Source organism: Osmia bicornis, chromosome 3 (genome assembly GCF_907164935.1).
Source record: "Osmia bicornis bicornis chromosome 3, iOsmBic2.1, whole genome shotgun sequence".
Classification (NCBI taxonomy): domain Eukaryota; kingdom Metazoa; phylum Arthropoda; class Insecta; order Hymenoptera; family Megachilidae; genus Osmia; species Osmia bicornis.
The window spans coordinates 1,218,875-1,340,770 of NC_060218.1; the positions used below are offsets into that span (position 1 = coordinate 1,218,875).

At 39.3% G+C, this 121,896-nt stretch overlaps 12 protein-coding genes across 33 annotated transcripts; 6 read left to right on the forward strand and 6 right to left on the reverse strand.

Moving 5' to 3' along the window:
• Nucleotides 1-35,344: 35,344 nt before the first annotated feature.
• LOC114872655 lies at nucleotides 35,345-43,005 on the reverse strand. Its single transcript, XM_029180077.2, has 13 exons — nucleotides 41,236-43,005; nucleotides 40,990-41,178; nucleotides 40,677-40,912; nucleotides 40,301-40,512; nucleotides 39,962-40,038; nucleotides 39,699-39,895; nucleotides 39,476-39,636; nucleotides 39,095-39,263; nucleotides 38,529-38,722; nucleotides 38,215-38,344; nucleotides 37,876-38,065; nucleotides 37,619-37,761; nucleotides 35,345-37,557 (listed from the first exon to the last, which is right to left on the reverse strand). The coding sequence occupies exons 1-13, from the start codon at nucleotides 42,566-42,568 to the stop codon at nucleotides 35,524-35,526; spliced, it is 5,265 nt and encodes a 1,754-aa protein (XP_029035910.2). The 5' UTR covers nucleotides 42,569-43,005; the 3' UTR covers nucleotides 35,345-35,523.
• An 844-nt stretch (nucleotides 43,006-43,849) lies between these two features.
• On the forward strand, nucleotides 43,850-45,043 carry LOC114872630 (peptidyl-prolyl cis-trans isomerase-like 1). 2 transcript variants are annotated; one of them, XM_029180019.2, is made up of 5 exons: nucleotides 43,850-44,058; nucleotides 44,115-44,248; nucleotides 44,377-44,466; nucleotides 44,585-44,692; nucleotides 44,808-45,043. In XM_029180019.2, exons 1-5 carry the CDS (start codon nucleotides 43,988-43,990, stop codon nucleotides 44,861-44,863), a joined length of 459 nt encoding a protein of 152 aa, XP_029035852.1. In that variant the 5' UTR covers nucleotides 43,850-43,987; the 3' UTR covers nucleotides 44,864-45,043. The 2 variants fall into 2 exon arrangements, with proteins under 2 accessions (XP_029035852.1, XP_029035851.1); XM_029180018.2 differs by having other exon boundaries at nucleotides 43,851-44,058; nucleotides 44,901-45,043.
• On the reverse strand, nucleotides 45,040-48,982 carry LOC114872626 (UNC93-like protein MFSD11). Its single transcript, XM_029180012.2, has 2 exons — nucleotides 48,400-48,982; nucleotides 45,040-46,868 (listed from the first exon to the last, which is right to left on the reverse strand). Exons 1-2 carry the CDS (start codon nucleotides 48,490-48,492, stop codon nucleotides 45,597-45,599), a joined length of 1,365 nt encoding a protein of 454 aa, XP_029035845.1. The 5' UTR covers nucleotides 48,493-48,982; the 3' UTR covers nucleotides 45,040-45,596.
• A 55-nt stretch (nucleotides 48,983-49,037) lies between these two features.
• LOC114872625 (rho GTPase-activating protein 44-like) lies at nucleotides 49,038-55,083 on the forward strand. Of its 5 annotated transcripts, XM_029180009.2 has the most exons (10): nucleotides 49,038-49,993; nucleotides 50,206-50,359; nucleotides 50,439-50,724; nucleotides 50,802-51,026; nucleotides 51,134-51,431; nucleotides 51,509-51,748; nucleotides 51,817-52,538; nucleotides 52,604-52,770; nucleotides 53,034-53,081; nucleotides 53,166-55,083. In XM_029180009.2, exons 1-10 carry the CDS (start codon nucleotides 49,941-49,943, stop codon nucleotides 53,457-53,459), a joined length of 2,487 nt encoding a protein of 828 aa, XP_029035842.1. In that variant the 5' UTR covers nucleotides 49,038-49,940; the 3' UTR covers nucleotides 53,460-55,083. The 5 variants fall into 5 exon arrangements, with proteins under 5 accessions (XP_029035842.1, XP_029035841.1, XP_029035844.1 ...); XM_029180008.2 differs by lacking the exon at nucleotides 53,034-53,081 and having other exon boundaries at nucleotides 53,082-55,083; XM_029180011.2 differs by having other exon boundaries at nucleotides 53,068-53,175.
• A 1-nt stretch (nucleotide 55,084) lies between these two features.
• On the reverse strand, nucleotides 55,085-55,974 carry LOC114872629 (acyl-CoA-binding domain-containing protein 6). Its single transcript, XM_029180016.1, has one exon. The coding sequence runs from the start codon at nucleotides 55,875-55,877 to the stop codon at nucleotides 55,188-55,190; it is 690 nt and encodes a 229-aa protein (XP_029035849.1). The 5' UTR covers nucleotides 55,878-55,974; the 3' UTR covers nucleotides 55,085-55,187.
• Nucleotides 55,975-56,054: 80 nt separating this feature from the next.
• LOC114872627 (probable methyltransferase-like protein 23) lies at nucleotides 56,055-57,332 on the reverse strand. Of its 3 annotated transcripts, XM_029180015.2 has the most exons (4): nucleotides 57,023-57,332; nucleotides 56,611-56,839; nucleotides 56,335-56,532; nucleotides 56,055-56,231 (listed from the first exon to the last, which is right to left on the reverse strand). In XM_029180015.2, exons 1-4 carry the CDS (start codon nucleotides 57,185-57,187, stop codon nucleotides 56,149-56,151), a joined length of 675 nt encoding a protein of 224 aa, XP_029035848.1. In that variant the 5' UTR covers nucleotides 57,188-57,332; the 3' UTR covers nucleotides 56,055-56,148. The 3 variants fall into 3 exon arrangements, with proteins under 3 accessions (XP_029035848.1, XP_029035846.1, XP_029035847.1); XM_029180013.2 differs by having other exon boundaries at nucleotides 56,335-56,839; nucleotides 57,023-57,331; XM_029180014.2 differs by having other exon boundaries at nucleotides 56,169-56,839; nucleotides 57,023-57,330.
• Nucleotides 57,333-57,691: 359 nt separating this feature from the next.
• On the forward strand, nucleotides 57,692-60,525 carry LOC114872635 (NAD-dependent protein deacetylase sirtuin-7). Of its 2 annotated transcripts, XM_029180032.2 has the most exons (5): nucleotides 57,692-57,818; nucleotides 57,970-58,067; nucleotides 58,215-58,430; nucleotides 58,491-59,666; nucleotides 60,505-60,525. In XM_029180032.2, exons 1-4 carry the CDS (start codon nucleotides 57,720-57,722, stop codon nucleotides 59,644-59,646), a joined length of 1,569 nt encoding a protein of 522 aa, XP_029035865.1. In that variant the 5' UTR covers nucleotides 57,692-57,719; the 3' UTR covers nucleotides 59,647-59,666; nucleotides 60,505-60,525. The 2 variants fall into 2 exon arrangements, with proteins under 2 accessions (XP_029035865.1, XP_029035864.1); XM_029180031.2 differs by lacking the exon at nucleotides 60,505-60,525 and having other exon boundaries at nucleotides 58,491-59,990.
• Nucleotides 60,526-61,175: 650 nt separating this feature from the next.
• Nucleotides 61,176-75,031, forward strand: LOC114872652 (caskin-1). 3 transcript variants are annotated; one of them, XM_029180071.2, is made up of 8 exons: nucleotides 61,176-62,363; nucleotides 64,415-64,528; nucleotides 69,014-69,292; nucleotides 69,445-69,768; nucleotides 69,838-70,175; nucleotides 70,248-70,634; nucleotides 70,694-71,143; nucleotides 71,386-75,031. In XM_029180071.2, the coding sequence occupies exons 3-8, from the start codon at nucleotides 69,022-69,024 to the stop codon at nucleotides 71,641-71,643; spliced, it is 2,028 nt and encodes a 675-aa protein (XP_029035904.1). In that variant the 5' UTR covers nucleotides 61,176-62,363; nucleotides 64,415-64,528; nucleotides 69,014-69,021; the 3' UTR covers nucleotides 71,644-75,031. The 3 variants fall into 3 exon arrangements, with proteins under 3 accessions (XP_029035904.1, XP_046141020.1, XP_029035902.1); XM_046285064.1 differs by lacking the exon at nucleotides 64,415-64,528 and having other exon boundaries at nucleotides 61,177-62,363; XM_029180069.2 differs by lacking the exons at nucleotides 61,176-62,363; nucleotides 64,415-64,528 and adding an exon at nucleotides 65,633-66,389.
• A 1,010-nt stretch (nucleotides 75,032-76,041) lies between these two features.
• LOC114872659 lies at nucleotides 76,042-83,427 on the forward strand. Of its 5 annotated transcripts, none has more exons than XM_029180090.2 (6): nucleotides 76,042-76,230; nucleotides 77,641-78,282; nucleotides 79,026-79,366; nucleotides 79,530-79,693; nucleotides 80,978-81,162; nucleotides 81,521-83,427. In XM_029180090.2, the coding sequence occupies exons 2-6, from the start codon at nucleotides 78,178-78,180 to the stop codon at nucleotides 81,815-81,817; spliced, it is 1,092 nt and encodes a 363-aa protein (XP_029035923.1). In that variant the 5' UTR covers nucleotides 76,042-76,230; nucleotides 77,641-78,177; the 3' UTR covers nucleotides 81,818-83,427. The 5 variants fall into 5 exon arrangements, with proteins under 5 accessions (XP_029035923.1, XP_029035924.1, XP_029035926.1 ...); XM_029180091.2 differs by lacking the exon at nucleotides 76,042-76,230 and adding an exon at nucleotides 76,240-76,342; XM_029180093.2 differs by lacking the exon at nucleotides 76,042-76,230 and adding an exon at nucleotides 76,351-76,412.
• Nucleotides 83,428-84,529: 1,102 nt separating this feature from the next.
• Nucleotides 84,530-87,069, reverse strand: LOC114872657 (piggyBac transposable element-derived protein 3). Its single transcript, XM_029180087.2, has 3 exons — nucleotides 86,868-87,069; nucleotides 86,569-86,791; nucleotides 84,530-86,497 (listed from the first exon to the last, which is right to left on the reverse strand). The coding sequence occupies exon 3, from the start codon at nucleotides 86,488-86,490 to the stop codon at nucleotides 84,784-84,786; it is 1,707 nt and encodes a 568-aa protein (XP_029035920.1). The 5' UTR covers nucleotides 86,491-86,497; nucleotides 86,569-86,791; nucleotides 86,868-87,069; the 3' UTR covers nucleotides 84,530-84,783.
• A 153-nt stretch (nucleotides 87,070-87,222) lies between these two features.
• On the forward strand, nucleotides 87,223-114,270 carry LOC114872656 (LIM/homeobox protein Awh-like). Of its 8 annotated transcripts, XR_006829279.1 has the most exons (7): nucleotides 97,095-97,291; nucleotides 101,027-101,310; nucleotides 104,012-104,229; nucleotides 104,346-104,594; nucleotides 104,814-104,984; nucleotides 113,086-113,285; nucleotides 114,047-114,270. XR_006829279.1 is itself a non-coding variant. In XM_029180085.2 (6 exons), exons 1-6 carry the CDS (start codon nucleotides 89,291-89,293, stop codon nucleotides 105,318-105,320), a joined length of 1,101 nt encoding a protein of 366 aa, XP_029035918.1. In that variant the 5' UTR covers nucleotides 89,289-89,290; the 3' UTR covers nucleotides 105,321-106,505. The 8 variants fall into 8 exon arrangements, 7 of the variants coding, with proteins under 7 accessions (XP_029035912.2, XP_029035911.2, XP_029035918.1 ...); XM_029180085.2 differs by lacking the exons at nucleotides 97,095-97,291; nucleotides 113,086-113,285; nucleotides 114,047-114,270 and adding exons at nucleotides 89,289-89,362; nucleotides 105,214-106,505; XM_029180084.2 differs by lacking the exons at nucleotides 113,086-113,285; nucleotides 114,047-114,270 and adding an exon at nucleotides 110,618-110,681.
• Nucleotides 107,278-113,947, reverse strand: LOC114872658 (LIM/homeobox protein Awh-like). The gene is made up of 4 exons (XM_029180089.2): nucleotides 113,866-113,947; nucleotides 111,282-111,607; nucleotides 107,757-108,211; nucleotides 107,278-107,486 (listed from the first exon to the last, which is right to left on the reverse strand). The coding sequence occupies exons 1-4, from the start codon at nucleotides 113,869-113,871 to the stop codon at nucleotides 107,278-107,280; spliced, it is 996 nt and encodes a 331-aa protein (XP_029035922.1). The 5' UTR covers nucleotides 113,872-113,947.
• Nucleotides 114,271-121,896: the final 7,626 nt, after the last annotated feature.

Consider the following 121,896-nt stretch of genomic DNA (forward strand, 5'->3'; position numbering starts at 1 on the left):
ACACAGAAACGGCCGCGTAAACGCGATTCTTCCGTCATTCAGAAAACTTCCAAGGCATTCGTGAGCGAGAGAACAGGGAGGGCCGTTAAACTCGCTCGATTTCTCCTAGCACGCGCACTTACCGTCGCGATTATTGTTTCCGGCACGCCGGAACATATATTCCGCTGTGCATTTCGCGCGGTATTAAGGTGCTATTCGAGCCGTACAGCCTACAATCCCCAACGCCACTAAGGAGACAAAGTTGGATCGGCGTTGTAAGTTACAGGCAACAAGGCGGACCACGAGGGAGAAACGGAAACGACCGAGGCATCCGACAGGGTTCGCAATGCGCGGCTCGCAACGGATCGGCGCAAAACTATACTAGGGGGCTTCCAATTAACCCCCGCATTCGACTACAATAACAGAGCCCGGGAATTCCTTGCATCGGTCTGCAAGGGAGACGAACGAGAGGGAAAGGGATTTCGGCTGAACCTTTCCTTTCTTAATTTATCCACGTTAATTAACCACCGAAGTGAGAACATTTCCTTGCGTGGTTTTTACTTATAATTCCCATAACTTTCAGCTAGACAAAGCCCCGACGCGACCATTGTATTTCAAAACATTATTGTTTGCCTTGGCAGGAAAAATAAAACGATCCGGATTCCATGGAAATAGGGATAGAGATTCTGTACAAGTAACGGAATTGAAAAGGTTCCGGTCGACGTTTCTTTCATCGCGGTCTTGAATTACGGTAGAAAAGCGCGAAGGCAAAAATCGAATAACGGTGCGAGAATCTTGACTCTTGTAACAGCCATTCCAACGTAATTGCTCGGACTCGAGCGGAGAAAGAGAGAGAGTTGTCGATGAAAAGAAAGCTCCTTTCTTCAGGGTTCGCAAATAAGTTTCCTGCCATTCAATGGCCCCCGATCTCGTTTGCCTTCAACGTATGCTGAATCGATGGGGCAAACTTTCAATGGGCAATAAAGGTGAATTTAATTTGTAATTCGTGCATCGATAGGAACCTTATTCTGTTACCGATATTCCGAATCAATTCACCTACCTTCCATTATCCTTGGCCCGGGTAACAAGTTTCGCGTCGCATTCATGGGATTTAACGATCGACAAAAAAAAAGGCAACTTCAGATTAATTAGCAACTGTTTACGGGAACAGAGAGCTTGCAACTTTTATTATGCGCAATTGTTTGGGAAATAAAAAGCCCTTAAAAGTGTAATAAAGGGATTGGAATTTTTTTTTACAGCTCTGCGGTTTATATTACCCTTCACATGATTATTGTTTCATTTTACTGCATTGTTATTGGGAACGCGTTGTTTGGGAAAGTTGAAATACCTGAAAATTAGGAGAGGCAAGTGGTAGGAAATTTAGTAAACTCTCGTTATACTGCCACACAAACGATTCTCTCTTTCACGTATAGGTACTGATGGTTTTTTAGAATTTTTTTAAGATTTATTTTATTTGAGATTTTTTACAAATTAATTTATTATGTGAGTGCGTGTTGCTCTCGGACAGTTTATATCAATGAAAATCAACGTTCTGCGAACTCTCTTGATAATTAGTAGATGATCATTGAAAATAGCTGACTCTTTAACGGTTGATCCGGACGAATTGACGGTGTAAGCGATCCGAAGAAACCAATAACTACTGGAGACGAATGGAAAGAGGAGGACAGTGGTTGCTTCGGTAACCGTCTTCTCAGAAGAATCGAACCACCTCATTACGTTAATTTCCCCGGAGATGCCTGCATTTTTCTGATTCCATCCGTTCATCGTCGCAAGGCGTTGCTCCAGTTTCTTCTTTGCCAGCCACCCTTTTGCTAAACCACCACCATGGGTAGAGGGTGAGATTTTATATCGAGACGCAAGGGCTGAGAATGAAACCATTTATTGCAACGCGAAAACCCGTAGGAGGTAAGGGTCCAGGATGCCTTTACCCCAGGGATTGATGGGACGAGCCGTGCCTCGGGCTTTTGCCAGCACGGAAAAAATCAAGAGAAAATGAGGAACACGAAGACCGTTAACGTTTCCACAATGACTTACGCCGCTGAGAAACAGAATGACATATATTATTTACGGAAGAGTAAAATATACTCTTAAAAATCTTTTAATTTCTGTGGTTTATTTGAAAATTTATGAAATTTTATAAACCATAAGTTTATTTATATTTTAGAAATCTCATTCACCCCAACAGTGTTATCCTATACTTTTTCCTCCCTTTCTTCGTCTTAATTCAGATTCTCTTCGAAGATCTGCTTCTTCTTTTCCCTAAGCTACCATTGCAGTTCAATTGTGCGGGAACAGTAAGAGAAGGATTCTATTAAAAGTTGACGACGGATCCGGACTTGCGAGTTTTAATGTACTTGTTATAATCGGCCCTCTTACCACCAAACACCCAGGGAACACATCTCCCCCTACAGCTTTCTTAAGTTTCTCCCTTCGAGTCCCTGTTTGCTGGCAAATTGGAAAAATAATTTATCGCCTTAACAAATTGAACCTTCCTCCGTCGCGTCGTTTCATTTTAATAAATAAAATAATGTTAACACCAAGTAATTTTTCGTTTATTTTTTTTTCAAGAATTCAAACAATAAAATTGTTAAATGTTTCAAGAAATTCTGTGTAAACTAGTGAGCTACGTAAGAATAAGAGAAAGGAGAAACAAGAATGTCAGATTAATAATACAGCGTTAGTATCATTAGCCACGGTAATGGTGTGAACTTTTAATTAGTTGCACAGTTTCATTCGGAAACACTTGGCCGACCAGCGGATCCATTGTGTTTTTATTCATGGGCCGAGGAGATAGGCAACAGTTCTTCCTTCTCCGTGAAAGCAACTCCATCCATGGTCGGAGGAGAAGCCCTCGGGGTTGGAAAACTTTAACTTTCTTCTTTCCCTGTTCGCCCTTTTCCTAAGAACCCTGAGAAAGGGACCTTACGTATTTGTCCATTAACACCCGTAGACTTTGCCCGTTCATCGTTTGCCACTTTGCGCCCTGTCGACGATTCTTCCTTCATATATTATTTCTAACGTGGTCTTGGATACACTTGTATTCATGCTCGAATAATTGGATTAACAGAACACTGAATAATAATCGATAGATTGTGTGGTAGAGACCAAAATCTTCCAACTTAAACATTAACCGGAGAACAATGCAACTTGTTGCAAATATTTACGATAAACAATTGAAAAAGGTTAATCGTTATCAGAGGTCAAAAAGGAAGTGGCAAGCGATCCCTGGATAATGGTCTAGTCCTTAAAAGGATTCGGTTTACTAATCCCTTCACAATCCGCCCATAAAGCTGAACACTCTTTGCCTGAAAACCATCGTGGTCCATCGAATAGAGCCGCTGGTATAAAACCAGTTTGGATGGGTTTAATTACTCAGCTCTCGACCGGCGATGTAAATGATGGCCATTAAATCGCGGGGCCTCGATGTTTACCCCGAAAACCACCAAAGTGGAGGGCAATACGTTAGAGAAACGTTCATCGGGTGTAGACAGCGGAGGGCAATGGCTTCGATTTTTATCACCGATTTTCTAACCGATGAAATCAATATCAGCAACTTCCGCTTTAAATCCAATAGCCTACCGTTAATTCCCTTAAACGTGAAAATTGTGGAATATGCTGACGAGGGGTTCCGTTTATCACCATTTTAATTGCTAGCTACCCTTTCCTCTCCACCCACAACTTAACCCTTCATAACGTACCTTGCAAGCCATACATCTGTATTTCTTAATTTTTAGTTAAAAATTAAAAATTTAGTTAAAAAATTAAAAATTAGCATTTGGTTTTTGAAACGTTGAAATTAGCGATTGTCTGTGAAGGGGTGAGAAAAGGGTGAATGCCGGAACACATAATTCGCGAGTTACAATTTTACGCCATATCTACGGGTCTCGCCCCCCCTCATATTATGCGTGTATCCACCATATATCAGTCTTACAGCACTCCTGATAACAATTTCATACGGGGATTACGGGGACGACGGGGCTGTGGGAGGGGGGTGAGAAGAGACACATGCATGAGTGCACCACTCTACTGAAAGCGAAAGGGATAATCCCCTGAATAATGCGCATGCTGTTACTGCAATATTAATCGCTTTCCAAAGGAAAACATCGAATTGCTTTGACTCCCGGATTTTATGTTGAAGAAGGGGTACAAGGTAGCCCTGCTTTGGGAAAGTGCGCGGACAACACCACGTGCTTGTTTACTATTGTTTGGGGGATAGAAAAGATGGCAGAAACATGTTTTACTGATAAATAGAACAATAGAATTATTTAAAAATCCTTGGAGTTATTTTGGAACTTTTACTTAAGATTTTTATGAAATTTTATGGTATCATTTGTAATTCCTTAAATGCAACGCTAAAAATTATTAACAAATTTCAAAAAATTATTTGTCAACTGATTAACGAAGATATCAAGCACCTTAATCCATAGGTGTAGGAACATAATCGAGCGATTGTATGGTTCGTGTTAGGGTGGCTAGGGTTACGAGGTTTTTCACGGTCCAGTCGCGATGATCGAATTCGTAAGTCGCCGGAAATGGCGGGAGCCCTTTATCCAGAGACCTGACTGGATGAACTCTGAAATGGTGGTGGATTACGATGTCACATGGGCCGGCGCCGTCAGCCAGGGGGGGCGCCAAATATATTGTCTGTCGCATGCATCGCGTACGCGTACATACATACACACCAAAGCCTGAGGCTAGTGAGCGTAACGCTGACGCGACAGATTGGCTCGGATAAATTAATTTCATTTACCGGTGATTTAGGCGATCTGCGAATACCAGGGAGATCTCCGTTTGACATTCTACACGCAGTCCACGCTGTGCTGATACCCAGGACTGCTGCATATATCTTCTACCCCCTATCGAATACAGTAGAATACTAACTGAAATTTAAAAAAGAAATTCTGTTGAATATTAGCCCTGTGAAAATTAAGGCTAGTGGAAGAAAATTATTTCTTGTGATTTCGATCACTAATTATACGTCTATTATGATTTTAATAACACGCATTTTCCTTGTAATTAAAATCTGAGAATCAGAAAGTGCTGCTCATCGAATGATGAAGGAAGCAGTTCGGCCGGTGGTGATCCGCAACTTTCCAGTTGCCCAACTCTGCTTTTAATACAATTACAGGAAAACCTAATACCCCATGGGTACGCTATGTTTCTGTCAAAGATGCCTCTGCATCGCGCTGGAAACAAAATCGACCCACCAAGCCATAATTAATTCTAAATAATGCTTTGTTGAAAATTTAACCAGGGTGGTAACTACACAGGGATGAAAAGGCCTCTTTTTTTAAATAGAAAAAAATTCTAATTTCGTCAATGGATTCATGGCGCAACACTTCAAAATTTGTATAACGAAAGGAATATATTTAAGAAATAACTCCAAGAAAAATATTCTCCAACATGATTCCCAAGATTCTTCTGGAAGATAGGAATTTTCGTAAAAGTTGTAGAGAAAGAAGTGCGAGCGATATAAAGGCAGAGGCGGTCGCGAAATTATATGGAAAAGAAGGGGCCGCAATTACAGTTGAAAAAAGTTTTTTTCGGGAAACGGCGAGTTTTAAGAAGTGACATTCGTCTCCCGAAATTAACCGGGCCACCGCACGTGCTCGCGATACGAATGGCCAAAAGGCGCGGACCTTTTTTCCGCCAACGCGGATGCAACATTAGGCACAATAAAATAGAGCAAAAGTAAGCAAGCAGCGTGAAGAGATTCCCGGAAACTTTCGAGAAATTATGTAGACTTTGCCGGAGATACGTGGCCGTGGAAATGTCTCGCCACGGGATTTATAATGGCTCCGTAAGAAAAGTTGAGACACGAGATGAATTTTCTAGGCGTGATTGTCACGATGCTGGGATCATTTCGACTGTGTTTAATGTCTCCTAAAGAGGGTGTGGATTTAGAGTTCTGTTGTTGCATATTAAATAGGTGATTTTAAAATGTAATTTCATGGCAGAAATGCGTTTTAAAATGGCATTAGTATGCCGTCGTTTTTATCTAATGAAATTTGATGATTTTAGTAGCTGACCAATTATTTTCTCAGAAATTTATACTGAATTAAGAGTCTAATCACGAGGACGATCTCGTTTGTGTTGGATGATCCAATGTTTTACTTTCTTGTTGGCCATCTTCCGAAGGCAGTTTGTCTAGACAGGAAGCGGAAACTCCATTTCTCGTTAAGTCTCCATTGATAATGAGCGAGCTTCCCTAATTATTCGCCGGTCTAACAGGCCGGCTTACAAATAAAATTGCTACCAGTAAATCCGCTTCTTTCTCTTTTTTCTCCCTCCTCGTTCCATGTACGATGCCTTTTCATGAAACTCTTCAATCCTGCTTGCGTAATGTGCTTCAAAAGGTTCGAATTCATTGATAAAATAATGAATACCATAGAATTGCACTTGATATCATTTCAATCTCTCTTTCAATCGCATTTCAAGTACTATTCAACAGATTTTCTAAAATCACTCTTTAGAATATAATTCCAAAACTGCATATTTTTAAAATTTCAATATTCCAAAATAATTCATTTTCTGCCATACAAATTTGCTGGTGCTATTAAAATTTTCTAAATTTGTTTCGTTATTTTCATTTTTGTTAATTTAAATTATATTATTCGCACCGTTCAGATTGACAACGCGGAAATTATAATTAAACCGGCACGAACGACTTAAGTTTGGAAGCTCATTTTGTTCCAATTTAGGGAATTTAAGCGGTGCGAGGGAATAGTATGGAACGTTTGGTAGCCGTCGCGTCGATCAGGTAGGCCAGAACGATGTAACGTGAAATTGGTACTTTGAAATTTCATTAGTGAAGTCAGGTGGCGTCACAGATTCAATTAGCTTTTTATTGGATTTCGAACTGTGCGAACTGTCAAAGCGATAACCGCGTGTCTGCTACCGCTCCTCTAACACCCGCACCAATTGTGTATACGTGGACATCCAATGGGATACGCTAAACCATTACCTTTTCACTTATACTTTACGCTTTTCATAGTTAATCATATATAAGAATTCTATATCAAACATAATTGTCACAATAATTTATAATCCCGTACGTACGTAGAAGCTAAATTAAATTGTAGATTGAATAAAATGAATCGATACGACCTTGGACCATGTTGAAGTCATGGTTGAGAAAGTTCCAACCATCGACCTGACATTCCGTGAAAACGAAAGGGGATGAAGACAGTATCGGTGGCGGGAAAAACTGAGACTAAGGGTGGGCGAAGTCGTGCATCATAGGTTTATGGTTCTATGATGGCATTTTTAAGGTTTCCTCGTCTTGGCGAACTCATCCCCTCCCAATTTTCGGTCGCCGATGCTGCAGAACGCGTCATTATCGTGATGATATATAAGGAGCGGAGTGCCATTAATGCGTCCCGAGGTTCCTTATTGAAAAATATTACGTTGATTTCGCATTAAAGCAACGACTTTCTCTTTCCTCGTTCTTCCACTCTCTATTGCTTTTCTGGGTCAACCTTGTCACGGTACATATTTCCTCTGTTTCCGAACTTTGGAAGCTTAAAGAATGCTCGTAACGACTAAAATCATGAATATTTTTCTCATTTTCTTAGATATCATATATGCATTTTGCGTCATACACCCCATTCTTGATAACTTGGTAACTTTTCAATTGATAAAAAATAGGAGAGGACCAACACCCTTACACATTTTTCTTCTTTACCATCGAAAGCAACAAACGTCACACATTCTCCCCTTTACATCTTTTTCTCGCCGACTAATTACCCTGGCTGCACGTTGAACCTTTTCCTTTTCGCTGGACCATAAATTAGGAAAAAAAGTGAGCGCGCCCGGTTTTACGAGATCGCAAAAAGGACGAAGTAGGTGGACATCAGTTGGCTGTAATGTTGTCACGTCGAAGGGTCTGTTGTTCGGACGGGCCCAGGACGGCCATCTCTAGGAGCAAGAAAATAAATCACGGTGAAACGCGTAAACGCGTTTTCTCCGCTCGGCACGCGAGCATTTGGTTTTATCAAGCGGTCCTGTTCCAACCGTGTACGTGGAACACCATGGACCACCCTTCCAACGGGACACTAAATTTCCCCGGGCAAAAAGAATTCCCTGTTTTTATCTCGGACGAGATGGCGTTAAGCTTAATTTTCTTTTAGCGAGGCGCCGCCCGCGCGGCTAAGCGCATGCTTTAAGTCTCAACGTTCTTGATAAAGAAATTTATCGGTGGAATAAAGAACTTTTAAAGATTACGCCGCCTTCCCGGGCCAGAGTTATGTTTCTCAGACAGATAATGCGTTCTTTTGCAGATAATTTGAGACAATTTTTCGTTATTGTTTGTATCGTTTGTACGAAAGGGTATCTAGGACTTCCAACATATTTCTAAAAATCTCAACGAACCCTAAGGACATAACCGAAAAACATAACAAAGAGCACAAGGAAAGAGTCACAGTAAGCAGATCGAATTTTCGCTGGTAAATGGCTGCGCGAAAAGGTGAGAAGGTAAAAGTATTGACACGGGGAATACGAGAAGTCCAGATGATGTCTATATACCAAGGGGATAAGACGTGGCTGAGGCGTCTAAGTCGCCCAACACACGAACAACGCGTGTGCAAGCAGACTGCGAAGGGGTAGGAAAGGGAGCTCGGTAAGCGGCAGTACGTCGGGGCTGGGCGAGACTCGGGGGGGTGGAAAACGGCTGCCTTATCTCCGCGCACCGAGATTGACTTCCTTTCTATCCATTCAACCGCTCAAATGAGTTCCTTTGATAACTGTTGTGTGATCGAGTGTGCTGAATACTGAAGGGTTTCGAGCTACGACCCGCGAATCTGCCAGGAATGCCTGCCTCCTCCTCGCCCTCTATCGGAAGGCAGCTCCGCGCGAGAAAAGAAAAGCAAAGAAAAAAAAAGAGAAAAACAAGGTTTTCGACGACAGTGTGCCCTTGACACATGCAGACGCGTGAATTTTAATATACGAATAAAGTGTTGAAGGGAGAAATTAATTGTCAACATTATCTATGGTCGGAAAATAATAGGAAGGCAGGTGTTGCCGTGGTCGTAAGGTATCCCGATTATGGGTATCTTGCTCGCACGTGGCAAAACGTATTATTTGGCAGCCCTTTGGCCGTGAGAAGCCGCGAACGCGTTCGCAGCTGAAATTATGCGCTCGTTTACTCCGCGGTCGGGTTATCATGCGAACAGTTATGACGCCGCGAGCCACGAGCGTGTGGTAAAATTACATTTCCAATTCATGAAATGTCAGTTATACGGAACGTAGGATGACTGAACATGGTCCTTCGTAACGCGATCCGGCGAAAAGAGCGCCACGATACCACCCTCCCTTTTCTCTTCTTCCGTTTTCACCCCCGCGTCTCTCTATTTCGAAACAATGAGGTCGTTTTAATCGGATGCCTGTCCAATTTCGAGTCGACCGATGTCGCTGCTGAAGTTTCCAAATTAGCTCGGACCGGTAGCACATTCGTATCCTGTAATGATGCAAATAGGGAAAATACCACCGTATTATCACGTCGCCCGATAGAAATATAAGAATAGTTGGAAGTTTGATAGAGTGAAGCGAATTTTCCTCTTCTTTATCGTTTCACGCATGAATAAAGATAATAGGCTGGAGTTATTGGAGGACGGGCCGTTTCCAAGTGAAGTTTTATACTTATAGCCGTCGATAAGTATCACGGGTAATATCGATAACTTTTACGGCAAGCAAATTACTGGATAGCGTTTTGGAGGTTCGATCATATCACCGTATTAGGAATATCTTTTTTCCATATGGTCAGGGAATCTCCGTGGCATCGATAAGGCCCGAAATCTAGAGAGCAGGGTAGATAAGGTCGCCTTAAGGTATGGACCCTTCCGATAATTCATTTCGAGGGATTTCTTGTAACCGTATCGAATTGAAAGATGTATATTGTATACATACGGCGAATCTTGATACAAGATGCTATTTATTACGAAAAAATTTTTCTTCCTTACTCTTTTATTCTTCATTGATATCTACAAATTATCTAACAACTTTCTCAATGCACCTTTCTTGTTGCTCCATCCCGATACGCCCTCATAAATAAATTACATAAAATTTTATTAGTTTAGTAGTTTCTGAGCAAGACGAGTCGCGTAATTACATGTAAATAAATGTATGGGGCTAGATAGGAAGCTATGGAACGTATAGGCGTTAAAGTTGGATGTAGAAAACCACTTTACCCTCCTCCTTCCTCCGTTTCTTCTTTCTCTGTGTCCCTCCCTAGACGGTATAATTTTCAGCAATACCTCGCTGCGCTGCGCAAAAGTTTTTCTTTAATATATTCTTACATGCGACCCGAGATTAGATTAAAACGGCGAATGCATGAACCCGGAGGCATGAAACGCGACATTGCCTACCGGTCGCGTGGAAGAAGGCGAACGCAGTCGTATTTATATGATTTATTTAAGTATGGCGCCTTGGAAGAGGGAGCGAAAGAAGCGGAATTAAGTTTGAAAGAGGGGTTGGGGTAAGCGAGATGGACGAGCTGCTGGGAAATCAGCTGGGAAACACATTTGATTATCATAATGACAATTGTGCGATATATTCTAAGCTAGGCATTGTGGTTATGTAAATGGAAAAAGAAGTTATGTTCGATAGAAAATGGCTGTCCGTTCGCCAAGTAGGTAATTGGTACGTTTCCAAGAACACTTTGTTCCCGGATAATACTTTTTTGGTGGACGGTACCGAAATACACGAGGGTGTCTCTGCACCGAAGATTGCACCCTTTCCAGCCCTTAGAAGCTCTTAATTAATGGTGCCGGCATGCTAACGGAGGCTCTTCTCCGCGCGGAGCAAGGAAGGTTTATGCTACAGACTTGTAATCTCATGATGCCGTAACTTATTCTAAATGCACTAGTGGGACCTGCGAGATATCCTCGGTGTTGTCTACCAGGCAAGTTTCGACCTTCTCTTCGGGCTCCTTTGCCTTGCCACCACGTTACCAGTTGATGGTTAAACGCACCTGACATTCCGACGCTGCGGCACTATGCCGGCGGACAGCTGTCTTACACGGTCCATTACCGATCAAGCTTAACGCCTAATTAAAGCATACGCATCCTTTCTGTGATAGGCGACAAGAAGAGAATCGTTAGAAAAAGAAATATAACGAATTCTCAAGTATATGATTTTATGAACATTTCAATTGAATTCATTTCAAAGGAAAGAGTAGAATGGAGTCTCCAGCAAAAATGTTTCAGCCAAATTACACCTACTGTCTAAAATGGTAGACTTTAATCCCAAATCAATCAACCCTAAAGAGATACACTTGTGCAAAGATTCTTGATCTTGGAAGGTCACGCGAGCCCAAGGATCACAAGCAAGTAACGAAGAGGTCGAGGAGTGATAATCGCTGGGATACCATGAATTTACCCCTTGGCCCCACGAGAGACCGTAGATTACGAACTTTGCCTTCCCTTTCTTTCGACGAACCCTTACCAAGCCTGCTACTTGGTTAAAATATACATTTCTACGGATGCCTTTCTTGTCCGTTGCTCCCTTCTTCTGCTATCTTTTGATTTATCAACCGCCAACGCCCTTATTAAGTTCGTTGTTAGATATAGGAAGGTTGTTTCAAGAAAGTAATCAACCCCGTTACAAAATATAGAAAAATATTTAATTTATTTATTGAAGCGCTCAACTTAAACGTCTTCTGAAACATTTTATTCTGATTTATTCTGCTGCAAGCTCGATAGCAACGTTTATCGATGTGCAAATACACTTACATAAATTTTCAGCGCCTCTACGGTGATCCTTTTATTTAGTCCCTAAAGACTAGCGTCTTTCTTCGCTCGTGTACTCGCATTTAGTATATTCCACGTGGCGGAAACTGGCGGATATCGTTCGATCCGTTCGCATGCACCATCCGAAGGAGGGAGAAAAAAGCGTCTGCTTCTTTTTTTTTTTCTTTTTTTTGTTTTCGTCTACTTCCGATACTTGTCTCCTTCGTAACGGCACACAGGCGATATCGAGGCAAAAGCTTCGTCGAAGGATTTCATTTCGCGTCCGCGTCGCCAGTATTCCGCAAACCACTCGAGGGAGGCACTTGAAACGCGACGGGGGAACCGGAAATGTATGGGAAAACGGTCGCGGATCTTGCGAAAGTACTTTGTCTTCGTTGAAACGACAACTGCGTTTATGAGGCAGACGAGAATACGTTAATTGCTAAGGGGAAAACGTAACACGGGGATGATTAATCGCTGTTCAACGATAAAGCTACGAGTTTAATGACTCGCTGATCATTTGATTAAGGTAATCGTTTGAAATCTGACGAACATTTATTATTCCACGAGATTTTATGTAATTAGAAAAATTATTTTCAAGTATCCAGCCTATTATAATTATAATAGTTTCTGTTTGTTAAATGTACTTCTGTTTCTAACATTACCTCTTCTGTATCTTAATCCGGACGTCAGTCGTCACCTGGCGCAGAGATTACTTCAATTTCCAAACCGCGGTATTCGTTGTAAACGCAAACTTTAATATCCTGTCTATAGCAGAATATACAGATCGACAATGGCTCGTCGATTGCAGGAGAACGTAAAGGTCGTCGGTAGCGAAGAAATTGCAGAGAAATTCGTGGCGATGTTCTCGCCGATTTCTGGCTGACGGGTTCTCTTGAGTGACAAGCTTCATTTCCTCGTCGGTCCCGAACGTTTCTCGCTCGATTCGATGGAAATTACTTGGTTCCCCCAAGGACGACCGATCGACATCGGGAATATTTACAATCTTGAATCGAAAGCCACGCGACCTTCGGGAATAGGCGCTGTGTATAAGTATGTTACCAGCTTCGACCTCTCAGTCCGTTCTGAGAGAAGTCGGATAACACACGGTGTATTCCATAAGCTAAGAAATAAGGTAAAGGAATCTTTGATTTGGAAAAATATGGAATTTAAAGATTCAGAAATTGTAGAACTTAAGCACTACCGTGCCCCCTAGTTACGCCAAAGGCTAACTCAATCCTTTTAATAAAATCATCCCCAAAGCTAGCGACACAAAAAAGAACCGAAGCAAAAATTTAAAAAAGTAGAAAGTAACCTCTGACAAATCACTGGAACGATATACCGAACGGTGTAAACGTGCGTCCGGGGTGGCATGGTCGCAAAAGCGAACGAACAAAAGGAAATACCGATGGTCGTTGAAGGGATATCGACGAGGTAGGGGGAGGATAGAAAAAAAAAAAGCGGAGTTACGCAAAAGTATAGGTAGTGCGTGTAGTTCGGGTCAGAGTTGAAGAGCGATAGAAAATTGCTCGTTCAGTGAAATTCGTAGCGCGGCTGGGTCCATGGGCAAAAGCTTCGACGATCTCGAGTAATTCCGTCCCTCAGCCTCCCCTTGCCTCTTCCTCACTTCACGAGAATGGAGGTAATTACTGGATTTCGGGGAAATCCATGGAGCGTAGGGCATTTAGAGCTGTTATAGTTTCGACGACTCGGCACCGAGGACCGACCGGACTGGACCGGTTGCCCCGTCAAAATGAAACACTGTGCGTGGAGTTCGGTCGGGGGTGGAGAAGGTGGTAAAACCGGCAGGAGGCGGTGACAGTCGGTGTGAACGACTGAACGACGAACAACGAACGAACGGCGTTATAACAAGGGCTAGTTAGCGCCACCGCCGTATTACCCTCGCGTAGTTCTACCCTGGCACAATGGCGACAAATTTCACGCGCTATATCATCCGGTTCGCACACCAAAGACCGAAGACCAAGAGAGAGATATCGTCTTCTTCTTCTAAAAAGATCTGTAATCGTTGTATAGGGTGTCTCCTTCGGTTGTGATCGTACAAAAATATTTTAGATGAAATTTAGGGTGAAAGTAGGGTGGGCCTGCCGCTTCTTCCAAAAAAATAGTACAGTTACCGTTCTAAAATTAAAGAATCCCAAAATTCCAGATTTCCAAAATTTCCAAAGGACCTAGTCCACCCCAGAAAAAACCCTAAGTTAGTCAATCTTAATTTTACGACTTGTGTATTCTTTCACAATCGTATGGTACAGCATAATCACGTAGGAATAAAAAATATAGCGAAACAGCAATGTTATCGCTGAGATTTCATATTAAATAACCGAGACCCACCAATCCCTATGTTTCCGCAGATGTTACCGAAAGGTATTGTTCCGGGTATTCAATATCCGGTTCCGCGTAACTCGTGCACTTTATCTCACATTTTGTCAAATGCGATAAAAAAAAGAAATAATCATTGAAAATTTATGATCGGTTTATTTCTTTTATTTTTGCAAGTCTAGCGGAGAAGAAAATTCCGCGGAATTTCGACGATATTATGTTAGCTGGTTCGACAGAGTTGCTTCTTTGTCCGCAAAAAGCATACCGTAAGTAAATCGGTCTCTTTGAGCGATAGGAATTCAGCATACGTCTTCCTATTCGCTATGACAGGAATTTCAAGTACAGCGGACAGTTGTTCAGAAAGAAATTCAAGCTCCGTGCCCTTTGTGAAACTTTAACTCGCTTGAGACAAAGTCGTCAAATGAATCAGAAGCGGAGCGGTCCGAAAGGAAAGAAAATACCTCTGCCCGGTGGTCGCAGGTAAAACGTAAAAAACATTCCAATCTATTCGGTAGAAGTTGAAGAAATTTAACTAAATACCAAGTAAGAGGAAATTATTTTCTCGTTGCCGTGAACGTGTTGCATCGCGGCAGGGATTCGCGAGGGACCGTGGAAGGAAGGAAGGAAGGCGCCATATTGCATGGCATATCGTGAAAAAGCGGGATTTAATGCAGCAGATATTGTAGAGCCGTAGGGCGGACAATAAGATGTCGACAAAAGGAGAACAACCGGCGCACACCCTTGCGTAGAGGGGTAGATCTTCAAGTCCTTGGAAGAACAGTACGGTGACAGGACAATTTGTGCGCATAAATCACTGAGCTGGCCTGTTTCTTTATATCGTTTAATATGAATCCACCCGGGCTGTCCCATTTTCAAACGTACGCCGCGTCGAAAGCAACCGTTCTACCGAGATTGATTACGCACTCTTCAGCAATGATCAAAATTGGATGGATAGCTTGAAAAAATGGTAACAGTCCAAAAACCACGTTTCAGTAGTTTCAGTCTTCGTGTTTCATCAAGATAAGTACTGTTACAATTCAAGTATAACATATTACACCCTGAAGTTGAACATCCAAGTGATTTGCGTTGCTATTGAAAGTATTAGAAAATAACTGACGTGAGAGAAATTTATGTATATGGTTTCAGAATACTAATTAAAAAATGATAAAATACAATAGAATCCCCGAAGGATTACAGAATTGGAATAAAAACAGTACGAAAGGGGAAACGCGATGGTTGGAAAAACGAAAAGCATGGAAACTAGCGTAAAATCAAATATTTTCCTGGCGTTACGTCACAAGCGTAGACTTTGCGATAAGGTTAAGCGAAGCGTCGCTACATTCGACTCACGTTCGCGTTTATCCTTTTTGCGGAATGAGTGATAATTCGTGGAAATCGAATTACCAAGCTGGCCCGGCGTGAAAAGCGCCGAAGTTAGCCGCAACGGGCGGGCAGGACGGTGCGCATCGCGTTTTCGAAATTTCATTATGATGTACTGCATGTACACGAAGAAACTCGGCATCGTGACGTACATAAATGATACGTGCCATAAGCGCCAGTTTCAAACGAGAAAAAGACCTTATTGCATATCAAATGGTCAATTTCAAAACGGAAAAAAGTTTAAATAGGAATTCGTGACAAAAAAGTGCTACGGCTTGAAGTTCGATAAAAGGATTTAGCAATATTCTTAATACAAAATGGCTGACAGTTGACGAGGGAAGAGGTAGGGGAAAGAAAAAGTAGGAAGATTGGTAGTGTTATTGCTTTAATCGATCAGCCCGATAATTCTATTACCATTTGCGTTATTCAAATGGTATTTAATTTTCCGCAACGTTACCTTTATTTCCCGATTTACATTTCATTCGTTCGGAATTGTCTCGTTTCTCCATCCCTACCCCTCCGCCATCCATTTCCCCCACCCACCCTTTGAAATTCTTTTTTTTTCTACGGGGTCATTTAAAAACTGCGGCCTCTCGCATCTGCATATCGTTAACCTTTTTACGGTCCGTTCCTTGAAATTCGATTGTCCGCACTTGAAATTACATTATTGACATATCCAGATTCGGTTAACTGTCTTGAAATTTAATTACCAATCCGGTGAATACTTTACACCTCTGTTGCATTGGAAATTTTAACGTTACACGGTCACTGTCAAGTCCGAGAGCAGTTCGTTACGCTCGCGATATCGCGTGGATATTAAAACGAAAATCGTATGATATTGATGTTTTTCATATAATATACAATTTATCGAATGCACCGTATAAGAGGGTAAAAGCATACATTGCGTCGCATGAATGTAAAACGCAGGAAAGTTTAGACAAACCGTAGATAAAGTTTTGCGTCTGTGCAAACGGCAGACCAATATCGTAATTGACTTCAGAACTGTTGGCGCAGAGGTCCTCAACTTAATATCAGTATGTATACATTCAAAGATAGTAGTTGGTAACTTAATTTTATTAGATTCGCCTCCAAATATACATATAACGAGATCCACGTCTGCCAAGCAGGAAATGAAATATTCCTTCCTCTGTTCTGGTTACTGCATTAGAAAATTAAATCCTCCCGCGGTACATTGGTTCTAGGTCGAATTAAATGAAATTAAATTAAGAGGAGAATGAAAAAAAAGAGAAAAGAGTTTTCCCATTATGTATTCGGTGAAGAATGAAACACTTGGGTGATAATGTGTGTAACGTGTATAACAGTTCCAAATTTTCCTTAATTGAAAGCACAATTTGCTATCACAGCTTAATCACTTTATGATAGTTGTACAGAGTAACATTTGCCAACTTAATATTTGAGATGTTAGGAGGTGTTTAACGCTCGATTTCATTCGTTCCCGAATCGTGTTGCATTCGTGCGATTCTCTCGGCTGTTTAAGCGATAATTAAATGGAAAATTAATAAGATTCGGTAGAGCCGCGAAATCCTATAAGCCACCTTACAAAGTGGAGCATACCGTTACAAACGAGGACGGGGCTTACCGGTGGGGAGTTAAGTGAAGAAACCTCTACAATTTCACGAAATTGCCTCGATAAACGTTCCAGATTTAAAAGAACTTCATTTTCCACTGAGGACCATGTTCACTTTCCATTTCACGGATAAAAGTGCTGGTAGTATAATAATATAAAATATCCATTTTACTTTTTCCCTTAAACAGCCTAAGAGTATTAAAATAAAAATATCATGAAAATGATAAATTTTGTGTTAAAACATTTTAAGACCTTAATTAAATAAATTTCAACACCTCATTTATCAAATAAAAGGGCTATACGTCAGTAGGGCTGCGTCCAACTATGTATACCGCGGATATTCAAAACCATTTATCTTCAAAACAAAGCCTCGTATTTAAAAACTTTATTCTACATGTTTATTTTATTTTTGCGCATAGAATCGCCGTGTACCACCGGTTGCCTGGAAGAAAAAGGGAAATCGTAGAAATAACATCGATTCTACGGTAATTACGTAAAATGAGGGAAGTTTCGGTTGGTGGTATTGGTTTTTCATTAGGGGAGGCTTGTTTTACCTCGACCGTTTCTGCAGGTCAGGTGAAAAGTGCAAGAACCGAATAAAAAAGTGTTGACGTCGAAGATTAATTTAATTAAAGCACCGTCGAAACTACGAATTTCCAACGAGACGGGAGGGAGGCTGAAACAAAGGATTGGCAAGAAGGGAAAACAGCCGAGTAGTCTCGTGGCGCAGTCGAAAAACTTTCAAGTACCGGACGAGGGGAAAAACGAGAGGTAGTTGCGGAGAAGGGGAGACCCAGTGGAAATTCTGGTACCCTTAGCTTATCCAATCACCATGGCCAATGTCGGTTTTCGCGCCGAGTACCTATCGGAAAGTTTCTTTAATCAAGTGTTTGATCAGTACCCCGTTTCTTCCTTGTATTCATTGTCTTCGCTCGTTGCCAATCTGGCCTCGTTCAAACCACCCCCGTCTCCATCTTTTTTTATCGCGAAATTAACAATTTCTCGTTTCCGGCTTCTCTTATCAGAAATCATATATTGAATAAAGAATTCATCACGTTTCTTACGATCACCATTCGCGTATATAAAATTTTAATGGGATGGGTCGGTTACCTTAGAAATTTTTGAAATTTGGAATTATAAAACTTTGGAACCTTAAAATTTAAAAATTTTAAGATCTTAGAATCCCATAATCCTAAAAACCTCTAATATTAGAACTACGGTGCGTCGCCGACTTCCCGGACAGCTTCCACAATCCTAATTAATACCTTCCACGACTTTACATCCCTTTAAATTATAAAGAAATAAAAGAAGTGATCTTGACGGAATTATATCAGCAGATTCGATGCGAGCGAACTCCAGTTTTATCGATAATGCGTCTCTGGAACACAGAACCTCGGTCTTTGTAATAAATCGAGCTTGGGGACGCAGTTAGGGAGGATCAAACTGACGTCTGGGGGTAGTAACCGGCTCTTTCTCTGCCACGCGTGATATCGTCGGCATAAATCGATATAAATTTTCAAGGATTCTGAACACGCTCGATCCACCAGGATATACAGACTCGTTTTTCAGAGTTTGCATCTTTTTCACTAGACTGTATACGATTGAGTTGAGAGTACATTTACGCGCGGGGTACTATCCAACCATATGCGTTTTATGGCGGTTTATACTGAACGGTCAATCTTGAAAAGTGAATATTTCCCAATCGTTTTCAAATCGGCGATCATCGTCGCCTAAATGTGAACTGGACTCCTTACCGTCCTAAAATTTTTTAATTTTAAAATTCCCCTTTTTTAAACCTCCACAATTCTAAAGTTCTAAATGCCAGAATTTGTAAATACCAAAATTCTAAAACTTTAAATAACTATTGTGTATTAAAGCGTAGCTAGATCGTAAAATCTCCTCTTTAATTAACAATAGTATCCTATAAACATCTGGGTTCGAAGCGAGTTGTGTTTCATCTTCCAGATATGAAATTGTACCATTTATTAACTGGATGGAACTGAATATGAAACCGCGAGTATTCCGAAGATAATTAATTTTGGAACTTCCTTCCTCGAAATGATTTTATGATTTCCGTTTCAAATAACAAAACAGTGAAGGATCGTGTCTGTTCAGTTTTCATTTACTAATTGATATTATTTTCACGCACATATATGTTACAAACTTTAACTTGAAAGAGGCAGCAAACTGGTCATTCGATTGTATTAAATTAAAAGCAATTATTCATGTTTCTTTTAACGCTATTTCAGTTAATTTTCAATTAAATGATACGTTTAAAATGAAAAGAGATATAATTTTGTTTTCAGTTGAACGAAGGCAATTTCGTTTCATTTAAAAATACCAAAATAACTGAAAGTATTCTTTTATTTTGGAGTGGTTGAAAGCAGTCGAGGTTCTGCTGTTATTTCAAGTAATGGCGTGTGTTTATGCACGCCAAGTAACTAAACTTACTTGCCTGCTCCTCAAACCGAACGAACCTAAACCTTCACCGCCCGATTCCTCTTCGTGATACCTTCTCTTCCGCTCACTCGTTTGCTTGTTCATTCTACTCTGAATAATAATAAGATTTGACTCGTTAGAAGTTTCATTAGAGCTTTGTTTACCGCGTCTAAAGGAGCGGCTGAGGACTGAAGCACGTCTGAAGAAACATCACAGTACAGTTTCTCTCCTACGGAATCCTTAAACAATGCAATGGTCAACAAATGGAATTAAACAACAAAACGTACTAAAAATAGTTTTTAAAAAGCCCCTTTGTTTCAATGTTGATATTAACAACATTCGTTTTAAGCTTTAAATGTTTAAAAATATCAATGTGAGAAGTGAAATGGAAGACCGTTTCAAACGTGCGCCGAAGGTAGCCGAACAGAACGTTCGGGTCACGTGGCATAGGTTCCGAAAGAACACGAGTGGGAAGTGGGATGGCGGGCAGTTTCGAACAGATATCGAAGACGAGCGAGCATACAATAAATTTTCAAAAAAAGAATTTAATTTAATTCAATATTTATTTTAGTACTAAAAATTTATACTTAAAATTTTGAAACTTAGAAATTTGTCAGCACCTAGCTATATAAAGGTGAGGAAGTAAACAGATTGGTAAAGGTGTAAAAGGCAAGACCTTACAAGACCCCATGTAGCCAGTTCTCGGTTATTTATATTCATATCGATGCATGGGAAAAGTTGGCAATCTTCTTGCCTTCACTGGTACCACCACCATCAACGACCACCCCAACGCAAACGCGGCCACCATCTTCTTTCTTTTCGGCCGACCTCCAGCCACGAGCTGCATCTTCACCGGCCATAAATACAAAAAACTCACGGGAACAGCCGCGATTTATTGCATATGAGTTTTCGGATTTGTCAATCGGCCACCATGGCTCCTGTAACCGCAGCCATGCTTCCCTTTCGTTCGCCACCCTCCTTCTTCGTGGTACACCACTACTTATTCCCCGGAACAAACGCCATGAATCATCGGCCTTCGAGTGCTTCTCCGCAGATATCAGAAGCGGATACAATACGACTACGTGCGGCCAAAAGTATTTCCAACCGTTTTGCTACGACCATGTTCTATCTGCTGTAAAAGAACGCGAGCATTCGAGCGCCCTTTGGGCAATTTCGCGTGCATGCTTGTTCTAACGCGTGTTTTGTGTTGAATTTCCAGCAGTAAAAGGGTTGAAGTTCCACGTTTCATATTTCCTGAATAAATTGACACGACTGTTAAAAATGATTACTGCTTAATAGAAGGAAAATTTGTAAGGTTTTCACGCTTGTCTTTATTTTCTCGCGTATTAGGTAGAGCCGTTAAGATCGGCCTGCTGGCGGCCGGTCGATTTATCAAGCGAGACAATTTATGGAGGGGTAGTAGCGTGAAGTTCATCTGAAAGCACGAAGGTGGTAGATCGAAGTTGCGGCCAGCCAGAAAATGGAGTGTCCTGAAACGGGCCGAGCGTGTCGGCCAATTTATGACACGTAATTAAAAAGTCAAGCGCCCGAAGCCGCATTGTTCCTTCCAGGCACATTCTATCTAGCGCAAACTCGATAAGAACGATAAGTGGATAACGCCAATCACCAATATTTTCCTCTTTTCCTTTTTTTTTTATATACGAAATAAATTGCTTCCCATTTTCAAACTATACGATCGTTACCATAAAGAAGTTCAATATCGAGTATTGACCATTCAAAGGATATTGAAGCTTTAATTATTAAAATGGAAATTAATAATTTTTTAATTTTCTATTTTCGAACTTTCAAATTTTCACTATTATATTTTCCTGAAATGTTGTCAATAAAAAAAGATATTATATATAGTGAAATTAATCATGATGGGTATAAGAAAAGGACTTTAAGTTGTTAAAGAGAAGAAAGAAAATAGTTTTCTCCTTTCATTATGGCGGGAACACGGTCGAATGCAAGAGTACCTTTTCCATCGGCAAACTTCCTTGGAAATTCAGACTGCAAAGCGGAAACTTTTTTTAATTTCATTTACTCTAATTTGTAAAGTAACTTTTCAATAGTAATTCTCTTTCAAGCCACCGGCACGGATAGAAGAGGAGAAATATCAGGTGGAAGGGGAAGGAAAAACGATAGACGGCTGAATGACTGAATCAATGAGTTTCATTACTCTTTTAAATCAATTTACAGTAAAATATGCCATGAATTAAAGGTGATTAAAAATAGGTGTCTAGAAAGAAGGGACGGAAGAGAGATTTCCCGAAATAGTGCAAGATTAATCCAGACTGGCATGGCGTGCCCTAGGCGCCATTACAAGCACAAACAATGGCACCCACGGCAGCCTCATTGTTCCCTATACACGATATAAAAAAGGATGTAAGATCCCCAATTTACCAAATTTGAAAATTTCATCGCTCTATTAATAATTTGAACTTAATTAAAATTTCCCAAATAATATGAACCCAACTTGAGTCTTATAATTATAAAATACCTTTTTGATATGAAGATTGCTTGGACGAGGGAAACAATAGAAGGCGAAAGGTGTGGAAGACACAGAAATTGGAGACAATGGTAAGAGAAAGTGAAAATAAGGTAGAGGGTGGCTAGATTGGATCGAGACGAATTCGGATTATTCCTCGATTAATTAAATACCGACCAATGGCTGAAGTGTTCCGTACAAGAAAAGGATTCTCAGTCGAATGAAAGATTTCTTGGTTAAAGAGCGGATTAATTAATTCCGGCAACGTTTTACAAAACGGCTTGTCTCGGCCGAGAAATGTTAAGGATTAAATTTGCTCGGCCGACTTTCTTCTCGTTATATTACATATTGAACGTAGCAAGAATAAAAGGCAGTGCAAACGAATTTAGAATTCAACGAGTACCTCGTCTGAATGTATAATTTCACGGTTTAAAGCGACGATGTTTGTAGCGCAGATTTTCGCCACGATTCGAAACGTGCCAACCTGTCTAACGTTGAATTGAAAATTGAAAATCACTGAGACGTGAGTGGAATTTTGATGATAAGTACAAAATTAGCCATTTTCAATCAATCTTTGAATGGATTATGCGGTTCGATCCAGAACAGAGCGAAAGAATTTAAAAACTGAAAATTGGAAAATCTAATATTTCTACATTTCTACGTTACAAAATTTCTAAATAAAGTGCCCGTGAACTCTTTAAAGGGCACTTGATCTGCCCGTTTGAAGGTGCTGCAAACAGGGTTGATATCTGTTGGGTGTAATAGTAATTCGTGTCTTATTCGAAGTAGCCGCGACGTAAAGGACGAGGAGGATGCTAAAAGGGGATGAAGAGGATCGTAGAAGGAAGAGGTAGTTGTAGGTATCGCAGCTTGGAAGCAAACACCGTCTCGCTACAATGAAACGCAATTTCCTGCTGTTGGTGCCGAGACTGAGCTAGTCGTCTCATTCGTCTTGACTAAAAGCTTCACTCCTCACGCTGGCTGCGTTAAACAATCGTACCTGCGTGGCATTCGTTAAGGAAAAGCCGGGGGTAGATGCTTCTCTACCATCCTTCGTTGCGATAGCGAAGATTCACGGCTCCTGCCCTACGTATACCCTCCATCGAATACCAACACGTTTGTTTCCACGCTCTGTGATTATTTACAACGACCAACCATCACTGTTCTCCATTATTGCCTCTTGCTTTTTAATCAAATAAATCCCTCCAATCTCCATATTTCCAAAATTCTTTTTCCTTTCAATTCTATTCATTTCTTATCCCCAATTTCCAAAAAACAGTAAAATCAAAAAAAAGACAACAATGATTTATAATCTTCCTTCCAGTATACCTTATTTTCTGATCGCGTTTGAATTCGCTTAACTTTACAGAAGTAATTAGAAGCAAAAGAAAAAAAGAAAGGAAGAAAATGGTAGAAAAATTCGAGCTGGCAACATGAATATCTCTTTTTATTTCACGACGGCCGTACTCGAAGCTGAGCGTAAGTGCCCATTCATAGCGGCATTCAAATTGTGGGCTGCTAGCCGGCTCCATTATATTTTATGGTGAATACGAAGAAAGAGAGGTGCTCGCGTTTGTACTTCGCCAAGTAATTACACCCAGCGTTGATCACCATGATTTTCTTTTTTCTTTTTTCTTTTTTTAATTTCGCCTTGATTCGCTTCTCGTCCCATCGTTGCTTTGTTTCCTGCTTTTCAAGCAATCTTCACAGAGAATTGGCCAATTCCATGAAGAATCCCTCAAGGAGACAATTAACAATTTTCAAGATAAAATGATTTTTATTATGAAATGTTTTTAAGAATATTTTTCATACAAATTTTGCGTACAACGAATAACCGAATCAATAGAGATTTCTACCAAGTAGGTGATCCCCTATCCTCATTTTCATGCTAACGTCACAGATACCAGTGGGGCAGAGGTGCGTACAGCAAGTTGCTGAATACTGACGATGCTGGAATTTAATTTTCCGGTTTCATTGTGAAGAACTTATATCGCCTAAAGGTCTGCGCAGCGACGCTTCTCTGTTGGCGCTGTGTTATTATCGTCAAGCAATGAATTGCGAATACTATCGCGAAAGCGTGTACACAAGGAGCATATGATCTTTTGTATGTATTATTGAATTGCTAGTGAAATTTCTAATCTCTATATGATTATTTATTAAAATTTTTGGACGAGTTAAATTCTGTTCGAATCAATAGTCTTTTGTCAGATTTTGGTCCATTGTTTGCATTTTCAATAAAATTGGGAGATATAGAAATTTTTCAAATTGATTCTAATAATTATAAAACGAAGATAAGCTAACCTATCCTGACATCATCTATGCGAAAAATATGAGGAAATATGAAAAGTGTAACTAGTCGCAGATGTTTTCGTTCGCCGTTGCGAGGATATTATTTCAGGAATAGCGAGCATAAAGCGTACGCCAGGACGAAATAACGTTTCTTGCGTAACACGGGTGTCGGTGTATCGTGGTAAAAGTGAATTTGGGAACTCGCCCAAATGTTAGCTCATCGGTTAAATCCACGAGCGGGCGAGAGGTATTTAATATTGTGGCAGGCAGAGGTGGTTGCGGTGTATAGGCAGCCGTGAGCTGCCAACGGACCCCCTCTGTTTACCATATAGATGACTCGTTAGCGAATGTTAAATTACTGTATTTGCCTAGTGGAGATTTATCATTCATACCGCGGGCCAATCTACCCTGTCGTCGCGATAATAAGTCAGCTCCCCCCCCCCCCACCCCCGTCCATACCTGAAATACGCCGATGGCGTAATGCAGGTGGCAGCCCATATAATCGATTTACCACTATACCAATTCTTCCATCGATTTCTGATTATAAACGTCTTCCACATCGCCGGATTAAATGGGGGGATCTAAGAGGGGCTACAACCCCGGGTCCCATTTTGCAGAGGGCCTCGTTATAATCCAAAAAATATGCTATTAATGCGAGTATTCTTGTAAATATTAACCAATTTTATTTAGAATAAATTTCAATTTTTGAACAAAGTTCGACAATCAAAGAGGCTTCAGAAATCTTAATCCGTTTCTAGTCTTCCATCCTTTAATTTACATTAGTCGCATCGTTAAGATTACCTGAAAAATCAGCTACACGTCCGTTCTTTTATACGAATATTCGCGTTGACGAAGTCACGCGGATACATTTCAGACGAAAATTAGGCGAAACAAGTTTTTGGACGAATATGGAAACCGCTTTAATCTGGAACACACGAGCTAGAAACAGTGCGGTTTCACGGGCTGGTGCATCCGCTTTGTTTACCGGCTGCTAAATTCTCGGCCAATTATATGAGGTTTGTGATGCATCTCTCGCGTTTAGCTTTTGTATCTTTACCGTGACACAGGGTCTCGTTAAATTTCACCTTGAAACTCGGAGGGTGGCCTCGGTCGTCAAGTGTACTTCAAAGGAAGCGGAGGGTAAACGTAGTAACAAGCTCAACGTATGAAAGTATAACTGCAATTAGTGCTAGGAAATGGCGTGGCTGGTTCAGCAAAATTTTAGTGCACAATTAACAACCTACTACTGTTACCTAGCCTCGTTACGAGTGGTAATGTTCGACACGTTTAATTCAATTATCTTATCATTTACAAGATTACTCTTTATTAATAATAACCTTCGTAGAAGACACAAACGAAAGCTTTCGTTCTTTCAATCCAATTCTTCGCTCCACTGTTCCATCGACTTACGTGTAATAAATAACGATTTCAAACGTCAACCAAGAATTCGCCGCGGTCAAATTGATACCATAGATCAAGCTATGGAAAAATAGCTCCTGAATACCAAGCCGGCTTTCCTTTCGTTCGATAAAGTTTTATCGAACAGCCATCTTTCCCTACTGGAAAAGACTTTCCAGAGTCGGACCTTAAAAATTGATACTGTCGTCTGATTCTTCAGGTAATAGAGACTTTTTCAACTTTATGACTACCCCTTGAATAAAGAAAATAATTTTCTTCTACAATGCCATTATTAGATGAAATTCGTTTTTCTTCCCTTCAAGGTATAATTATCCTTATTTAGGCGTTGATTCGCAACATCCTTGAGGAATAATTATCCAAATACTTGAGGAGCCACCATGGTGTACCAGTATACGAGACAAATCCACGATAGGGAGTTTCCTTTCAGTTAGAAAACCTTGAAAGATTTGGAAGGAGGTTGGGGTAAGAGCGAACCGCTGTACCATGCAATGGATCGGATTAAATATTATTATGAGGAAGAACGAGACGTGTCGTGCGGCACAGTACAGCCTTCGATCCCCTTTTCGTTTCTCCTTAACCACCGCGTTGCTTTCCGCTTTCCAACCTCCCCTTTTTCTCCTCCTCAAGCCTGCTGTCTCCTCTGTTCGTTCACTGAAGCTGCACCCACCAGAGTCCTCCTTCTCCTCTCTGGAAAACCGAAGTCTCGAAAGTTTGGCCCGTTTCCCAACCCCCGTCCCGCCATCAACTACACCGCGAGGAATGCATTTTTCATATCCTCGCGATATTATCGCTCCCGTTGCTTGTATTAATCGGTTTGGAAAGGGAAATAACGAAGGGAAAACTTCGCGCCATCGCGACATGAATTCGGAAAGTATTATGAAAATGAGGCTGCTGGATAGAGAAGGAATTTCAAATGATTTATTTAATTGCATTAATAATGTTTCATTACTAATAACAAAGTTCAAACTTGAGCTTAGGTATTGGAAAATTGTGGAAAAATAGGTGGGCCCACTGGGCGGTGTTTGAACCCGGGCCCCTCTGATTGACAGTCTGACGCGCTACCGCCTAAATTTAATAACAAAATATTTTCTCAGGAGAACACGGATCAATTTGTTAACATAACGTCAAATTACATTAGAAGATGGTCTCTATAACTCCTGTAGTTTTGATTCTGGAGACATTACTATTAGTAGCAGAGGCCAGGAAGCAATTAGGCTGCAGGCAAGAGATGCACAGATATCGTGGTCTATCTAGTTGTTATCTAACTTAAATGAACCATACAATAATATCGTTAGAGGTGTTTCGCCGCTGCCAGCATGTCTCTTTTCGTTACTTCAGCATCGAGGACACGGCGTCGAGATGTAACGTACGTGTTGCGCATCCTTCCATTCCGAGCCGTGGATGAGCTGTTGTAATATCTGGTAAACATGCGGCGAATGGATATCGCGATGTTGTGAGGGAAGATTTCAAAGGAAACGCGAACATTTCCTAAATCCCTTTGAATAGTCGGTTCGGTAACGACACCCGATGACTCGGTAATGTTTAAAACACGAAGAATAGAGGGAAATCAGGAGCTCCTAAGCAGGGATAAGATGTCTGGGCAACGTAATCCGAATCCCGGGATATTTTAATCAGACCGATACCGCGAGACAAGGATACCGTCTTGTATTTACATATCAAAATTATTGGACTTCTCGAAGGGAATTATCGGGTGACTACCGTTACTGAAATGAAGCCTCTTTCTTGAGAGGATCCTCGTCTGCGATCCTTCTAACGACCAATAGAGAGGTCTTGTTCTTCAGGGTATCGTGGTCGTCGACGAAGGGAACAAGGAGGTCGCTTTCAAAGATCTTTAAATTCCTCTTTGCTTCTTTGCCTCTACGAGCTAAGCTTTAATTACTTGTCGATAGTAGCCTCGTTTCTTTCGCTTCGATCTTTCTTCTCCATCGCTGCTATCGGGTATGGTTAGAAAGTCGATGAGTTCTACTTTGTACATTTTCTGCTGTTTCCACGAGTCTGATGTTGCTTTAATTATTCCTGTTATCGCTTCTCGATACGAGTTGAAAATTCTTTAAAAAAATACCTCGAGGTTTCATCAATTCTTGGAACGCGATTTGAAAAGGTCAAAAAGTGCCAGCATGTGGCGAACGAAGAAGGTAACGATACGCGTAACGTAATCAATTCTGGTTGACGTGCGTGTCAAATGTTCGCCGGTCATATTCTCGTCGGGTCAAAAATTGCCGGTATTTTCCGCGGAATAAACGGGCCGTTTTTTCCCGCTTCGATTCACCGCTAAAATCGTTTGAAAAACAAGCGGCCATGTTCTGTTCCCAACGGACGCGCCACGTGGCGTCGATTCGTCGAAACTGAAACCGCCCAGGAGGCTGCCATCTTACCTCGAGCGTTCCGATTCGCTGATTCGCTGAGCTACTCGGCCAATCCTAGTCAGAACAAAGCGCGCGAAATTTGAAACGAACTTTGGAACATTCTTCGTAATAAATGAATTTTTAAGTGAATTTACTAAACCATCCGATGAATGAACCAATTAGAAAGGTAACATTTTATCGAAAAGTAATATGGAGACTTTTAGCTGGGTCTCTGACGTCACTGGAAAATGAAGAACAGCCTTGTGACGTTATCAGCGAAGGAAACTCGTTGGAAATTAAACGAGACTTTGCGCGGAAGCAGATGAAACAATTTTTCGATGAATCCGGTGGTAGAAGAGAGAAGGACGTAAGAGGGTAAAGTGGGTAGGGATTTTAGATGGGACGCTATCTCGACTTATTTTCACGGATCGGATTTCTCCGGGCCACGGGTAACGGTATCAGCGGTTTTCACGTCCCGCGGCAATTACATTAAAAGTTTCTTTAAGGGGCGCGAGAATTGAGCGGGAAGACGGGAATAAAGAGAGAAAATCTCGGCTGAAAGGCGTGAGAGAGAGGCGTTTAGAAGAGAGACATTCGACAAGAAGGCGAAACAGTCCATTTAGAGAAGGGAGAGAAGAGAGAATAAGAAATGGCCGAGACGCCTGCTAACGATCCACCAAGGTTTTTATCTCGTCATCCCTTAACGGTTCTCGTTGTTATTTAATGCCTCGTCATTATAACTCCACCCACCCACCCACCCCCCTTCTCCTTATTCCATCTTCACTATTAATTGTTCATTCACCCCCTCCATAATCGAGGTCGTGCGCGTACGCTTCACTGTTTTCCTGTTTTTTTTTCCTCTTCTCCTTCTGCCTGGTTCCGCTTGCGATTCCAGGCTCGCGCGAAATAATAAATGATAAACTGGCTGTCTTGAGGATAATGAGGTTAGTGTTCGTTGGCCATCGCCTGGCAGAGCTAAAAAACTTGGAAACATTGTACGCTTTCCTTAAAGAGCGAACCATGCCGGAAGTTTGTAATTGGAGCAACGTCTGCGCTAAATGGGGGATCACGAGTCCAGAGTTGATGCAATTTTCAAGTAGCTTATTCGCTAGATACGCGATAAGTGTTCTGGAGGTGGTTGGTCAAGTACCTGCAAATTGATGCCGATACTAATTACTAAAATTAGTCAATGAAACTGCTATCTTCTTCAAACAACGCATAGAAAAATAAATGAACAGGAGATGTGGGTAATAAGGGTTAATGGTTAAATAAGGATTCCAATGTGCCTTCATTTGAATGTAGATGGACGGCTACCAGGTAGATACCTGATTCGAAAGTAGTAGAGGTGGAGAACGGAACGCGGTGGTCTACCAATGAGAACGATAATCCTTCTCCCTTTTATTTTATTTCTTCTATTCCAGTTTAATTAGTTCCCCGATAATACCGGCTATCTCCTGTGCGCACTGGAAAGAAGAACCACCTTCCGTTCCATTTCTATGTTCTATCTACCCTTAGCCAAGAGTACCTTTCCAATTCTCCAAGTTATCGTCCACCATGACACCTATCGAAGTTCCTCATTTTTAATATTTCAATTTTCAATTAATTAAGAAACTTTCGATTTTAAATGTTCAGCTGTTAAATGAAAAATCTCATGTTCGAATGAAATTTCCAATGAAAGCGAACGAAACTGACCAAATTCAAATCCACGCGAGGGTAGAATGAAAAAAAAAAAAATCTGGACTGTTTGCTGGATCGAGAAGGGCGTCCAGTCTGGTCGGAGCATAACTCGTGGACGGCAGGCTTTCGTAGGAAGTTCGTGTCGATTTTTCCAGGGCAGGTTTCCAACCAGAAAACGATTCGAGCTGTTCAAGTCGTATGTTTGTTTTGGAACTTGCGCACCGTCGCTTTCCAGGCCACCGACGGTCCCCCCAACAGGCCGCCATCTCGACTCTTCACCCGGGCAACCAGCAATATCTCCTGCCACCCATCCAGACCACCCAACCGATGGTGGCCTGGGTGAAAGAGCACCCTTTTGGGGTTTGTGATGCGTGCAGATGGACGTGCAGAGGGAAATCACGCGTGGCTGCGCTCAACTGCACGGTTGCACCGAATACATGCCGACCACCGGCGAAACGTTCGACCGACCAACACCAATTAAGCCAATGACGTTCTCCGACACCGATGATAATGGTAACCCTGCGTTTTCGAGACCCCTGGATCCTATAACGAGACGCCAATGGATCGGTTGCGTAAAAAATAGGAATAGAAACGAATGAATGAAAAAATACCAAGGATTGGTATTGATTTACGTCAAAATCGTGGAATGACACTTTTTACCTTGAAATTTAAAAATTAAGGTTTTGTGAAAGGTGCCATTTATTATAGCATATTAAATGACAAATTCTGGAGATTAGAAAGTCTAGATTAGAAATATCCGCATAAAACTCTTATTAATATTTTTAATAAAAATGGCTAATTTTTATTTGGAACAATAAATCAACCAATTAAGAATGACGAAATACAACATAATACAGTGATCATCATCTTCGATGGAAACAGACCAAAGAAACTTGGAGCAATTACTCACAATCAGTCTACCCAGCGATGGTAGGAAAAAAAAGCTTTAAAGCACTCCATTTTCCAAGCTCCAATCGATATTCCACGATTCGGCTCTTCGATTTCCTATTGAAGGCATTTTTCCATTGAGTTGTGTACTCCCTTCAATAGACACCTACCCGCCTTTAATCCGGATAATAGCGTTGCGAAGTAATTAGGCCTTTTGTCTTCTGTCTTCTCCGGTTTAGTTACAAAGAAAACATCAGCTACCTTCGTGACTTGTTGCACGAGTTGCCAGGCTATTCGACCAACCGCTCTGTATGCTGTTTTACTTTACAAAGCACTTTAGTCGTTACAAAGAAAGCACCTCCATCTTCCTAATAGATCACCAGACCTATTATGGTGTAAGAACAAACATTTGGACAAACATTGATTTAAATAGATAGAAACTAGGGTGGGCTTGCTTCTCTCCAAGAATTTCAAACATTAAAACTCCAAGATCCAAAATCCAAAATTCCAAAAACCTAAAATTCTAAAATTCTGAAAATACAAATAACAAAATTGTTTGAACGTCGCAGAAGACTGCTGGCATTCGCGAATGGTGAACGAAACAGCGAAATTCTCTGAGTATCGCAAAAAGGAGTAGAATAAATGATGTTGAAGGATCCAAGAGTAGGATAAGTGGTATTTGACATTGAATTATGAATGCGTAAAGGGCGCAGGGAGGAGATGTCTAAGGACGTGACAGTAGATAGCATAAGCGTGCCGCAACCGATCCCACATCGCAGGTATTATAAGTTCTGTCGAATCCTTCGTGGGAATGAGCGGGTTGCTAGTAGCATTACTAGTAGCTCGTCCCAAGTGTAATCTCTAAGCTCCTAAAAGGTACTCGCACCCTTTCGATCCGACCACTCAGTTACACTCCAACTTCCTTTCTCTTTCTGTAACTTCAGATCGTTGAAATTGTTCTTTTTTCGAGGCGTTTGTTTATCGGTGTACGGATGCGTGATGGGAAAATGACATCGATAATTGCGCGATCGGCGCAGCGATACGTGGCCGACAATGAATAATATATAATATTCGTATCACATCAAACGACGAGCCCTGCAAAATTTTCAGACGCATAATGGCCGATTGCGTAAAGCAATTTCGCGGGTCATTGCCACCGAAAGGCATCGACCTCTTCGCCCGGCTCGATGAATCGATGTTCTCCTGGGATCCACTAATTTTTCCCTCGGATGGGTTAAAACTCTCTAATGGTAAGGTGTTATTTATTTCTTTCGAGGAGAGTGGAAAATGAATTTATTTCAAACATCAAAGATACGGTAAATATTAAATTGTTACGTCTGACAGGATTTCATGACATAAAAGTATTTGAAAATATCTCTTGTGGCACATAAATTTAAAGCTGAAAGTCTAATAAATTCATTAATGTTTAAAATTTCACAGTCAGAACCGACTCCAATCGCGAGAGTGATCGTTTCTTAATAAATGATCCGAGGGTTAAGAAAAATGAAGGTTCGCATCGAACCGCAAAATCTTTCGTTTGGTCGAGCTCGGGGAGAACGTCATTTAACGCGAGAAATACTTTGAATAGCAATATCCATTATCGCGGAGTTACAGCCGAACGGACACCTCGTTCCATCGTAATCGGATTAGGCTAGGAAGGAGAGAACGAGAGGGGTGGAATCGAGTGCAAGAGGGTCGGACAGGCAGGCGAGAAGACGATAAACGGAATGAAGATGAAAGAAGAGGAATTCTTCAAAGTGGAACAAGTATCTCGTCGCGCTTTAATCTGGTCGGGGGAGGAAAATCTTGTAAATAATCGTAGCAATTATCCCAACTCGCCATCAGGGCGAGAGTTACAAAGGATCTAAGGGGAGAAGAAAAAAAAAAATGAAAATATTTCATTATCAGGGTGGACGAATCAAATTGATAATATTGGCTCGAGTAGATGAGCCGATGTCAAAAGCGTCTCCATTTTCTAGATAAGAAGATGCCTCGTGTTTAGCTCTGTTCGCTACGGGAAATTACCCTGCCGGAAATTGAGTAGCAGACCTCCCAGCGAGTGTTTGTCGTCGCCCGACAAATTGAAACTTACTACGACTTGGAAAACGCACACCACAGTATTTTATAAGCTCGTAGCGAATTGTGTTGCTACTTCAACATCTATTCTATTCATTATTAACCATTTTGTACTTCTTTTATGGCATGAAATCCATCTCATTATTTGCTTTAACTTATTATCAACCATTTATGCAATCATTTTCACTAAAGTTTAAGCTTTAAATCGATATGCCGCAAGTGCCATTTCGAAATACTTTTACGTCATGAATTCAGACACGTGAGATTGTCTTCCAATTTCCAGATATCTCACGCACTGGTTTAACACCATAGGGTACATCATACACATAGTTTCAAGTACTCGACACAGGAACTTGCACTAACAAGTATATCTACCGTCTCTTCAACGTTCCCGTATTCTCACAACAATCCCGGATCGTGTAATGCGCTGACGAAAGCTTTCCTTGCATGAATACCCAAGTATGCAAATGCCACTATGGCATTAGACGTTTCTGGAGGGTCCTTTTCGTCAGACGTACCTCACCATCTTCCCCTCTCCCCCCATTCAACGAATAAATTACAGAAAATGTTTAAAATTGTCAAAGTATTCGAGAAGATGAAGAATTTCTTGAAGCATCCACTTTGATTTGAAGGACATAAAATTATCAACTTTTTTGTTTGCTATTTAATAGTTTTCAATGTGTAGAATCGAAAAATGCAGCTCTTAAACAAACACAACATGCTCTTCCCGCCATTTAAGATGAGCAAGGCGTACAGTTTGCACCTAAGACCGCAGAAGCATACGTGTCGGACTAAAGCAAACACTTTCAGTGGCTAAAACCGGCACAGAAGGTGAACAGATACACGGTAGGAGTAAGACAACGCGTGCCCTGGGTTTATACTGGTCGGGTTATTTATTTTGGCAACTGCATCCAGCACCTCTTCCAACAGCCCCTGGAAACACGCTACAAAAACGCATTTTAGGGAGAAAGAAACGCATTGTGAACGCGCCATCTACAAATTTCAAAAATAATTCTTAAAATTTCAAAATTAAAAATCTTCATCGATCAAAAATTAAAATCGAATAGTAAAATTTTTTTTCTATTTTTTTTTATAACATTTTCAACTGCTTCGAATGACGATTGCTTTTGGGACACCGTGTAGGGAAGAAATGCAACAAACGAAATCTCTGAAATCAACGACAATGAAGGAAAAACGGATAAGCAGCCTACTAACGAGGCGATGGACCGGAGATCACGTTCGGTGGTCCACGAAACGGACCCGATTCCGTCGGTTCGCGTCGGGCTGAACGTTTTCAGAGGAAGAAAAGAACGCAGAGCGGAGGGGTGAGAAAATCGTCCCGGGGATGGCGACGATTTCGCTCGTCGATAAAATAAATAGAAACGAAGCGACACGTACGCCTCCGTATACGTGCCGTCCAATAACAGCCTCCTCGCGAATATTTTCTATTCTTTTTTACTCGGATTTTTCTTTGACACTCGTGTTTCTATTAAATTCACATACCTGCATAATGCTGTTGATAAGATCGCACGTGTTGAAAATATTTGAACAAGTCTATACGTCTATTTTCTTTTATCGAATAGGTAGAATTATAACGGTACAGTAGACTCTCGTTATATTGCCACAGATGAGGTGGATCGATCGGTTGGCAATATAACGAGAGTCTACTGTAATAAATGATCGGCTTTGATTTAATAGAAAAGTTTGAAGGACGAGATTGTTGGTCGTCGTCAGTCAAAGATTCGGAACACCTGAACCGGAACCGCGAACGCATTCCTGGCTTATGAAGGGTCATAGCATCAGGAGAGCCCTGGATTCTAGAATCTCAAAGGTCCCGTTCCAAGCTTTCCCTTACAGCCACGGCCTCGTGAAGCATGGTAGTCGAAACTGCTGGCAAGTGATCCGTGGAAGGTCGTACCGCCCGCGTTTCGACCGTTTCAAATTCCTCGAACGTCCGAGTTGCACGATGGCTATGCCATTTTGTGGCTTCATACCTGACGAACGCCTAGAGAACGGAACCACTTATCGAAATCCTCCGCTATTCCTATATTTACCGCCAGAATTCTCTTAGACGTAATTTCATTCAGCGTCGTCCGGTGTCAAAGGTGCGTTTAATACTCGCCCACCCAATCTACCATCGTCCGTCGTTCATTATTCGTATCAGGATTATTATTATTATTGTTATTATTATCATGAACGATATCATCTAAATAATTTTTTTCTTTTTTAATTACTACTACAATTTTTTTTTCTTGTCCCTGTGCTTCTAATGTAATGAAAATTTTCAGAGAATTGAATGCAAATCTGTTTTTTTTTTCTAAAAATGCATTCGTTTCAATAGATTACTAAGGAATTCCAAATTTTTTAACGAGATCTGGTAATTAACGTTAACGAAGACGTTTGACCTACGATTCAAAGATAATAACGCGAGAAATCCGACTGAATTTTAATGACGTACTTTAAGTCAGTCTGCTCCTTAATCCTGCCTCCTGTCAACTGTAATGAGAACGACGGAGTTGTTCGCGACAAAAGGATAATGAAGCCATGATACGTGCCCTAGGATAACGTAAATATCCTATTAAGCTTTTCTCAAAGAAATTATTAATTTCTTTAATTCTAACGAATTTTAAAATATTTAAAACGACCACCATCATATTGATTAAATAAACAGTACTAAAACAACAGTGTCTACGTTTATTTTAAACAGACAGTATATTTCAAAAGACAATACAAATACACGTATCGATCGTCGTCTCTCCCAGGATCTGCGTCATCCTCAACGATCCCGAACAATTTCTTTTTCCCCGTCGAATAATTCAGCTCGTTATATTTACGTTTATTATCTATTTCTCGTCAAGTCTGCTCCCGTTCCCAGCTCCACTCCACCTCCTCCGATTTGCTCCTCGGTACTGTTTTATAAACATCCAACCGTTCCTCCTCAGACGGCCAATTAAATCTCAGAGTGTCCTCATCCACGTCCGATGATCTCGAATTAGCTTTGTTACCCTCGATGCTCGTGCTGTCGCTCCGCTCCGTTGACTCTGTTTCTTCAGATTTCGAGCTGGTCCTGGTGTTCTCATCAGTGTCGGTACTTCTGCTACGCGCTAAACTGACGGACTCGGATTCGTCATCAGCGAACGAGCCTATGTCTTCGTATTGTTCCCCGCTGTGTTCTTTCTTCAGCTCTGGAGTGTCTTCTATCTTCAACTTCGCCTCCTTGGACTCTTTAATAATATAGACAGAACCGTCTTCCTCCGATCTGGACTTCTGCATCTGCCAAGCCTTCTTGAAAGGATGCTCCCGTTCCTGCTGGACCAACTTGGGCCTCTCCGGGAGGAGGTACTCCGGATCCTCCTCACTGGCCTGGCTCTTTACGATGGACTCTCTTTTGAACAGCCCCATGGAGCCAGACTTGGGCGCACCTTCGTTCTCGTTCTTCACCACGTTCCACCCTGAGTCCGCCAGGTCAGGGTCGTCCGGGGACAGGTTGGACAGGTCCTGCACCGATATCCTCTTGCTTTCTTTAGTCAGGACGAAGAGGTCCTCGTCCTCTTCTACCGAGGTTATCTGACTGCTGCTGGTGTACGATATTCTTCGCGACTCGTCCCAAGTGTCTTCCTCGCTCTGGATGTCCTCCCTGGGTGGCGGGGCACTCTCGCGGTACTCCCTTCGTCGTATATAAACGTCCTCTTCAGGCTCGCTTCGTTCCTGGGACGAACCGAGCTGCGCCACTCGCGAGCCCACGCTGATCGTCCACGAATCCATGTTGTCGTTCGCCGAAGGATCCTTCAGCAAGGCTATCTTCCCCTCCGCCGATGATCTCCTTCTCAGAGAAGCGAAATCTTCCTCGTCGTAGTAGTCGCCGGTCCGCTGCTGCGTCGCGAGCTTCTCCATAAACTGTTTCCTACGTATCCTCAGCTCGCCCTCCCAATCCTCCTCGTCGCTTATCCTCGGCTCCGCCGGAGGATGTCTTTTCTCAATTTTCCTACGCTGCGAGGAAAGCTCATCCTCGCTCTCCGAGGAGAAGGTTCGTCTCCCGTGCGGAGGATGGGCTCTTGTTTGTCTTTGCGCAGGTTCGCGTTCCTCCGATTTGCTGAAGAGCCTTTTAGAGTCCGGACCTGCCGAGGATGAACGTTCCTTACCGACCAACTCCCACGAACGATAATCGTCCGATTCCCTAATCACGGATCTCCCTCTGGATTCGGATCTCCCTCTGTAACGTCTTGGATCCTCCTCCTCCTCCTCCTCGCCCTCTTCATCTCCCTCGCTCTCACGTGTTGACAATCTCTTAGCGTCGAGACTCCTCGAGAGCGAGCGTCTGCCTCGCTTGATAGCTTCTTCTCGCTCCTGTTGCATCCTCGAAAGATCCAACGCATCCCTTCCCTCCTCCTGATAATCCCTTTGACTGCTTCTGCTGCGTCTTCCTCTTCTTCGATACTCCTCCTCCTCCTCTTCCCTGGATAATCTTTTGTTCGATTCCTTGATCCACTCCCACGCTGGAATACCCTCCTCCGGCCCTGACGAATCCTGACCTATGAACGATCTCCTTCGGGCAACTGGTTTCTTCAGGAATGGCATGTCCACTCGCTCTTCGTCTTCCAACGCATCGGCGCTGTACTTTACACCACCGTCCACTATGTCCCTCTGCCAGTCCCACCCTGTCGAGGACACCTCGTCCTCTTCGAACACCTTCTTCTCCTCTGCCGCCAGCTTCGCTGACTTCTTTTCTTCATTTGGAGCAGTAGACGGATCTTTGGCGGGTACTTCCGTTGCCAGGACGTCGGTACTTTCCATCACCACGTTCTTTATCTCTTGCATCGGGATGTCGAAGAACAGGGTGACGACTACCGATACTGCTACGACCGTGGTTGCTTCCACTGAGTCGAACTGGAAATTTACAAATGTATTTTAGGGTTAGGGTTGACGGGCTTCTTGATGGAGAACGTACGGCTCTATGAAGTTGAAACTCGCTGGAGTATCTGGTGGTCCCAACCTTGTAGAAAAATACTGTGAATTGCGTCAAATAGACTGCGTACGATATTCTGCTGAAGATCACCAACCAGTGGCTCGAAAGGAATCTGTTTATTGGACCTGTAGTGACAAATCACAGTTTTTTAAATTTAAAGAAGTGTTAGAGACATAGATGTTATTTTTGTAATACTAATAATTTCCTAATAGAGGTAATGGAATGAATTTCATTGAGACCTCCATGATTCGTGTAGCATGCAAATATGAGCCAACACAAAGCCAGAGCCCACACGACTGGACTTATTACAGCGTAATGGGTTGCTTCTTCAGCATCGTACACGTAGTCCCTCCTGGCCAAGTGCCAGGGTGAAAATAACGACCATGATCCCAAGGCCATCGCGATTAACCATCCCAAGATCACCAACACCTGAAATTGGTACAGCAAGTTTAGGTCATGGTCGTTGAATTATGGATAAAATACTCATTGTTTTTAATGAAGCTAGCGAAAATTTTTTGTTTTAAACAAATTATTATTTTTACTATCCAGTTAACCCCTTTTTTATCATTACTACGCACCTTGTGGATCCTGACGTCTTTTCCGGTATTACGTAGCAGCACACCAAGAGTTACGCCAAACACGTATGGTGTAGCTCTATGCAATGGTAATGCATAAATTAAATTTGCGGTTCTGTAAAGATGCTTCAACCTATAATTAAAAAATTACACTTAAAATGATTAAGTAATAGAAAAAAATTATTTATATGTATATTAACACTTTGAAGACCCCAAATCTTACTTAAAGAAATTAACATATTTATTTTTTTTAATTAATTTTGTTAATTTTTAACGGGGCCATCAATGTGTTACATTGATACTGGAATAACACTCACGACATTCCGTGAAAAATCACGAGAGAAAGATAATTATTCATCGTCGCTACATAACGAAGCGTGGCTGATAATAAGATGAAGAAGAACATCAAAATAGTTCCGACTATCGGCTTAAATTCTAAGAAAAATACCAACATTGGGGCTAACAACGACAGTTGCATATCCAATGCCAACTGATGTGTATGAGTAGCACACTGAAAAATAAAATTCGTTGTAAGAATGATCAAACATAAAAATGTATTTGAAAAAAAGATAAAAATTTGAATTTCTTCAATGATTTGAAGACCATGTAAGGACGTAATAAAATGCATATTTATGTGCAGTAGAATTTCTGCAACTTAACTCGCATTATAAGGGACAATTTTTATTTTTATTTAAAAAAATAATTATTAATGACTAGTTACCAGCGTGTTGAAAAAATTGTGTACTGTTTTCTCAAAAAAAATTGCAACACTTTCTAAAGAAGTTATTATTATTTAAAAAGTCAGTATAATAATTTTTGATAACGAAACGGGTTAAGTGCAAAAATCTCTGGTATCTTATACAATTTGAAATGATTTAAATACCATTTCTTCGAAAGGAAAGAAATTTTGTATATACAGTAAATTCGTCCACGCGTTGCTCTTACAAAGCTCGGCGTTTGGCAGTATGATGCTGTTCCATTGTGGTCCCGATCCCGTGTGTTCCATTACGAACGCATACCAAAACACCACGGCTAGTAACGCTGGGGTGAGTCTAAAAAAATAAGAGAATAATTAATTGCTCGCACGTACACTCGCGATTAAATCAGACTTTCCCAGAAAAAATGGCATCTCCGGGGAAAATGACAATGTAACGAAGGGGGTCTCATACACAGAGTGTTAAATTTCGAATATTTATTCATCATATTAAAATAAATTTTCTGTAAGGCAACATACACCCCCATTAAAAAAATGATTTGTACGTACCTGATATATCTTGCGATATAGCGACAAAACCAGCGGATTTCACCGCGCACTTTAAATTCATGCGCCATATTGTAAGCAGTTAAAACACCGCTGAGTAATAAAAAGGAGTCGGTATAAACCATTGACACCCTTAAGATAGAGCTAATTGGATTATTCGACACCTGTTTCAATAATGAGTTGAAAAATTAAATTGTACCAATTAAGTAATCGTTTTTATACATACCTCCGTAAGTTCAATTCGATTGGACAATGGTAACCTTGCAATCGGTATAAGTTGATGAGCAATATAAAGGATGATCGTTACGAGCGTTCTTATCCCGTGAATGCACGTGATTTCTGCTTCGTTCGATTCTTTTTTCAATAAAGATTTTATAGTTCTTCGTAAGGAAAAGGACATTATTATTCTCTCTGAATAATTCCCTGTTGAAACGAGAAATTCAGACATTGTTTGAAGTATCGAAAGTGTTATTTATTGTGAAGATTTACCTTTTCCTTCTGATATCACTAAATAGTCTCTCACAGTTGCTACGATTACCAGACAAATCACCATTGCATAAAAGTACCTGTAAGCGATATATATTAAAGTTTCTTTCAAATTTTCAATATAAACGCGCGGTTTGACTTCGGCTCAGTTCGATAGAAGTCGGAGGCGTTCGGCTTCAGAGCGGGGAGAACCAAGAGCCGAGCGAGTCCGGCTCTTGCCGAACCGATCCGAGGTCAAACGGCACGCTTATGTTCAAAGTTCAAAACTTTCGAAACTTTCAAAATGAATAATTTAAAAATTATTATTATTCTCGTACACACAGCAGATAAAGGAATACGTACAAAACGCCAATCGTTTCTTTCGAATAACTTCGTAACTTCTGTTTGACGTAACACATGTTAGGATCAACGTCCACAGTGAATTTAATTCCTATGGTAGAATTGTACTCGCTCAATGCTTGTTCCAGCACGACTTGTGCATCTTCCGCGGTACATGCTGCTGGGAGACACAATGCCCAGTTCACCGTTGTGAATTTTGGAATAAAATGGCCAGACTAAAAAAGTGAATAATTATTGTAAAAAGGATGTCAAGTATCGCCACTACTATCAGTGATACTAGTACTATCCAAAGGAAACGTCACTGAATATTTGAAAAGGTTTTAAATGAAAAAGAGTAATCGTTCGGAAAATGAAAATTGAAATAAAATTATACGCTTACGTCATGCATGCTTCCTCGTACAAAAGCACGAGCCTGCATCATATTAACCGGAAGCTTCATGTCCGGACGAACCGGGTACAAATCTATACTGGCCAAACAATATTTGCCCTGCACCTTTATGGTCTTGTCGTCCAATTTCACGTGTGCCATTATCCCCAAACACTCGTCAAAATCTCCAAGCTGGTTGACGTTTCCCCTCAACAATCCCGATGGGATTTTTGCACTCGAATCTAACACTGACGTGCGGAAATTGTTAAAAATAATGGCATAAGCTTCCTAATCTAATCGAACCTAACGAAAGCTTAGCACTTACTTTGCAGGGCCCATAATTTATAACCCCTTAACTGTCGCAGGAAGATCTTGCCGTGCTGCTGACACTCGAGATCTTCGATGCCCGTGAAATTTGGCAGGAAGGTCGGCACTCGTAGAATCGCATCGTTCAATTGAGCCAAGGTAAGAGGTGCTTGCACCCGCGTTTTCGTTTTTGATTTTGACTCATCTTCTACAAACATACGCATACTTTAATCTCATTTAAAAAAAAAAATGAACAAATACTCACTATCGGATCGTTTAACTCCCGCGGGTTTAGTCGTTACGCTTTTCACTTTTCCTTCTTCTGCTTTCTTCGCTGGTTCCTGTGCTTTCGGCACCGATTTTACAGGAACCTTCGCCTTTTCCTCCGACTGCTTCGTTGTCTTAGCTTTTGATTCGACTTCAGGTTTCGTTATCTTGGCGGATTCGACTTTCTTCGGGATTTCGACTGATATTTTTGGGCTGTCAGGTTTTTTTACCGGTTCTTCGGGTTTCTTTACTGATTCTTTAGGTTTCTTTGCTGGTTCTTCAGGTTTCTTTGCGGTTTCTTCGGATTTCTTTGCTGTCTCTGATGATTCTTTGCTTCGAGCCTTTGGTTTCTCTAAAACAGGGGCTGGTGTTACGATTTCTGCAGACTTAATCTTATCTTTGTCCGCGAGTCTGACTTTTTCTAGTTTCCTCGGTGGAGGAGTAGGGGCTACTTCTTCTTCATCTTCGTCTTCGTCTTCATCATCTTCGTCTTCATCTTCATCATCTTCGTCTTCATCTTCGTCATCATCATCATCATCATCATCATCATCATCATCCACATCAGAATCCTCTGCTATTTGTTCATCGCTCGCGACATCCTCGTCAGTGTCCTCCTCCACCTCCACAATCACCTCTTCCTCTTCATCATCATCATCCTGGTCGTCGACTCGAACGCTGTTTCCCGCGGAATCACCGGCGAGCCGATCGGTCGCACGTCCGGTTCTTTCTATCCTCGAAAGCATCCCCTCTGTCCCTGTATCGTCGTCATCGTCGTCATCGTGGTCATCGTGGGTCGACGTCACCTCGACAGGTGGTTTACGAGTGGTGGCGAGCCGCGAGGATGCTGACGTGTCGTGCCACTTTCGAGCAGTCGACGTTGTCGCGGTCGTCTTCTGCTGGCATCTGCCAAACATGGAAGCGCAAGCGGTGTGACGCGTTTGCTCCGCGGACGTGAGGGCCGTTTGACCGGCGTGCTCGCGGATCCTGAAGGCATAGCAACAGCTGTAGAGGAGAAGTAGCAGCGCTAGTAAGCCGACACACTTGCCCAGAAGGGCGGAAGCCATGTCACCGGAGCGTTCGCATGGAAGAAACTCTGACAGAGCGAGCACTGGTTTACGATCAACCCGATCCTCGTTCGCGATCAGCAAAAAACGTCCTACCGATTGATCTTCCTCGATCCCCTGATGCTCGTTCTCGCGACTTTCGTGGAGATGAGAACAGGTAACAGCCGGACAGCCTCGCAAGACTATCGCATCCGCCTCCAACGACGCGGCAGACCCCGGGCCACCACGTCCACGAGCGACCGTGCCTTCGTGAAAATTAGAACGCATGGCATCGTCCCAACCAGCTAGCAGTTTTATTTAGCATCAACATTTCCGAGCCGGCCGCCACACGGACCGCGGCGGCCCGATCGAGCCGAGGACCGCGCATGAACAGAAGCCTTCCCTCGCGCCATGCTGTCCCCCGCGCTCGCTTGCGCAATTATACCGAAAAAACACTACCAACCTTTCCCACGGACAGTTTCGAAAATAATGTTCCACTGTCGCCCACCACGATCTCACTAGTCGAAGGTTATTGCGCTTCTCTTACGGACTCCTGGCCCCGGATCCACGCTAAACTAGAGTCTGGTATGCAGCCTTTGGGAGCCATCCAGATGCTCACGGTTCGATTGAAATCTTTGATCGAGACGCGTGGCTTCTTTCTAATTTTGCCTCGATATTTCCACCACCGAATCGGTCGAATTAAACGAATAGCAGAACAGACTGATTGGTAGAGCTGACCGTTAACAATTATTCCCAGTCTAAGGCAAATTTTTATATGGACTAAAAAGGAAAATCATTTAATAGGGTATAAGTTTGTGTGTAACTTTCGATTTTCATTGAAGTCAAAATTTCTCAAGGTTCTCGAGCATACTATACGATAAAGAACATGTATTTCTACAATGTTTCCGTAATAAACTTGTATTTCTCGCCAACAGTTGCGCATTGTGTTATATAAGCAACATATTTGAGATAATATTGTATTTTCAGACATTTTCCAAATCAAATTTGTAAAAGCATTTGATGAAAATTATTTGTTAAACATATTTTTTAATACAAATATTAAATATAATATGATACTTTAGAAATATTTTAAACTACGATAAAAAATATTAACAATGTAGTGTGATATTAAACATTCGTTTCAAGAACAAATACAGAAGATAGTTTCAAGAATTGCCTTTTAATTAGTATGATGTAAAATCACTCGCTTGAAACATTTTTATAACAGAAGTTGAAGATTTAAATTCAAATATTTAGCCACGTAGTGAATAATAAGTGAAACACTATCGAATTAGAAAAAATCAAGTTTCTACGGTTGATACAACAGTGGAATGTTCTACTTTACTGGCACGCAGATGCTATAACCGTTTGACTGTAAATTACCAACAATAACAAAATTGCAGTACGATTAAAATCGCCGATAGTCATCGGCCATTGTGCCATCTATATAAAAGCGGCGCAAACTATTCGTTAACTTACCAACTGTTGGAAATTCAGTCGATAAGTCACATAATTTATTGAGTAGTTTCCGCCGCTTTTACATAGATGGAGAATAAGGAATGAAGAAAAGTTTGAAAACGAATATGTCGAAATGAATTGAAGGTTAGGTAAGGCAGAGAAGTGCCTTCAGGATTTGATGGGATTGTTTTTAGACTTCGTTCAAAAATCAAGTAAAAAGTATTGAAAAAATTATCTTCACACTTAATCATGGCTCTTGCGAATATATCTGGAATTCCTGATAAACATTGGCAGCCACCATTTGTAGTATTTGAAACTACGTACGTAAATATCACAATGTTACTAGTGGTTGTTACATTAACATTTCATTTTATAGAATGGGGGAAGTCATGATTGAGCTGTACTGGAAACATGTACCAATTACATGCAGGAATTTTGCTGAACTTACACGACGTGGATATTACAATGGAACGAAGTTTCATAGAGTAATACGAGATTTCATGATACAGGGTATATCATGTCCTTATATTTCTTGCAATAGTCGCGCATGTTTATATTATTTACATGTTATAAAATACTAATTATACAAAATGTTAAAAAACCGCTACAAAATAATATCATTTTTATTATTATTTTAGGCGGTGATCCCACGGGAACAGGAAAAGGTGGGGTATCCATCTATGGAGAATGTTTTGACGATGAAATACACGATGACCTAAAGCATACAGGTTTGTATATTTCAGTACTAAAGTCAAAGGTTTAAAGAATATAAAATAAATCGTTAATCACCTAGCATATACACCTTTTTGTGAAAGAATTTATTTTTATTTAAAACCTTAAATATAGGTGCGGGAGTAGTATCTATGGCTAATTCAGGACCTGATACTAACGGATCACAGTTTTTTATTACATTAGCGCCTACACAATGGCTTGATGGAAAACACACAATTTTTGGTAAGAGCATTTTTCATTGTTGAAAAAAATTTTTAATTTCACCTTACATAGGAATATATTTCTGTCGTTGTCAAGACTTTCAAATTAGTACAATCTATGACTTCTTCGTTTAAAGTGGAAATAGCTTGTCGTCGTTCTATAGTGCTTTGTCGGAGAACTTTGCCAATTTAATCTAGAAAATTTTCATTAGGATATTTTTCATTAACAGGCAGAATTCAGTCTGGTATGGCAATAGTAAAAAGAATTGGCTTAGTTGAGACCGACAAGAATGACAGACCCGTTGACGACATAAAAATTGTTAAAGGATCCATAAGAAATGCATAATAAAAAAATAAATTTTTAATTACTGTATTTATTATGCTTATAGTGATTATCTTGTTTTTTTATATTAAAAATTCTTTCTACGCGTTCAACGCAATTAAAATTATTTAAAAAGTCTTCATTGAGTAAACATGAACATAACTGAATAAACATGCAGTCTTAAAACAATGGAATCATCTATTACATCGATATTACTCTTTTGTCGAGCTATTATATACACGGTATAAAATTAATTATTTACTTATTAACTAATTATTGCCCTCTTCTTAAAATATACAATTTCTAAGATTAATATCATATTCCCCTTCGATAAGGAATACAATAAATTCGTTATATTGAGCATTATATTTCGATACTTTTGTTTTCCAACCACATTGGCGTACATAGAATTTTTTCTAGGATAGACCAGGTATTTTATTGTAGAAATTATAAATTTTGGTTTTGAGAATTTGTTGAATATTGGAAATTTGAAATCATAAAATTTCCGAATAGTGAGAGAGCCAATTCGCGTTTTTGGGGAATCCAGGCCCACTCTGGCCCCTACCTACTTATGCCAATGTCCAAACACATGAATTCATCATATTTACTGTGTAACATATGTTGAATTATCTTCCGACGGAGTTGAATTATTTTTTTCTATTCTCGCAACACGCTCGACAAAACAGAACGTAACAGTACCAATAATAATTGTTATCACTAATATAAAAAGTTGTATATGAAGGCCAACAACACTGCTGTAAGCAAAGCTCACTGCAGCCGCGAGTGATTGACAAAATTTAAATAACGCAAACGCAGATGCATTGTTTTGTGCATAAAGCAACCCTAATAACGAGTAGACTTGTGTATTGTAACAAGCATCTCCAAAACCCAGGGCAAGACTTCCGGCTATCGCCAAAACTGGTGAAGGATTAATGTATCCTAGACTGGTAGTTTCCTCAAACGGAGCGTTATTTGGTAAATTCAAGAAAATAGTTATAAAGGCAAAGGAATGTACGCAGAATCCTGTAAGCACCACTGCCCATACGCCGCAAATACGGGACACTTTGGATGCAAAGATACCAAAAAGACTTCCACCGATCACTTCGCCAATCCCAATGAAAATACCAGAAAGACCAACTAAACTTTTCCGCGTATCACCAAACGCTTTAGTGAACCCAATACTCGATGAGTAAACTCCTGAGTAAAATGTTAAGACAATTCCAGTATACACAAATGTTAGAGATAACAAAAGCATTTTAGAAGTAAAGAAAAGGGAAAATGCATCGGTCAGTGCATGCCAAGCAGCTAACAATGGTTTCTCCCTTGTTGGTTCTGGTATTTGGAGTTCTCTATTCGCGCCCTCAATTTCACCCAGTATCAGCCCTCGCGAGGTCTTTCTTAAAGTGGCAAGTAAACATGTACCAACGACAGCTAACGCTGTAAGAACACTGAAGACAATTTTTCTCTTTGAAGCATTAATCTCAGGCTCGGTAAACATAAAATAAACAAAGAGGTTCCCAGTGAACATAGAAGTTTGAAATATAGCCCAAAATATTCCTGCATTTCTGGACATTGTTTCAGAGTCACTGTTCTCAGTTAAATACTGGCCGTGTCCTGTCCATATTAAAGCCGCTCCAAGACCGAGAATAGCTGATGCACTGTAAAGTAAAGCATCTTGGGGCCAAAGGAAAGTTCCTATGAAAAAGACGTAGCAGCAAGCGCCGGTAAGTATTGCAATTCTTGGCCCTGTCATGGAGATGTACGACGGTGCTAACCAGTTGCAAGTCGCCAAGACGGCATAGATTATCGCAAAACTAGTGTAGGCTTCACCGGTGAAATTTGGATTTTCCTTCTGAATACTTTGCAGCACGGTTTTCTGTACAGAAAATGAACCTGATATAATACAAGGCCAAATACATCAGGTTTTAATGTTTAGATTCTGTTCAAATAAAATAGAAATCTTAAAATGTTTAATATGTTCTGATTGAAAAGAAAAATTATTGACAGTGAACTGGGTTATTTGTGTAGTACATAAATGATGGAGATTTTATCAGTAAAATTATTGTATAAAGTAATCAAGGTATATTGAACTTTTTATACATCATTTATTTGCTATAAGATAAAGATAAATGTCAGATGTATTGGAATAAATCTAATACTGATAACCCACATATAACTCATACATATAGTGTGTACACAACATATATGTACAGAATCCCATGTGCTTTATAGCCTGTTATATTACAATTTTGCTTCTCTCTTTATAATACTGGAGTTTTTATAAGCAGTCACAATGGATACTTAACATTTTTTATTATATTATTAATACAAGTTTATACAATAAAATTTATTATCAATTTTTCGTAAAATAAATCCTGATATAATCTTAAGATATAATATCAGATATATAAGCTTAAATATATGATAAAAATACAAAGTACATGAGGATAAATAATACTATTTTAAATAGCTTTATATAAATGAAATAATGTATTTTGATGATATATACACAAATTAATATTTCATTATAATATTAAATAATATTTATAATTTATAAATTTACAGCTGTATGCATAAGATCAGGATTAAGTTTCAACATCTATATTTCTTAATTTTTAAATCTTCAATTTTCAAATTTTAATTAAATTTAAAATTCGAAAAAAATCAGTAAAGTTACATTTTTGTATATGCATATGTACAGAGTATTTTGCAGAGTACTTGTGACGCGGCAAATTTAAACGAGTTATTCATTTACGGCAAATACTTTTTTTTATATATGTTTAGTCTTCGATTTTTATTATGGAAATTAACTAATTAAAAAAAAATAGAGTGCATCAATCATGTGAAAAAATACACAGAAAACAATTTAAATTTGAAATCTAATTAAAATTAAAAATTTTAGTTTATTTTAGAATTAAAACTGGGCAGGCGACATCTTTTTTCTACGAAACATTTTCAAGGATAGAGCTATATAAACATCACTGATTTTTTAAAAAGAGAAATTTGATACACTTTTTTTGAATGTCTGTTTGTAAATAATTTGTTTATTAAAATCTCTCTACGATTTCGCGATTAACTGACAACTGTTCTATAGTTTCAATTGACTCATATCAAGTTTAGGAGGAAAGCGACCAGGTGCTTAGAATGCAAGGCTAGTCGTTTAGTCATTTAAACCGTTACATATGCGCGAGTTAAATAACCAAGGAAAAAGTTTTTGTACTTTCACTATAGGTGCATTTGTACATAAAAAATAGGCAAGTTCTGTATATAAAATAAACGTCACAATAAATTCACAAAAAGCAACATATTTTTAAGGCTGTCATTGTGTTAGTTAATAGTAACACATTTACTGTGTGCAAAAGCATTAAATATTAAAAAAGTCAAAACAAAATCAAGTGATTACTCACTTCAATATTGCCCATTGTTTGAAATGCTGTAAACACCAACATAAAACCCCAACTCAAGACCATCACATTTATAAAATTTCTATTGAACGTCATGATGAACGCGTTAAGATATTTCAAATAAAACACAAAAGAAAAAAAGTGTTGTGAACTGTTTGCGCACACGTTATGCTCTGGTTTTCATCACGACACGGGTGAAAAACAAACCCAACGTGCCTTCACCGAATGCTTTGAAGTTGTCTCAAATAGTTATCAGCGATATGACACGTTGCAATAGTGGGGATGTCGATGTATCGATATATTTTATACTATATAAATTCGGACCGTGAACAAAGAGTAGGTATAATAAGAGGCCACACTCTGAGAGAGAAACTACTTGTAGAGTGAGACGAAGTGATACAACCCATTTAAAATTTAAGGTGATGCGAGCGTCGAAAACTTTACCGACAGACATTAGAAAAATCCCTAGACGCGAGTTCTCAAAATACGTCCTCATTTCTAAACAAAATGCAAAAAAATTTGAGGGACGTGTTCAGGAGGCTCTAAAGAATATTAGTCTGGTCCTTATATTATCCAAATCGTCAAAAACTTATATATATATATATATATATATATATATATATATTATAGCTATCGTAGCATACACGTATTATTTAGGTGTATGCGAAAGGTGACGTAGTATAGCATGCCGTTAGTTGATAGGGTTGATAGCATGCGATAATTGAGGTGGCGCTTAAATCAGTTTCTGTTCGGCTTAATTTTCGATGAAACGTTGACTGTTTTACCGACGCGGAATTCGAGGTTCGGCTTCCATGCTAGCATTGCCTTAATAATGAGTAATCATATTCATTAGACTAACAAAATTGAACAAAAATTTATGAATATATACGTCACATTAAAATTGTTTTTCGTTAATAAAAATACTGTATAAAATTCTAGATTTTAGGATCACTCTTTTAGGATCTATCGTGATCTATCGCTGCAAGCGGAATCTTATGCAGAAATGACAATGGCCGACTGCGGCCAGTAAAAAGTTGTGGTTGTTCCGTTATCATACACTCCGAAACAAGCTTAAAAATTGCTTAAATATACAAAATTACTAAATAATTGAAGTTATAAGAAATAATGCGTCATATAAGTCTGAACTGAGTTTCTCGTTGGTGTACAATAACCAATGGCTAATAGGAATACAAAATGCCGCAATGACTATTTATGAAGTTTTGACACGTTTACAAACTTAAGAGTATTGAGTATTCAAACGTACTTCAAGAGTGGAAACTCATTGATATTACAGATTCAGAACGAGCTATCTGTTCTTAGATAACGTGAGATCATTGTTCAAGCAATATGACGAATTGCTGCATTTGGAATAACACGAAGAACTTTTTTTTCTATCGTTTATATGTTTTTAGTGCTGTATGAGCCTATTAAAATGTGTGTTCATGAATATCATTAAGTTAGCCAGTGACAAGTGATTATATGAGTAATTCGCTAAATAAAAATTTAATTTTATTTATATAATACAAATTAAATGCTTATCAATCATGAAGAAACAATTCTTTAGAGTCAAACAGCTCGCCGATCAAACCTTTTCGAGGTAACTATTTTGCATTTAAATTTGTGCAAATTTTAGTATTTAATAATAAAATTATAAGGACTAGTCATAATTTAAAAAATACGAATTTGAACATAGCACTATATAATAACAACAAACCAAAATATCTTGTAAAAACTCTATATTTTGTTAATTTTAATCTTAATTTATTAACAAGTGAAAATTTATTATACTAATGAACTTGTTTTTTATAGAGCTGGTAAAACAGAAGTCCTCACAGACGATTTACAAGCTGCAGACAAACATGTAGAACAAATTAGAATAGCCTTGATTGGATTGAACAAAAGATTTGGTAACATACCGAATCAAACAATAACTCAAGATTCTACAGTTAAAGAAAAGCGACTGGTAACATATCCACCTACAATATAATTTCTTTATCTCTTAATAATTACACATTTTCAATTTTCTAATGTATATCTTTCAGAAAAAATGTCCGGAATATATATTAGGACAAACAATGTTGGAAAGTGCTCCAGAAGATGGTCTCATGAGTTTCACACTTCAGGAGTGTGGCCGTGCTCAGACATGTTTAGCAAATGAAATAATCGAACATGAAGCAAAAGTTGAACAGTATGTTGCAATACCTCTGCAACATATCTTAGACACAGCTGTACCAAATATATTAAAACATAAGAAAAATTTAGCTCGATTAATCTTAGACATGGACAGTATGAGAACCAGATACCAACAGGCCAGCAAGCATAGTGCCAGTAATAAAATATTTTAATTCAATGTTTTCAAAGTTGAATTACATACAGGTTCCTTGAGCAGTATTTTCGTTTTAAAGGTACTGGCGCGACAAAAATAGATAGTCTAAGAGAAGAATTGGAGGGAGCTGAAGCTAAGGTTGAACAATGCAGGGATCATTTGGCTGCTGAAATGTTTAAGCTCATGTCGCGAGAAACTGAATTAGCAAATACTATCATTCAGTATGTGAAACTTCAAAGAGCTTATCATGAAAGTGCACTGCATTGTCTTGAGGAGCTTATTCCTGGGTTAGAAAGTTACATTAGTAAGTATTTGACTTACCAGAATCTTAGAAAAGGTCTTTTTCAAAAATTACAATAATTTATTGTAACGGAAATGTCTGTTGAATGTAGTCCCGCTTTATGATTACAGATGATAATGAAATGAAACCAGTTTATGGTTACCCACTTGAAGAACATCTCAGAGTAACTAATAGAAAAATAGCGCTACCTATTCAATTATGCGTGTCTGCATTATTACGATTAGGTATGGAGGAAGAGGGTCTTTTTAGAATAGCTGGTGCTTCATCAAAATCGCGACGTATTAAGTTAAGTCTGGATGCCTGTTGTCTTACGCTACCAACTGCATTGGAGTATAAGGATCCACATGTGATTGCTGGTGCACTAAAATCTTACCTACGAGAACTTCCTGAGCCCCTTTTAACTCACAAGTAAATACAAGAACAGTATTTTCTCATACTGTCTACTATTAATAATGATAACGTTTACTATTGATAATTTTTCAAAGGTTATATCCTGAATGGATGGCAGCTGCAAAAATAACAAATAATGAAGCGAGATTGAGAGCTCTCTGGGATGTATTGCATAAATTACCCCCAGCAAATTTAGAAAATTTAAGGTTCCTAATAAAATTTTTGGCTGTACTTACTAAAAACCAAGATATAAACAAAATGTCCCCACAAAATATTGCGATTGTTATTGCACCTAATTTAATTTGGAGCCCTCAAGAGGATGTGAATACAATGGTGTAAGAACCTATTCTTCTAAGCTAGATCTGCCTATTATTTATTATTTATGTAATATTTATTATTCCAGAATGAATATGAGTACAGCTAATAATTCTAGTCTTATAGTTGATCAATTGATTACATATGCGGATTGGTTTTTTCCTGGGGATGTTGATTTTGACCGAGACTTGGAACTTGGTATTATGAATGGTTCAGAAAACCAAACCACAAATATGCGTCGTTGCATTTCTAATAGTAGTCTTAGCGATCATGGCGAAAGCCCTCCTCAGGGTAGTCCCAAACCAGCAGTTCGTAGAAAAAATAAACCAGCTCCAACTCCACCGAATAACACCACACCAGATAAGCATGATAAAAAACCTGATGACAAACCACCACCCACACCTGATAAACCACCCAGACCTTTAACGTGTAAGGTCCAAAAACCAGAACCATTAATCATAGAAGATAATGCAGAGAAACAAGATGGAAATCCAGAAACAGAAACCAAACAGCAAAATACTGAAACGAATGCTATGGATTCTCCATTACTTACTTGCTCAGAACATATTAATGAAATACAAAATGAAATACGTTCTGTGGATACAGAAACAGAGAAAAATAATCAAGAAACCGAAAAGTTATGTACCGCAGACAGTGCACCAAGTAACAAATCATTTATGGAAGTTGAGAATTTAGAAACTTCTACACATGGAGTAAAAATACCACCAGAGAAACCTCATCCTTCTACTTTGGAAAGACGAAGGCCAGTGGCTGCGCCAAGGAGTATAAACAACATAGTACATAACACAGGTTAATATTTTTATTTATATTGATCAAAGTAGTACAAAATTCTTAATGTATTTAATTTATTAAAGAAATGATAGAATTGCGTAAAAAGCCAGAGAGTAATTCCATGTCTGGGAGCGCACCAGACAGAAGCGGTAAACCAGCAATTCCAGAACGACCCGTTGGATTAATCCGTCCATCGAGTCTAATCAAACCACCACGTCACAGTAACGAAAACTTAGACACTGAAACAGGGGTGAGTATTAAAAGATTCTAGGCACTATATTTATTTTCAGTATTATATGCAAGATAATTCTTTAAAATAAATGTAGTTACTGCCAATGGATTCAACAAATATCTCTGCCTGGATATTGCATTTTGAAATACAATAACGTAAGCTATAAATGAAGTGAAAGATAAATACGTTAACGAATTTCTCTTGTTTTTAAGATGTTAAAATTGTACAAGAAATTATTCAGAGAGATATTAATGTTTGTTTCCTTTCTTAATAATCTATAGCCTTTAACTTTGGAAAGAGCTCATGTGTATTCAGTGGACAAACAACAGGTCAGTATAATACAAGTGCGTGGAAATGGCAATGTGTTCTGCACAACGGGGAACAACAATGGCAACGCGGCTTCGAACTTACAGAGAAGCCCCAGTGTAGGTAGCCGACCTTCCTCAATGTCCTTGTACGGCGAACGACCAGAGAAGCCAGCGAAGTTGAACGCTCCGGAACAAACGAAAGCTCACGTGCGTACCAGATCGGAAGGGAATATTATTGATGTACCAACACAGACTGAGACGGTGGTAGTTCTTAAGTCACCGCAACAACCAGTTCCAGCTTCTCCGAGATTTCATCAAAGGCCTCCGCGGCCGCAACCGCCGCCGCCACCTCCACCCACCACGCGAGTTAAATCAGAACAAGAAAGTACTAATCTTTAGGACTGATCGTACGATAAGTAATTATGTTTATAAGAGATACCTTCAAAGATAATGAAAACTATATTTCTTACAAGACAATACGAAATTGAAAAATTATTGTATAAAATTTCTGATAGCGTAAGTGTTTTTATTTCAATGCTAAATGACTCGTTTAAAGGTTGCATCTTGAATTGATAAGGAAAATTTGAATTAAGTTTTCGAAAATTTTAAATTTTGTAAATTTTAGATTAAGAAACGAATTTACAATTTTCATTTTAAAAACTCTAACCCTTTCTAGTTATACATTTCAGAAGTTGTATCTAATTTTGATATTTAATTTTATAGTATAAACAGTTATTTTAATACAAGAACTAAAAGAGGTATATTTGCCTTTTTACATGAAGTTATTTGTTAATGTTTAAATTACAATTTAGTAAACTCACTTTATATTAAATTACTTAGAAACAATTATAAGTAACAAAGCTATATTTTATTTGGGTTAAATAATTGTCAGTATTCCAAAATTGCGTTTAGTATACTACTTACCATCTAAATAATATTATTCCTTTCTCTAAAAGCTTAACAATTTTTAAATATTGTATCAGATTTTTCAGTCTATATTTATTCAATTGTATCAAGTTTAGATGGTAAGTAATACGCTACAAATAAACTATTAAACACACTAAGACGTTTGTACAGAAGAGAATGTACAGATACATAATACTATACTATACTATACTATACATAACCGGGCAGTCTAAATAAATTATATTACTTAAGGGAAATGATGGAATCGTCCTACATAGATACTTGTAATTGATTGCTTGATGATCTAAATTTGATTGCCTATTTATTTAATGAATATAATTGCAAAGAAAAGACTTTTCATTGCTGCTTACACATGCAGCTATGTTGTAAGTATATTTTTATAAAAAATAGTTATTAAACTACATAATAGGATTTTTAATCACTGAGGAATTCGAGAAGCACAACTTTTTATGTTTTCCTCAGTTGATTTATTAGGTGTACAAATTAATTTGACGCTTTTAGCATCGCTCTTTCTTAATTACTATTTTAAATTTAAACATTTTCTCGCGCTTGTGCGGATTTGAAATGGCACGATTATTTCAATAATAATAAATTTGCAATTCTGCATTATATAATACTTATTATCATCAAGCATTTAAACTAATTAACTAAAAAAACAATTTTAAAAAATTTCTTATATAATAATTTCCTTTATTGTAGTATGGTTTACTTAAGTTATCTGTACATTTATACATTATTTCTTTAGTAATTTATGTGCAATTGATTATGACTACACATTAATTATAAGAAAATGAAAAATGTAAAAAATATTTATTCTTGCTAAAAAAAAGAATAATTGGAAATTGTAACAAGTACTTCTTGTTACTATTAAGAAAATGAAAAATTTTTTATGTTTTATATTTAAACATATTTTCTGGTTGTTAAAAAAGAAACGTATTATTTATGTTTTGCAATAAGTATCGTATTGTTATGTAAGATTAAAAAAAGTGACTTTTTTTGATAAATCGTGCATTTACCTAAGGAGTGCTTAGGCTGTGAATGTAATGAAAACTGTTAGAGGATTTACTTGTATATAAATAAACATTTGTAAAGTAAAGTTCTTGTATAAAGTATCATGATTTCCATTAGAAAATCATTGATTCAATTTATTAATAAATTTAACTAGTACAATAGAAATACAATATTGAATGATTACATGTACTAATATTTAAATATGTGTTTCAACTGTTCATCAGCAATGTCTTTGGGCGTCATACCACTATTATCTTTCATAGGTTGAGCACCAACCGAAAGTAAATATTTTACAACATCAATATGTCCACAGGATGCTGCATAATGCAGAGGCGATTGCCCATCTTCATCTTGACAATTTACATCTGCCCCTTTTTTAACTAATTGCTCTATAATCCTAACGTAACCCCGATCCGCAGCCCAATGTATCGGTAACAGACCTTCCGTGTCCATTGCATTTACAAGCCTTGGTTCCTTATCTAACAGTTCTTGTACTTTCTCTTCGTGTCCCTCTTTCACCCAATCCAAAAACGTTTTATCTATATCATTAATTTCTTCCTCTGTATTTATTAAACGACTAACAGCAACCCAACTATTTGACTCAGATTTTGTATCTTCTTCCCAATTAGGGTCTAACTTGCTTAATTCTTGTACATATTTATTCATAGCAACATCTTGACTCATGTCATTCAGATTCTTCCATGCTTCCCATTTTTGTCTAGCTTCTACCTGATACCAATTAGGTTTTGAGATATTACAAGGTCCGACTGTAGCTTGCTTATACAAAGCATAAAATTTCAAGAGTTCTGTGGGATTTAATTCTGATGCCAGTGATTGTAAATGTTGGGCTGCTTTATCAAACAACTTTTCGCGACTCATTTTCTATCACATAAAATGTACTTGATCGTTAAATATTTCTGAATAATAGTATAGTTTTAAAACTTTTCGTCTATAAAATTGCTTTCATCATTATTCATTTCTGTGGTATCACTTTCTACTGGACGTTGATCAGTTTTTTTAACAATCAATTCCTCATCTTCTAAAATGTGGGTCTTGTTAAGCGCGTGTTGCATCGCTACTTCAGTATCAAATTCTACGAATCCTTGGCCTGTACTGAGACCGAATTTGTTAAACAGTACTCTTGCATGTTTCACTTTACCGAATGTCGCAAAATGTTTTTCAAGGTCAAAGTGAGAAACAGTCCAAGGAATATTACGCACGTGAATGAAGTATCTAGCAAACATGACAAAAGTCTCTTAAGTTGCACGTTGTATACTTAATAAATGAATAGTGTGATCTTGCATTAAATCATGTATATTTATATCAGAATCTGTACCTAAACCAGTCAGTGATATATGAGTACATGTAAGATTCCATTTATTTAATAAATGTTCTATAGACCAATCTGCGCTTCTTTCCTGGTAGGTACAAAGAAATTTTGCATTTGGATTTTTTTCTAATAAAAATGCTACTGTAACAACTATGTCCTCGAACAATGTTGGTTCATAAAAACAATCAGATCCAAGAATTAAATCTAATGGCCCAATGGAAAATAAGCTAGATAAAAATAATCCCCACGTAATACCAATTATTTGAACCTGAGATAAAATACCATTCAATTCACAACTTCTTCTTATGTGTTGCAGACTTCTAGGAAAACTAGCAGAGTCGCTTAAAATAACATTGGCACCACATTTGCTGGCTAAAATTCCAGGGAGAGCTGTGCCTGATCCAAGCTCCAAAACTCTTTTTCCAATGAGCTCTTCTTTATGTTCCCAGAGAAACCAAGCTAACACTGGTGCAGAAGGCCATGTATAGAAACTATAATTAGCTTGAAGTAACTGTAACAAAATTAAGAGAAGCTATTTGCTCTATCTATCTGTACAATAAATGTAACTTCATTTATTTCAAAGAAAAATTTTTAACTTATATTTTTGGTAAAAAGTGTTTCTAAAAAAAAGTACATAACCAAAAATAAACAATATTATAATTTATTGATTCAAAGGTATATTATACTTTATTACCTCTGGAATGTAAATCTCCAAACTTTCGTTGCACTGTATGTTATCCTGATTTTTCCGAGAAGTAAATAGAAACTTTTTTACTTGTTCGGAAGCGATTCCATCGGACATTAGGCTGTGCATGCGTGAACTAGTATCGCGTGAAATACTTTCTTCTAAACCTGGCATGACTAATTATCCACACCGTTCGGGCTAATACCTTACCATTGATACCTGATTTATTTCAATCGTAATTAAGAAATTTGTAATAAAAAACATAAACATATATTTTCTGTATTAACAAATAAGATCTAAATTAAAAATATAATCACTATTTTGTCCAGAGTTGTCGATTTACACCGACAATAGAAAACGCAAATGTATAGATAACATTTGAATTTGGAAATAGCGGGAAAAAATTTGGAAGAATAATTGTCAAAAAAACAAATTATTAATGAATTGGAAATATATTTATTTAATATTATCACTATTAATATTATTATAAGTGTAATGTGTTTAAGGTAGAATGTTATTAACAAATCAAATCTTCTTGATTCTTATGTATGTACAGGAAATATAATATACAATTCATTTGATAATAATATAGAATGTTACAGTACAATTATATTGAAAATGTCTATTACAAACAACTATGATATTTTTATTTATAATATGGATGTATTTTAGGTGATACAGTACTGAGCTGGTCGTTAGATTAAACATGGAGGAAGCTGGTAGAGAGAAGTTTCTGTCAAGAAGACGTTCAGCTGCTCTGAAGGCTTTTAAAGTCAAAGACGAGCGAGTGGCAACTTTTAAAAAAGTACATCAACATATTTTTAATATACCCTCTTTAATTACATTAATTCAGTAGTAATTTTCTTCAAAAATTTATATATATATCTCCCGGCATTATTCTTAAGATGGATGTACTGTAAACAATTGCAAAGATATTATATTCTTGCACCTTTTAGGTAGCAGCAATTCTGCAAAAGTCTGAGACAGACAGAACTGCTGAAGAAACAGGAATACTAGTGTCCTGTAGTGACGTTGTGAAAGAGGTTAATTTAAGGTATAGCCATTTTGGAAATCATTGATTGTACACTTGTAATCATATCAAGTTATTACTGTATGAACTGTTGACATTGATCATTACAAGTTTCCAATGTAAGTTTTAATAATAAATTCTGTAGTGGATAATATTAAATTGTTTTTTTAGACAAGAGAAAAGACATAGAGTAAAAGCAAGATTGGAGGAAGTAGAAGATGCGCCAGAAATATTAGAAGAAAAGTGCATAAGATTAGCTGCAGCAATTAGCAGAGCAACGTCGCTTGCTGTTTATACTGGTGCTGGTATCAGTACAGCTGCTTCAATTCCAGATTACAGAGGAACCAATGGTGTGTGGACTCGGTTACAACAAGGAAAAGACATTGGGTAATTATCTCCTTCTGTACTATTAAAAAATACTTACATTAATTTGTCATTTGGTTACAGGAATCATGATCTTAGTCAAGCAGAACCCACAGTGACCCATATGGCGCTCTATGCTTTATACAAGTCAAGAGTTTTAAAACACGTAGTTTCTCAAAATTGTGATGGACTTCATTTACGAAGCGGGATACCCCGCACGCTTTTATCTGAAGTTCATGGCAATATGTATATAGAAGTTTGTAGAACGTGTAAACCTTATAGGGAGTATTGGAGATTATTTGATGTTACTGAGAAAACAGGTCGCTACTCCCATGGCACTGGAAGATCATGTCACAGATGTAATTCCGTTTTGCAAGATTCAATTGTTCATTTTGGTGAAAGAGGCAACCTTCCTTGGCCAATTAATTGGACCGGTGCGACAAGAGCAGCGAAGCAAGCGGACGTTATATTATGTTTAGGTTCTAGTTTAAAGGTGTTAAAGAAATATCCATGGTTGTGGCAAATGGATAGACCGGTTCACAAACGTCCATCACTGTATATCGTAAATCTGCAATGGACTCCGAAAGATGAAAATGCAGCTTTAAAAATAAACGGCAAATGTGACGAAGTCATGAAAAGAGTTATGGTTCATCTTGGATTAGAAATACCACCGTATGATCGGACCAAAGATCCAATTTTTTTTCATGCTGTACGACTCAGAAGCACCGAGCAACACACAAAAAGTCAGCCCTGTTTATCAGAACCATCAAATATTGTTCACGAGGAAATAGATCAAATCGATGCGAATTTTCATGAAGAAATTGTACCAGAAACCAAAGAGGAAGATTGTCCTTCACCTGAAAATGTAACTGAACCAATGCCTACGTATTCGGCACCATTTTTTGCTGCATTACCATTCTTGTCTATGGGTTTACCATTGCCGCCAATGTATATGTGTCCTCAGTTGACGCCACTATTTTATTATCCATTTGTACAAGTACCTAATGTGACCTCAGATATCTCAAAACCAAAACCAAAACCAACTTGCACCTTCTGTATGGAGAACGAAGGATCGCTTACTTGCCTTTATTATCAACGAGATACAGATAATTCTCGTTTAATACCACCTGAGATGAAGGATGGAAAGACGTTGGTGATTCATGCGGATACTCCGATAGCGCCTAAAAATCCTGGTTGGTTCGGTAAAGGATATCGCAAAGGCATGAAGAAAAAACGGTAGCATTTACTTTTCTCAACACGGTACATGACTTTGCTTTCTTCTGTTATTATATAAATGTATGACATATAGTATATCGTATACTATATTATAATAATAATTATTATAATAATAATAATAATATTGTACGTAATTATATAATGTACGTAAATGTTTGATGCTTCCATATCGTAATGGAATCTGTATACACAGTTTAATGTGTGTAGCAATCTAATTCCAGTATTCAGAATTTTAATAATTAAATGAAGATGATGAAAATGAAAAAAAATGCTTTTAAGTATGAATAATTCATTATTCCTGTTTAGTAGTTACAAAGCGAGGTGATTGATAAATATTTAAAATATTTATACAAGTCTAATTTGAAAATTGTTAATTTATAAGTTTTTTTTTTGTAAAATATATTTGATTTTAGGTTTTTTTACCATGTTGTGATTTCTAATTGTAAGATTTTTTATTTAAACAACATTTGATCAACTCAGAGCGACCAAAGTGATAATTTTTAATTATATCCTTTTTTTTACTATTTTGTACTTTGTATTTGTATAGTCCGCTGTATCGTACGTTTTTTAAAAAAGAATGTATGTATGAATATAACGTGTGAAAAACTTTTTGAATTGTTGATTCATCATTCCATTCTGTGAATATGGCAAAATTCATTTTATAGACATAGAAATTGTAATGAATTTAGAATTACAATTATTTTGTATTGATCGGCATACAGAATAAACAAAAGTAATCTGATATAAAACGTACAATATTAATCAATTTTCTTCTTTTTATTTCATTAAAACAAAGCAGTACAAAAACATATACATATACCATAGTTCACCAGAGTCCATAACTGTGATTCCCACTGCGCAGGTTGGAAGATGGTGGGGGAACGCAGCGAGCTCTCTGCTAATCGCTTTTTACTTCCTTTGGGAGTATCGCCAATCAGAGCGAAGATGCGTACTGGAGATGCGCGAAGAACGAAAACTGGTCTTTTCGCAGTATGGACTCTGGTGAACTGCGGCATATGTAATGTGTGAAGCAATGTTAATGACATTATGTTATAGTATTAAAGATACAGGAGGAAAAAAGGAAGAAGTGAACGAGAAAAGGAATGAAGAAGGAGGAAGATTGAAAAAGCCTATAGTCGGTTACCATGGTAACCCCGTACAGCGTCACCCTATTACCAACTTCAACAACGCTTATTCTAAAGCCTCCCGTAGTACTTTGCCAATACTACAAGTGTACGTCGACAGCTCATTGACTTCTTTACAACGGAATATCGTGAAGCACGTGGTGTTTCTTTCTATTTCTTTACTGTCAGAAAAATGACAGTGAAATACTTTATGAGGGAATAAAAGAAATTGAATATGAAAATAAAACCAATTGAGTACATACACTGTTTATAAATGATTATTCTTTTAAATGAGAAACCATTATAAATAATTTGTTATACCAATTAAATATATTATATTATAATATTATTATAAACAATAATTCTGAAAATTTTGTAGTGTGTCCTGGTACACAGATATGTCTATTTTATAGGTTAGATATAAATTTAACGAAAATAGGTTAAAAAACAATAAGAAGTGTATATAATAACGAATAAGAGTATTATTTCTTAATACATTGTATTCAATGGATTTAACAATATTTAACAGTCTAAAATAAAAATGTTGTAAGCTGTACAGTGTAAGGTAATTGATGATAATTAAGTCTATTATTCTGTTGTTCCTACATCAGCTTTTATATATGTGGAGCAACAAGATAATTGGTATTACAAAGTTTTTAAACGCGTTTCAGTGCAAATAATAGAAACTTTGAAATTTTTAGTATTTGCTTTTTACAACAAAATTTAAACTTGTTAAATGCCAAGCTCTTTAAATACTGGTATTATTAATTATTATTGAAATTATCGTATTTTTGTAATTTTAATATCACTTTACAATTATGTAAGATAGTACATACTTTTAGTGTAATTGTACATTACGATTTTTTTCTTGGAAAAGTTTCGTACGTATGTAAGTATATGTATTTCTAAACTTTATGCGCCTTTATCTCTATTTAAGGTACAATTTAATTTCAAGTGTTTGTCAACGGAGCGCAATGTATACATCACATCGATAAAAGAAAAGCGTGAATGAATATACGATTGACTAATAAATGAAGAAAGCAAGACTCAATTGAATCCCGAGACCTAAATCCATACATGGAGGAGATTTATCATTACCGATCGGTTGAGCGCTCTAGCGGTGGCATTGGATACTACAACACGACAGTGCTACGTGAGAAGTCGTGATGGAGTAGTTTATACCCTGTTTGGTCGCCGTTTCTCATTCGTCTTCAAATACGTCTAAAATTATTACGTATAATCAGAGTGTACCAGTCGTTTATATAAAGAAGAAGAACATTGTAATCGTGTCAAACAGTATGTCCTTTATTTGTGAAACAACTTTTTCGGTGCAAGTATTAACGTAATAGGAAGAGACAGTGCGGAAGGGTCAGGTTATCTTCTTTGTTCGAGAAAAGCCTCATCAGTAGGCAATGGCGCGGGAAGCTCGCGTTCTGAAATCGGTGTGTGCATGGCGTAGGTGATGATCGGTGTTTCTACATACATATGGCATGGTGTTTACGGCGAGTTGGAAGATTTACATACCTCGCTGGATTGACCAGCTCGTCGATTTTTGGATACGACCTGTGCCCGTGAGTCGCCATGAGGCGCATTAGCGGTAAGTCAAATGCATTTTCTTCATCGTATCGATGAAAATTTTCAAAAAAAATCTACACGCCGAAGAGTAGCGTTCATATTTGATAGATGAACAGTTATGTATAAAGAATGCTTCGGAAAGAAAAAATATATATTAGAACGTGATTCTAAACTTCCCCACAGGGCTGCGCACGCGTTCATTTCTGAAGCTCTGTTTGCGAATTATTTAATATTTTACAAAACTATACTATCACTATTTTTTTCCGCACAGAATTATTTATATCGTGTTCATTTTTTTTTTTACTTGTCGCGAGCACAAAAAATAATCACAGGAATCTCGGTTGATCAACCGCTTCGAAAATACGGAAATCACACGAATGTTTACGGAAAGAAAGATAAAAAAAAGCCGATGTAAAATGTAATATAATCTTGGATGTTTTTACACTGCAGAATCGACGTAGCAAAGAGTAAAGCTAGAAAGTGGAGTTACTTGTAACTAGCAAACGTGTTTGAACCTTTCCCCTTCTACCTCGAGGAGGCTGCTTGAATATTTTCTCGTTTGTAGGCTCGAGTAAAATATAAGATTCCTTTCTCAGACTGAGAACTGTCATTAACCGTCTCTTGACCATGCTACTCTTTGAACAAAAGATGGAATGAACGTAAATACAAATTTTTCTTCTGTTGATAGGAATCGCGCGGCAATTATTTATTTTAGAATATCTTCAATTTGTACTTCCGCACATGTATTGTTTGTACTTATGTAAGGTGTGATGTTAAATGAACGCTTCTTCAAATAATTTGTATGCATGAACGCATCTGAATTAATAAAGGTTGATTAACATATCTATTTTAGAACAGCGACGCACCATATGCGTCATCTAATAAAACTAACTGTAAAAGTAGTCTTATAATGCAATCCAAACTGAAATTGATTAACGAGCACGTTTAATTAGGTTAGTTCGTTTTAAATATTGGAGAAGAAAATGAAACAAAATGTATTAAACTCGCTTCACGCTCCTCCTTTTCTTCTTCTTTTACACTTTCTCTTACTGTGTTTTTCTTTAAAGCAAGCATCGCTTACGTGTAATTAATTTTTAAAAAAACGTTGGGTTGGTTCTAATCACAGGGAATTAACAATTGGTTAGTTATAGTGAAGTATTGAAGGGGAAATACGATGAAAGATGAGCAGAAAGTAGAACTGGCAGCGGGGAGGGAAGTAAAGCATAATAGGAGGAATAAAGAGAAACGAGGAATTGTACAGTACCGAGCATGGTAGGGTTCCCTAGGGAAAACAGCGCTCTAGGGGAAAAGGCCCTACTACTTGGCAAAATTCAATTTTTAAAGTTAAAAATTATATTAATTTTTCTAAAATAATTAGGTCTACTTTACTCGATACTGTACATGGAATTGAGCTTATTTTACTTCTTCGATTCGCGTTGTCGAGTGGCTCATTTTTTGAATATTGGAATGATTTCATTCAATATGGACATTGCTTTTTTACACGTTTAGGTTTCTTAGCGCCATTACATGTAGGACGCTAACGAGTCCATGGAATAATTTATGCAAATTTCTCGTACTAAGAATATTAAATTTTCTTGAATATATACGACGAGCGAGATAAAACGTACTTCACGCTGATAGCACTGCATTATTTCTCTTATTAGATTGCTTATGTAATAGTTGCGTTCTGTGCATAGAGGTAAGCACGATGCTGTAATGCCCTGGTGCTGTTTAAAATAAATGTTGAAATATGTGTAGGAAGCAAAACGTGCAGAAGTATGAATGAAACTTAAGAATGAGCACAAAGCGTGCATCTAATTAACCAATAAAAGGAATCAAGTGGCTTTGAATAAACAATTAGAAATATTAGGTGACCTAGAAAATCACGCATCAGCTGTTTGCTCAGTTGCACCCTGGTATTGGAAGACGTTGCAAAAAAATTGTAATTATTTTCGCTTGAGTGTACCTAATCTCTAATACAAAGGCGATTCTTAATTATCCGCTATAATAGATATAAATTCGTTTAGCGTTATTTACGAATAGGTGAAAGAACAATTTTTTCCACTATTTCAGGATAATAAGCTGTCGTCTGATCTGATCAGTCCATCCCTGCTTTGCGAATGTTGTAATCAAGAACGACGTCTGGTTTTGCTTTGTAACTGGCTGTTCTCGTGACCGCACAACAACGTAAGTTGTAGAGAAGCTGTGTGGCATGCTAACGGCATCGACACATCATTTCGCGTATCTCCATTTTAGGCAGCGCAGGTGCTTCCTTCTTGCTGAAATTATTTTTTTTTCCCTTTTTTTTTTTTTTAAATCTTGCAATCATCGCACTTGTTCGTGAAAGGTTTCGTCTGTTCGTTAGAGACCGGTAGTAATTATCCAAGCAGCCTCCGGAGTGCCGTAGCCTAACTCTTCTGCTCCCTTTTTATCAATTACACTACCGTTTCTCACGCACCATTGAACAAAGTATCACACGCTATTAATTATTCAGCTTTGCGTACACTTGGATAAAATTTGCACAAATTTTCTTCAGGAGAAAAGTGTTAGTTCGAGCAGAAGGTTATGGCCATTGGCGTAACTAGGTGGGGGCCCGAGAGATCCTTAAAAAGTAAACGTGGATTCGCCCCCTTGGTATTCTGAAATTTTAAGATTCTAAAGTTTCAAAATTCTGAAATTCCAAAAATTCAGAATCCTGAAGTCTTGGAACTTAAATATTTGACGCTGTTAGTAAAGCTAAGGTACCTTATTCACTCCTTAAAAAATTCTAGTTACGTCAATGATTATGGCCAGGCTGGCTGTGAAAAATACAAAACACATTTCATTCTGTTTAAGGTTAAGGTTTGATAGCACTGCTTTGAAGCGACCACGCCTCATAATCGATGCAGAGCAGAGTGTAAAGGAATATAGAATTTTTAGAGCGTAATCACCGAGTTTGTGTTTCTTCGCAAGGCACGCGCATATTATAACTACAATCAATAAATAGAGGTTCTATATTTTTACATTTCCCGTGTACATCATCTAGATACAATATTCTGAAATGATTTATGAAGGGAGAATAATTTGAATCGCTTTCAAGATTTCTCCGATCGAGTCCTTTTAGTATATCCACGTGGAAAGTTGTTTCACGTGTCGCGTTTTTGGAAACCTACGCGTGGAAGCATTACCCGGGGGACGGCCTATGCCGTTCTCCGGAAACTTGTCCACCCACCTTCGACCTCGCCTCTTTGCATTCGCCACACCAACGGACTCTTTGGTGTCGCCAACTCGAATCTCTATCCAACACCGAACCTTTCCGACAGTCTTATCCGGTTATCTCCACCGTTTCCTTCGCGCTATTTTACAAGACCGTGGAAATAAGTGGCTATTATTTTTTTCTCCGGACAGAAAGTGAACATCTTAGATAAGTTGGCTGGTAACAGTAATAGAGTGGACGAACGGCTGTCTGGTAGCATAATTGAAAAGGGAAACGTTACTTTTCCGACTCGCTAAGTTATGGCTCGTTTGAAGCACCTTTAACGGCGCCCTCAACTTCTTAATTACACGTTTATGATTAAAATGCAAATTCGTTAATCGTTGGGTAATTAGTGTCGTTAGAAGAAATTATGGAGCAGTTTAATTGAAATAGAAATTCTCTGTGAGAGAGAGAGAGAGAGATAGAGAGGGAGAAAGACTGTCTAGTTGAAAACAAAGCGAGTCCTACCATAAATGGCGATCACCGCTGTTACGAGTTGCCTGGGTCCTCCGCCCTTACCACCTGGCAAGCGTTTCCTGCAAAAGTCCTCGAAGAAGTTGTCCTCGACTTATAGAAGCTTTCGAGATCCAGCCGTGGAAGCTTGGATCTCGAACGGGGTTCTGGACATGTCGAAAACGAAACTACTCGGACGGGAACGTGGCCCGACCATTTCCACGATAACCAATAGCAATTTGTTCAGAAGCTGTTCCGAAGGCAACTTAAGTGCACGTAAAACGACTGCACTATTATCCGCTACTCCTCTTGATAAGTGCATCCAGGCGATTTATGGCAGCTGGAAGAATCTCATGCACCGTAAGTGTAACGCTCCGAGAATGTTGCTTGACTAGTGCCGCTTGAAAATAGATTGAATAAATTATATGACAGGTTAATCGGTCGGAACGTTCTAACGCAGCGAGGCATCAAAATTACGCTGCACTTTTTTTAGCGTGAAATATTTTTGGACCAAATGTGTACCGGGCGCCTTTTAACCCTCGGACGGCGGACCATGTAGAGAGCCACAGTTTTAATAATGTATTATCTTCGTTTACTGAATTTTACACTGTTCCTTTAAAAATTATTTTTTAATCAATTTTAATACAGAATCAAAGAGTAAGGGCTACGAGCCTTGAACTTGTGATCTTTGGTATACAAAAACTAGTGCCTTACCACCAGATTAGAACCAATTAGCACTTATGTATACATGTTTCAAACATTATGAAAGCTTGAAATGGAAAAAATCAACAGTTGATGAGATATTTAAAATTATCATATGAAATATCTTGCAACCTTATGTTTGCTCAAGACGAGCCACGGTATTAAATAGATAACATATTAAAGAAGTGCATTAATGCATAGATGGAAGAATTTGCAAGATTCTATGGGGGCGCTTTTATAGAGGCATCTAGACGATTTCTGGAATCGGCATTCCTCGGCCAATGTGCAAATTGTTCTTGTGTTAATTCCAAGAATGCTCATGGTACCGTTGCTGAATTATGAACATTCCGAATATCGTATTATTTTTAGGGTCTTGGATATTTTATAATACTTTACCAAGCGACTAAGAATAAATGCTAATATTTTCTAAGATTTATTTATAAATAATTTGAATAAACGCGAAATTTAAGTGTCCAGAATTAGTTCCACTCCGCATGGCCGCTAACGGTTGTGAACTTAACGAGCGGGATTAGAACAATAATCCTGACCAATCGTTTGTGGGTCCATAAAGCATCGCGAAGTACGTTGGATAATCGAACGTTGGTCGGCTGTAAAAGCAACATTTCATGTTCGTTTTAAGGTGCAAGTATCGTGTGTATAGTTCAATGTAACAGTGACCTTGGTATCTATCTTCTATGATATCGTATCACTCGTACGATAGCTCCCTTCTGTGTGGTGTAACCCTTGTTTGACAAATTACATTTTTTCTCTTCTAGCTTCTGAAAGTCTTTTAATTGTTTATCTCTTTTTATCTTTCCTGGTTTCTAACCGAGTTAGATACGGTTTTCTCTATCTTTTTTTTTTTCTTACCAGCGTTAGCATTGACTTAAAAGGAATGTTCTCCGAGGTAAACGAATAAAAAAGGAAAATGACGTGATTGACTTTTGTATTACACTGTACAGAACGATCCAGTTACTAAACCACAAGTTAGAATGTTACGGCGAGTTGAGCCTAGTTTCACAGGTCTGTCGACAACGATTACCACCAGATAGGGTCATTTTTCTGCCACGATTCCATCGCTCGTTTAACGCCACGACCAAGAATTGCCTCATTCGAACAACTTCTATTTGTATACGATCGATTATGGTGCGTTTCTTTTACGACATTGCTGCAAAACGTTTACACATACGTACGGGGCACGGTAGATTTCCCTAGAAAGTATATTGGGAAGGAGAATTTTTCAAAATAATAATTTTGTAATCCCGTAAAAATTCGAAATCGTAATTGACGAAAGGCACTATACTCTTAATGTGAATTAAGCTTAATGGTATCTGTGGTCGTTGTAAGATACGAGCGTTTATAGTTGCAATAGAAATGAAAAGAATAAGCAAATAAATGGTTTAGTAGCGAAAGAGTTGTATTGAATTTATCAGAACGATAAATTATACGTTTGAACGATTTAAAATGATATACGGATTCTTTGCTTTAGGAATAGCGTACCGTTTTATTGTCTGGTTGGATGTTTTTGTCATGCAAGTTTAAATTACCGTCATGAATCACAAACAGAAATCGTAACACGAAGCACGAAGCATAACGATTGCGCATCGTAAGCCATGTGCAGCATACGAGACCTTGATAAAAATTATCTCGAGCTCACACATACGTACGCGTTACGAGTTCTCTCAGCCCCTGTGTAACTGCTTTTAAATTCCACACGTTTGTACAGATGTTCGTATACCAGTAGTATTTATGAATATTAAAAGAAAGAAAGAACATTTTTCTGACTAAAAAATGGATGACGTATTTCTGGAAAGTAAATTCTTTTCGTATTTACACAGCTAACGAATTTACACAGTTAGTTGACTTTGACCTTCTCTCCCTTTTTATTCGGCTTCTTATCTTCCTTCTTCTTGCCCTGTGTATTTCTTTCACGCCTACACCTACCTTTCTGTACACTTGAATTCCTAGAACGATTCAACAGAATGACATTAATTGCTTTACCAAACATTCTTCTTAAGGAATGTCGTAAGCTGTGTGTGTTACCTCTTTACTTGGAAAACGTGTCTCGCGTTCTTCAAAACTCAACGCTTTATCGTTATCACGCTAAAAAAAAAAAAAAAAAAATAAGAAAAGAAATATATACATTTTGGTTTCGAAAAAAAAAAAAAAAATTCTTTTCGTCGTTAAATCATGCAAATCATCATTTCATCGTATAGTTAAGAAAATATTGTATTAATAATAAATTGGAATAAACGAAATGACAAAGGGACGTTGTGTTGTAGTTGGCGGCATGAACCGGCCGTCCAAAGCTGTGACCCAGGCAAAGAAAGTGGCACCACCAGCTGTACCCGATGTATTTCGACATTCAGGCTCCTCTTTTGGATCCGCTGGATATGCGAGCAGCGAAGATAGCTGCTTCCTGCCCGGAAGTGGACCAGGAGGAACAACGGACGAGGGTTCTTACGGAGTGCCATCTGGAAAAAGTCCGGGACCTATTTTTACTCATCCTGGCTTTGCTTTTCCATCGGTCGTCGGCAAATATGCTCATGCTGAAGATCAAGGTGTGATCCTTATCGGGTTACGTTCCTATCAATGCGATAATAATACATATTCATAATAATATTAATCTTCTTATACAAATTCCCTCGGACTTTCTACCTTGATATTCTGTAATATCTAATAATACCACGTATTAATATAATCTTTTTCTTAGGAATCGACATGACTCAAAGTCCTGGAAGAGATAGCCCGGGTAGTTCAGGATCAGGTTCTGGTTCCAGACATTCTACAGCCTCGTTAGACTCTGGAAGAGCTTCGGGATATCATTTAGGCCCTAGAGGACCTGGTGCTCTCACTTCGTCTCCCAGGTGTTCTATTAGCTCCCTTGGCAGTCATCCTGACAGACCAGCAGACCTCGACGTCGTTCATGTTTGGTTAACCGAGCTCCAATTTGAAGAATATTTTCCATTGTTTGCTTCTGCTGGTTACGATCTCGCTACCATAACGCGTATGACACCAGAAGATTTAACAGCAATAGGTAATTCGGTGAAGTGAAAAATTTTATTTACATAGAAATGTATATTTCTGTCATACTGAACAATTGCAGGAATTAAGAAGCCTAATCACAGAAAACGTTTGAAAGCGGAGATAGACAATTTAAATATAGGAGACGGCTTGCCAGAGCATATTCCTGGCTCGTTGGAAGAGTGGCTTAGACTTTTACGACTGGAAGAATATCTTGGGGCTCTTCATCAACAGGGTATGCGTTCGGTCGAGGATGTAACGACTCTGACCTGGGAAGATCTCGAGGATATAGGAATTGTGCGTTTGGGCCATCAAAAGAAATTACTGCTGGCTATTAAGAGAGTGAAGGATATTCGTGCTGGCAAACGTATACAGCCTCTTGATCTTGCACGACTGCCACCCCATCCTGGACAAACACAAGTAAATAAAAATAAATTTTCCAGTATAATGTAATTGTATCGTGTCCACTAACATAATCAATTGCGTTCCTAGGATGTAGTCATTCAACGAGGTGGCCCAGACTTGCCATCGCCAGACGAGGATTGTTCCTCGCCAGTCTTGAGATCTTTCCAAAGAGGAGGAAGCGACACTACGTCCGGGGGCGCGTGGAGAAGTATGTACGCTGCTCTGCCAGCTGATTACAACATCGTCGGACGAACTGGTTCACGAGGAAAGTCTTTGGAGAGTTTAGAGGATGCACCGCTTGGATATCCTCCGTCTCCTGCTCCTTCCACGCATCCTCAACAAATTGAATGGCGTCCACGCAGCTTCGAAGATGGTGATCTTACTCCTACCAACGATACTTCCGTGGTGGACGCAGGTGGTGGTACTCTTCCGCGTCCGAGGCATTGTCTCGTTCGTCCGCGACCTGTAGCCAAGGTAATTGAATTTGAACGGGCAATAGAAGAGCTGAATTTTTTAAATGAAAGTTCTTTCAGGTCGCCGCCACGCCAGGACAATTTAAATCATTACCAAGAGACTTTGATAACAAGTATCAATTAACTTACGGTCTCGAAAGTAGTCCACATCTTCCGAAACGTTGCCCTCCGTCTCCTCCAAGACGCCAAAGCTCTAGAGACAACAGTGGTTCCGGTGTAGTTGGAGGAACAGGAGTTGGTGACGTCGTGATTGATTGCAGTGGACCAGTACCAACTGCTTCTTGCGAGGATCATCACATGCATCATCATCAGCATCATCACTTGCTTCATCATCCTTCGCCTCCACCCCCAGCACCCGCAGCTGCGTCATCCACTCCACCGCAAATGAACCGACCACCCTCTTCCATGTCGCGCTCTTGGGGCAGCGTCAGTGTCAATGTTAACGAGGAACACGAATTAATTGCTTCTCTTGCTCTGCAACACCGTAACGGTTCTGACGCCAGTTTTAAGGTATTGTATTTTTATGTATTTTCAGATATTGTTAGGAGCGTCTGGTTAACTTTTTCCTAGGTATGGAGTTTTGTATTTTTCATACTCACTGTATTTTTAATCAGAAAAAACATTGTTTGAACAGGAAGTAAGGTAAAATATTTTATTAATCTCATCATAGCAGATTCATCTTAGTTTGAAGATAAAGAAGGTTCATTTGATTTTTTAATATAAGTTACGTATGTTTATTTATTTTATTACAGTCAAGTTCCAGTACAGAATCAGACTCACTGCCTTTTGCTAATGAAAACGCTGGTACGATAAAACAGAGAGCTGCTCGCGCACAAGAATATGCAAGTGGTAATTCCAATAACAGTATGCAGAGCCATGGAATAACCCATCATTCCGGTGGTAGCGAACCGGCGGATGTATTGAACGACATTGGAAATATGCTTGCAAATCTTACCGACGAACTTGACGCTATGCTCGAAGAGGAAAAGCGTCAAGGCCTGACTTCATAATTGCTGCCTTTGTTTGCACCGTATTTTCAGTTTATTAACGGTATAAGAAAGAAGAAGCATCTTCAGCGGCACAACCGATAATAAACTTTTCACGCTATAAGGTATAATATGGTAGAACACGAGCAGGATTAAATTCGAATTATCAAATTTCAAACAGCCACTGTTTTGAAATGAGAACACGCTCAGCGTTGGATAACTACTGTAACATAAGTTACATCCTGTTATAATTGTATCAGTATGGTGGATCGTATATTCATCCATGCCATAATCTTAATTTTATCAATTTCTACTTCCTTTTTCTCTCGTTTTTATAGAACAAAGCTTCTTATTTTTCTATCGAATTATTATGAACTTGTGAAGTTTCCAGAGACACCTCGTTGTTGCACAATTTTTGTAATTCTTCTATTCCTCCAAAGTACTTATTACTATACATATATACACATATATTTTTACTTACGTTCGTTACATTTATATCAGATAATGTTAACAGTTTGGACTTTGACATTTTTATGCAAAATATACAAAAGAAACCATTCAAATGAAAATACACTTAATGAATAAGTATATGCCTTATGAAAAAAAGACTGTAAAAAACATCGGTGTAGTCTAGATCCCCCTCACTTTACATTTACACAGCATAAAGACTGATATTTTTTCTCTGGGAACTTCATTGGTTGCAGCATACGTACATTCCAGGTAGTATATTTCCTTTTCCACTTCCGTCCTTTGCTAAAACGATAGCACGTTAGATTGGGACCTTCATAACTGTTGGAACTGTTAGACATTTTGAGAATTAGTACAATACAAAGAGGTAAACTTCTGTATCCCTTTCTCCAAAATGAAATGATTCTTCCAATGATGTCAAAGAAAAAAATTATTGATTCAAGTTGTTTTTTATATTGAAGCATAATTATACCTTTGACTATATAATGGTACAACATCTATAAGAGTTTATGATAGTTTATAATAAACAAACGAGAAATTTACATCTTCCATTATCTGAACTTGAGAAGAAAGTTCTCATAAGACTGAGAACGAACCGACGTAGATATTTGACTGCCAATTAAATTTCAAGATTATACAGTTTAATACAGAATCATATGCACTGTAAGCCAATTAACATTTTATATTTATTATCCGTACTAATATAGTGATGTATGTAACTCACTATTGTTATATGGTGCACAAATCATGTGGAACCTACAGAGTATCCACATGTATCAAATCAAAGTAATGATAGTAGTAGAATGTTGTTGATAAAGTGTTCAGGTTCTCCCCCCCCCTACATCCAAAATATGATACTGATACGTATTGAGACTTGGGCGTAAAACATGATGCATAAACTTTATTAGAAAAATTTATGTGTATGTGCTGATGCATATATGCGTATACATTTGTATGTGGTAACTTCAAACGATTAACGATCATGAGTTTGTACTTGGTTTAGTTTGAGATTTCAAGTATTTTGAAGTCTGTGATCTTCATTAACTGCCTCCAATCTTTGTTGACAAACCAGTTTGTATGTACTATGATTAAAATGTTTCATTTTTTAATTCATATATATATAGATATATATGTATAGAATTTAGAATTCTTATGATGCTCTTTATTTTGCATCTCTTAAAGGAGTATAAAACTTGTTGTATCTGTATAAATCAGTTTTACAACCAAAACATAAATTACAATGAATTCATTTATACTATCATTGTTTTAATGAATTTTACTTTTAATCTTGATACATGATTTGTTATACATATATATATATATCTTTAAATTCAGCTATGCCCTATTATTATGACGCAAGAAAAATGTGGTAGGACATATACAAGATTTTGAAATACACTTAAAATTTAGGATAATCAACTAAACATTGGGGCTACATTATTGTGGCCTGCAGACTTGTTAACTACTGTAGGTATACATATAATAGTATATACATATATCATTTTAAGCAGTGTACTTAGGGAAACTGTTTTGCGGTGCTGCAAATTTATAAATTAATTATTAATTATGTTTAATTCTTATTGCGGTATATTGTAATATCAGAAGTAGATAAACGAATCATAATTTTAATGTATTTGTACATAAATTTGACAATTTTCAACTTGAAATTGCGGTAAGTTATTTCTAAAGAAAAACTTAAGCAATATATGAATTTAAATGATGAGAATTTTTAATGTCTCGACAAATTTTTATATTTGTAAACAGTTACTGATTAATTGTTTTTCAGAAATTGGATACAGATACACGAGTATTTTTAAAAGAATATACAAATAATTCATTTTGTTTAAAAAATTATTGATATAAATATCAAAAAATAAAAACTATACACTGATATTTTGATGTAGGTGTTTAGACGGTATAAATGTTGATACGATGAGAAATTTTGCAAGTAATACGCGTTGGCAGAAAATAAAATATTTTATAATAACATTGAATGGTCGAGTAACCATACTTGTTTTTATAACATATAAATTGACAATTTTGATAACGTGTACAATAGGATATAATCCAAAAAATGAATTCAATCAGAATTTCAAATCAAACTCTGTATAGAGTTGAAATATCAATTGTGAATAGATTTATTTAATATTTATTTGACGATCAATTTTTGTTCATTAAGCGTATTGAAAATATATTATAAATGATTTTATTAGTATTTCGAAAGTATTATTTTAAGTAAAACATTATGAGAGGTATAGATCCATGCAATAAGAAAATCTATATACAGTAACGTATACATATTAATATTTGTAGTCTAATAGTGTTATTAGAAATGCTTAAGATGATATAATTATTGCTTTTAGATGAAAAAAAAAGATCTTTAATAGTATTATTTCCATTTTCAGTTTTCAGTGCGAATAAACTGTCTCTATAGAATTAAATACACTATGTTTACTTAAAATAATGCATTCGTGGCGTTTATGGCAGTTTGTGGCATTCCTTGAATTATGAAATACATGCTATTTACTATTTTTAAGTCTTTATAGTTTCGTTTAAGCAAATAGTTAATATTAAGTGATATCATAAACAGAAATTCAATCGATGGCTGATTTTTGGCAGCTAATTCAGAATTCCTGAAGACATTGCTTCTACATGGTATATACATATTATATATATATATATAAATATTATATAAATATAGATATAAATATAAGTATAAATATGTATTTATATTTATATTTGTATTCAATTAGTCATAGTTTTTGTACAAAACGTATGCGTCGCTGCAATTTTTTTCAGCGAATTCAATATCCGCCTAAATGCATTTTACGAGTCCTCGAGACCCTTCCTACTTTTTGTGTTTGTTTAAATGCACGTTAAACACAATTATTTTATTTATCAATTATGATGAGAATCATTAAATAAAACTAATTGACAGACTCAATTTTTCATGTTTTTTAGTGCATACCCAAAATAAGCCATTATTCATTTTTATTATATTTTTGTTTTATAAGCTTTTTATTGTATTAAATATTTAGCAAATAGAAATTTTTATATTCTTATATAAAAACTAAGTTGATTAGCTTTCTTATTTGAAAAAGGCTGCTTCATTGTAATCCTATAATTAGAAATAATTAAATGTTTAATTTTAAACATAAACAATAGTCTAGAGATTCACGTGAATAAATAATATTATTTTTAAGTGAGAATAAAAAGAAATCCTTGGAACACTGATATATTTACATTCCTCTCTCTTAGCTGTTAAGTTTCTTTAAATATTTAGATGCAGATTATATGCCATGTTATGTATGCCATGTTTGTGTAAATTATATATCAGTTTCAATATAAAATTATTAAGCAACAGTAACTGTCACACTATGTGCATTTCCCATTAAATGAATTATTGTTAATATACCGCAGTTCACCAGAGTCCATAACTACGAAAAGACCAATTTTCGTTCTTCGCGCATCTCCAGTACGCATCTTCGCCCTGATTGGCGATACTCCTAAAGGAAGTGGAAAGCGATTAGCAGAGAGCTCGCTGCGTTCCCCCACCATCTTCCAACCTGCGCGTCGCAGTTATGGACTCTGGTGAACTGCGGTTTACATAGTTTTATGATATAAATCATACTTGTTTCTTAATTAATAATTTAATATTCATCTAAATTATGACAAATTCCTTCAAATACTAAAATCAATTATATGCCTATATGTAAGTTCATATTGATAAAACATCCATCTATTACAGAAAAGAATATTTAAAAAATAAGACAATTGTTTCCGACAATCTTTTAATTTGTATCTCTGTTTTTATCATTTCGGTACTGTACAATTTATTTGTAATAGTCCCTTTCAAATGGAAGTAAAAGATGATTGGTGCTTTTTCTCCGTTTATTTCTGCTTTCAGCCGTACGAGTGCGCTCGTGAGCATTCTTGTGCGCCGCACACGGCAAGTTGTACGCTTTGTGTACCAGTGGAGCTGCTGTCGCGGTCCGGAATGAGTGGTCGTTTGAGGTGCATTTCTTTCGAATATTTGGCATCGCGTCTCGACCTATTTTTCACAGACATTAGTGGAAGTTTCGTGTAAAAGTGTGAAAAATGATAACTATTAAACGCGATAAGTGTGGATTACTCGTTTGAAAGGTAAATTAGCTTGTGCAAGAAGTGAACGGCCGTGATTTTTAGATAGAGGATGGCTTCTTTCTACTCGACCGCCTACCATACTAGCTGCTACTGGTTGCCACGAGATCCTTTCGTACGGATACCCTTTTTTTTAAACAAATCACCAAGGCTTTCCCAGTGACTTGCAATATTGAAAAAATCAGGTTTAAACGTTACCGTTTCTCTTATTGTCTTCGTTGCGAAAGTGCTAGATATACTTAAACGTAATTTCGCTTTATTTCGAAAGTACGCGATCTGTACTTGAAAGTACATACATGTGTATAGCGTGTACTAATTATTGAACATTTTACATAGCATTTATACTTCAATAGTTGTACGAAAGATCCGAATTGAAAATGTTTTCATGGTAATCGATAGTTGACATAGATAATAAAATCCTGGAAAGGATCGCTAATAATATATTATAGAAATTTTCTCAAGTTCTTTGTCTTCACTATCCCAAGAGATATTATTTTTCATAATAATAATTGAGAAAAGTGTAACGCCTCTACGCGCGAGGCTTTAGAAATGTTTGAAATTTTTCTGGACAGTGACGATTTTCAGTTCAAAGTTGTCATACCGCCGAATCACGTGAGTCAATGTGTAGAGATGTAGAAACACACAAACACGAGAAGTACCGTTTCTCAAAACGGTCGGTCGTGAGTGCGACGATAATTTGCAACGTAAACGTTCGCATACAGTTAGTTTCAGGTCAGTTACGAGTTTCATCGTCGATGTCCATCGCGGAGAAAATACATATTAAATCGTATTATGGAAAATTTATGATCTCGCAGCGTCAACGCTATCGAGGTCGATTCGATCTTCGCTCTGTTAGCCGCGGACCAATCAAAATCGTTAGTTTTTTACTGAGCCATTATATTGGTCAATTTTTATATTCTCTGTTTGCAAAGAAGTAAAAGGTTATCTGTATCTGCGCATGCGTTAAAAATGAAGTTAAATTTACGCGGGTAGATTGAATAATTCAAATAACTTGTTGATCTTAGGTTATGAAATTTTGATGAATCAATAATTGTATTTATAGTGGCAATTTCGAATTGCAAACTGACATCCTTTCTCGTACTATTTAATGTAAAGAATGTAAATTCACATTTTCCAATAAACTGCCAAGTTTATATAAGGCTAACAGGTGTCTGCGTATGTATTGTTCCTACAGTGACAAGGAATAGAACTGTCAGTGTGTACCTTTATCATCTATCGTTTAAAGAAACTTATAAATTAAAAGTGAACAACGGGGAACACAGAAGAGCATCCTGTAGGGGAGAACGAGAAAAATCGTGTTTGATGCGTTACAAAGAGATAAAAGCGTAGGGAGTCTCGCTTTGATATTTGTGACGGGGATCAATAGTCAGAGAGAATATATTTCTGTTGTAGCACAAATGAAGAGCAAACGTGAAAAAGGGGCAGAAGTAACCGCGGCAAGAAGATAGAAAAGATGTCTGTGGAAGAAAAATAAGGACAGAAGCAGGCAGAGGGGATTTTATATCCTTACCGGTGGGTAAGGTCAGAGGGAGGGCGGGAGGGAGGCGGAGAGATTAACAGATCACGATACAAAGGCGGTTTTCCGAAGAATAATGCAACGAACGAGATGAAAGAAGCGCGTTAAACTGCAAGCCAGGCGTTGGAAGCGAAAAGCATTTCGAGCAGAATGAATGAGAAGAAGGATACGTAGTAAAAGAGTACTCGATCGAAACAGAGGAAAGAGAAAGCCGTACTGCGAAAAGGCAGAGCAGCAACGAGCGGAGGGAAGCGGTTGGAAGAAAGGAAGAGGAGAAACGAGAGAAGACAAAGCGGGAACCGAACGTGGAAAAGTACGATTTTCGAATAAGCCAGACAACGAGGGAGAAATAAAAAAGAAAAAAAGGGAGGGAGGTGCGTTACACCCTGGAGTCCGATGTTCAGAGTCGTGCGATGGCCGGGGCTCTATCTGAGAATGCCCCGAGGCCTGTCAGTGTCGTCGCGGTAGATGGTGCAACCGTTGATACCACTAGGTGCAACCAACTCAACAGACCACAGGTATCGTTACACCTTGCACGATACTATTAAAAATGATCAATCTTGTTTTTTCACGATGAAATAAGTTGTGGTACGCGAATATTACACTAGTTGGGTTACCACAGTGGAAACTCGCATGTGTTAATAGTCGTCAGGGCCGAGCCAAGCAAAATTGCCCCGGGCCCCGAGCTGAAATATTTTCACATTCGCTAAATCTCTAAAGACAGCTCTGATTATCGTACATAGATTTATTCGTTCTTTTGGAAACCGTTATTGCCCCTACAGACCGTTTGGCACGTACACTTACAATAATTCTCAGGTGAATCGGTTCAGTAGTTATCACTTTCACAACTAACGGTGTGGACAAATACTTTTGAGCATTAATGTATGCAAATGAAATGGCGCGGTTAAAACGTAAATTATGTAAGGCGCACGACATAACATGTCAGTGTGCATTATTCCTGAAACCACTGAAGCCAGGAAATCGAAATCGAAGAAATGATTACAGTTATGGTTGCGGCTACCTGTTACGGTTTTCTATATGACGTAAACGCGTTGTTTTGTGCAGCTGTAGTTTCATTTAATATCCTGCAAGGACAAATAATTAGGTAGCCGAAAGGAACGGGTAAGGTCCTTGAACTGCGTTCCTGCACGTTCGACGCGTGGCGCGGAATACTCGATGAGGATGTACCGAATAGTTTCGGGCGAAATTACGGTCCGCGCATCGCGGAAATTTTTACGATTCTTTCCCGAACATTTCTCAGGAGACCAGAGACAATGGACGCTCTTTCACTTCGACGGAGGCGCAAACGGAGCTGCCCCTGCAAAATGGTCCAGAGGCCCTCGAGGAACTGGACGGCGTACGCGGTGCCCGTAGAAGGGAGAGACGTATGCGAAGACATCGCCGAGCCTTGAGATCATGTTCGATGCCACCGACTTATCCTGGTGCATCGCCGGGATGTCAGGCTTCCTCTACCGCGCCTGGGGTACCGTTGGTCGCACCCGCCAGAGGATTTTTACATCCTCCCCCGCCTCATTTGGGTCTCAGGGGTCTTAGCCTCGGTCTACCGTTTCCGGTTTCCACCAGTGTCTCTGCTTTTGGCAGGTGAATAGTTTGCGAAAATAAAATTCCTTTTAACCGTCTTCACCGTGGCACCATGGTTGACAGTAAGTCGAGCGTAGTACTGGATGAGCTTGTTCGAGCGATGCAAGCTTACCCGGGAGTACGTGTCAGTGGGTCATTCCAACGGTTAGCTGTTGTGTTGCAGGGACGCAGTACCGAAGCAGTGTTGCGGCCTTAGTTCCCCCCCTGTACGTTGGTCCATACTGGGTGTCGGCGTGGTGGGTCTCGTGTGCGCGGGTGCTGGCGCCCTGCTGGGAGCCCTCAGGGCTTCGGGTCGCGATCACATTGCCGTAGCGCTTCTTATGATCGGTAAGAACAATCTTCTTAACTTCGCTTTGTCATTTTTCATATATGAAAAAAGGATCTGGAGGAAATCTTAAAGGGACGGGAGCATTGATGTGAGAATGAAAGAATTATGAAATAGGGAACAGCAACGGCAAGAAGTTCGTTGGACGGTCGGATTGGTCGAGTGGAGGGGACTGTGTTTGCAACGGTTACTTTCTAAACGTGGGCATGTAACCTGCGACCCGCATAGAATGCCTCTCACAATAGGAGAATGCTCTAACCTACAGGTACTGACGTCGTACGCCTACACGTGGAAAGACCGTGAGATCCATAGAACAGAAAATTGGGAATTTCAGGGATGTTGACCGAGGTCAATAAAAAGAAGATTTCATTGAAATTGAAATTTCAACATCCAGCCGCTGGAAATCTAGATTTCCCCCCGTGAAAGTGTTGAATTAATTTGATACGGTTCTGTTAAAGCGCATCATTGATACGCTTACTTTCTTTGAAATCCTGAATTAATTACATCATTGTTTATATTAAAAGTTATGTATTTTATAAACATTATTCCACCTTCAGTTCTACGTCTCAAAGAACCATTACACAATACTCGTTGACAACTACTTTTAATTGTTTCATAACAGATCTGTATGACTTATGTTTATTAATGCAACATAAAAGAAAAAAGGAAACAGGGAATTACGCTAATCGCCCTCGCGACACGCTCTGCATCATAGTGAAAATTTCTAGTCCATTATAATGAAGTAATGAAAGTAAAATAAAATTTAAAATGCAAATAGGAGGATCGAGTACGAGGTAGAGAATAAGTCGAGCGAAGCGAAGGAAGATTGCTAGGTTCGGTTAAGAAATTACAAGGATTCGAGAGAAAAGAGTGGAAAGATGTGGGAAAAGGAGGGAGGGAAGCGAGGATGGGTGTGGTGTATCGCGAAAGCTAGTTCGTTTCCTTGAAGGATGTTTTCTTAGCTCTCACTATTCTCACATACTCGGAGTTCGTGAGAACAAGCGACAATGCTTAATAACGATTCCGTCATCTGTGGCTTTAGACGCCTGCTGCGGTGCATTTCACTGAGATTTTCACTCGTTTCCAATGCGACCAACTAGAGCATTCCATTTTTCTACTTAAGTTTCATTACTGAAACTGTATATGCTTACAATTTTTATTAAACTCGTGAGATTTTAATTATTTGATATTTGAAAAAAGAAAATATCATAGAAAAAGAATTTGTCGAACAGTTGGTTTTTTGAAAGGAGTTCGCGTACATTCTGACAAAACGTGTTGTGTTACAGGTATAGGAGTGGTTCTGGTAACTGTGAGCGCTGTAGCGTGGCGAGTGACCAGTCGAGAAAATTGCGGCAGTTTCTTTGGTTTCACAGGGATCTCGAGCAGGATTCCACCGGCGAGGCCGATTCATCCTTACGCTGCCATGATTTATCCGGAATTTCAGTTTAGAACGCCACCTCCGAGCTATCAGGTGACATATCACTCTCAAATGCCCTTTAGCGTTCTTCCATTAGTCGTTACGATAAACGATATAGTACACTTTATTTTCTAGTATCAAGCAGAACTTATTTTCTTCATCGATCATTATTCATTTTTAATATCATGCAACTAGGGGTGTGCGAGATCCAGATGGGACAGGAAACTTCGGGTTGACTCGGCAAAGATCGGACGCGCTCGGTGCAGCCATTAGCCGATCCTCGCGCTCTAGAACCGAGCGCGTCCGACTCTTCCCGAGTCGAGCCAAAGTCAAACCGCGCGTTTATATTGAAAGTTGAAATCTTTGCCACGTAAACAGATGAATCTCAACGCTATTATTTTGCCTTTTCCAGGCAAGCATGCAAGAGTACAGATTAAGATTGTTACTCTTGGATCGTTTGCAACCGACATCCTCGCCTCCGCCGACCTACAGATCTAACGCCGGAAGTATCGTGACTCCCGGTACAACCAGAGAAAGCAGACCGCCTAGTTACTGCGCTAGATCGAACGCTGCGGCGAACGCGAATGTCGTGCCTTCGAAGAAGGACGCGAATCTGGTCAGAATCGTTCAGACCGAATCGGAGCCGGTAATTTTGAGCGGGGATCAAACTCCTCCCGTCGCTGCCGTTGAAGTACTCGCGCATCTCTGATTCATTCCAATCGTTTTCTCTTTATGGATCGATCGTAAAGGTAATGTTTTATTCGATGATTTAGCGAAAAGAATCATCTGTCTGTAGTGCAATATAGTTGTATCGTTCAGTTTTCTTTGTCTAACTCTAGATTTTTATGAATCGTAACGAACGTTAATGAATTATGTTTGATGGAAACGACGAATAAAAGTGCTTTTGCGCCGCGCGACTGGCGTTAGTGTCGTGCCATTTGCAGTCGCTGGCAGATTAGCGCTGTTTGCATTGGATGAAACTAAATATCATACAAAACCGTGATAATTGTGGTCATGGTTAAAGTAATGGATCTCGACATTGTCTTTTATTCTTTTACCCGTTTCAGTGGAAAGAATAGAAGACTAACGCTATTGGAAAGAAATGCAGACGAGATTATAAACGTTTTACTGTAAAAAAAATTATTTTCGCAGTTAGCGATGAAATTAGATGATACTTAAAAATTGAATGAAAGTTTCGTTACTTAGGTACCTTAGAAACTTTTGAAATTGCGAAACCATGTTACCTTACTATAACACACGTATTTTGCATAAAGCTGTATCCAGAAATAATATCGCTCTCTGAAATCAGTTTAAGGATTAACTTATTCTATACAAAAGAAAGGCAACTTTTGGAAGCGTCGCTTTGTAAATATCAGTGTTGAAATTTTAAAGCTGTAATTTGTAAAATAGTATGTTACAAAAAGGGTGCGTGATACGGAACGTGTTGATTATGTGTAGGTCTTCCTGTTGTTACAATTACTCATACATAACTTCAAGAACAAAGACCATTCGAAAATAGTATTTTTCGTATTAATCAACGTGTTATAGAATGGTTTTGTAATAATTATAATTAATCAATGATAGCACTAATAGCGACAAAACCATTTCTCTTCTTTCTTTTTAATCAAACTATGAGATTATTTCTATATATTTTCCAAATTACTGTCTAAATTATTGAAAGCTGCATCAATTTGTTAAGAATGGTACTTTAGTGGATAAATAAATAATGCAGCTTTAGAGGTAACAATGCTGCCGCAAGCTTTAACGCCATACAGTAATATTACTGCTCGCTTTATTATCGCGACTTGTGACGACGACAATTTATCGTCTAAAGTCGATGTAAAAGAAACGAGAATCTCGTGTGTTGCGTACAATATATACATATTTTTGTAACTATTATTTGATGGTTAAAAACCCGAGTTACTGTCGGTTTTTATATACAGTAATTATAATTTTATAAAAACGAAAATTTATATGTAAAATTTTAGACTTCGTTCATCGATTAACATCGAAATATTCATTAATCGCTTAGTTATTTTTATAATTAAAAACTTCAACGACTAAAAAGATACTGCAAAATACTCAACGAATGATCTTCAAATTTATACTAATAAGTTTCCTTTTTTGATATCTCTTTTGAGAATAATTTTTATTCCAAAGTTGTTTGTACTTACTGTTTTTTAAATTATGATTATTTTGTTACTGTTGAATCGGTGTAGGTAAATAACATTACAGTTATACCGTAGTTCACCAGAGTCCATAACTGCGACGCGCAGGTTGGAAGATGGTGGGGGAACGCAACGAGCTCTCTGCTAATCGCTTTCCACTTCGTTTGGGAGTATCGCCAATCAGGGCGAAGATGCGTACTGAAGATGCGCGAAGAACGAAAACTAGTCTTTCCGCAGTTATGGACTCTGGTGAACTGCGGTACACATATTTTGTGCATTTCTAACACATTATCTCGGGTTATGGAAGTTTCCATATTTTAAAATTAAAAAAAAAAAAGAAATTTAATAACAAAAAGTTAATAGCTGCCCAATGATAAGAATGTTAATTGATGTATTAGGTGTACAAATTGATTTAGTGCCTTTAGTATAGCGCCTTCTTAATTACTATTTTGAATTTAAATATTTTCTCGCGCTTCTGTAGATATAGAAAAGTGGCGCGAGAATGATATTTCAATAATTAGAGTTACTTGAAAATGTATCTTCAATTAAAAATAGAAAAGGCACAGATTTAATTGCTACGTCTAATACATTTAAGCATCAATAAATTGTTACATTCCATTCAGTACAAAGCAGTCATTAGAAATATTGTTTTCTAGAAATCGTGTATAATGTTCAGATGGCTGTATATGTATTTTGTGAAATGCTGTATATACAATACCGACAGATTCAACGATAGATAGAGTTGTAAGAGTGGTAATTAATACAAGGGCGACAAATTTTCGAAAGGCGGCCTTAACCAAACTCGCAATGATTCGTGATATGAGAATAGATCAACTATAAGTCATCGATCGAATGAGTATATTGTTCCTTCATATTATTGTAGAACAATTTGTATATATAACGAGAACAAATATATTTATCTGACTTATTTGATCTTCCTCGTGATTCTATATTTTCATATTTTTAGGATTGAAAATTTTGTATTTTATGTGTAGGAAAGATCGACACATTGGCGTAACTAGGCAGGGGCCAAGGTGAGCCTAACCCTTCTACATTATTTAAAATTTTTAAGATTCTAAAATTCCGAAACTTTTAAGCGACCTGGCTCACCCCAGAAAAAATCCTAATTACTCCAATGAATAAATATTTAAAAAATGGATGTTAGGATTTACCATAGTAGATTATAAAATTGATCAATTTTGTCTGATGGAATTAGAAACTTGTGTTATGACCATAAAATAAGATAAACAATGTTTGTCAAATATAATTAAACATTTGTTTAAACTTATATTATCATTAGATTGTCTTCTTATAAAACATTATAAAACAATATAAAAAATTTGTTAATAACTGAAAAGCAATTTATTTTTATCACAATAATTTAAAATAATATGATCTAATTAAAGTAATATACTCTATTATAACTGCAAATAGTTTAATAAAAACTCGATAATGAGTTCATAATATGCGTGACTTGTATCTCTGAATAGAAATGCCCAAATATTACTCAAAAACACCCTGGGCATATTCTTTTAGTGCATCCTGCGCATAAAGGTTTTTTGCATATTTCACAATAGGTGCCAGTTTTTCTATCACTTCCACGTGGACACGATTGACACCTTCTTCGTTTTCCTATCCAGTCAACGGGTTCGTCTCGTGCTTCGTTACGAGGATTACAAACACCGGTTAATTTCACAATTGTATGCCTTAATTCACGAGGTAGTTCCTTTTCTAAGCTCCTTCTTTTAAGTTCTGATTGGATCAGAGACTTGCCTAAGGATATAATAAAATCACGTCTCGTGATTTGTTCTGAATTCTCTTTATTCGTTTGAAGTATGTAAGCATTGAATGCTGCAATATCCATGATGGCAAAAAACATCACCATGGGCCACCACTTTGTACTTTGTGCTGTGGAATATTTTGATATGTCCTGCTCTAGTTTATCCACTGTGTCCTTTGTCATGTTATAAAAGCGAAGTATTTCAGGTTTCCCACTTTCGTTATCAATGCTCTTTGTATGGTGCTTCGTAGAAATTAAAATTATTGATTTATTTTTTTTAGGAGTATAGGAGACGAGGGTGGCGTGTTCGTTGAATCCAAAAACAGATGATCCGATAACTTTCTTCTTATGCGGAAGAAACTGTGGAGGAATTTGCTTCTTATCTTTTTTCATTGTTCCCACATATGTAACACCCCTATTTCTCAGTTCATCTGCAAGCTCTATAGATGAAAACCAGTTATTTCCTGTTACATTTCTGTTCGTTTTTTCTATCGGATGTACAAGTTTTAGAGCATGTTGCGCAGGCACGGAAAAATTTTTCTTCCTTTTTAAAACGTCCTCCTTTCCTGTATATACATGAGCATTGATTAAATAATGGGTTTTTGCATCTGCTAAAATCATTATCCTTATACCATATTTATTTAACTTGGATGGTAAGTACATTTTAAAGGGACATTTGCCTTCAAAAGCTATCAACATTTCGTCGATCGTTAGGTACTCGCTAGAACTATAATTCGCTTGACAATTGAGAATAAATTGCTCAAAAAATTCGGATATTGCTGTAAACTTGTTTGTTCTCTTTCGTTCTTCTCTCGTTTTTTTATCATCAAATCTGAGACAAGAAAGTAAAAATAGTAACCTTTTCAAAGTCATTGTTGCTGGAAATATATCTCTCCCTGTCCCATCGTTAGCATATAAATCCTCCAAGCTTTCATGTACAGTTTTGAAAACACCTGCTAAGTATAAAAGACCCAGAACTGCTCTTACCTCTTGGTAATTAGTCTCACTTAAAAAGGAGGCTTCATTGGGGCACAAATATTTACCCTTTCTTCTATCTATTTCCTGATTAGTATACTTCACAATAACATAAAGTGTTTCATCTGTGAAGAGGCAACGCCAAGCAAGTTCTGGATTAAGAACAGTATGTGCTTTTGCAAGTCCACAAACCTCAGGTGAATAACTAATTGTACTATGTTTTAAATTGCATTCTTCTTTAACAGGTTTATTGTTCCACTTGTGTTTGTTTTTACCAAATGTACACAGTGTGTCATTGTCATTATTGATACTTTCATTGTCCGAACTAGCACTTTGTTCACTGTTGCTATCATATTCACTTTCAATAGCAAATTCTTGATCAACTTCTGTTTCATCCTCATCGTCACTTGATTCATATAAGATTTCAACAATTGGTTCTATGTTTAATTCTTCAAACATATTTCACCTAGAATGAAATGTTCAATCATGACACGTTTGTTTAATGTTAATGATAGTTATTAAAAGAACCAAACTTACTGAATATATGACAGTGACAAAACAAAAGAAAATATTAATATTATATAAGAATACAATGTATTTGTATATTGTTAAATGTTCATAACATGTGCAGCTCTTGCTCAATAGCTGATATCATTAATAAATTGTCTAACTTTTAAGATTAAGCTGGGTCATTTTGACCCCACCCTACCATTTGAGGTGAAGTAAATCATTGGTGACCATGTGTTATTAAAAAATATCCCTAGAATAATTGATTTGTAAAAGAACTACGAAAATTAATATGTTAAGTAATAATTAACAATATAAAATAACATTACTTGTTACGAATATATGTTTATATCATAAAGAAAAGCATAATTTTATAGTGACAGTAATTACTAAAATGATGTACAAGGAATATATGAATTATTGAACGCCCATGTTATTACATTTATGTACAAAATTACATAAAAGCTTTAACAAATTTCTGAAAGCAATTATCAATCATTCTGTATAAACTCTCAAATGGTAAAGTCACTAAATATATAACATGTGGAGGGACTTCGGAAACTAGCGCCACGTGCAGTCAATAACACAGTCAATAACTCAATTTTCCAAATTTTCGAGACATCAACTATAGTATCCCTGTGGCTCGGGGATTAGAATACGGCCACGGTAATCCCTGCCTGTCGTAAAAGGCGACTAAAAGGGAGATGTAATGGAGCGAGAAAAACGAATGAAAGGATTGTAATGTCGAGAAAAATATGGTATGAGAAATCTGCTGTACTGACTGTAATGTTGTTTTGGGCATATAGAGGAGCTATCTCTCACAAACGCCGCCTTCCGAGTGATTATCAAAAATTTTCCTGGAAAAAGGGTAGGACAACATCCGGGAGGGAACCTTTAATGAACGAATGAACATCAACTATAGCTTTATGCCAGCTTCAAAGCTATATGAATTAGGTGTGTAATAACAATCATAATGAATTTTTTGATACGTGTCAAAACACTTGAAAACGTGTCACAAAAATGTCGGTAATTAAATATAGTTGATTAGACTACAAAATTTCAAGTTACATATTTAAAATCGACTGTTTCCCGCCATAAAAGTTCTGCAACATCATGAATCAAAGTCTCCATGAATTTAAAATTAAACAGTATGATATTTGAAGCTATTGATTGACATTGCGTACGATATGAGTACTTTCACGGAAAATCCATTTTTCTTTTTCGTGGATAACGTGCCACCTATTTCTCCTAACAATCTAAAGAATGCAAGAAGGATTGTCGAACTGTCGGATACCGGATGTGACGCTAGGCTCTCAGTATCATCTCTTCTAAGAAAAGCTACACGGTATTATTCTTCGAAATCTGCTAAAATGAGGGCAAACGCAAAGTGGAGATCTCGTTGCGAGGAAAGATTAGGAAATGGAGAAAGATTTCGAGGACAATACGAACAAAATACGATAAATAACGAACAATTATACTTTATGCCTGAAGAGGCTGAAACCAACAAGGTAAAAAGTCATAGTAATTCCAATTATTGGAATAATCGTTATCGTTATTATATTCTCGCGCCACTTAAGCACTAAAGGCACTGAATTAATTTGTCCTTCGTGTGTTCTGCAGAATCATTGGCAAGAATATTCTACATACGAAGATAGGGATTTTAGAATGAATTCAAGGATAACACCGGATAGATTGCGTCACAATACTAACCGTTATGAGCACATTTCAAATAATTTCGCAAATCATTCACAACTCCCTCGTTTCAATTACTCTAGAAATAATTTTGGAATTTACGATCAAGAAACGTTTCATAACAGAGGAGGAAGTAGGTTCATGGATTACCCGGAAGATTTCAAAGAAACCCCGCGAAATTTAAACGGTCACAAAGACCATTGGCAAAGAGATAATAACGAAAATATCCGCACCAAAGTTTCTCATGATTCTTCTCGATATAATTCGAGGGAAACAATGACCAATGATCGTCGAAAAAGAACGCAACCTACTTCCAAAATATTTTACGAAAACGCAGAGAGCCAATACGACATTCAAACTTTTCAAAATTCCGCCTGTATGACGAGCAAAGAAGAAATATCGAATCCCAGTCGATCTACAGAAAAAATTAAACAATTTGTTGATCGTGCGGTCGATAAAGACAGTTTACCTGATATTTTAGACGAGTCCAATATAGCTACAGCGCCCTCTGTAGTCAAAGATGAAGGAAATCAAATAAGAAACAGTTTCTGGGAATTTATTTCACTGGAGGATGATAATGATAAGAAAACTAAAAGACCTTCATGGCCTTTGAAAACAAAACGTTTGACGAAAAGTGGGAGTACTGATCCGAAAACCAAAAAACGAATGGAACAAAGGAGTATTCAGAATATTCCTTCTAATAATGTGGCTGAGGACGTTGTTGAGAACCTTACTGACAACAATAAAGTTGGAATGAATTTTGTGGAGAAAACAATGGCATGTTTGAAACGTAAACTGGATAAACCAAAGGTAGAGGAACCTTTGAGTCAAAGTTATACCTTATCGACGGAGAAAAAGATTCGATCCCAAGGATCCACTCACTCCAGGCTGCCGGTAAGAATTGGAGGGCGCCATAGGTCAAAGAATCCAGTTGCAAAGATTCGAAGCAATGTGAAAGGACATACGGTTGATGAAGAAGAAAATAAAAATACAGCTGGGTTGGAGCGAAATTCAGTCAGATCCCGGACCAAACCAAAGGAGAAACCAAGTGTCTTGCAAAATGAAGACGTTGTGGGTCCTCTTGAAGCTGCAGAGTACTCCAAATCAGTGGGACATGTCCAGCAAACTACAGGTATTAATAGTTGTTTAGATAGAAATCAAAAAGGAGACGAGAATTTCATTGAAAATAATGTTAGTGACGAATTGGATGATGAACAGTTAATGAAGGATGAAAAATTGGAAGGTAATGTTAATAATAAGGTAACTGGAGATTCAACAATTATTAATGTAACACGTGGGAAGAAAACAATTAGAAGAAATAGTCTAGCAAAAGAAATAGATATTTCAAGAGATGGTTTGAAAGAGAACTGTTTTTTCCATTTACACGATGAAGATAATATTGTTTGTAATTCTTATTGCAAAACAGATTGCAAGAAATTAGATTGTTTGGAATCCAGGAAACCTACGGCAATCAAATCCCGATTGTAATTAGGTAAATTGAAACAATTAATTATATCGTAATGGAACAGTATTTTTTTATTAAAAGACGAATATTTAAAAAGCTGTAACGTGTTACATATTATAAATTATCGACAATTAAGAAATATGCAATTTTATATATTTTCTACTGCTGAAAATTATAAAAATAATGCTTTGCTGAATTGGCGCGCAATTCAATAGAAGATATTACTAGCGCCATCTAGCAAGGAATAGCAAAACTTAGGAGTAAATGCTAGATGGTGTTAGTAACACTATTAAAAACCGCACAGTGATATAAAATTTAAAAATTTGGAAAAATTCGATTTGCAGAATATTTTTAACTTATTTAATTAATCATTACACAAATTAAATAGTTGTAACATTTTGATTAAGAATTTAAAACAATAGTACTTGTGGTATTCGATAGAGGATCTAATTTCTATATTTCATATTATTACTGATTTCTTTGAGTCACTTTAAAATTTAATTAAAGCTCTTATAAATTAGTATATTTTTTCTGCGAACCAATGATAATGAAAAACTGCAAAGCATTTTAGAAGTCCTGGGAAATAATAAGAAATAATAGAGATTCTTTTCTACGCATTCCACTTGAACTGTTGCGAATATTGACGTATTGATAGAAACCGCGAGTGTATAGGAGCGTAAGTACAGATGTAGAAGGCGTATTGTAGATCTGTGACCGTAAAGGGGCTGTAGCATGGGTTACCTCAAAAGAAGATCCCGAATGATACCAATTATGTCATCAACGCACCATGTAGTCCCCCGGCTCGGTTCATTCACTGTCACGCTACGGATTTCGCCCGCATGTCAACCCCTGCCTGTCTTTCCACCCTCGTGTTCTTTGCCCCATAATATGCCCTCTGCTCTGTGGGGGATCTACGCAGTCTCGAAATCAGAAGAAAAATACGTAATTGTCTTGAATCGGTCGACGGAAATGCAAAATGATAAAGATAAGTACACCCACTTCAAAGATTCATTGTCTTTAAGACGTCTACGGAAATATAGATTACGTTCCCGCAAGACAAGTGGCCAAAGTGTTAAGAAGAAAGGAAGAAAGACAGATAGAAGGTGGTAGGAGATAATAGAAAGGAGGAAAGGAGGAAAGGAGAAGAGCGCGGTCCAACTGGGGGACAGATAATCAAATAACCTGCACGCACCGTATAAATTATCAATCAGGGCGCGATTGTGCAACCCCAACAGAGGGAGAGAGAGGGAGCCGTGTCGGTAAGGGTTGTTACACATCGCCGTTCCAACATGGGGAGAGGAAAATTGTGCGAGAGCTCGTCCTGTCGAGTGACCTCGCAACGGTTATCTTCCCTTCGTGCGTGGGCGCCCGTGGACGTGAGTTCACGCCCTTACTAGCCGACATGACACGTGCAAAGAGGGTTACATGTGTCTAACATTAAAGCCGACCTCTACGCGCCCCGTAACCGTATTGGAAAATTATACTAATCAAATCTGACTAAATAGACGCGTTTGTCTTCGACGTAACTTCAAAATATTCTCTTGACACTTTTGATAATACTTGGTTGATGAATCTTCAGAATTATAATTTTTATTCTCTGTCGTTAATTTAATCGGACATACGTGTTTATTTGTTGGAAAAAAATTACGTGTCAAAACAGAGAAGGGTGGAACGTGTACAGTGTACACAAGCATGTTAACTAAGGGGGTGATACTATTATATCCTGACTCGTGAGCGTGGGTGTACGTACACGTAAATTCACGCCCTACATTCCAGTCTGACACGTGCAACGGGATAGACACAAGTTGCCCCGAAATATCCGAGCCGAGCAAGGTAGATGAGCTACGATGCACGTGCACGTCGCACAATAAGCTGGAATCGCATTAATTTACAGCTAAAGTTACGTTCAATTTTTATCTTTTCATTCAATTACACTGGGTGGTCTTGCGAATTATTGTATTATTTATTTTGAATTTTATTAAACGGACACAGTAAAACGTCTATAGTTTCATAGAAACTATATCTATCTATTTGATGAACCACCATGGAATCGCACAGACGAAATCAAAAGTAAGCTTTTTCTATGGATTTAAACGGTTCAGAAAACTGCACGCGTATCAGAAGCGACGATCCGAAAACAGCACGTTGAGAACGTGAGAACGTTTCGAACACAGTACGATGCACAATCGTGCACTGCCTGCGGCTATGGGAAACTATTTAGTCTCCCTCAGGATCCTTTATCTTGGCGCGTGGCTGCGTCTTTTAACGCGTGCATTGCGCTTCGCGAAGCAGACGATTGCACACCCCTGAATTTTAACGTTTTATTTTCTTTGCTTTCTATCCTGGAAACCTAATCTTAACCGAACCCTTTATATCACCATGATCTTTTCTATAATAATTTAAATTCCTAATTTTAGGGCGGGAAAATCGGTCGATTCGGAAAGAAATTTGTGTAGCCGATATTTATCGCGATTGCGAGAGTAAACGCCTGGGGCGTTTATTTAATAAGTTGTTATAAATTACACGGCTACCGCATATTAAACCATCTTCGACATATTTATAGTGATTCTTAAAGAAAGTACGCCGAACGGTACGGATATGTAAATCATTGGCCCGGCTATTCGGACCTTATTCACATCGGCGTACGCGTATGATCTTCTCGGTATCTTTTGCCCTCCTGCTCGCCTCTAAGCGCGTCCATCATCTCCGGCTACCGAAGACTGCTGGTTCGGCCCTACAACACCCGTGGACACGTTTATGAATTTATCTTCACCGATGAAACGACAAACGGTTTTAATTGCCGCCTCGAGCTACGCGGAGGATCGTTATTCCGTTCCGTTCGGGCCTCTAACAATTTTTAGGCCCAAATGGGAATAACACTCTCTCCCTTATGTTAATGGTAATCGTATCGGTAACAATTTCCACGTTCGCAGAGAATCAGTGGAAAATTACTGTGCACGAAATTGGATCGTTTGCCGACAAATGGTACGCGACAATGAGGCCCTGGCTGATCGGATTATCCTGGAAACTCCTTGGACAGGGAACGGGAACTTGTACGTGCGAAACAGGACCGACATAAGGCATTGTTAACCTCCCATGGGACAAACTGCGAGATCAAACGCTGTTAGCACAAACTGTGCCTTTGATTCCCCTCTCCTAACTTCGTTTCACCTCGCCATTTGTTCTTTTTCTCAGTTCTATCGGCGAGCGAGGTAGAAATAAGAAATAAGAAAAAAAAAAAGGAATCATTATAGTTACGTGGGTACTATAATCCCGTGATAGTCGTGCGGGGAGGACTTAAAGCACGCCGCTCGGTCATAAGTCATTCCCGGAGCAAAGAAAGGTACGAATAGGGTGTTGTGGACGGACGGAGACGGAGAAACGGGAAGAGGCGAAGTGTCCCCGAAAATCCTGAAACCCACGCGGGCCCCGAGCCGAGTTAATATATTTTATCTAGTGGGATATATCCTCCGGAGGTGGTGGCTTTTATATACCCTGTACGGTATTTATGTGTCGCCGCCTTTCCTAAGCGTTTGATATATGAACTTTCAAAGCCGGATACCCTGTGGGGGACTTTGGAGTGGCGAAAAACACGTGTATTATTTTATAACCATTCGAATTCCATGCAACTTTTCCTTCGCGAGAGCAGCTTCGTTCAGGAAGCTGTCATCGCGGAGTGACCGATCTTCGAAGGAGCAGCCTTCAGGATAGCTTTCGTAATCAGCTATGCAAACGATCCTGGCGCAATAAAAATTGAGGTATCTATAATGGCGCCGTTAGAGGTTTTTGCTCGTAAATGTTTCCAATGAAATACGCACTAGCCTCGGAAACGTTGATAGATAAATATACCTGACCCTGTATTACACAGGCAGAGAAGAGGAGCTGACAGTGAAGTTTCATAAGCGATGCTAACCTTATGACCGTTAATGATAATTATAGCCATTTACCTGAACGTTCCCTTTCTGGATGCACTTTCAGTGCCCGTAACTAGGATTCTTTATGGTCGACTGGCTGACGTCATAAGACGACGCGCGTGATAATTCTTGGAATACGAAGTCAAATTTTCTACCACGGACCAGTATTTTATATTAGCTGTGCACCGGGTCGTATCGGCACGTTCTCCTATACGAAAAAGGCATTCTTGTCGCGGTGGGCCGACAATGGCGGCCCGTAATAAATTATCAATCGAAAAAAGAAGGAGTTACGGCAACAAGAAGCGGCAACCGCGGCGAGTTACGGTTTCGCATTAAATATGAAATACTGCTATCCGCGTCCCGACGATTCACGCACACGTGGGTCATTCCTGTCCGTGTAGGGTACAGCAAGGTATTAAGTAGTCTTTAATATATTTTAATTGCCATACTCGAGATATCAGAACACCGTCATTCCCTAGTTGTTTATAAAAGTTCATTCTTTTTATCGTCTGTATTTCAATATTTACGATTCTGGTCTATTTTTTAGGGCGATAGGCTGCGGTCTAGGGCGGAGGCTTTCAAAATAGAGATCACCAGCTCATTAATATTGTAAATTCCTTTTTAATACGCGTAAATCTAGAGTTTGGACAAGGCCACCTTGGAGACTGTTTTATGGCAAAAGCAGCGGTCCTTGGGGGCAGTCTTTCAGGTTAACCTGGCTCAAATTTACTGTGAAATATTTTTATAGTGGAATAGGATAACCTGAAGGCGTCATAAGACGCCTTAGGCTCAGCATAGGAAGAATGAAAGAAAAATCCAATTAATTTAATAATGAAATTTTTATTTGAAACGAACTGTAGACGGTTAAATACACAGACGAAGGAGTTAACAAACGAACGAACACAGATATGTTGTATGATCTTTGGATGAGTTAGAGGGTCAGGTCCAGTCGTCGGTGCGAAGTCAGTCACTGATGGTGCTGGTATGACGTGGTAAATTATTTATTCACCGGCGACTGCGGGTGAATAATGGATGTTCCTTCGCCGCGAATGGCACCGAGAAACGTTATTGATCACCGAAATATCAAAAGTAGGCGTATCCATCACCGATGGACCACCATACGCAGCTGTTAAATGTACGCGCGTACACGGACGGACGGACGGACAGAGGAACGGACGAACGGACGGATGGAATGCATCGGTACCGAAGCTTGTTCCGACAATAAAATCGATTTTTCATACCCAGGCATTTATCATACACCCGCGATAATAGGTGTGTATGGAGTATAAGATATAAATATTTCCAGGTAAATAATCGTTAGCTTTCGAGTAGCCGAGTGTGGAGAGAGCATTAATAACATCGGTGTCCTTTTTGCGTGTTACAACGAATTGACAGCGTGCTAGAATCCTTCGTTACCAATACCCGAGCCTGTTATTGTGTGTAATAACCTTCCACATCCTTGTTTGACCACGTTTCTCTTCGGCCCGAGGGTATACGCGTCCATCTGTACCATAGTTTCTGGGGAAAATTTGAATGCCAGTTTTCTCGCGGTCAAAGTGCAATTAGCACCCCGCTGCTTTTCAAAAGAGACTGTTGCGGTACTCGACGAGCGTTTAGCGCCCTTTTGTCAAATCAATCGGTACAATTTTTCGCGTGGCTTGAGATCGAGGAGCAAATTATCCACAAGTAGTCGACTTTTGTTTCTGCTAGGGGTTGAAAGATCTATTATCGAGCGGTCTATCCGGGTGAGCCATCTTTAGAGTGAAGAAATGATCAATCCAAGCTGGAACAATCAATCGTAAATAAATGAATGCGAACCGACAGAAAGTCTGTTTCCGGTCGAAACGGCTCGTAGATCGGAGCTGGTTGTTGGCGAGTTGAAATAGAACCGGGCAAACTCGTAACGACGTCCGTGACAAATCCGCGTCGATTAATCTCTGGCAAATACACAAGCTCGCCACGGACCGTGTCCGTTTCTGTTTATTAGCATCGGTAGACACCGGTCATTTACAAGGTGTAACTATGCGGCCAGGTGGCCGATAGTGAAACTCGACCGACGAAAAAGCACCAGGAATAATCCCCAGCTGAGCCACTCGCCTTCCTCGGTTTCTTATTTTTTTTCTCTCTCTCCTTTTTTATTTTTTCCCTCCTACGGCGTTACCTCTTCATCTTCACCCGTGCGCATGCCACGGATCGGGTCCCTCCGACCCATACTACCCACGGATTCGGGAATAATTACACGATCAATAGGCTAAATATCTCTTGCCTCAATCACGTGGATAAACGGAGGCGCATGGTAAATTGGATTATCGACGTCAAGGGACAGCACCCTGTTTGCTTCTCATCACCCTCTGTTTTTGATGAAAACTTAAGTACTGTGGCGTAATATGCCACTTTGCAATAATTTAGAGGTTGGTACTACCGTCCACACGATAGCAGTTATTTGATTTTAAATTTGAATCTTGAAACGTTCACATTTGAATTTTAATTTTCCTTACATCACCATTTTCCCTAGAAAAGCTCTCCATGCTCCATACTGTACACCACCATAAGAATTTTACCATATCGCATAAAATTTTCTACACGAAATAAATAAACGAGCCAAAACTCGTACATCATCCACCTGCTTGTTTCACAGTTGAAAGCTGGAAAAACTATCTCGGTGTGGAGTATATTTGTTGACCGTAAAGCTGGTCGCGCCACAAATCTAGCGATTTCGTAGTCAGGTGTGTGCATACGTTACCGGCTAAACGCGTTCAAACTTATGCACTGAACATACATACGAGTAAGCGTGAGTTTAATCTACTAACGGTAACTAACCCGTAAGCCCGGCGAGGACGGTGTCAGACTAAAGGGGATCGAGGATAAGAGATGCAGTGGACGAGGAACGAGCAAGGGGTATCCATGCGAACCTCCGAGAGCTCGACTTAAAGGCTTCGGATTCTTATTTCCCCATAAATAATTTTAATGACGCGCCGCGGCAGTTCAGGTATAGGGTGAAGTTATGCGAGACCCTGTACCTGTACCCAGACTCGTATTGTTATTTATTATATTCGTCGCACGTGAATAAGAACACGCTGAAGAGCTCAATGTCGTTGGTTCGAGTACATTTCTGAATCGGCCAAATAGAAATCTATTTTTTATCGAAAAAAATCGTACGAAGCGTCTGAAGAGAAAGATTTTCGAGAATGATCCTACGCACGAAACGCGACCAATCAAAAAAGAGTCGCATTGCTCATAGAGCGGTAGTGAAGGCGCGCGTGCGCGCGGTACTCCTCGTGGCCGCGAGTAATTTCGCGAAGTTAGGCGGGTCGGGAGGTAGGCCAATCGGAAACGGCGCGACGGTCACGCCTACCGAGCGCTCTCGGCCACGCCCACTTCGGAGAGATACGATAGGAAACGGGTCGTGGTGCGGCAGTTCTGTGTGCCGTGTACCGTAGCCCCGCTCGGGAATTACATTATACCGTCGAGCGCACCGAGTCCTCGAGCCATGCTGCGCTCCTCGGGCGTAGCTGTCGCTTGCCCGCGCCTCGTGTGAACGCGTTTATTTGCCTCACGATGTATTTGAGACTACAAATTACACGAGTGTGATCGATATCTATCAATCAACAAACAGAGATCCTTTAACCAACGTCCAACGGTGTGGAAGTGTCCCAACTCCTGCGACGACAGAATCATGAAGGTAAGTGTTTTTATTTTTAATTATAAACAAGGTAATATCTTAGATGCATGGCGAAGGGTCTTGATGAGGCTGACGAGTGTTGGCGGACAGCTGCGATCCCGGAATCTCGCGAAATCTTAAGGGAGAAATAGTTCTAACAGAAGGACTATAAAGTATACCCACAAAAGCATACGTATCTGTAAAATCATTTCACGTCCCACGCGAAAGGATCTTACAAGATGGCATCCACAGTGCGTGTGTGGTCCAGTAAATTGTCGGTGTAAGGCGCAAAATGGCGCATCAGCTTGATCCGAAGTTATACGACGACGGAAACCTGTCGGGATCTTCGTACGCTGAAATAGACAAGTATTTGTCGCCGATCCCATAGATCGTAATTCCGGATCATCCGTTTTACCTCGGACACCAGGCCCGGCATTAATCTTCGAAATCCCTCGGGTTGATTCCACTTTATAATACGCGAAATCTGTTTTCGCCGTCGAATGGATCTGCTAAATCGAGTAACGCGATCGGTTTCGACACCGTTATTAGCGAGGAGTTTCTTCCTAATCTTTTGGCCCATTCAATGTAACAAAACGGTGGAGAAGCGGAGGAACATTGTGTCGAAGGAAAAAGCAGGAATCGGATGACGATCTAAATAGATTTCGAGTGGTTCTCCTGAACGGATTGTCCATTGTACCTGCGGGGGATCGTTTCATCCTTGGTTGGAAGGCGAAGGCGTGAAGAGGCTCGTGCCCTTCGTGGGCACAGCCACTCGAAAAGCCACTGGAAACACACAAAAACCGAGGCATTATTTTCGCCATTCCCTTTCGAACGTTCGGCTGTGAAAGAAGGATACCCGTAGCGGGCCACTTTGTCAACTTGTCACCTGGGCCCGCAAGATGCGAAAGAAAACGAACGAAAGACCCTCGTTCTTGTTCGCACCAGGAAGTCTTCGCTGATCTTTCTTCTTTTTTTCCCTTTCGATCCTTGGAGCCTTCGGTTTTCTCCTCGCTTTTGTTCGTAAAATTGTTTCTTAAAATTGTCTTTAACATTTAACTCTTGGTATCTTTAATTAACATTCAAACGGGATCAATCGAGAATCAAATACAGAATTAAATTACAAATGGGGTTCTCTTGCGAATCTTGCGAAGATGGGTATAAATAACGGAGTTTAATTGAAACAATGATTAACAGAGTTGCTTTAATCGAAGTAATAAATTCCTCTAACGAGAACTTGTAAGGCAGCTACCTTCTCGGATCCAGGTTGCAAAGCGTTCCTTTCTAATTGGTTCGTGTAAATGTTGAACTTGGAATTGAATGTTATCCATAAGATTTGTATAAGTTTTAAATGAAACCGAGTAGGGAAATTCGTTGAGGATTTTCAAAAGTTGCCCTCTTTGTCGTCGTTATTACCTAGACCGAGCGATGTTAGCACGATGGTAGACAGGCGTCGGAAGGGAACGATGAAGTATCGGTTTCAATGGACACCGTGTCGTAGCCGGAAAGTGACACGAAGCCGCGAATACCGTAGGAAACCCCATAGCGAGACCCCCACAGGACCTCCCGTCGACAGGCTTTCAAGTTTGAAAGTCATACCCCGGTGGTGCCTTTCCGTCGACAAGGGGATCGAAACCGAAACCACTCGAAAAGGCAGCAATGGGGCCTCATGGTCATTCTGAATAGAGGCGTGTACTCTATGGATGTCTCTTTGACCATGCATTCAACGATTTACCTTTGTGTAAATATGGCAATAAGAACGAGTCAGGATTTACAAATCAGATTATGGGTATCAATTCCATTGGATTCGCAAAAATGTCTGAATGAACCCTTTCTGTTGGGCCATGGAGAGAGTCACAATTTTAATATAATTTTGTATCAGGATAAACATAATTTAATATATACATTCATTCTTTATTTCGATGATAGACATCATACATTTTAACAAGGAAACTTAAAACCAGTCATTTTGACTGGTTTGGTAGTTCTAGTGTTAGTCTAACAATAAGATCTAGAGTTATTAAAACCAAGATTCAATTTCAACAAATTTCGTATCTCCAATTGAGTATCAATTAATTTTTAATTTTGATATTCTGCTCCTAAAAAGGCTGAAATCTGTTCCCTGCTCCCTGGATATCATTCTCATAATAAACCCCAAAAATCACGCCCCTGTCAGGTCGCGTAAAGTTCAGGGTGAGTATAAATGGGAGGGTAACTCGTGGGGCTGGTCCTGTATGACGAGGATCTTACAACACACGCATTCGGTGTAGGCATACCTACGGGCCTGCAGGTATTACGTTACAATGCCTTTATGTAACTCCCGTGTGCCACCATTGTGGATCTCGTTGTGACGTATGGTTAACCACCAACCATAACCAACCAAATGTTCGCACGTTCTAAACCGTGTACCTATTCTCCTGCGTGTTAGGAAGAGGGCGAGAGAGCGGGGATGAAATTTGGAGAAGATCATTTTTTGTTTTAAAAAAGTAATAAATACTAGCACTCAAGTTTCTATTTCTAAATCTAAATTAAAAAGCTTCCAAATTTGTCCCTTCTGAGGGAATAAATATTCATAGGAACTCAAACCCCAGTTCTTTATCTCCTCCCTTTTTCCAAATCAGAATAAAATATCCTAATCACCAGTACAATCTCAACGTTATCTAATTTATCCATTATCAACAACCGATCATTTGAACGAGGCAAACAATTGATAAAAGAACAATCCACCCCTCCCCGTTCGCCGCAGGAGTTTATTTACCCGGCACGCCTCCCTCGTTCGAAAATCATTTAATCCACATGGTGGTCGGTGTAACGGTGGATTCAACACCAGTCACTGTAACAAGGCCGCCGACATAATGACAGAGATGTTCGGAAACGGCTGGACGCCTTGGATGCCCATTTACTCGCCCCATTGGCGTACACGGTCCTCGTAGAAGAGACTACAGAAGGGATGTTAGGGGTGGGTTCGAGGTAGGCCACATATATTAACACCGGTGGCAAGGGCTTGCGTGTACAACAAAGCCATCTGTACACCAAGTCACGGGCATAACGTGTCACCATTTTAGAAGGGGGATGAAGAGGACTGGATACGTGTAACGTTCCACGGGTGGTGCCCTTTTTCGCTTGACCAGCTGCCTAGCCGGCTCTACCTTTCATCCTTAGAATCTCCGGTGATTTTCATGATCTCTCGAGACATGGACGGAGAGTTTGAGGAAAATGAGGGTTCGATGGATTTTTCAAAAGGTGGACAAAATTGTAAGAAACTCTGAATACTATCAGGACTATGATTAATAATGCAAAGTTTTAATACCTAGAACTTTATTTCGATAAAATTAATATATAAGGCACTGTGAAAATTAATTAAAATCAGGGCTCTCTCCATGGTCCGCCGTCCGAGGATTGAATCTAGTTATTTTATATATCGTTATTGAAAAGTTTGCAACGTATCGACGGGTTTGAAAGAACAGGAAAAGATGCTTGAATAGCAACCATAGCAAACTACTTTGAAACAGATTGATCGGAACAGACGCATCTATCAAACGCGCCACAGCTTTCGTGTCAAGCACATCCGACAGATTCTATATGGGATAGGGTGACACAATACAGCACATGGGAAGCCCTGACTTTGTTAAATTATTACCGAATCCTTTTTTTTTCCTCGCATACAGAACGATCGTGCGAAACTCTTTCGTTTAAAAATTTAAAAATTATTTCGAAAAAGAAAACGAAACGTTCGATGTTATGATGTTTTTGTTGCAGACGGAAGTGGAAGACATGCCGAGCGACGGCGTATGCGAAGGTACCGGTTCGAATCTGGCCGTTGCCGAAAGCGCAGGTAGCCTAATAGGACCGGAAGTGTCACCGACCGGGATGGAGTGCGGCGGTTGTGGAGAACGAGTTCGCGAGCGTACAGTTTTATGTGTCGGTGGCCGAACTTGGCACTCGAGGTGTTTAAGGTGTTTCGCCTGTGCCAGGCCTCTGCACGATCAACATTCTTGTTTCCTGAAGGGCATGAGACTCTATTGCAGGCACGACTATGCTCTGTGAGTGACACACTCATTTATTTCATTATTAGTCATCTCGGGATGGAGTCGGGTCGGGAATTTTATCCGAGTTCGGGCAGTATCCCAAAACTTTGTTCAGCATGTAAATTTCTTTGGGTACCCGTCATTTCGGGACCTGAATATAAACTCGGGTCATAATATACGATAAGGAGAAATTCAGAACATTTTTATTTTTAACATTTTGATAAGAAATAACCGATTTGATTTTCTATCATTTAACAGTGGTCTAGCAGTTCTAAGATAATGTATGTATTATTTTAATTTCGTCGAACTGAAATTGTATTATTTTTGTCTTGTAAATTGACATTTCGCAATGACACGAACGTTCTCCGAGGATAGAATGTCTTTGAAGAGTCAAAGTTGGTGTATACGCGGGAGGTCCTCAGGAATTCGCCGTGTAACATTTTTGACTGGTACTTTTCGCCTCGTAATGCTGCCTTACGATGACCTGGTCGACAGGATCCATGAACCGTAGACCCGTCGACAAGCGACTTGAAAAAGAAACGAAGCCACTTTTTGGATCTACGCTTCGGACCGCGTGATAAATGATCGAGAAACTATACCGTTGCGGCAAGAATCGAGGACACCATCAATATGATCTAATTAATACCATTGATAGACTGATTAATACTGTTTGAGGTGTTGTTACTCTTTATAAAATTCAAAAAGAAAATTGAGATAAGAAGCTTCTAGTAGAGATTAATTTTCGTTGTTTTTAAGAACAGGATTTTAATAAAGGAATCTCGTAGTCCGTCGCTTAACATTCAAATCCCTTCCTAGAGATTTATGTGGGCGAGAAAACTCTTGCAACCACCGTGGATTAATACTTTGCTAAGAGACAATAGGATTAAAATGCACTCGTTTTCTGACCGTCGCCAACGCGATTCCCCTGCGAACGCCTTTTTGTTACCATTTTTCCTACCTAAAATACGTATGCAAGAAGTTTCATACGAAACAATTAGCTCCATTAGTACGTAGGCTGGAAGTAAATGGTGGAAATATGTCTGGACCGTGCAAGGAATGCCCTCTTAATCCTGAAACGCAAGGAAACAACTAGTATTGCTAGTCGTGGATCTAGGCGTCTGATACTTTCAGTGGTATGGGGTGGTGGGGCCACCAGGGTAGTCGCGTGGCCCCATAAGATATCTTCCCGATGGATGCAGAGGGACGAAGGGGTTTGCAAACACAGCCTGTATAAACAGCTAGGTGGATCGTTGCCGTAGGAACCGGACGAGGAATCGGGATGCACTTTCCGTGTTCATGAATATGATAATGGGCTAATGGCCACTAGTCGTTGTTTAATTACCGGTCGCAGCAGCACACAACCGACCACACCGGACCCAGCCGTGAAGTCACACACCGTCGTGCTTCTGCTTGTCGTTTAGCAACCGATCCTCCTCCTGGTCGCTCCTTAGGACTCTCTCTCTGTGCAACCATAACACCCACCGTTCGTCGAGCCATTCATCTGGCAGAGCGTGCATGTGTCGTGTAGCATGCTCGTGTCTTGCCGTTACACGGCTACCGTTTACAACGGCCTAGCTCCCAGCTTTTTCACCCAACACTACCTTTGACTTACCTTAAGACTGATTTCGATTAGACTTTGTTCGAAAATGAGAAAGGATTTAGAAGATTTCGTTTCTAACGATTCGATGACAAATAACCGATTTAAATTTGCCGCCATTTCTTCCACTTGTTATTAGTGATAAGTGATTTGGTTAAAAATCAGTTCGAATATGTTAAAAAAGTAATTGTAAATTTTATTCGCACTCTAAAAGTCTGAAATCTTTTGAAATATCACTAATTCTTGAAAATCAAGAACCTCCTTTCCCCTCTTCCTTATCTCGCAATGTCAGTCGGTTTCTCCTTTTGCTCCTTTTATCCCAGTGTCCTCTTCGCTGGCGCACTGGCTGCGTGAGTTTACATACACGCGAACACACTGCTCGGCTCGCGCTTCGAGGTCCAGGACTCATTTATTTGTCAGAAGAAGGACTGGTACAGGCTGGCTGGTTCTAGGTAAACGTTCGTTCGTGCACGACGCGTTATCTAAGAGCGTGGCGAACCACTCTCTCATGGGAAGTACCAACTATTTCTTCGAGTACTCTTTGTGAAATCAAAATGGTAACATTTATTACGATCCCTTCTGCGACCCAAAATTAGATTCTAAGTAAAGATGTCCATCTGGCGAATGGTAATGTCTTCGTCCAGCAACCTAACTTCTTCCTTAACCGTGAATCATCGTGACATCAACAAATTAATATCTCAGCCTCGTAAGCCTATTGATCGTCGAAGAAATCCGCGAGGAGTTGCGTTTTTCTCCAGGGGCGAGGCTTATCGACACCTAAATGCGTGTACCAGCGTTGAATGCTTTTTACCGGTCGCTGCGGATGCATTTGTTAGATGAGAGGATGCCGTGGAGACTAAATCCTTCTGCGGGCTTCCTCCGTTCAATTTATTGGCGCCATTGCAGCAGGTGGTCACGCGTGTTGCGTGCTTGAGAATTCTTTACGATCGCCGCGGATTTCCCGGCATGCCAAGCCGTCGTTAATCATTAAGATTACGGATGGAAAAACCGTGCAGCTTTATCGATACGAACATCTATTGATACGGTTAACCCTTTCGCTGCGAATAGGACGATAGCTTGTTAGTTTTTTTTTCTGACATTATTATTTTCTGTTGGCAGAACCTTCGGAGCGAAGTGCGCAAAATGTGGCCGTAGCGTCGGCGCCGGTGATTGGGTCAGAAGAGCCAGGGAAAGGGTTTATCATTTAGCTTGTTTTGCCTGCGACGCCTGTTCGAGACAATTGTCCACTGGAGAGCAATTCGCTCTTCTGGATGCCCGATTGTTGTGCAAAGCTCACTACCTGGACGTCGTCGAAGGCAACAACACCTCTTCCGATGGTGAGACTATTAAATTGCGCGTAATTCCGGGTGGTGGTTTACATTTAAGATTGGAGGGTATATTAGAATCGAGAAGGAAGCGGAGGATAGGGCACCCCTAATTGGCACTTTCGCAGAAGGCGGTGACTCGGAGAGCGGCCACAAAAGCGGTAACAAGGCGAAGAGAGTGAGAACCACCTTCACCGAGGAACAACTATCGGTTCTTCAGGCGAATTTTCAACTGGACAGCAATCCGGACGGTCAAGATCTCGAGAGGATAGCACATGTTACGGGACTCAGCAAAAGAGTTACGCAGGTTTGGTTCCAGAATTCTAGGGCAAGGCAGAAGAAGCATCTGCACACGGGCAAAACGAAAGGGCAACATGGTACTTCTTGCCTTTGTTTCTTTTAATAATTTTATATCGCATACTTAATATCTACATTCAACTTTCATTTTACTAGTCAAAATAAAAATTTTCGAAAGTGCGTTTCAAATCGCGCGCGCTTTCCTTTATCTTGGATTCGCCGTGACAATCGACCAATTAGAACGCTGAAAGTTTACCTATAGCAGTACGGCGGAAACAAGGAAACGTTTACTGTTATAGTTCATCAATCACCTCCGAATTCGACAACGTCCACGGGCGATTTCGGTCGGCACATCAATTTACATTTGACCTATTCTTTCCAACATCAACAACAACACCATCATACCCAGCAACAGCCGCAACTGAGTCCGGTGTGCAAAAGTCCTACGCCTTCCATTTATCATAACCACGGTAAGAATCTTTCAAATCAATCATTACGATGTTATTTATTAATTTAACAATAAATCAGGGTTTCGAAGAGTCTTAGGGTTCCTCCGATAAAATTGGATTATTTATTTTATATTATTTATTCTTAAGTTAAGTCTTAAGTTAACGATACTTAACGGAGTTGGAGTTCTTGCTAATATCTTAAATATGAAAAATTACGAAAAAAGAGAAACCAAAGTTTTGCTTTGAAAAGGTCTACTCTCTATCGCAACTCCGTCAACTCTGTCTTCAGGCTCGGAACAATCAATGGACGAACTGTCGCAGGATTCGATGATGTTGTCGATGCCGAACGAGGTTTAATCGTCGTTACTGGATTAGCTGTATTGTAAATACTCATCATCTTAGCGTTAAGGTTTTTATTTTTGGGTTTCATGAATCTTTCTCGGTGAACGCGTTTTATTCCACGGTGACAGAACTCACGTTAGAACCGTCCCGTTTATGATTAATATAAAACGCATAGAGCATGTACAAAGTTGATAGTTTCCGTCGGTTTAAGTATCTTTAAGTTAAGTATAGCGTTTGTGAAACGTTCAGCGGATACGTACTTGACGAGATAAGTATTTATTTGATAGATTGACCCGTTTCTATGAACGTAAAAATCCGATGGTTTACAAATCCGCCCAACATGTTAATTAACATTTCCAGCAGAACTTAGAGACAGCAAATTTCAAGACTGGTCGACAGTACAGCTTTATCTTGCGCTTGATGTTAAGCTTATTATGAATGAGTGAGTACATTTAACATTCCATGTTACGCATGAAGAAATACGCGTGCACCGGAAGTGAGTTGCAAATCCTTTTTCACTTGATTTTTTAATAATCGATCGACGGAGATCGATTCGTTGTTTTGACTCGATTGAAATTAACCCTTTCTGAGAATTAATTTTTGAGATTAGTAAATAAATTCTTGAATTGTTTGTTGAAATTTCATGAGTGAAGGCCATTCGAATGTTTTGTGCTAAATTTTTTAATTTTTTACGGTAGGATTAAAAAATTTTAGTAAATTTAATTGGAAAGGGTTAATGGAGTCCGACATTGTATAAAATGCAAGCAGACGTCTTTCGTGGTGGTAATGAAGCGATAAATATAATTTTCGCTTACAAAATATTCCACTTTCATTAATTTTGCGAAATATCCTGATGTAATCAGGTTCGAATAAGATTAGCGCGGTGACGTAATAACATATGGAGGCTGCCATATTGTTTCAATAAAATTTTAGCTCTCTGATTGGTTAATTTCGAAACAAAAGAAAACGCGTGCAATTTGAATTGCAATTTCAAATATTTTAAATTTTCTGAAACGCTGATCGAATTAGCCAATCGAAAAATTAATATTTTACCTAAAAATAAAAAATATGGCCGCTCGATAAATTCTTACGTCAGTGGATTACGAAGAACATCCAAAAGCAATGTTCCGAATGAAAGTATCTTTTACAGTATTTAGATAATTGTGTAATCGTGAAAGGATCATTATTTAATATACATGTACTGTGATGTAAATATTGTAAACTAAGTATATATATATATATATATACAATATAAAATATGTTGCACATAACTTACAACTTTTTTTAATATTCTTACCTTTTTTAAAAAGTTGATTTGATTAAATTCCTATTAAAAATATAATTTTATTATTTATATTAATGTGAGTTATGGGTTGAACAATGAAAAATGATACGATTTAACAGTAAAAGACATTTTTATTAATAACAGTACGGTTTACAGTATTGCGGAAGTGGGTGTACAATACAAGGGCGATATCAAATATTCATGCACGATTTCCTTATAATTTATATACAAAAGCTACAGGATATGTCTATGTACAATTTCATTTGAAAATTAAAATCTACTATAAGAAACAGATGGTTTAGAATCTATGGTGATCTGTTTATAAATGTTTTGGAAAATGTAGAAATTCCTTTTTGATCTGATTGCACTTTAACGTGGAAATCAAGTTGAGATATAAACTACAAGCTATTAGAATGAAAACGGAATAAATAAAACACCACGGAATTTATCCTATATATATTATCACCTTTGCTTCTCGCTCCATTTTCGAAACAGTCCTTTTTGGTATATACAGAAAAACAGAGAACCATTCGAAATACCAGGTTTCTTTATCCCAGAATCCAAGGAGGGTTTCAAGTAATAAAATAAATTGTAAATAAATTGAATTTTATCCCTCCTTGAGAACTTAGGATCTCACAGCGTGTTGGAGTTTTTTTTAACGATGATATTTGTAATTTTCAAATAAAATTACCCCGTTTGATGACAGAACTGGGTCTGAAGGTGATTCGGCGTGGTGGGGGTTAAGGGCGTTAAGGGGGTGAGCGGTGTCAATGGACTCCCAGGACTTTCGCTTCCTGCGCTACCACCCTGATATCCACCCAAATAGGCGCCCACCATGTTCACTCCAGAGGGATAAAACTCTCCTGGATGATGCTGCATCGGTGGCGAATGGTGCACTGGGCATGGAATTAAATCTTCTTAATGATATATCTACGGGGATATTATTCAAAGTGTGAAATATCGAAGAGGTACTACGTAGATATCTTTATATGGAAATTTAAGAAAATTTTAAGCACTAAAAGAAATTCAAATATGCTGATCAATGAAAGGGACATAAGATGATTTAAAAATTAAGAAATTCCAAATAATTATAAATATTTATAAAATTTTCTATTAATTGGACTTACGAAAATTGAATTTCAACCAATGAATGTTCATACACTCACTCTGCGTCTTAATCTTTCCGCTATGTTTCTTCTGCCTGGCCCTCGAGTTCTGAAACCAGACTTGGGTGACCCTTTTGCTGAGGCCCGTGACATGAGCTATCCTCTCGAGGTCCTGTCCGTCGGGGTTACTATCCAACTGAAAGTTAGCTTGTAAAACGGACAGTTGTTCCTCGGTGAAGGTTGTCCTGACCCTCTTCGTCTTGCTGCCCTTGCCACCGTGCTCGGAGTCACAGTCTTCCGAAGACGAGGTATTATTTCCCTCCACCACGTCCAGATAATGAGCCTTGCACAGCAACCGTGCATCCAGAAGGGCGAATTGCTCGCCCGTCGACAATTGTCTCGAACAGGCGTCACAGGCGAAGCAGGCCAAATGATAAACCCTCTCTCGGGCTCTTCTGACCCAGTCACCGGCGCCCACGCTGCGACCACACTTCGCACACTTGGCGCCAAAGGTTCTGGAAGGTCGAAAATAAGGAAACTTGAAACAGAAGGATGCTATTTTAGATTCATTGAGGACCTCCGTGCACGCGAGGGAATCCACTGGACCTGTCCTCATTAACATACTACTCTACCGCTCGATGTCCTTTCGACCACTTCGGGGGCGCGAACCACCGGAATCGGCTTCTCGCGATTCGCCCAACAGATTACGTCCAGATTATCTCGACGTCTCTGTCCCGTTCCCCCCCGGCCAACAAATGACTCGTGGCCTTTGATTTCATACCGACCCAGGAAGAATTAAACGCGCCTTAATTTCCTAAAATTTGTGAATCACCGCCAGGTCCAAATACCAACTCCTACAATCTAGCCTCGAAATAACAAGGAGGACTATTTGTAACTGAAAGTCAGAGAGGAGAAAAAGAATAAACGGTTCGAGGGTTTGGTTATTGTATGGAAAAATATGGTAAGCCACGGAAGGATTAGTTGGCGAGGAGTTGCATCGTCATCGGCGTCGCATCGGATATTTTCGGGCACGCCTAGGAGCATGTTGCTCGTGTTACTCTTCAAGGACTGTTTTGCACGAAACGGAAGCTCGGATACTCCTAGAAAATTGGTACAGTCGAAAAAAGGACGAAGTGGAAGGTAACAGGGTCCGTGGAGGTGTCATTAGCATAAATAGTAGCGCCACCCTTTCCTCTTCTGCCGCGTTTACATCGTATAACCGAGAAAAGAGAAGGGTAGACGGTATAACAAGCAGCGGAGAACTGGTTGGTATTGGGTGTCTATAAATCTTCAGGGCCGTACATCGGCTACCAATCGACCCCGCCCTAATTTATTCATTTGTTCTTCCACATAGGCGGGCCCTATAAGTCAAGCAGGGATTAAGTTGGCCGGTATCCGACCTCTGCACCATCCGACTACCATAAAGTCTCTTCGACGTCTCGGCTGCGTTCGAGACCGCGATCTCAGATACGGATAGAAAGTTCGATGAAAATCGAAGAAAATATCCTTCCTCCCTGGGGAATGCAGATTACCCCGCCAAGTTCAAAGTATTTTTCGCATTTAAGTGCCATTAAGACGGGGAAGATAAAGCGGCGACCGGATTCGAACCACATCGCGAGGTTCGGCCACACTGAATTAAGAGAACCGGAATTTCGGACCTCGGCTCGGACTAATAGAGCGATTTCTGCTCTTTTTCTGACCGTAGGAGGACAGTGTCGGTGAATATTTATTAATTTAAAAGGCACCCGAGTGAAAAGCACCGACCTACGAGGCTGCCTTACGAGGCGAATTCCTTAGAACACTGGTTGCCTTTACTGGTGACTCGGCACCTGTGTTTTCTTCTCCACACTAATTTTACGCTACGCTGGTGGACAAAATTATGAAACACCCCGTTCGACCTTTAACGAGACAGGGGGTGGAGTATTTAAATCGAAACACCTAAGTATCTCCATTATGCATGATTTTATTTTAAAAAATACTTGGAATAAAGTTAGAGCATTTTAACCCTTGAACAGCGGAGTCTGGGTTAATAGATGTGAAAAATAGAGTGAAAAAATTGTATCAGGTGTTGATATATGATGTTCTAATGAGATTTCAAGACCATCTATATTTTTTCAAATGGAATTATACACATATCAATTCTTTAAAACATTCTGAGTGAAAAAATATTAGGGTACAATATAAAAAAAAAAAATGAACAGTTAATTTTTATTATATTGTACCGTGTCACAGAATTGATCTATGCGTTTAACAAGATTTAGACCCAAGGCGGCGCCCGTCGATTGAAAAAGCAGAAACGCTCGAAACGTGTTCTCCCTTTTCCCCTCGAGGGTTCTGTAACCGCGAGAAAAAGTCAGTTGAGATGTCCTTTATTCGTGCATCGGGCCAGCTTCAACGTCACAACGTGACTCGCAGCTCACGCGTGAGCATGCATGGTACACGTATGCCCGTTGACGTGAATAGCCGACTGTACGTGAGGTCCAAAGAAGAAGAAGAAGGTGTAGGAGGGTAGAGGGGACTGAACCGAGAAGACTACATCGGAAGACATTAATCACCCACTGGCGAATCTCTAACACGAAGCCTGTACGTCGATTACGCGTGTACAGATATCTGTTCATCTCAAGGAATATCCGCCACGTGACTCGAAAGCGGAATCCTCTTTCAGTTGGAATTGTTTTTAAGAATTTAGCAAGCTGCTGTCAAGAAACTTTTATATTTCAAATGGAAATATTAACGCTTTCGCTGTTACACGATTTGAAGTGATGGCATCGATTGGTATTAGGATAAGCAAGCCAGTAGATGCTTGTGTAAATTAATCTTTTCTTTAAATTTATACATTTTTATATAGAAATCCTACAATAAGGTAATGGTGACTGTAATGATTTCTAGTAACTTTTAGGGACATTTGTTGTTTGCCGTAGGAGGAGCATTTTAGCGAAGTCACGAGGTTATAATCCAGATCGATCCCGAGGGAGCTGTTCGTAGAATCTTTTCAAAGTGACTGCTCGACAGGGTGTCCGAAGATATCAGTTATGCTAGTGTCAGCATACTCCGCGAGAACTGTCCCGTAAGTCGAATAAATGATCGCCCTTTCCAGGAGCTCCTGCGGTAGTAGTCGAGATACGTCCTCTTAAGCTCGGCTTTACTCACCGGTTACATACCAGTGGGGTGTCTCAGAATATTATTGAACTCATCGATAATCCCTCGTGTTGCTTTTAGATTATCGAGACAACTGTCGTGTCCGATCGTCTAGTACCATTATTTCTATCACTGTTAAAGAAACATAACTTCGAAGAGAAATTCTATTACTACCATTACTAAGGAAAAAAATATGGAAGAATTTTTTTTCATTTGTGGCTTTGTTTTTGAGAAAATCGACTTTGCGGTAACGTTAGGAAGCTCTAAATTAAAATTTCCCTAAGATTTCCCTAGACTCTACAGAAACTGCACCAAGATGTACGAATAATTCGAAAAAAGTATATCAGACTCCCTGATTGGTCTCGTTCAACGAATAAATATGTGTGGCGAGGATTGAACCTTGGCACGGGGAATCCGACCTTGGAAATAGAAATCACTTGTACTTACAAGGCGTAGTCGTGCCTGCAGTAAAGTCGCATCCCCCGAAGGAAACAGGAGTGCTGATCGTGCAAGGGTCTTGCACAGGCGCAACACTTGAGGCACCTGGAATGCCAGGTACGACCCCCTACACAGAGGACAGTGCGTTCACGAACGCTTTCCCCGCAACCACCGCAATCCATTTCCATTCCATCGTGGGCATCGTTGCTGCCAATGGTTGTACCAATCTTCTTGTTATTCGTCACGTTATTATTATTGTTAGTAGTAGTGTTATTATTGTTGTTGTTTGGACAGAGGATACTGTCAGGGCACTCTGGATCCGTTTCCACCTCAGTCTGCAACAAAATCGCGGTCATTTTATATAAATTACTTACATTATTTTGAAAAATAATTCTAATTATTGTAACAATGTCAACGTCCAGTCGTATGGACATGAAAGTTATCTATCATCAACCACGATTAATTCCCCCTAATTAATTGATGATCCAACGACACGATGCAGATGATGATCTCTTTTTTTTCTCCAACCACGACTGTGTCCAGAGGGGAGAGAAAGTCATTGTCAGTGCGTCCAGATAAACCCGAAGATAATGTGTATCTGATCTGTATGCAACTTTTTCTTATCTCCGTCTCGGTACACGTGCTCTAACGCACACCTGTACCACTACACACGCGAGCATAGCCAGTTTCGAGCCGATAATATTAATTGGTACACGAGTAAAGCACAAAGGTTATTCTTTGCCGCACCATCCGGTCATCGGCAGACGTATTTTTCAGATTTGAAAAATATCGAGGATTCTTTGTCTACCGTCGATATTTTGATATGCAAATAAGAACGATAATTAAAAAAATGGCATCGAAAGGTTTGCAATCATAAATTTCATCCCCAATCGACGAATTTACATACGAATCGATGGAATATGCAGGAAAAGAGAGATCCGTTGCACAACCGACACATCAAGAAAGACAACATCGACGACAGCCAATTTCGTAGACGTTACGGTCCCTGTTTCGTTCCGTCTTCATCTTCTCTCCTTATCGCGCCTCCTTCCGTCGGCCGGTAATCATTTCACCTTTAACTGGACGGTCATTGATTTATGATCTGCCGAAGGCAAACTTAAACTTCCCACCTGTGATTTATACCTTCTGGCATTTCGATCTTCCCTCGGAAAGCGAGCCACTCGATTAATACCGTCGATGGGTACATTGTGGCCGTTCCTTCGCTCGATACCAATGGAAGATCGTCTGGTCAAGCGTGACCAATAATGCTCCATCAAAATTAATTCGAATACCACTCAGAATATTTTCGGCATCATTGAGAATTTTTTATTTTCACACATGAAATTTGTAAGCATAATTTTAGGCAAAATTAAATTTATTTAATTTTGTAATTTTTGTAATTCCAGCGTTGTTTCGTAGATTTAAGTTTTGCAACCCTTATGGGTTAATTTTATTTAATTTTGTTGTTTTAGCGTTGTATTATAGGTTTCAATTTTTCAACCCGTTTGGACCGCTAAGAATAATTTATTTCCCTTCCTCAAATATTACACTTTTCTTTCGCAATCATACAAAATTCTTTCGTTCAAAAACTTGACTACCTAATTTTACTCGACACGCCGTATTTCAAATGATAATATTTGATGATTACTCGCAATTCATCACTTGAATTCAAAATGAGTTATCTGTTTCTCGAATTCGTGAAGGTTTTCGTGGAAAGAGCGAAGGAATTTTTCAATCGGTTCGACGGGTTGAAGAATGCAATCAGCGAGTAGTTAAGAAAGAATAATAGGAGTCATTTTTTCTTGGCGAACAGTTGGAGGGCGACGGAGATGAGCTGACAAAGTAAGAAATGCACGGGTGAAGAGGTCAAACGGGCTTTACTACCCGACTACCGGACACCGAAGTTCCTCGTACACATCCGATTCGTCACTTCGCTACACCGATGGACGTTTAATGGCACGAGCGACCACCATTCCGGCTGATTTATCGCCCTTATACGTTTCACCAGCCATCGTAAATAATTTTCGTGATATTTCAAAATTATCCTCCACCCTAAAACCGAACTCTTTCTCTAAACTGTTACAAGCGAATATTTTTTAATATTTCACAACCAAAACACCGCGAATTTTAAAATACCATTTTTTTCCTCCAAGCAAACATATCACACCTGTTTACACATTCCGTGCGTCCACGAAAGCGTGCTATCTTTGTCAGCAAACAATTGAACGGTTTATCGATGGGTCATTAATGAAGCGTGTAAAATTGTAGACAAAAATAGCACTTTTATTTAATTTCTCACGTTCGATAAATAGAAAGTTATCGCGAACCGTTTGTTAACCCTTGGACGACGGACCATGGAGAGAGCCCCAATTTTAATCAAATTACGTATATCGTATTATTGTTTCCTTAAAAAATATTTTTCCAGTATATGAAACGTTTTTATTAAAAAAATTATACATTTAATTTTAAGTTAATATCCTTATACACGTTCTGTAAGTTTGAGTCACCATTGACTCGGGTTCCGTTGTTCAAGGATTAAGAAACGCAAAGTTCCACGACGCTTGTTAATTAAAAACCACCCCGTTGCGCTCACCTTCATTTTTCCTCGATCTCGCAATCTTCTGATCACAAATTCTTCATTTTACAAAGAGCGAAATATAAAAAGTAGTCCAAACAGACACACGTGCGCGAAAGCGTCCTCGTCTGCAAGAACCGTACTTCACAACACTTGGTTAAGAAACATCGCAAAACTCATAACTCATAATAATTTCCAGGAGCAGATTAAAAAAAAAAAAGAGCGTAGGCGATCGGAAAACACCCTGTTCGGATCCGTGGCCCGGGGAAGACTGGCATCCTCGATTCTGCCCCTACCACGCGGCTGCAATCGTCGACTGGGATCACTCACACCGTTGAAAGGTTTCTTCGTGGTGTATAGACTGTCGGATATATGCAGCTGGCTCGTTTTCGTGTGAACACGGGTTGTTGCGCTGTACACTTAGTGGTGGGGAACGGTGTTGCGTGACTCGAGTTGACTCGGGGTTGTTGGTGGCGCTAGTTGGCACAGGAACGACACTTTTCAGGACGAAGACCCTTCGATGCTCCGCCCTACTCCACCACGCCCATTTTCCGTGCTCGTATGCGCCGCTGCAACCAGCGGCTCTACGAGTTCCGGGGGTTACATAGGTGGGAGCAAGTCTCACCCTGGATCGCGCTTGAAGATGCTCTTCTAACTCGGTAATTATTAAAAATTAAATACGGGAAACGCTCCCTAATTTTATGTCATATGTATAAGTCCCTGCTGGTGGTGTATATATAATTGTGTCATATAAACAAACGAACAGTCGATGAATGTCGAGGGAATTGTGGAGAAGGCACTCGTGCCATTGATGCTTGATAACTCCCTGTTTCTTAAAGGGTCCATCCTTAGAGCTTTAAATGCAGGGAACTATCAGGCACTTATTGTAACTTGGCATTTTGTCATTTTGATTAACACACAGTTATGTGATTGTCATTATTATTGAAGAATTATCGATCACCTGCTTGTGATTCTTTATTTATGCATTTCTATTATGATAATAAATTTCAAGATTGACGATTGTCACGTACACTCGAAACGTCACGTATCGATGACGCGATCACTGCGCCAGAGAAAAATAACGATAATTTCTTAATAACAACAGAAATTCTGAAGACTAAAATTTTGAAATTTTTGAGTCTCAGGATTTGGGGGAATCTTGGGATCTAGGAAAGTATTAACCCTGGGAATTCCCGAATCTAGGAAATTTTGAAATTTTGTAATCTACAGATTTTTGGAAACCGGGGATCTTCGAATCTAGGGAATTTTCTAATTTAGGAAGTCATATTTGGAATTTTGAAATTCTGAAATTTTTGGGATTATCGACATATTGAATTCAATTCTATATATATGACTAATACAACGCTGTAGAATGGCTTTATGAAAATTTTCCAGATGGGTTTTTGAAAATTGCAAGTAATAAGTTTAAATGACCGAAACATTGATCGAAAAGTTCTGTCTGTAGCGTAGTAAGGTGAAGAAATGAGTCTCGGTTGTCCGTTTAGTTACGGGTAACCCCTCGACACCGACACCATCCCCATCCAAGCATATTTACGCGTGGGTATATATTTTATATTCCATCGTTTCCTTTTTATTTTCGATGAGTTTAGGTTCTCGAGGGGGTTCGAGCACCTGTTTGTATTTCTGCTGCGCCGACACATAAGTCATCCGAGAATGGACTAACGCCTTTTATCACTGCTATCCTTCTCTCTATCATACGTGTACGCTTATGCCTGTGTATCGGTCCCAAAATACACATTCAAAGCTTTCTTCTCTAGTAGAGCGACCCGTATACGCCCACGCCTAAAGATGAATATGAATTTTTCGTTTTGGGTCCCAAGAAAACTGTCAAACGGGTTTTCGGCCCGATCCAACGCCTTTTTATTGCTAGCCCAGTGCGCGTGTGCACGCATCCGTGAAATCCAGTGTTTCTTGAATTATGCCCCGACACCCAGAAATGGGGGCCACTACCTTACAGTCGTACCATGGGAATGTCTAGCAATATTATTTATTCTGTACTTGCATTTCTTTTTTCTCTTTTTTCTTGGAAGCAATTTTAATCGTAGGTGCGCGTGCAGCTCGCGGACACGCGTTTGTATTGGAGGGCAAAAGCGTTTTTACACGGCCAGAAGAAGAACAGGATCGTTGCGATCGGCGGGGAACGGGCCATTAGTAACGCTTACCCGGCATAAAGCGAGAAAAATGGCAGTCGAATTATTCCGCTGGTGGACAAAGGTCCTACCTCATGAGGACACGAGGAGAATCCTCGAAAAAGGAGCCACGGGGTTCCAATGCTGCCCAAGGGGACAAGCCGACGTCTCGAACGTAACATTAATCGATACCATCGAGAATCGATGCTTTCTCTTCGATCTATAATCGATTCTGACAGGAATAATAGCGAGATTACTTTCTGTTTGCTTTTCGTTAGATTAACATTGGCATAACTAGATAGGGGTCAGAGTGCCCTCTCCCCTCCCCACCCCCAATCTACAATACCAGATTTTTAAAATTTCATATTTCGAGGAGCCTAAGTTTTACAAGTCTAAAATTTCAGATTCCCAAAATTCAAAAATTAAGAAATTTTCAAATTCCGAAAACTTTAAGTTTTTAAGTACCTGTCCTACTTCATAAAAAATCCTAGTCACGTCACTGTGAATGACATATAGACAAAGCTGAAAATTTTCAAATTTCAAATAAAATACAAAGTGTGCGATGGAAAATCGTGGAATAGGAAAAATGTAAATGAACCGAGGAAACTTTCTCGAGCAAATTCCCGCATTATCATGATAAAAGTGTTCCAAGAGACCCATTCGCATTGGAGACCAGCCCAAAGGGCCATTGTCGTGTAGAAAATTCCAGAAAACAAGCTGACACGCTGTGAAAACACAACGGCAAGCAATTTTCATTTTCTAGAAAATTCCAGTTTGTTTGATTGTTTAGCTGAATCGGATTCAAGAAATTGCCTGTCCGCCGGAAATTTCGCGAGATATTTATGCACTGGGTATACGACGGTTGCATCTAGTCCTGTAATTTAGGGATTTCCACTTTCCACTCGGTTTCCAAGCGGAAGAGGAACAAGGACAAAGCGATTCGACTACTTCCTCCGTCTACGTCGCGCTCTCAGCTTCCTGCTCTGTGATCTCAGCCCGTCTGAGTTTCATCCCTCTTCAAGTTAGCTAACAGCAGGATCCTGCACAATGTAGTCGTGATTGCAAATCCGCTCGTTATCATCAAAACTGCGCCCAACCTAACGAAACCCACCCTCTCGTCGCGCCAGATACTCCTTCCTCTCTCCCTCGCCCTCTCGCTTCGTTTCACTTTTGCCAGATGTATCAGCCGTGTCCTTCTGACACGGCAAACTGACTACCTTCGCTCGCTAAACAGATTCCTTGCCCTCGCGAAATTTTTCTCCACCCGACTGAGTCGAAGAGTTCAAAAGTTCCTCCTTCGATCGAAGGAGCAGGTTTTGCTTCTGATTTCAGAATTCTACGATAAGTCGTTTATTTCCTATGGAATTTCTCGTGGAAATTTAATCGTTGTTAAAGAATTGTTATTATGAAAGTTGCTGAACTTATGAAAACATGACGGACGTTTACAAGAATCTTTCTCAAGCGTGACACGTCTATAGGAAACACCTAACATTCCCACTCGATGACGAAATGACCTGTGCTATTGCAGGTGAGCGAGAATCATCGGCATCCGCTATCAAAACTGTTCCTTTATTGTACCTAGCATGATTTTCTTTCTCGAAGATCAATCATTGATTTTGACGTTCCACTGACCTTGTTGTGAACAGTTGCTGCATTGTGTTTCGTTTACCTTGAGTCTTTCAACGGGATGTAGGAGTGCTTAGACTATGAATGGATAAAAATCAATGCCCGTTGTTTAAAAAATTTGAGAAAGTTCTATTGGCGTAACTAGGATTTTTTCTGGAGTGGGCCAAACTTTTTTGAAACTTTAGATTTCCGAAATTCTAAGCTGCCGAGTTTGAAATTTTTATATTTTAAGGTCTTGAAATTAGAATTCTAAAATTTTTGAACTTTGAAGGGGTACTATGGCTCTTATCTACTTAAACCAACAGTAATAATCCATGAATTATTCAAAACGTTAAATAGAAAATTTAACGCGTTAATAATTAGAATCTGAAGAATAGAACTTTCGCTACCGCATTTATTTATGTTTGCAATCGTCGCATCAGAAAGTGTCGAGGCACGGTTATGCCGGTGTAAACGGGTAGAGGATCGTCCTACGCACAAAGGAGATCATCGCTAATCCGGAACATAGTCGAGCGGCTGAATGCGACCACAAGCCTAAGCGCGTTACAACGTACATGTATCTCGTTTCGAATTCGTGGGATCCGTACGATTATACGTCTGGAGGTTAGCAAAGGCATGCATATACATGCAGCCCGTTTCCTATGGGAACGGAACGTTTCCGCGGTGAGTTTAGGTGCGTGCGAGATGTTCAAGGCGGATGATTCAGCTGGATCGAGAGCGACTCGATCGGTGATAATGTTCGCGATAATTAGTCAGGAGAAACCGATAGTATCTGCAACGGTGCCGTTATCCAACCGGTCGCGAGCGTCCATTCTTTTTCTCCTCGTCGACAGATTGACACTTTTCCACGTCGCCCGTTCGTCCAGTCATCCTATCGCTGGTCCCGTAAAAATTCGCGCAAAAATCGCCGCATGAATACGATTGTGATTGGCGGAGATTAATTAAGAATCGCAAGGGCGGTATACCTTTGTGACGCGAGATTTAGTTACGCTCCTGTCCGTAAGTCGATGATCATCGATCGTTGTCACAGTCGAGATGACCGCGTGGGATCGCGGAAAAATCGTAGTCGGTGGATCGCAAAATACTGGACGTCCTAATAAGAGGATGCGAGGGGGTGTAGGTCTAACATTATGTAATAGGGGCCACGTGTCGGCCACGCCAACCCCCCCAACCCCTCTTCTGAATAGAATTCGATCGGTGACGATTGTCGATGGAAAAATGAAACGAGCGAACCGCCCGTATAGCTACGTGGGTTTCATCCCTCTCGAGTCAGAACGTTCACAATGAACCGAACCCCGTGCGCGCCACTATTCAGCCTTTAATCCGATTATTTCTTTCGAATCAACGAGCACCGCACCGCGTGCCCACTTACAACCTCGACCTACATGTAATACGGGCACGCGATCGGAAAAATCTCAACGATCCAGCTCTGCTTTGTGGAAGCGAACGCTAGCCGGCCAACAGGTAGCCTCCTAACGATCCGGTATGCTCTCGCGGAGTAATCTCAGCGGCGACAATTAAATCAGCAGCGCAGGGCTGATTTCACCGTCGCGGATTGAGTCGTTCACCGAGACTCGAGGGCTTCTGTTCTTTCTCTTTCTCTTTCCGTTCAACGCGCCGATGGTCAGGGTGAGTGGACACGCGGGGAAAAATAAATAACGAAACCGGCGCGTATCGGGATCGGTGCACGGTCGATTCAAGAGGGAAGCAATCGCGGTTCGTTGAATTGGTATTTAAAAATATGCATGCCGATAGATGCGCTTTCCATGTCGCACGCTTCCAGCGACTCCCATAAATATGATAAGGCCCTATAAAGAGATATACGGGGCTATAAGCCGGTTTCGCGTACCTACCGGTTCGATCCTCATCCTCGTCGGCGACTTCTCCTAACGAAAAGGGAAAAACGAATATGCCGAAGATCGCGCGTTAACGTTCATTAATTAGAAAGTTAATCGGTGTTCTCGGAGATTCACCGTGGGATCGCGGTGACGAATCGTCGTGGAAAATGAAGAAGTTTAATGTTTCGACAAAGGTATAGTTTATTAATGTGTTCATTTTAGCGAAATTCTTCAAAATTTCTTTAAAATTTCATACATTTCACTTGAAAATACTTATATCTCTCTTAACATCACCACGATTCCAATATGTCTGCCCGCTTTGGGTTATCGAGATTCCACTTGGAAAAGAAAGTCGAAGCGTCGCGTTTTCACAAAACGGGAAATCCCTCCGGACAGCGATGGTAGGCCGGATGAGTTTTCGCGTATCCATCGGCGGAAAAGTAAAATGGCCGTTGGTGTGCGTACGGTCGTTGATCGATAAAAGCGTCGCGACGCTGGGCGTGTCCGCTGGTGCAAGCCGCCTCTGTAACGCCCCGCGAATCGCCGTGAAACTCCGGGAAAGTTTACCCCTGTCCTCGACAAACGGCGCAGATACAAAAAGGCGAGAGCCCGCTGCTAACAAACTCTCTTCCCCGACCCAGTTACACCCTCCTCCTCCTCCTCCTTCGCCCTCGCTGCTTCAACGAAATAATCGCTATCCTCTGTCCTCTTCGTCGTCTTCCGCGAAAAACTTGGGAAAAACTTGTTAAAGAGAAACTCGACGATTCCTGAACAAGGTGAAACGATTTGTTTGTACCTTTAAGGATGCTCTCGGTAACATTCCTAGATTAATTTATTAAAATTTAATAATAATAATTTTAGGAATTTTTTTAAATTCCGATAAAACTTGAAATTTGAAAAATCGATTCCCCATCTTTTATTTATTAAAATTTTACCACATTCTAAGTAATATTTTTGATTCTTCGGACGGGTTTAGGAACCTAGTCCATAGAAGTAAAACTCGCATTCCTACAGAATATCAGTAGTAGTCTCCCTATAAAGATGCACCGAAGTCATCGACCTTGACCATTAGCAATATCGGCAACCGATCAAAATCAATTGGAACGCGCCACTTGTTGGGTCCGTGTCGACGACATCCACATGGGTAGTTTTTCAGACCTTAGCTGAAACGACGCTTAATTCACCGTGTAACCGTACGCGGGATCGAGTTAACGTTAAGATCAAATTGGATTTCGCGTCGAGGCTGGCCCGACTAAAACTTAGTCATCCGGCAGGACCCTCCTAATCCACTTACGTTCCTTCGTCCTGTTCTACAGTCGTCGTTAAAATAAAGAGAATGCTCCGTGACAAAAGGAAGAACCAGCTTTTATTTAACTTCACCGACGAGCAATCGAGAAATTTTTATGTTTCGCGTATCTCTTTCACGGATGGAGTCAGCAACTTCAAAAGCCTTCGACATCAAAGCGCGTCGTTGATCATCCTCAAAGGGACGTACACAAGCGCCAACAGAGTAATCGTCGCGAATCCGATTACGCATTAAAGATCCTCGCGCTGATTTCGCGACGTAAACTCGAAGACGTTTAAAATCCCTCTCTTCCCACTTCTCCTGCGAAGTCCTGCCGCGGAAGATGATTACGCGCCAGCAAGGGCGGACTGGCAGAATTGGGGAGAACAAGGTGAATTCGGGTCCGGTTTATCGAGCTGGAACAACAAGCGGCAATCAGGCATAACTCGATCATTTCATTCTTCTACGTCCGTGCTCCTCGATCTTCCTGGCCCTTCCTGTATCTTCTACTCGCGATACACACCCCTATAGGGACGTTCTAAATCGGAGCACCTCTTAGGTGCAGCGATGTTAATTTTTTGGGGTCAAAAGATCGAAGTTTCTTTATTTTTTTATTTCAACTTTATTTAATAGATTTTTCTGCTTCAAAAATCGTTCACACATTTACGGTGACAATCTATATATATTTAAAAAATAATGTCGTGGTAGTGCTAAATGAAGCGTCCTGTATAAGATCCCCCTGTTTTATCTCCACGGAATCGCAAATCCTAAAATTCCAAACAATTTCTCAGCTCCCGTACAGCTTCGGTTCAAACGTGTCCGGAATAACAATGCGTCGTATCAAAACAAGCAGATACAGGAATTCTCGTTTGTCGAAAGGAGTAGTTAAAAATAAATAATGGAAAATCCATATATGCAGGTAGAACGCAGGTAACGTACACATCGGACAGGCTAAATATTATGCACCCCCGCGATGCTTCCTCCTCATTGGTCGAATTGGGTGGGTACATACCGCGCAGGCGGGTCATCAAGGAGAGAAGGCTGCAAACCCCTAATTTCTGGAACAATAATTTCAGTGATCGGCACGGCCGCGGCGGTCGATTTGCGAATCGCATTACGACACGGTCAAAGGGCCAACGAGACCCGGTTC

Coding starts and splice junctions, on each gene's coding strand:
- LOC114872635 (XM_029180032.2), top strand. CDS start 57,720: ATGGAGGAAGCTGGTAGAGAGAAGTTTCTGTCAAGAAGACGTTCAGCT. Junction 57,819..57,969: donor GAGTGGCAACTTTTAAAAAA/GTACATCAACAT, acceptor TGCACCTTTTAG/GTAGCAGCAATTCTGCAAAA. Junction 58,431..58,490: donor CAACAAGGAAAAGACATTGG/GTAATTATCTCC, acceptor ATTTGGTTACAG/GAATCATGATCTTAGTCAAG.
- LOC114872629 (XM_029180016.1), bottom strand. CDS start 55,877: ATGAGTCGCGAAAAGTTGTTTGATAAAGCAGCCCAACATTTACAATCA.
- LOC114872659 (XM_029180090.2), top strand. CDS start 78,178: ATGGCCGGGGCTCTATCTGAGAATGCCCCGAGGCCTGTCAGTGTCGTC. Junction 78,283..79,025: donor ACCAACTCAACAGACCACAG/GTATCGTTACAC, acceptor AACATTTCTCAG/GAGACCAGAGACAATGGACG. Junction 79,694..80,977: donor CGTAGCGCTTCTTATGATCG/GTAAGAACAATC, acceptor GTTGTGTTACAG/GTATAGGAGTGGTTCTGGTA.
- LOC114872625 (XM_029180007.2), top strand. CDS start 49,941: ATGAAGAAACAATTCTTTAGAGTCAAACAGCTCGCCGATCAAACCTTT. Junction 52,539..52,603: donor CAACATAGTACATAACACAG/GTTAATATTTTT, acceptor AATTTATTAAAG/AAATGATAGAATTGCGTAAA. Junction 52,771..53,033: donor ACTTAGACACTGAAACAGGG/GTGAGTATTAAA, acceptor AATAATCTATAG/CCTTTAACTTTGGAAAGAGC.
- LOC114872655 (XM_029180077.2), bottom strand. CDS start 42,568: ATGCGTTCTAATTTTCACGAAGGCACGGTCGCTCGTGGACGTGGTGGC. Junction 40,039..40,300: donor AAAGAAACGATTGGCGTTTT/GTACGTATTCCT, acceptor TATCGCTTACAG/GTACTTTTATGCAATGGTGA. Junction 39,264..39,475: donor TATATCGCAAGATATATCAG/GTACGTACAAAT, acceptor TTATTTTTTTAG/ACTCACCCCAGCGTTACTAG.
- LOC114872630 (XM_029180018.2), top strand. CDS start 43,988: ATGGCTCTTGCGAATATATCTGGAATTCCTGATAAACATTGGCAGCCA. Junction 44,059..44,114: donor TTTGTAGTATTTGAAACTAC/GTACGTAAATAT, acceptor TTCATTTTATAG/AATGGGGGAAGTCATGATTG. Junction 44,249..44,376: donor ACGAGATTTCATGATACAGG/GTATATCATGTC, acceptor TTATTATTTTAG/GCGGTGATCCCACGGGAACA.
- LOC114872658 (XM_029180089.2), bottom strand. Junction 108,212..111,281: donor TGCAGGCACGACTACGCCTT/GTAAGTACAAGT, acceptor TCGACCTTCCAG/AACCTTTGGCGCCAAGTGTG. Junction 107,487..107,756: donor CGGAAAGATTAAGACGCAGA/GTGAGTGTATGA, acceptor TTCCATGCCCAG/TGCACCATTCGCCACCGATG.
- LOC114872652 (XM_029180069.2), top strand. CDS start 66,050: ATGGCGATCACCGCTGTTACGAGTTGCCTGGGTCCTCCGCCCTTACCA. Junction 69,293..69,444: donor TGCTCATGCTGAAGATCAAG/GTGTGATCCTTA, acceptor TCTTTTTCTTAG/GAATCGACATGACTCAAAGT. Junction 70,176..70,247: donor CCCATCCTGGACAAACACAA/GTAAATAAAAAT, acceptor TTGCGTTCCTAG/GATGTAGTCATTCAACGAGG.
- LOC114872656 (XM_029180078.2), top strand. CDS start 87,726: ATGAGTACTTTCACGGAAAATCCATTTTTCTTTTTCGTGGATAACGTG. Junction 88,047..88,158: donor AAGAGGCTGAAACCAACAAG/GTAAAAAGTCAT, acceptor TGTGTTCTGCAG/AATCATTGGCAAGAATATTC.
- LOC114872627 (XM_029180013.2), bottom strand. CDS start 57,187: ATGCCAGGTTTAGAAGAAAGTATTTCACGCGATACTAGTTCACGCATG. Junction 56,840..57,022: donor TGGAGATTTACATTCCAGAG/GTAATAAAGTAT, acceptor ATTTTGTTACAG/TTACTTCAAGCTAATTATAG. Junction 56,232..56,334: donor TATATCACTGACTGGTTTAG/GTACAGATTCTG, acceptor CATGTTTGCTAG/ATACTTCATTCACGTGCGTA.
- LOC114872626 (XM_029180012.2), bottom strand. CDS start 48,492: ATGACGTTCAATAGAAATTTTATAAATGTGATGGTCTTGAGTTGGGGT. Junction 46,869..48,399: donor AAACAATGGGCAATATTGAA/GTGAGTAATCAC, acceptor TTTTCTGTACAG/AAAACCGTGCTGCAAAGTAT.
- LOC114872657 (XM_029180087.2), bottom strand. CDS start 86,490: ATGTTTGAAGAATTAAACATAGAACCAATTGTTGAAATCTTATATGAA.